Genomic DNA, 144,179 nt, shown 5'->3' with positions numbered 1-144,179 from the left:
GTGTGTCCTCTTCGGCCACAGTTGGTGCAGGAGACCACCCCCTTGCCGGGTTTCTCCACATCAGCACCTCCAAGCTCCATAGGAGTGGAGTCGGAAGTGCTGGGGGATGGACAGGACGGACTCTGATCCGGACGTCTGCGGGTGGCCAACAGGTTATCCAGCCGGATCGATAAATCTACCAGCTGGTCCAGGTTTAGATTCGTGTCCCTGCAGGCCAGCTCCCTACGAACGTCCTCCCGTAGACTGCATCGGTAGTGGTCAATCAGGGCCCTCTCATTCCATCCCGCGCTGGCTGCCAGTGTCCTGAAATCCAGGGCGAAGTCCTGTGCGCTCCTCCTTCCCTGTCTGAGGTGAAACAGACACTCCCCAGCCATTCTCCCCTCCGGCAGATGATTGAATACTGCCCGGAAACGGCGGGTAAAATCCTCGTAACGTACGGACTCAGCGTCTATTCCACCCCACTCCATGTTGGCCCATTCCAGCGCTCTGCCCGACATACAGGAGATGAGGGCGTACATGCTCTCGTATCCCGAGGGAGCCGGGTGGATGGTTGCCAGGTAGAGCTCCACCTGGAGCAGGAAACCCTTACACCCGGCAGCTGTCCCATCATATTCCCTCTGGAGCGAGAGCCAAATTCCACTGGATCCAGGGTTTGATGGTCTTGATGGGGGAGAAATCAGAGGAGGAGGAAGTGTAGGAAACCCACCTCTCTCCCATCGATCCATGGTGTTCACCACTCGATCCATAGCCAAACCTAGAGTCTGCCGCATGGTCGAGTGCTGCTGGATGCGTTCCTCCACCGAGGCGCTGGGATCGGACATGCCTGCTGACTCCATAGGTGGTGCGTGATTCTGTCAACGTCTGGGTGAAGTGGTGAAACGGAATCAGGCACAGGACACAGAACTGAGAAATGAATGGATTTACTAAAACAAAAGTAAACCATAGCAAACCCTCCACGCAGGGAAGAGCAGCAAAACAGCTCACCAAACGACGTAAAACAACGGACAATCACGCACAAACCCAGAAGGGAAAACAGAGGTAATTATAGGAAAACAAATAAGCATAATGGGTAACAGGTGTGAATAATAAAGACAGGACTAGTGTGACACAGAAGCATCGATCGGTGGCAGCTAGCTACTACTGAAATGTAAACGTATAGAAGTATCACTTCCAGTAGGTTCTGTCAATTGTGGCAATGTGGAGCTGTCCATGTCAGACGTACAGTATAACCACTTCAGGGGGAATCACTATACCTTAGCTAGAACTAGATCAAACTCTCTGCATCTACAGTTCTATGTTCTCTCAAGCAAGGCCAACTCCTTTGACATTTTCTTACCCGGGCACTGTAGTTATGTTACAATGTAAGAACATACTCTATTCACGCCCCTGTGTAGCATTTTGTCAAAAGATAAAAGCTATTCTTTATCTCCCTTTGTATCAATACAGATCACAGTATGATGGTGGGCTCTTTTTGTTGTCTGGTTCTGCTGAGGAGATGTTCAGTGTGTCACTGGTAATGAGTAGCCTTGAGGTAATTAGGAACACAGCATAGTGAGGGTGTACATCATGGGGAAACCGATGGAGAAGAAATGAGGATGAATAAATAAAAGGGGGAGGAAAACAAATGGGAGAGATGAGGATGGGAGAGATGGGGACCTACTGGCTGAGAAACTGATGCCTGGGCTATATTGTTGAAATGCTCGCCACTGTTTGGCAGGGGAAGTGGGGAGACAGTGCCAATTCATTAACCAGCTTCTTCATTCGTGCAACAAGACGACTTCACACTGTTTCTAGCAGAGCACTCCAAACACCGTCTGCTTGTCTTGTCACTTTCTGGATGTCTGTGTGATGGAGGGAGGAGGAGAGGAGGGGCGAGGAGGAGGAGGAAGGAGGAGGAAGGTAGATTAGATGTCATCACCACCCATCATATGCCTGAACTGAAGTGAACTTTCGATTTGCAGCATGTTTGTTCTGATGGTTTTGGAACCGCTCCCATTTCTCCCAGGGAGACAATACAGATGCAGCACATACACTCTGTATCATGTTGTCCTCTGACTGCCACCCACAACACAACAGTGGTGGAAAACCATGTTAAGACTTTGTTTATTATTTTGTGTTTTGTTTGTGATAATCCAGTCGTAGGCTGATAAGGGGTTGCTCTACAATACAACTGATGTCCCCAACCTCAGACATGTACCTCAGACATGTTTCTCACTGAGGCACACATACTAGGGCCAGAAGCCTCAAACCAGGGCCTGGAGTTTTTCCTGGTCAGGTCACATGGACATCAGGAAAAATCCAGGGCCCGACTAATGCCATAGAAGACAGACCATATCACCTATTGACCAGTAGAGGGGGTCAGTTCACAAAACCCCTTTGTGATGCTTCGGAGGGCAGTCCCTTATACCGCATAATTATGTCACTACCTCCAAACGCTGTTGGATTCCTTTTAGGATGTACATCTGTACAGGATTTACAGGATGCACGGTTTGGCAGGCCTTTTCCGAGGTATGCAACACAACGGAAACGTTCTAGTTTGTTTAATCTCAATGTTTACCGTTGGACCTGAATGGCGTGAGACGTGTGCGAGGCTGGAGGCTAGAGTTGTCTGTCTGTCTGCATCAGTGTTTGTACTTGTGTGGTAGATGCCACACTATCTGACATGACAGAGTTGCATTGCATGGTTCAATATGACAAGGCTCTCAGATTGCAGGCTGATGTCGATAGCAGATTGCCACTAAGCTGCCTCTTCTGAGGGACGGCCAGGGGAACGTGTCTGGACTTCCTGATTGACTGGCGTTGAATTATGTAGTAGTAGTTATAGGTAGTTAGCTGGGGTAGCTAAGCCATGTTAAGCCCAGTCAGGAACCACTATGAAGTTCTACTCGTCATAAAATGTATCAATTGTGTTTTTTTTCTTTCAATCCTGTTACTGTAGGTCCCTCAAATTTAAATCAGGACCTTAAAGCCAGTTCCACTGCTTTTTTTCATTCTTCCCCTCTAATCAGAGACTGGTTTAGAGCTGGGACACCAGGTGGGTGCAATTACTTATCAGGTAGAACCAGCAGTACTCCGGACCTCCAGGGTAGGATTTGATTACCCCTGCTGTAGGTGGTTAGTATTTTCTATTCTCACTGTCTATGTTATTGTATTTTTGTGGCACGTTTCTTTGGTGGTGGTCCACATTTCCAAAGTCAATGTGTTGAAATAGGTGCGGGTGTGAAATGTTTACAAATGTTCTGTTTTCATTCTCCTACATTCCTTGTGGGAATTTCCTTTTGATCCTCTTGTTTAATCATAAAGGAATTGATCAAATGGGAAGAAAATAACATAGAGAACAGGAGAAAAACACTTTGATCATGTCCTAGATTAATAGGAGATGAAAGCTGGATGAAACAAACGAACCCGTGGCTCACACACACCGTTCCAGCTATAGGAACATGCTATTTTTCATGTTGTTTTCCATGTTCTACTTAATTTGGTTCCAGTCATTTTCTTTACCAGTGACACTGTTTAAACATGGCCAACCAGAATATGGGGGTTAGATTTTTCGCCACTGAGCAGAATAAAGAACACATCTCCAGTAGGTCTGGGCGATATGGCCAAAATATCATATCACAATATATTTTATGGTATGGCAATATTTGAATATATTTTATGTTTCTAAATAATAATAGTTCTAAATATGTTTTATGAGTACTGCATGACCCTAGGATGGCAACAAGTTAATTCTAAATGGTTTTACTGGGCTTTCTCCATTCGGCTTGTTTTATACTCAACCAAACTAGGTCAAAACTGACAGTGAAGTAGTCCAATTTGTTGAACTATATCAAAATACCTTTGTAGGTGGTATTATAAAAATCCATACCGGTATGTGGATCCATATACCTTAAAAGACAATATATCACCCAGCCCTAATCTCCAGTCTGTGTACAGTATTTCCTCACTGGGACATTTGTTATTAGATTATTCCCTTGATCCATGCGAATGTTGTGTTTCCTCTCGCTTTTTTTTATTGTGGAACATTTTTAAAAGGTCAGTCCCACAACAAACCCTTCTGTTCCTTATCTTTCAACCCTGCTACCTACTAGTAATGAGAAAATAGGCTTAGGTATTTCTCTCAGCTATATGTCCCCTGGAGGAGGTGATACTGAGACTGAGGCAAAGACACAGACCGACAGACAGACAGGCAGACAGACAGACTACTGCAGGAGAGGAGAGATGAGGAGAGGAGAGGCGAGGCTAGGAGACAGCAATCAACAGTCCACCACAGCAGTTAAACTGCTCCAAGCCCAGAGAGCAAACAAGCCCCATGCAGGAGCATACCTACTTAGTATTCTTTCTTTGTAACTCAGTTATAAACTATATCTGATGAATGCAAATCTACTTACACTCTATGTGTATACAAAGGAGGAGGGCTGATTAGTTATTTATTAGACCCGCTCAAATAATTAGTTATATTGTTACGGAAAAACAAAAGGGGTCCAAAATGTTCAGTCTTCAATGTTATTTTAAGTCTGTAGCTCCTGTTATATAACTCCAGATAGTAGAGACAAAGTACAGTCTAGACTAGAGAACAGTGCTGTCGATACACTGCTATTTTCAGTTGTCATGGTCAAAGTTAATTTACACGCCTCACCACCATGCTCATTACTGAGCTTACAGTATATGTTTCATAATGTGTCATGTTCTAAGTCTAGCTAATGACAGCTAGTTGTCAGATGTTAAACATTGATAAAAGTATAGTAAATGTATTCTGTATTTTTCTGTTTACTTTCTTTTGACTCTCATGAGGCTGTCTTTATTCTCTCTTGAAATAGACCTCATCTCGTCTGTCATGTTTGCCTAATCCTTCTGACAGCTTACAATGATTTTAGCTTTTGGGCTAATATACATTTCAGCCCTCATCTTACAGGCACCAGTGATTTGGCTGCTTTTCCAATTCTCCCCTCAAAAATCTCCCCAATAATCAACAACTCAAAAATGTATTCATGATACATCATACAGTTCTTCAAAATATTGATATTTTTGATGATTCTCTATACATGTATTTTATTTCCTGTCATCGCCAGTGCAATGTCATTATCGCTATAGCAACATGTATAGCCCTATACAGCCCAGGATTTACTAATCTTGTTCACTAATGTTGTTCACATCATTACAGCACACCTGTTTGTGTAAGGAAAATTCCACTGTAACTGAATGACGGAGAGACTCCAATTTTTCACTTTAAAGTATGCTTTAAAGTTAAACAAATCATACAACTCTATGCACAAGGACTACTTTTATCAATTTCCACATAAAATTTTACAAAACCACAATTACTCGAAGAACAGTGCAGATGTAAAGTTTGGCAACAGATTTGACGGTAAAATCTCTGTCCGTTTTTTTTATATGAACACATTTTGATGGGAGACTCTGTTACAGAGCAGTGTAAATGCTTTTTTAGGCTGGATCATGTTGTTGAATTGTATTGTATTGTATTGTATTGTTGTATGTTTTAATTCAGTAATTGATTGATTGTTGCTGTCTCCTTGGACAGGTCTCCATTGAAAAAGAGACTCTGGGTCTCAATGGGCTTTTCCTGCTTAAATAAAAATAAAATAAAATGCATTGCCTATCAATAAACATCTTACATGTATACATATCATGTAATTTTACTGTATGTTCCTTATTATTTACTTAGTATTATCAAACTTCATCCAGATATTACACTGTTTATGTGTATGGACTACAACATTACTTTTATTTATTTTATTTAACCTTTATTTAACTAGGCAAGTCAGTTAAGAACAAATTCTTATTTACATTGACGGCCTATCAAAAGGCAAAAGGCCTCCTGCGGGGACGGGGGCTGGGATTAAAACAATTAAATTAAATAAAAATATAGGACAAAACACACATCATGACAAGAGAGACACCACAACACTACATAAAGAGAGACCTAAGACAACAACATAGCATGGCAGCAACACATGACAACACAGCATGGTAGCAACACGACATGACAACAACATGATAGCAACACAAAATGGCAGCACAACATGGTAGCAGCACTACATGGTAGCAGCACAAAACATGGTACAATCATTATTGGGCACAGACAACAGCACAAAGGGCAAGAAGACAGAGACAACAATACATCACGCGAAGGAGCCACAACTGTCAGTAAGAGTGTCCATGTCTTTGAATGAAGAGATGGAGATAAAACGTTCCAGTTTGAGTGTTTTTTGCAGCTCGTTCCAGTCGCTAGCTGCAGCGAACCGAAAAGAGGAGCGACCCAGGGATGTGTGTGCTTTGGGGACATAACAAAACATGAACCCATTCTGTGATATATACATGTATATATTTACAATTTCATCCACATCCTCACTTTATGTCAATAGTACAATATTGCTGCTTGCTCAGCCTCTGTCCTTGGTCTGCATCACAGAGCCCAGGTGTCCTCAGTCCTGTAAGACACATAAAACACATAGGTAGGATGCTGAATTCTCATTATGTCTGTCATGGATCCAGTCCATACATTACCATTTTGCTGTTCTCAGTTTAGCCCAGAAAATTGAGAATCAGGCAGGGATTCCTACTCACTGTGTACATCAACACCCGGGTCAAGCCGCCCATGATTGTCTAGCCTTGTTGTAATCCTGATTCTACTCTACTTCATTTAGGTGGTGTAGGGATTTTACCAGGGTTGGACAATCATGGACGGTGACCTGATTAGCTTTTTTGGGGGGAGAGAGAATCCTTTCTTTCTCAGTGTTCTGGGCATGTGTGAGTTATGATGTTCTTTACAGTGACATAGGCCTACCTTCAAAATAAGCTATTCAAATGAATGTGTACACTGCATTTTTCTGGACAAACTTCAGTGAGGCTGAATTGTTGTTGTCTGTTGACTCCTGAAACACATAGACACAGAGGTGGAGTAAGTGAATAGTCACATTGTCTGTCTGTCATGGATCAATGTAGGCCTATAGCCTAAATTCTATGAACTTGACAATGACATACAATGACATACTCAAGCATTCTCAGTGGAGAGGAAGGTGTCTGTGTGGCCAAGCAGAGCAGAGGGTGAGTGGGATGGGTAGCCTACGAGAAAACTACAATATGTGTTTTCACATTTGGTGCCTGTTGGATAAGACAGAATGTCACTCTGCTAAAAACAGAAGTGCAAAATTGAGGGATTAACTAATTTCACTAGCAACATACACCCAATCTCTTAACTTTGAAAGCAAGCTAGTTAATTAAAACATAATTACGTTTTGTCCTTAAAACTTTACCTAAACTGTAGTTTGCACGTTTTGATATTACTTTGCAGCATTTTGTATCACATTGACCAGCAAGCACATTCCCTTTGACAGCTAAGCTAGGCATATTACCATAGCGACACCTTGCAGTTTTGGAGACAGCTTCGCGTTTGGTAACAAAACTAAGACGGTAGTGTTAGTACTGGTAAAGCAGTGATTTACTCACTGAGCTACATATTAACTTCATATGGATTTACTTCACCACACAGTTAGCTATGCTATAGCTACCCAAGCAGGGGAAACAAATATTGAAATATACTTAGATCATACTTCGTTAACATATTTGAGTTATATATAAAACGATCTAAATTGGAACATTTTTAAATAAATGTAATGTCAATTTTATTTGTATTTTATTAGCGTTTAAGTAAATTAAATTAGAAGTATATTAAAATGGAATTTGAATTAGAATTACTGTATTTTCTTTACAAAAAAAAGTATTAATAATGTGTTTCATGCAAATTTGTACAAATGCACTTCTACTTATCAACCAAATTAGCTTTTGTAATTAGCGCTGCCAAGGCACCTTCTCAGCCAATGTTAACAAGCTATTTTCAAAACAGTTGTGGCTGGAGCATCAATTAATAATATAGACGTTTGAGAACTGTGCACCATTGGCATTTCACACTTTAGTTGTTCATATTACAGTAATAAATTAACGTTTCAATAAAATGTGTAATATGTAATGTGTAATTAAAAGTACAACTTATTCCGTTTGAAAATGAATATCAAAACATTTGAATAAGCTAAATATGAGGAACAGTATCATATTATAAATCAAAACTTCAGCTGCAGAAAAGGATGCTGGGTAATATGCAAATATTTGTGCACATGCGTTTTTGAAAGTATACTTTAAATATATTTTGTGGACATTTAAATTAAATATACTTTTTTTGAAAGTTTACTTAACTATATTTTCTTGAGATATTAAGAGAGTGGCGCAGTGGTCTAAGGCACTGCATCGCAGTGCTAGCTGTGCCACTAGAGATCTTGGTTCAAATCCAGGCTCTGTCGTACCCGGCCATGACCGGGAGACCCATGGGGTGGCACACAATTGGTCCAGGGTAGGGGAGGGAATGGTCGGCAGGGATGTAGCTCAGTTGGTAGAGCATGGCGTTTGCAACTCCAGGGTTGTGGGTTCGCTTCCCACAGGGGGCCTGTATGAAAAATACAAAAATAATGTATGCACTCACTAACTATAAGTCGCTCTGGATAAGCGTCTGCTAAATGACTAAAAAATGTTAGCTTTTTTTTTTTTTAAGTATACTTTCAGGAAGCATGTTCCTCAGCTGTGCAGTATTACTTTAGTTCCTTGTTTCGGTATATTTGTATTATTCTTTTCACTCTGTCATTTAAATCATTATTGTGGAGTCACTACAATGTTGTTGATCCATCCTCAGTTTTCTCCCATCACAGCCATTGAACTCTGTAACTGTTTTACAATCACCAATGGCCTCATGGTAACATCCCTGAGCAGTTTTATTCCTGTGCTGCAGCTCAGTTCAGAAGGACGACTGTATTTTGATATATCTGGGTGGTTTAATACATAATCCACAGCATAATTAGTAATTTGACAATGCTTAAAGAGATATTCAATGTCTGATTTGATATTGTTACCGATCTATCAATCACTACACTTTTATGAGGCTTTCGAAAAGGCTCCCTGGTCTTTGTAGTTGAATCTGTGCTTGAAAATCAATACTAGACTGAGGGACCTTTACAGATGTTGTATGTGGGACAGAGGAAAGGTTAGTACCAAAAGTAGCAACACTTTTGCAGTTCTTCATTATTATATATTTCAAAAAAGCCGCAGTAGAAAGAATTATCTACACATACTGAGCAGCTCATATTATAGACAGAAGCATGCTACATGGCAGACCAATCTGAACTCATCTCTCGGCATGTCCAGCCCATCCATTATCTCAGCCAATCATGGCTAGAGGGAAGGTTCCTGTCTTTTTCCGTGGCTAAACCAACTAGGCTCATAATTTAACCATTTTATTCGTATTTACAGATGGCATACAAGTTTGTTATTAAGGCACGTGAAAGTTCACATGTTCCAGAAGGCATTTCTGCTAACAAATGCCTCTCCTGTGAAGTAGTGACGTGCGAAATACGCCTAGTTTCCTGAAACGAGTCACATACAGTATGTGGGGTTTTGGTAACAGAATGACAAGACACTAGGCAATATTTCTTAAACTTACAGAAGGCAAATAATTTCTGCAAAACAGAATATACAGTGCCTTCGGAAAGTATTCAGGCCCCTTGACCTTTTCCACATTTTGTTACGTTACAGCCTTATTCTAAAATTGATTAAATATGTTTTTTGTTGTTGCAATCTACACACAATACCCCATAATGACAAAGCAAAACCAATATTTTTGTGTGCAAATGTATTAAAAATAAAAAAATACCTTATTTACGTAAGTATTCAGACCCTTTGATATGACGAAATTGAGCTCAGGTGCATCCTGTTTCCATTGATCATCCTTGAGATACTACAACTTGATTGGAGTCCACCTGTGGTAAATTCTATTGATTGGACATGGTTTGGAAAGGCACACACCTGTCTATATAAGGTCCCACAGTTGACAGTGCATGTCAGATTAAAAACCAAGCCATGAGGTCGAAATAATTGTTAGTAGAGTTCCGAGACAGGATTGTGTCGAGGCACAGATCTGGGGAAGGGTACCAAACAATTTCTGCAACATTGAAGGTCCCCAAGAACACAGTGGCCTCCATCATTCTTAAATTGAATACGTTTGGAACCACCAAGACTCTTCCTAGAGCTGGCCACCCGGCCAAACTGAGCAATCGGGGGAGAAGGGCCTTGGTCAGGGATGTTACCAAGAACCCGATGGTCACTCTGAGAGAGCTCCAGAGTTCCTCTGTGGAGATGGGAGAACCTTCCAGAAGGACAACCATCTCTGCAGCACTCCACCAATCAGGCCTTTATGGTAGAGTGGCCAGACGGAAGCCATTCCTCAGTAAAAGGCACATGACATCCCACTTGGAGTTTGCCAAAAGGCACCTAAAGACTCTCAGACCATGAGAAACAAGATTCTCTGGTCTGATGAAACCAAGATTAATCTCTTTGGCCTGAATGCCAAGCGTCACGTCTGGAGGAAACCTGTTACCATCCCTACGGTGAAGCATGGTAGTGGCTGCATCATGCGGTGGGGATGTTTTTCAGCGGCAGGGACTGGGAGACTAGTCAGGATCGAGGCAAAGATGAACGGAGCAAAGTACAGAGTGATCCTAGATGAAAACCTGCTCCAGAGTGCTCAGGACCTCAGAGTGGGGCGAAGGTTCACCTTCCAACAGGACAACGACCCTAAGCACACAGCCAAGACAACGCAGGAGTGGCTTCGGGACAAGTCTCTGAATGTCCTTGAGTGGCCCAGCCAGAGCCCGGACTTGTATAGTGATGCAGATCTTTAGATGTTGTACACATGAAATTGTGTCATTATGATCTTTATCCGCAACGTTATATTCCATTCTGTTGCGACTTCCTGTTATATATTTTCTAAGACTCCATTTCCATCTGTTTGACCAGAAATCAAAGCCTTTGTTTTTCCAAATGTTTATGATAGAAAATGGTTGAAGCATTTATATATGTGTTAATAAAAAAATATATAGACTCTTAGCTGTCATTTGACACCATATTTGACCTGCTCCAATGAACTTCAAGTTAGTGCTCATGTTTTTTTTTTTACATGGAAATGCCGTAAGCAAATGCTACTGGGTATGGTCTGTCCAGATCTGTGTTGTTGAGGGGGACACAAATCACAGAGTAAAATGAATCCAACCAAGCTAACCATGTTTATTCTGAAATTACAGTATCCGGTCAATAGAGGAGCGGAGACCTAGATAAATAAATCAATTAGAAAGCTTTATGCAACACCTACCCAGGCCTCTTAACCCTCTTGTCTCCTCTCTTCTCCTCTCTCCCCCTCCCTGTATAAAATATGCTCTCTCTGCTGCTGGACTCTGTAAACAATGTTCAAACTGGATTGATTAAAGCTTCTTTCCCTACTAAAACCCATCTGTTGGGCCAATCAGGGCCCCCTCCACTGCATCAACCAATCTGTGCCCCTGAGCTGTGTTTAATCCCGGGGCTTACATTAAAAGAGCAGGCTTGTAGTGGGGTTTCACTCTCCACGAGCAGGACAGGACTAATTCAGATCCGCTTTGAGAGCAGTGGTTACAGGAATTAGGGGATAGAGCCTCAGTCAACCACATGATCCACAGCACCAGCCACCAGCAGCCCTCACAGCCTCCCCATTCCCAACATATACATTACTTGTCCTCTGGGTCATATTGAAAATGTGCGGCAGCGCTAAGTGGAAAAGAGTGTTAAATGTGGTTAAAGGGGATAGGGACATGTAATACGAGGAAATCCTCTCTCTCTCTCTCTCTCTCTCTCTCTCTCTCTCTCTCTCTCTCTCTCTCTCTCTCTCTCTCTCTCTCTCTCTCTCTCTCTCTCTCTTCAGGACCATGGACAGGTGCAGAGCCAGCTGTGATGCTGCAGCGTAGTAATAGTTAATAGTGGAGTGCTGCTCACTGACCCGTGTCTCCTGTCAGACCAGGTTGAGCATATGGCTGCATTGTAGAGACACTACTATTCACTGCACCCCAGATCCAAATCACATATCACATGAGGAAATGGTGCACACTCTTAGTGGGTTTTGATGCGGCTGGCTCACAAGCTCTGGGTTAATTTACACACAGTAACTAGCTACACCTCTCTTGACATATACAGTGGGGGAAAAAAGTATTTAGTCAGCCACCAATTGTGCAAGTTCTCCCACTTAAAAAGATGAGAGAGGCCTGTAATTTTCATCATAGGTACACGTCAACTATGACAGACAAAATGAGAAAAAATCCAGAAAATCACATTGTAGGATTTTTAATGAATTTATTTGCAAATTATGGTGGAAAATAAGTATTTGGTCAATAACAAAAGTTTCTCAATACTTTGTTATATACCCTTTGTTGGCAATGACACAGGTCAAACGTTTTCTGTAAGTCTTCACAAGGTTTTCACACACTGTTGCTGGTATTTTGGCCCATTCCTCCATGCAGATCTCCTCTAGAGCAGTGATGTTTTGGGGCTGTCGCTGGGCAACACGGACTTTCAACTCCCTCCAAAGATTTTCTATGGGGTTGAGATCTGGAGACTGGCTAGGCCACTCCAGGACCTTGAAATGCTTCTTACGAAGCCACTCCTTCGTTGCCCGGGCGGTGTGTTTGGGATCATTGTCATGCTGAAAGACCCAGCCACATTTCATCTTCAATGCCCTTGCTGATGGAAGGAGGTTTTCACTCAAAATCTCACGATACATGGCCCCATTCATTCTTTCCTTTACACGGATCAGTCGTCCTGGTCCCTTTGCAGAAAAACAGCCCCAAAGCATGATGTTTCCACCCCCATGCTTCACAGTAGGTATGGTGTTCTTTGGATGCAACTCAGCATTCTTTGTCCTCCAAACACGACGAGTTGAGTTTTTACCAAAAAGTTATATTTTGGTTTCATCTGACCATATGACATTCTCCCAATAAGGTGTGGAGACCAGTGGCGATTTTAGCATGTAAATCTTGGTGAGGAAAACTCAACCAATTTTTGGACTCACCGTTGTGCTGTGCTCACTTGAACGTGACGTGGCGGTCCTTCTTGTGGGAAAACCTTGTCATCAAAGTTTGTCTTCAAAGTGTGGCATTCTCTGGATTTATGGTGTTTTCAAGACAACTGGAAACTCAAAAAAACAAGGTCGAATCACGATGTCAGTGATCTTCAGGTCGGAGCTCTAGAAAGAGGCCCGAGATCCCGACTTGGAAGTCCTAGTTGGTTGACCGTACAAAACGTATTTTCCCAGTCCGAGCTCGTTTCTTTCCAAGTTCTGGCCATGGTTTTGCATGTGTATGTTTATCCTTTTCAAATCAAAATGTATTTGTCATATGCGCCGAATACAACAGGTGTAGACCTTACCGTGAAATGCTTACTTACAAGCCCTTAACCAACAATGCAGTTTAAAAGAAAATAGAGTTTACTATGTTTACTAAATAAGCAAAAGTAAAAAATACTAAAAAGTAGCACAATAAAATATAATAAAAGAGTCTATATACAGGGAGTACCGGTACCGAGTCAATGTGCAGGGGTACAGGTTAGTCGAGGTAATTTGTACATGTAGGTAGGGGTAAAGTGACTATGCATAGATAATAAACAGCGAGTAGCAGCAGTGTAAAAACAAAGGGGGGGGGGGGGGGGGGGGGGGGTCAATGCAAATAGTCTGGGTGGCCATTTGATTAATTGTTCAGCAGTCTTATGGTTTGGGGATAGAAGCTGTTAAGGAGCCTTTTGGATCTAGACTTGGCGCTCCGGTACAGCTTGCCGTGCGGTAGCAGAGAGAGCAGTCTATGACTTGGGTGACTGGAGTCTTTGACAATTGTTTGGGCTTTCCTCTGACACTGCCTAGTATATACAGTGGGGAGAACAAGTATTTGATACACTGCCGATTTTGCAGGTTTTCCTACTTACAAAGCATGTAGAGGTCTGTAATTTTTATCATAGGTACACTTCAAGTGTGAGAGATGGAATCTAAAACAAGAATCCAGAAAATCACATTGTATGATTTTTAAATAATTCATTTGCATTTTATTGCATGACATAAGTATTTGATCACCTACCAACCAGTAAGAATTCCGGCTCTCACAGACCTGTTAGTTTTTCTTTAAGAAGCCGTCCTGTTCTCCACTCATTACCTGTATTAACTGCACCTGTTTGAACTCGTTACATGTATAAAAGACACCTGTCCACACACTCAATCAAACAGACTCCAACCTCTCCACAATGGCCAAGACCAGAGAGCTGTGTAAGGACATCAGGGATAAAATTGTAGACCTGCACAAGGCTGGGATGGGCTACAGGACAATAGGCAAGCAGCTTGGTGAGAAGGCAACAACTGTTGGCGCAATTATTAGAAAATGGAAGAAGTTCAAGATGACGGTCAATCACCCTCGGTCTGGGGGTCCATGCAAGATCTCACCTCGTGGGGCATCAATGATCATGAGGAAGGTGAGGGATCAGCCCAGAACTACACGGCAGGACCTGGTCAATGACCTGAAGAGAGCTGGGACCACAGTCTCAAAGAAAACAATTGGTTACACACTATGCCGTCATGGATTAAAATCCTGCAGCGCACGCAAGGTCCCCCTGCTCAAGCCAGCGTATGTCCAGGCCCGTCTGAAGTTTGCCAATGACCATCTGGATGATCCAGAGGAGGAATGGGAGAAGGTCATGTGGTCTAATGAGACAAAAATAGAGCTTTTTGGTCTAAACTCCACTCGCCGTGTTTGGAGGAAGAAGAAGGATCAGTACAACCCCAAGAACACCATCCCAACCGTGAAGCATGGAGGTGGAAACATCATTCTTTGGGGATGCTTTTCTGCAAAGGGGACAGGATGACTGCACCGTATTGAGGGGAGGATGGATGGGGCCATGTATCGCGAGATCTTGGCCAACAACCTCCTTCCCTCAGTAAGAGCATTGAAGATGGGTCGTGGCTGGGTCTTCCAGCATGACAACGACCCGAAACACACAGCCAGGGAAACTAAGGAGTGGCTCCGTAAGAAGCATCTCAAGGTCCTGGAGTGGCCTAGCCAGTCTCCAGACCTGAACCAAAATAAAATCTTTGGAGGGAGCTGAAAGTCCATATTGCCCAGCGACAGCCCCGAAACCTGAAGGATCTGGAGAAGGTCTGTATGGAGGAGTGGGCCAAAATCCCTGCTGCGGTGTGTGCAAACCTGGTCAAGACCTACAGGAAACGTATGATCTCTGTAATTGCAAACAAAGGTTTCTGTACCAAATATTAAGTTCTGCTTTTCTGATGTATCAAATACTTATGTCATGCAATAAAATGCAAATTAATTACTTAAAAATCATACAATGTGATTTTCTGGATTTTTGTTTTAGATTCCGTCTCTCACAGTTGAAGTGTACCTATGATACAAATTACAGACCTCTACATGCTTTGTAAGTAGGAAAACCTGCAAAATCGGCAGTGTTGCCAATTGCAAAAATCTCTGAAGCTGGAGACTCTTATCTCCCTCAATAACTTTAAGCATCAGTTGTCAGAGCACCTTACCGATCACTGCACCTGTACACAGCCCATCTGAAATTAGCCCACCCAACTACCTCATCCCTATATTGTTATTTATTTTGCTCTTTTGCACCCCAGTATCTCTATTTGCACATCATCTCTTGCACATCTAGCATTCCAGTGTTAATACTATTGTAATTATTCTGCACTATAGCCTATTTATTGCCTTACCTCCATAACTTGCTACATTTGCACACACTGTATATATATTTTCTGTTGTATTTCTGACTTTATGTTTTTTTTTACCCCATATGTAACTCTGTGTTGTTTTTATTGCACTACTTTGCTTTATCTTGGCCAGGTCGCAGTTGTAAATGAGAACCTGTTCTCAACTGGCTTACCTGGTTAAATAAAGGTGAAATAAAAAAATAAAAAAAGTATCAAATACTTGTTCTCCCCACTGTAGGTCCTGGATGGCAGGAAGCTTGGCCCCAGTGATGTACCTGGCTGTACGCACTACCCTCTGTAGCGCCTTACGGTCGGATGCCGAGCAGTTGCTATACCAGGTGGTGATGCAACTGGTCAGGATGCTCTCGATGGTGCAGCTGTAGAAGTTTTTGAGGATCTGGGGACCCATGCCAAATCTTTTCAGTCTCCTGAGGGGGAAAAGGCATCGTCGTGCCCTCTTCACGACTTTCGTGGTGTGTTTGGACCATGATAGACCATGCACTTATTGATGAAGCCGGTGACTGAGGTGGTATACTCCTCAATGCAATTGGATGAATCCTGGAACATATTCCAGTCTATGCTAGCAAAACAGTCATGTAGCGTAGCATCCGCTTCATCTGAACACCTCCGTATTGAGCGAGTCACTGGTACTTCCTGCTTTAGTTTTTGCTTGTAAGCAGGAATCAGGAGGATATAATTATGGTCAGACATGCCAAATGGAAGGCCAGGGAGAGCTTTGTATGCGTCTCTGTGTGTGGAGTAAAGGTGGTCTAGAGTTTTCTTTCCTCTGGTTGCACGTGATAAAACTGATTTAAGTTTGCCTGCATTAAAGTCCCCGGCCACTTGGAGCACCGCTTCTGGATGAGCATTTTCTTGTTTGCTTATGGCATTATACAACTCGTTGAGTGCGGTCTTAGTGCCAGCGTCGGTTTGTGGTGGTAAATAGACGGCTACGAAAATGTGAATGGGGGTGTGTTCGGCCCTCATATTCCTGTAGTCCACGATCATCTCCTTTGTCTTGCTCACGTTGAGGGAGAGGTTGTTGTCTCTCTGATTTCCTCCCTGTAGTCTGTCTCATCATTGTCGGTGATCAGGCCTACCACCGTTGTGTCGTCACCAAACTTAATGATGATGTTGGAGTTGTGCTTTGCTTTGTCGTGGGTGAACAGGGAGTAGAGGAGGGGACTATGCATGCCCCGCGTTGAGGATCAGCGTGGCAGATGTGTTGTTGCCTACCCTTACCACCTGGGGGCTGCCGGTCAGGAAGTCCAGGATCCAGTTGCAGAGGGAGGTGTTTAGTTCCAGGGTCCATAGCTTAGTGATGAGCTTTGTGGGCACTATGGTGTTGAACGCTAAGCTGTAGCCAATGAACAGCATTCTCACATAGGTGTTCCTTTCGTCCAGGTGGGAAAGGGCTGTGTGGAGTGCGATTGAGATTGCGTCATCTGTGGATCTGTTGGGGCGGTATGCGAATTGGAGTAGGTCTAGGGTTTCCGGGATGATGGTGTTGATGTGAGCCATGACCAGCCTTTCAAAGCACTTCATGGCTACCGACGTGAGTGCTACGGGGCGGTAGTCATTTAGGCAGGTTACCTTAGTGTTCTTGGGCACAGGGACTGTGGTGGTGTGCTTGAAACATGTAGGTATGACTCGGTCAGGGAGAGGTTGAAAATGTCAGTGAAGACACTTGCCAGTTGGTCCGTGTATGCTCTGAGTACACGTCCTGGTAATCCGTCTGGCCCCGCAGCTTTGTGAATGTTGACCTGCTTAAAGGTTTTGCTCACATCGGCTATGGAGAGCATGGTCACACAGTCGTCCGGAACAGCTGGTGCTCTCATGCATGCTTCAGTGTTGCTTGCCTCGAAGCGAGCATAAAAGGCATTTAGCCCGTCTGGTAGGCTTGCGTCACTAGGCAGCTCTCGGCTGGGTTTCCCTTTCTAGTCTGTAATAGTTTGCAAGCCCTGCCACATCTGATGAGTGTCAGAGCCGGTGTAGTAGGATTCAATCTTAGTCCTGTATTGACGCGTTGCCTGTTTGATGGTTCGTCTGAGGGCATAGCGGGATTTCTTATAAGCGTCCAGATTAGTGTCCTGCTCCTTGAAAGCGGCAGCTCTAGCCTTTAGCTTGGTGCTGATGTTGCCTGTAATCCATAGCTTCTGGTTGGGATGTGTACGTACGGTCAGTGTGGGGACGACGTCATCGAAGCACTTATTGATGAAGCTGGTGACTGAGGTGGTCTTGTTTGCTTATGGCCTTATACAGCTTGTTGAGTGCGGTCTTAGTGCCAGCGTCGGTTTGTGGTGGTAAATAGACGGCTACGAAAAATATAGATGAAAACTCTCTTTGTAGATAGTGCGGTCTACAGCTTATCATGAGGTACTCTACCTCAGGCGAGCAATACCTCGAGACTACCTTAATATTAGACATCTCACACCAGCTGTTATTGACAAATAGACACACACCCCCACCCCTCGTCTTACTTAGCTGTTCTGTCCTGCCGATGCACGGAAAACGCAGCCAACTATATATTATCCGTGTTGTCGTTCAGCCACGACTCGGTGAAACATAAGATATTACCGTTTTTAATGTCCCGTTGGTAGGATAGTCTTGAACGGAGCTCATCCAGTTTATTCTCCAGTGATTGCACGTTGGCCAATAGAACGGATGGTAGAGGCAGGTTACCCACTCACCGACGATTTCTCACAAGGCACCCTGGTCTGCGCCCCCTGTATCTCCTTATTTTCTTCATGCGAATGACGGGGATTTTCGGTCATAAGAAACGGTAGCATCAACATTATGTACAAAATAAGTTCCAAACAATGTGAAAAAACACACAAAATAGCACAATTGGTTAGGAGCCCGTAAAACGGCAGCCCACTGCCCCTCCAACACAGAAAGCACTGAGCTAGGCTGAAAGACCTGCATTTTGGAGCTGCCTCACTCAAGAAAGAGACCATGTTTGTATGCAGCTTTATTAACTGTTTGTATGCAGCTTTATTAAGTTTGCGAACTGATATGTGACGAAAATAGCATGCAAAACAGGCAATTATTATTATTTTTTGATAAATAGTTGGGACTCAAAACATGCTCTGCCCCACCTTCCCTGAATGATGGGTCGCCACTGGTGGAGACTAAACAATTTCTACTTATTTTAGAAGAAATAGGGAATTATTTAAGAAAAGTGCAAGGGTGCCAACTGTAAGTACAGCATCATTAGTTATTTGTCTAAATTCTCCCCCTCATAGTGCCTGGCTGTACTATATGTATCCTCTCTCTCTCGCTCTCTCTCTCTCGCTCTGCCCTCTCTCTGTCTCTGCGCTATCTCTCTCTCTTTTCTTAGCTCATCTTACACGCCAGCACTCGATGCTAATGGCGCCTGTGAAGCTCAAACGAACCCAAATTAAGAAGTGTGATGTGACACACCTGCCCCAGGGTTAAGGGAGAAGCTCTGTGCTACATTTATTAGTCAGTGAATGCCCCTGGAAGTAACAGTCTAAGAATGTCTCGAGTTGGAAGTCTCTAAAACAAATTCCCCCTCCCCATGTTGTGAGCCCTTTCCTCTGACTCATATGATGGTGTTACTCAGTTCACAATGATAGCAGGAAGGTATTTCATTGAAACAATACACTGGTGCTTTGTGGAAAGAAACAATACCAGAATATTATTCAGAGGCCATATTCTATATATGTTTTTATGTTTTATCTTTCTGTGTCAAAGGAAACACCCTGCTTTCATTTTTGATTGAAATTGCAATATTATTGCCCTCTTCAAAATTGTCCAAACAGTGGTTGTTGAAACACAAATAATTGAAGGTCACACAACCTTGTTGGGAATATTAAAATTAATTTGTAGAATGAAGAACAAAAGCTGAGTTAAAGCCTTCAAAGGATGGCTGTGTAATTGATAACACAGCACAAATCAACATTCACCTGAGTCTAGGTAGAATGCTATTATAATATGTGCTGTGCTATCATTTCTCCCTCGCAGCATGGCACCACACACCACCAATTTTATCACTACAACATCAAGGTTGCTCACTTTTCAATTCTTCAGGTTTTGACTACTACTCTTTTGTCAGATCTTCGAAATAATCTTGCATTTTTCATCTGAGGATTTGACTTGTACTGTATTTTCAGCATTAATGTCACGACTTCCTCCGAAGCTGCCTCCTCTCCTTGTTCAGGCAGGCTTCGGCGTTCGTCATCACCGGCCTTCTAGCCACTGCTGCTCCTCATCTCATCATTCCATTTGTTTTGTCTTGTTTATTACACACACCTGGTTCATATCCCCTCATCAGTACCTGTATAAGTATTCCCTCTGCCCCCTTGTCTTTGTGTGTGATGGTTTATTGTGGAGAGGAGAGAAGCTCGGTGGAGCTCCTTGTATTTTGTATCGCCGGGATATTTCCCTGTGTGCCTTGTATTTTCCAGTGCGCCTGTTTTGCGCACTGGAGTGTTTTGACGCGTTACTGCGTAACTCTGTGGTTGCGGAATAAAGCCTGTTATTCTGTGATTTACCCTCCTGCGCCTGACTCCTTCAACATCACCTCATCACAACTAACTGGTTTTGTAGTGGCCTTTAAAGACATTTAAGAGTTTCTACCAAATGTGTCTCTGTGAAGAAGTATTACAATGTGTTCCAGCCGGGAGAGAGAGAAAGCGAGAGTAGGGAGAGAGGGATCAGTGGCTGGTCATTAAAGGGATAGTTCATGCAAATTACAAAATTACACTTTAGCCTGTAAGCAGGTATGACATCAATCCATGCTTTGGTTTAGTTTCCCTGGCACTGTTTCCACATGCTAACGTTTTAGCAATTGTGGAACAAATCCCATTTAAGTCATGGGACTGATTTATTCGAATTTTTCACGCATCATTTTCAGAACATCTATAAGTGATATGTTGAGCTTCACAATCAATTTAAGATACTTTCGGATAATTTGGACATGATGCCAGAAAAATGCTAATATCGGTCCCATGACTTGGAAACAGTGACAGGGAAACTAAACCAAAGCATAGATTGCTGTCATACCTTGTTCATAGACTGCTTACAGTACACGGAAACCAATGTGTCATTTTGTAATCTCTTTAAGTGGTGCTCTGTGACACGGTTCATATTGCAGTAATCCTACCTGACCCTATAGCCAATGGAGACCAGAGATCTTTGGCCTATACATAGGGGGCTCATAAATGCATGTGGATGATGCAATGGATTTATTTGTGTCTGTTAACAGATCATTTGACACTGTAATTAAAAACACCTCGCTCACAGCTTGGAATTAATCAATCCCCTTGAGAGGAGAAAAGAAGGAAGATAAGCTGAGAATAATATATTCAGAGCTCCTGGAGAGCCAGAGGTATATGGATACCACGAGGAGAGAAAGAGAGGGAGGAGGAGGAGGACTATAGAAAGTATGGCTGGAACAGAAAGACAGAGGCATTAGAGAGAGAGAGTGAGAGAGAGGGATGGGAGTGGGAAAGAGAGGACAGAGAACAATTATGTTGTTGAATAGGTATAGGACACACACACACACACACACACACAGTCTTGTACAGCTAACATTGTGGGGACACACAATTCAGTCCCATTCAAAATCCTATTTTCCGTAACCCCTAACCCTAACCCGTACTCTTACCCTTACTCTAACCCTAACCCTAACCATAACCTTAACCCTAACCCGCACTCTTACCCTTACTCTAACCCTAACCTTAACCCTAACCCGTACTCTTACCCTTACTCTAACCCTAACCCTAACCCTAACCTTAACCCTAACCCGTACTCTTACCCTTACTCTAACCCTAACCCTAACCCGTACTCTTACCCTTACTCTAACCCTAACCTTAACCCTAACCCGTACTCTTACCCTTACCCTTACTCTAACCCTAACCCTAACCCTAACCCTAACCTTTACCCAAAAACCTAACCTTAACCCTAACCCTAAACCTAGCTCCTAACCTTAACCCTAAAACTAAACCTAGCTCCTAACCCTAACCCTTAACGTAATTCTAACCTTAACCCTAAATCCCCTAGAAATAGCATTTTTTTCCGTTTACTATTCTTGTGGGGACTTCTGGTCCCCACAAAAATAGTTAAACACGTCCACACACACACGCACACACACAGAGAGAGAGAGTGACCATCTGGGCAGCCCCTGGGCTTTTCCCTGTAGTCCCTGCCATAGGTCTGATAATGCAGGGACATTGGGACATGCTCAGTGAAGCAGTCATTAGTACCGGGGGATTACATCTAAGCCTCAGGTCACCTGCAAGGGACTAACTGGCAATTACGCATGTGTACAGTAGGAGTAGGACTTGCGTAATGGTTTCACATTCTACCCTTTGTTGCTGTTTCCAATGTGCACATTGATGCACATAGCCTACTGTGACATCTATAAAAAAAAATCCCCATCCCCCACTCACGAACAGTGTAGATATGAGAGCAGCAGAAGTGCCAGTCACGCAACAGCAGTACTGACTCCTCATCTTGTCAGTTTTCTTTTGCAGTGCCATCACATAATCCCAGCAGGGCCCATGTTTGGCTGGCTAGCAGACACGTTATGTCATGGTCATAACCATGTCATAATATAGTCATAACACTGTCATGACCCATATATTTACACCTGTTGTGACATATATTGCGTTATTTTATGGCTGGTTATGACACGTATATAAGAGTGTAAAAACCCACATTTATTTAAATAATTGTTTTCCCTGCCAAGAATATTCCTATCGTTTTAAAGTTTGTTTCTTAAATCCTTTGTTGTTGTTGTTGTAATGAATTCTTTACAGTCATGTTTTTTTCATCATATTTTAAATAACACTGTCATGAAGCATTATGATCATCCTGTGCCACTTTACTTGGACTAAGAAATACACTTTATGACCCTGCCAAGAAACATTATGACCATCCTGTGTCACTTTACTTGGACTAAGAAAATACACTTTATGACACTGTCAAGAAGCATTATGACCATCCTAATCAGATAAGCCAGATAGGTCTATCACATACATGCCCTTATATCACTCATCAGTCAAAAAGAAGGTGTCTTGTCCTGCTCCTGAACTCTGCTCCAGCATTCATCCCAGTCATCAGCAACAGAGCATTGGGGTAGTTGCATGTCTGACATCAATGTGTTGTGCAATTACAATGATAATTTAATATGGTCTATATATATATATATTATTTTTAATATATAACATAAACATACTGTTGACATGTAGGTTTTGGTGTAATGAAATGTTTTGCCTTGTGTGGTAGATTTTGTGGGGTTTGACACTCTATGTAGGTATCATAACCAGCCATAAAATAACTACCATGGTAGGTTTTGTTGGTTTTTATACTCTTATGTAGGTGTAATAACCAGCCATAAAATAACACTATATGTCACAACAGGTCTAAATATACCTCATGACAGTGTTATAACCATATTATAACAGGTTTTGATAAGTTATGTCAGCTGTTATGACATATTATGAAATGGTTATGACCGTGTCATAACATGTTATGACAGTGGATGTCAAGTAAAGTGTTACCCAGATTTGTTCTTGATCTGAGCTGTATGTAAGGGACTTGCGTTTGTTTCAACTGATGCATGAAGACTCAATTTGTTATGTACTATTGCCATCTCAGTTTATTGTTGGGACTTGAAACTATGTTGTTTCTTAGAGTAGAAAGGGCAGCATATTTGCACTATGAAAATATATTCTTATTTGACCTCGTAAGGATCGGACCCTTTTTTTAAATTTTCGCCTAAAATGACATACCCAAATCTAACTGCCTGTAGCTCAGGACCTGAAGCAAGGAAACACTTTGAAGTTTGTGGAAATGTGAAATTAATGTAGGAGAATATAATACATTAGATCTGGTAAAAAATAATACAAACAAAAAAACATGCGTTTTTTGTAATGTTTTGTTCCATCATCTTTGAAATGCAAGAGAAAGGCCACAATATAATATAGCAGTTTAGGCGCAATTTAGACTTTGGCCACTAGATGGCATCAGTGTGTGTGCAAAGTTTCAGATTGATCCAGTGAAGCATTGCAATACTGGACTATTTTGAATCTAGTTTGCCCTAATGTGCCGAATTGGTCAATTGATACAAGTACATAACTATAGAGAACATTCAAAAATGATATGGTAAACCAAAATGTAAGTTTACACACTCCCAGGAATGTCATACATGATGGATCATTAGCTTATACACTAACTTTCACACATCTAGATGGCCGGGCGGGGTGCGTGTGGAGCCAGAGACAGCAGGGGTTCAATCTGTAGAACCCAGTTCCTACATTTGAATATAAAAATGGATTTCATCAAACAAAACTATGCTACATTTTATCTCTGGGACCCTTAGGATGACAATTCAGAGCAAGATTACTGAATGTAAGTACATTATTTACCTTCAGAGGTGAATGTATCAAACCAGTTGCCGTGATACGTTTTTTGTTGTCGGGCACTCTCCTCAAACAATAGCATGGTATTTATTCACTGTAATAGCTACTGTAAATTGGACAGTGCAGTTAGATTAACAAGAATTTGTCCTGGAAAGTTTGCTTTTACTTGCAACAGTCATGCTAATCACATTAGCGCATGTTAGCTCAACCGTCCCGTATACGGGACACCGATCCCGTAGAGGCTAATGCACCTGCTGTACATACCACTTTAGTATATGTAACTTATGGATTTTCTCATATGCGCCCAGTAGATTTTCTGTAATTATATTCAGTAGCATTTCCTTGAGGAGTCGAGGGAGAGCCTGCATTCTCGCTTACCCGGCTATAAGTGAAATTAAACAGTCAACTCTATTCCCACTTGCAATTGTGTGCACACTCACCAAAAAAACGTGCCCTCATTAATACTTTATACGAGCTCGCATAAATAGGCTGAAGCGTGCCCCGAAAACACAAACAATGGAAGACTCCCTGCAGGAAATACACAATGGAGCAGCACAGAACAAAATATATTGAAGGGACTTTAAAAGGGAATTAAGCAGGCCTGTCAAATTTTTACTGACTTTGGGTTGAAAAAATATTATTTTAGCTTACTCTCTTCTGCCTCGCTGCTTCTCCTTTTCCCAGAATGCATGAGGCCCTGCCAAGCGTCTGCAGCCAGACGTACAGTGGCTCACTGCAGATCTACTGCGCAAAAAGAAAAAAAACTCAGAGTACAGCATAATTCCCCCAGCGCTTATGAGGAAACACACTCGCTAGCGACTGATGTTCTCTCATATCTAATTAGTGGGTTTCAAGCTCATTGCTCGGGTGTTGTCTTGGTAACAGTTATCTTTATTTCTTATTTAATTTTTTTTAGAAAATCCATGCATGATATTGCAATTCTGCCCATCTTTAGGGATGTGGTTTAGCTGACCTGGACCAGGCCTTGAGAGATTGAAGTCGGGGGTGGTTAAATGCCATGATGTACTGCAGCCAGACCCCATTGGGTGAGAACAAAGACTCGAAGCTGGTAATGAGTCAAATTAAACCTCAAAATTGCGCTGAGATTTAGCTTGTCCAAACATGTCAGGCAACTCAATTAGCAGACACCCAATTATTGTTGAGCTGCTCTCACAGGGGTTAGTGTTGTAAACACTTTCATTAACTACCAGCCAAATTAATATCATCTTAAACTATTAAACCAAACAACAACAGTAGATGGTGAGCAACATGGTTGACTTGTTAATCCTCTCTAATGGTTGACCTGAAAATTAATGATTTGTTCATTCTAATGGAATTTTATTGAAGTGTTAGTTGATATTGAACTACAACCGTTGCGTGAAGAAGTTAAGACCCTCACAGCGTTCTGTTCAGTTAGTGTGACTGTCAATGAAAGCACTACACTGTACATGAGACCACCCCCATGTCTACAACCTGTAGTTGTCTACTCTGCATGCTTTCTTATACCAACCAGCAATTGGATCATATCAGCACAGAGAAAGCACAAGCAAATATGGCCTTGCTTTTGCTCAAATGCACATTTTTATTTCATTTTTGATTGCCTCACCCTTTTTTAGTTTTTTGTCTCCCTGTTTTGTCATCGACCAGCACTTCATGCGTGACTGGCTGGGGCTAACACAAACTTTATTTTACCATGCCCAGATTAGCCTGTTAATCCTCAGTATGTCTGTACTCTCATGCCTGTTCTTGCAGTTGGGGCTCCCAGTTTTTTTTACCATTGCTCTTTGTCTGTTCGCATCACAGGAGGTTGGTGGTACCTTAATTGGGGAGGACAGGCTTGTGGTAATGGCTGGAGTGGAATGAGTGGAATGGTATCAAATACATCACACTCATGGGATTGATGCCATTCTATTCACTCCTTTCCAGCCATTATTATGAGATGGAACGAGAACCCTGCCTGCCTCCACTGTAAATGATTCAGCAGGAATGAACCTCAGTCACTGGAAGGTATAAGTAGACATTTAGGTGCATATTTTTGTGTTAGGGTCTGGGAGTCCTGGCCAGGTGATCTAAGGAGGCACTCACACAGCTGCTGCCAAAGGGTCACTGATGAGGTCCTTTCTGTTGTTTTTGGACTGTGCAGCTCTCATATTTGAGTCTACCCTAATTTGCAGTTAACGCAACACCGAAAAGGTGCTCAGCAGTATTTAAAGGATTATTATTTTGAAAGTATATTTTTTTCTCAGAAGCCTGTTGTGTGTCATAAGCATCATGAGTGTTTATGACCTGTAGGCCCATGGTGACTCATTAAGAGCCATGCCTTAGTGTGTCACCATAGCACAGATCACTAAGAGCCATGCCTTAGTATGTCACCATAGCACAGATCACTAAGAGCCATGCCTTAGTGTGTCACCATAGCACAGATCACTAAGAGCCATGCCTTAGTGTGTCACCATAGCACAGATCACTAAGAGCCATGCATTAGTATGTCACCATAGCACAGATCACTAAGAGCCATGCCTTAGTGTGTCACCATAGCACAGATTTTGTCATCTTAAATGTTCAGAGACCATAATCCGGGACCTAAGAAAAGATTGATGACCGAAATGAAAAGGTGTAAGAATACACTCCATAACTAATTTAGGCAAAGTTGCCTCTGGACAGTACTATGGAGGCACTCTAGTGCCATATTAGCAATGTCCAGACTATGTGTTATGGTGTGCAGCACTGCATGAAGCAGTGAAAATAAGAATTAACTCAATTTCAACAATGCACTTAGCTGAGCTTGCACGTTCTGCTCTACGTGAAAAGGCGGTGCTTGCTTCTACCCCACTGATTTGAATGGCATCTCTGTTTTCTCCTTTGCTCTTATCACGTGGACATAGTTTTACTCTGAAGATGTTATGTGAGTTTGAAAAGTTTGGGCAAAAGCTTGAATGCTTTCAAGTTTAAATTGACCTATTTAAGACTTCAGTGCTTCAGTGTGGTATTCTGTAAAAAGTGCTTGTTAAAGGAAAAGGAGCATCACGATTCTGTCATTCCTCTGAGTGAGATGAAAGGTTATCTCATGCAACATTTAATTTGGAGAAGGCATTGGTGTCAGCAAAACTAACGTCCTCCCATTGCTTTGTAATTGCCAGCTTGGTTTGGCACTGAAACCAGTGGGGTTCCATCACGTTCCACATCAAGTGCCTCAGAGTTAGACTATTATGCCAGTAAATTATTGAGGATCATTGAAGGGGAGATGTAAGAGACAGGTCCATGGTGTAAGAAGCTGGTGCTTGGCATGGCTGGTTCAGCCCCATAGTCAGTCACTTTCTATGTGCTCAATTTCCTGATAATTCAGATCTGGGCACTCAGTTGTATTGGAGTTTAATCATATAGTGTGAGCATCACAGTTTATTGTGTTTATTCTAGAGTGACTTAAATTGCTTTAAAGCAGCAGCATAATTTTCTGCTTCAGCAGACACATTGTTGGATGAAATGTGGAAATAAAGCCTGAAGATCCACTTAGCATGACTTTGATCTTATTGCAATTTAGGCCCAGCTCATGCATTCAATTTACCTCAGATTCTCTTCACAGTTTTGAATATTCATTTAAGGGGAATGGACCCACAGTGCAAAATGTCATTTGATGTATGAGTCTACAGTATATCAGAAGTGACAACTGCTTTGACGAAAAGCCCCCACGCATAAAGAACCAACAAGCAAAGCTTATTAGGGAGTGTATTCCTCAAAAATGCAAATTACTCTGCAATATATCTACAAAATGAGTCAATGTAACTGAGAGTAGGCTAGTTAGAATGCCGTTCTAGGGAATTTATTCTTTCTTCAAAATATTTGAAAAGACTGTTGAAAAGACATAAAATGGCCAGAATATAAAAAATGTTTTGGTAGTGTAGGAAGCATTTATTTACAGCAAATATATAGCCTGCCAATACGATATGTATTGCAATTCTCACGATTCTATATGCATTGCGATTCGATAATATAAATAATATCCCGATATGCAACTGTATCAATTTTTTCCCCCAATCACTAACGTCAATGCAACCAGGTTTTCCCGTTGGGTAGTCCAGCTGTAGCCAGCATTGCGATCTTGGGTGTATACTGTAGCAACACAATAGTTATCTGACCCCTCACCCCTGATCCCTGACCTCACCCCTATGTTAAGCACCCTGAGTGCACTGGCCCAAAACACGCTGGGAGAACAGCGGTTGAGTCAGGAGTGTGTGTGTGTGTGTGTGTGTGTCTGGACCATATAAACCCAGAGAACCCAAAGAGTGTAGCCAAGCGTTGTTCAGAACTTTGTTAAAGACTATCCATGGCAGGCAATGGAGCGGCAATAATATTGAGATGACCTCTGCCATACCATACACTGTTTTCAGACAGGTCAGCCTGCCTAAAGTTAGTTCCGGTAACAGGGCCAACAGGGCTTTGTCAGCCTCTGCCTGTACTGTAACTAATGTTGCAGACTCCGAGACCCCAGTGGGGAGTAAACTCTGAGATTCTGCCACATTTCTCTACCCTGGTTTGCTGAATTCTGTTGGGGCTTTTTTTCCAACTTATAACCCCAATTTGGTTGTCAGCATTAGACAAGATAAAGGTTGCAAGTCGCTCTAAGTGTGTTTGTGGTGGGTTATTGAACCAGAAGCAAGTATGCAAATCAGGTGGTGTTTAGACAGGAGTGCGGGGAGAGAGAGAGAGGAGAGAAAGGGGGGGGGGGGGGGGGGGTGGTAGGAGGAGGGGGGAGGGTGGGGGAGGGAGGGGGAGAGAAAGAGAGGGGGAGAGGGGGAGAGGGAGAGTGTGTCTGTGAAGGGGAGGGCAATTTGTTAAGCAGATCTCTTGGAACCATTGTTAAATAGTGCAAACTAATAGCTCTTAGAATTCTGTTGCTGTTGCCCTGGAAGCACAATGGTGCTAGTTCTAATTGATTGGTTCAGAAACAGAAACATGGGAGCATGGCAGGCAGAGCTGCCTCTAGGCTTTTGGGGGCCCTAAGCGAGATTTGTTTTTTGGGGGATTTTAGTTGCCTCCCTCTTGGCGGTGGAGAGAACATTTAGCAGTTTTAAAGCTATTAAGCAGATCTACACATTTTGCTAAAGGGTGGAGAGAAAATGTTGTCGTTTTTCTTGCAATTCTACACATTTTGCCCGTAGCACTCACTTATGTCATCATGAAGTGCTTTGAGAGACTAGTCAAGGATCATATCACCTCCACCTTACCTGTCACCCTAGACCCACTTCAATTTGCTTACCGCCCCAATAGGTCCACAGACGATTCAATCACCATCACACTGCACACTGCTCTATCCCATCTGGACAAGAGGAATACCTATGTAAGAATGCTGTTCATTGACTATAGCTCAGCATTTAACACCATAGGACCCTCCAAGCTCATCATTAAGCTTGAGGCCCTGGGTCTCAACCCCGCCCTGTGCAATTGGGTCCTGGACTTCCTGACGGGCCACCCCCAGGTGGTGAAGGTAGGAAACAACAACTCCACTTCGCTGATCCTCAACACTGGGGCCCCACAAGGGTGTGTGCTCAGCCCCCACCTGTACTCCCTGTTCACCCATGACTGCGTAGCAATGCACGCCTCCAACTCAATCAACTCAAGTTTGCAGACGACACAACAGTAGTAGGCTTGATTACCAACAACGATGAGCCAGCCTACAGGGAGGAGGTGAGGGCTCTCGGAGTGTGGTGTCAGGAAAATAACCTCTCACTTAACGTCAACAAAACAAAGGAGATGATCGTGGACTTCAGGAAACAGCAGAGGGAGTACCCCCCTATACACATTGATGGGACAGCAGTGGAGAAGGTGGAAAGTTTTAAGTTCCTCTGCGTACATATCATTGTAGTAGATGCGAGCTTCAACTGGAAGCCTGTTGTATACCATACAAATGGTATCAATGATTTCATCTGACTCTGGGTAAGTAGAAAAATGGTTTAATTGCCAGAATCTCACAGTATCCCTTTGAATAGTGTTGCACGTTATAGGGTTCGGTACTAGATTTTTTGAAACATTCTGTACTTCTGTCAAATGTGTCTCACGTGATTGAGAGGATCAAGTCTGTATCAGCGCAGCCCCTTTATAGCGTGAAGAGCAAAGTGCCTGCTCCACTTACTCATTCATTGCTAGAGCTGTCAGGGCTGCATTAGCTCCCCAGAAATGTTAAAACTGTTCATTACTGTTTACAAAACAATGTCCATACAGGCTAGAACACTTTAACAATGCAAGGTGAAACCGGTAGCTTCCAGCTTTAACTGGAGGCTAACTTTCCTTGCTAGCTTACAGCTGAATTCACTACCCTAGTACCCATAACGCAAAATATGCTGATTTAAAAACTGACTGTCACCAAAAACGTTATTAATTCACTTAATCTCCCTCGCCACCAAAAAACGCATTCACTTCTTTGTCTTCCTTTGCCTCCCCTCTGGTTTCCACTAGATTCATTAAATTCTTCAAGAGACAGCGCACACTTTTCAAAAAGAAGAGATTGCTTCTTCACTGCAAATGTTGTTAATCAGTACAATAACATAATATGTTCTCTTAGCAGTTGCCAATAAAATAAGTTCTAAATAGCAGGGATTGTATGTCATTTGTAGCCCCATGAAATCAGCTAAAACAAGCTCTGTGAACTTAATGCTAATGCACCTTCTTTTTTTTAGTGGTATCGTTTTGGTATCGTTTTGGTAACGTTTTGGTATTGAGTATCGCGATGGTATCGGGTATTGTGATACTAAACCTGGTATCAGTATCGAAGTCAAAATTCTGGTATTGTGACAACACAACCTTTAAGTATTCCCAAATAATCTGAAATTGAGTCAGTGTTGAGTAAAATCGAGGGCTGGCACTCCTTCAGTGGTATTGAGAGTGACCATGTGCCACCATTGGAAAGTACAGTACATGCAAATGATGTACTCACATGTATGCTACCTTTGAGCTGAGTCTGGGTTTTCCATAGGGTTCAGTAGGGCACTCCAAGGATATCTACTGGTGATCTACTGATCTTTAGGTCATCATACTTTGAACCTGAACCATGAAACTCAAAACCACCTCAGGCCTGGATTAGCATGCCCTCCTGCTCTCCTCTCTGACTTCCTGCCATGAAAGCGTTCCAGTCATTTCCTCTTTACATCTAATCCCTCTGTGTACTGCACTGTAGCAGATGTCTGGGTCCAAAGATGTGCAAAGCTGGTCCAGGCCCAGACTGTACTGTAGCCTAGCCTAGCGTGTCCAGGCAGAGGGCACGGACACACCTCACCCACCATCAACCCATCACACACCTACCATTACAAGCAGGAAGGAAGTTTGAGGGATGGCTGCTTGGTTCAAGGCTGCTAGTGATGTCATCACAGTGGATTCACCCGACCCTTACTAGCTCTCTCTAAGTTGCATGCTGAGCCACCTCTATAGTTTGGCTACAGTATATCCCTTCATGGAGGAATGAAAGGGAGTTTAGAAGCAGGAACATAAATAAATCTGTCCGACATCTTCCCACATGTAGTGGAGGAATCCAAAGAGACTAATTAGAGAAGAGAAGCAGGCTAAGCAACTCAACTGAAACCATATCATTCTATATAAATCAGGTGCAGAGTGCAACCCTAGCCTACATCGCTGACTCACTCTGTTCTAATACGTTGGGGTGTTTGAGGTGCGTTGCCATTTTGCTCTCAACGCCTTCTCAATGCTCTGAGAATTCTTCTTACCGCGGTTCGAGTAGCGTTTCACTTTGTTTTTAATTTGTTTTGGTAACATGCCTTCAAAACAAACTTGATAAGGTGATTCAATGTTGATATGTAGGTTTGGTCGAGACACTGTACAGTATGTTTTTATCTACAGTATATGGTATGAAAAATATATTGAAATTCCTTGTTGTGGTTAAATTTTTTGTAAATCAGAGCTGCTATGCATAATTTATTGCCTTCGGGAGGCACGACACGTTGGGGGGATTAATTTGTGAATAACGTCTGATTTCTGTGCAATGTGATTCATTTCATAACAGAAAACATTTAATGATCAACCCTAATAAATATAATAAAATAAAACCGGGTTTGGTGTGTGCTTTATTATGCCCAGATTGTTATTTTTCTCTATCTAATCTATTAGAAGGATGCTTTTTTATCTAGTTTCTGTTGGAGAGACATGGCTTGGCTTGGCTCAGGGGCATGACAAGTGGTACAAAGCCAGTTGCATCTCACATAAAAAAACAAGCCTCCACAACAACAAAACTGATTTGTTTTGCCCTCCAACTAGAACACATTGGCCTTGTCCACCCAGTTGCAGGCATCGTTTGTTAGCTAAAACCCCCATCCCTATTGGTCCCATTGACTCACCTCCATCATTAAAAAGGAAATGCAGCATATTTAAGCCTTGGAGATGTACTGTGTCTGTGTATTGTATTACTATGTATGGCATGCAGAAAGACCATCCCTCAGCCTCCCTCAACTAGCCTGTTGATGTAGTGTCCCAGATCTGAATGTGCGTTTCCCAACTCCTCCATAATTGTCACGTCATGCATGTATAGCCATGCATGCCACATGCGAGGAGTTGATGTCACGATCGCTAGACGGGGTAGACCAAGGCGCAGCGTTGAAAGAAAACATACTCTTTATTTGATGAATACACGAACAAACAAAACAACAAACGATGACGTGACGTCCTAGGTTAACAACCAACACGGAACAAGATCCCACAACTATTGTGGGAAAACAGCCTCTATAAATATGGCTCCCAATCAGAGACAACCAGCAACAGCTGACACTCGTTGCCTCTGATTGGGAACCACTCTGGCCAACACAGAAATACAAAACATAGAATATACACACCCTGGCTCAACATATAGAGTCCCCAGAGCCAGGGTGTGACAGTACCCCCCCCTAAAGGCGCGGACTGCGACCGCGCCTAAACATAAACAAACCAGGGGAGGGCTGGGTGGGCATTCCTCCTCGGAGGCGGTTCCGGCTCCGGGCTCGCCCACCACCCTCCAATAATCCCCCCGTAGCACCCCTGATCCGGTCTGGCCCCGCTGGCTGGAGCTGGACTGGACATCGTAGGAGCGGATTGCTTAAGCTCCGGTGTGGAGCAGCTGACCGGTACCTGAACAGGCACCGGTGACCCAGGCACAGGTTGTGCCGGACTGACGACGCGCACCCCTGGCTTGGTGCGTGGAGCAGGAACGGGCCGGACCGGGCTGACGACTCGCACCCCTGGCTTGGTGCGTGGAGCAGGAACGGGCCGGACCGGGCTGACGACTCGCACCCCTGGCTTGGTGCGTGGAGCAGGAACGGGCCGGACCGGGCTGACGATGCGCACCCCTGGCTTGGTGCGTGGAGCAGGAACGGGCCGGACCGGGCTGACGACTCGCACCCCTGGCTTGGTGCGTGGAGCAGGAACGGGCCGGACCGGGCTGACGATGTGCACCACTGGCTTGGTGCGTGGAGCAGGAACGGGCCGGACCGGGCTGACGACTCGCACCCCTGGCTTGGTGCGTGGAGCAGGAATGGGCCGGACCGGGCTGACGATGCGCACCCCTGGCTTGGTGCGTGGAGCAGGAACGGGCCGGACCGGGCTGACGACTCGCACCCCTGGCTTGGTGCGTGGAGCAGGAACGGGCCGGACCGGGCTGGCGACGCACACCGTAGGCTTGGTGCGAGTGGCAGGAACAGGCTGGGCCGGGCTGGCGACGCACACCGTAGGCTTGGTGCGAGTGGCAGGAACAGGCCGGGCCGGGCTGGCGACGCACACCGTAGGCTTGGTGCGAAGGGCAGGAACAGGCCGGGCCGGGCTGGCGACGCGCACCGTAGGCTTGGTGCGAGGAGCAGGAACAGGCCGGGCCGGGCTGGCGACGCACACCGTAGGCTTGGTGCGAGTGGCAGGAACAGGCCGGGCCGGGATGGCGATGCGCACAGTAGGCTTGGTGCGAGTGGCAGGAACGGGCCTTACCGGGCTGGCGACGCACACCGTAGGCTTGGTGCGAAGGGCAGGAACAGGCCGGGCTGGCGACGCGCACCGTAGGCTTGGTGTGGGGAGCAGGAACAGGCCGGGCCGGGCTGGCGACGCGCACCGTAGGCTTGGTGCGAGTGGCAGGAACAGGCCGGGCCGGGCTGGCGATGCGCACCGTAGGCTTGGTGCGAGTGGCAGGAACGGGCCTTACCGGGCTGACGACTCGCACCGTAGGCTTGGTGCGAGGAGCAGGAACAGGCCGGGCCGGGCTGGCGACGCGCACCGTAGGCTTGGTGCGAGGAGCAGGAACAGGCCGGGCCGGGCTGGCGACGCGCACCGTAGGCTTGGTGCGAGTGGCAGGAACAGGCCGGACCGGGCTGGCGACGCACACCGTAGGCTTGGTGCGAAGGGCAGGAACAGGCCGGGCTGGCGACGCGCACCGTAGGCTTGGTGTGGGGAGCAGGAACAGGCCGGGCCGGGCTGGCGACGCGCACCGTAGGCTTGGTGCGAGTGGCAGGAACAGGCCGGGCCGGGCTGGCGATGCGCACTGTAGGCTTGGTGCGAGTGGCAGGAACGGGCCTTACCGGGCTGACGACTCGCACCGTAGGCTTGGTGCGAGGAGCAGGAACAGGCCGGGCCGGGCTGGCGACGCGCACCGTAGGCTTGGTGCGAGGAGCAGGAACAGGCCGGGCCGGGCTGGCGACGCGCACCGTAGGCTTGGTGCGAGTGGCAGGAACAGGCCGGACCGGGCTGGCGACGCACACCGTAGGCTTGGTGCGAAGGGCAGGAACAGGCCGGGCTGGCGACGCGCACCGTAGGCTTGGTGTGGGGAGCAGGAACAGGCCGGGCCGGGCTGGCGACGCGCACCGTAGGCTTGGTGCGAGTGGCAGGAACAGGCCGGGCCGGGCTGGCGATGCGCACTGTAGGCTTGGTGCGAGTGGCAGGAACGGGCCTTACCGGGCTGACGACTCGCACCGTAGGCTTGGTGCGAGGAGCAGGAACAGGCCGGGCCGGGCTGGCGACGCGCACCGTAGGCTTGGTGCGAGGAGCAGGAACAGCCCGGGCCGGGCTGGCGACGCGCACCGTAGGCTTGGTGCAAGTGGCAGGAACAGGCCGGACCGGGCTGGCGACGCACACCGTAGGCTTGGTGCGAAGGGCAGGAACAGGCCGGGCTGGGCTGGCGACGCGCACCGTAGGCTTGGTGCGGGGAGCAGGAACAGGCCGGGCCGGGCTGGCGACGCGCACCGTAGGCTTGGTGCGAGGAGCAGGAACAGGCCGGGCTGGCGACGCACACCGTAGGCTTGGTGCGGGGAGCAGGAACAGGCCGGGCTGGGCTGGCGACGCGCACCGTAGGCTTGGTGCGAGGGGCAGGAACAGGCCGGGCCGGGCTGGCGACGCACACCGTAGGCTTGGTGCGGGGAGCAGGAACAGGCCGGGCTGGGCTGGCGACGCGCACCATAGGCTTGGTGCGAGGGGCAGGAACAGGCCGGGCCGGGCTGGCGACGCACACCGTTGGCTTGGTGCGAGGAGCAGGAACAGGCCGGGCCGGGCTGGCGACGCGCACCATCCACTTAGTGCGGGGAGCAGGAACGGGCCGGACCGGACTGGTGACGCACACCACTTGCTTGGTGTGAGGTGCGGGACTGGGTTTCGTCATAACCCTCCGCTCCCTCAGCTGCCTACCGAGTTCCTCTTGCCGTGCCTCAATTCTCACCTTCTCCCTTATCGCCTCCAATAGCTCCACCCTCGGCACCACTAACTCCTGCTCCCTCTGCGCCAATAGCCCCTTTAACCTGGTGGCCTCCTCACCTAACCTCCTACTACACCCTGTAGCTGCCTCCTGCTGCCCCGTCGCCCATGCCGTATGCCCCCCAAATTTTTTTTTGGGGTTGCCTCTCGTCCGTCCGACGACGACACTGTTGACGCCGTTGCTCCTCTCTCCGTCGCGCCTCTACCGTCTCACTCCATGGACGGTGGTCCATCCCGGCCTGGATTTCCTCCCAGGTCCAGGACCCCTGCCCGTCCAATATTTGCTCCCACGTCCAGGCTGCCTGCTCCTGGACACGCTGCTTGGTCCTGGTATGGTGGGATCTTCTGTCACGATCGCTAGACGGAGTAGACCAAGGCGCAGCGTTGAAAGCAAACATACTCTTTATTTGATGAATACACGAACAAACAAAACAACAAACGATGACGTGACGTCCTAGGTTAACAACCAACACGGAACAAGATCCCACAACTATTGTGGGAAAACAGCCTCTATAAATATGGCTCCCAATCAGAGACAACCAGCAACAGCTGACACTCGTTGCCTCTGATTGGGAACCACTCTGGCCAACACAGAAATACAAAACATAGAATATACACACCCTGGCTCAACATATAGAGTCCCCAGAGCCAGGGTGTGACAGTTGAGCCAACTCCTCTGACAATCATTGTCGTACCATACATGAATGTTATAAAAACAATAGTCAGAGTTGGCAAAAGCACATACAGATCTGGGACCACCAGTCACCAGGCTATAGGTCCACCTGTTCAGCAGGTTTTCCATTCCTCTCCAAGACATTCTGATACGCCACCTGGTGTTCATCTCTATCAGGGGTGATAATTGGCCTGTTTACCAAGTCCTTTCAGCCACCTTAACACAGTGGTCTGTTTAGGTAGATTGTACCCAGACCTGGGTGCAAATAGTATTTGTTTTATCTTAAATGATTGCTGTGCTTGATTGAGCTTGCCTGGTGCAATGGAACCAATGGAATGGTCTCAAAAGTGCAAACCCTGTCCATATGGCACTCCAGGCAGGCTTAATAAAACAATCAAAGAAAGAAAACAAAGACTATACGAATCCAGGTCTGGTTGTACTTGCCACTATCCATCAAACCAGCATCCTCTACATACAGTAGAAAGAGCTATCCTTTAGATGCCACCCAGCTCTATTGTAGTAGATGTCTCCCTCTCTACTCCCTTCACGAGCCACTGCCAAATAAGGAAGAGTTAAGCTCTTTGCATGAAACCAATCTTTTCACTAATTTGAGTGGATACACTGGCAAGGAGTTGAAAGGATGCCTGTGATTTGCGACTGTTTTCCCTGTGAGAGGAGTGGGCACTGTTGGCAATAAGATGAGCCGCTGATTGCATTGCTTGTTCTTCTCTCAAAGGGCATCTTACACAGCCACAATGTATTACTGGACAACAGACCCTGAACACTACATGAAGATTACTGAGCTGAGAAACGCTAGCCAAGACAGACCGCCCAAACACTATTACTCAGTCACCTCCCTCCCAGGTAGGGAGAGCAGAGAGAGAGGAAACGGGGAATAAGGAAATGACAGACATTTATCAAGAGGGAAAGAGGAAACGTGGGAATAAGGGAAAGACAGATATCATTTATAAAGAGGGAAAGAGGAAACGAGGGAATAAGGGAAAGACAGATATAATTTATAAAGAGGGAAAGAGGAAACGAGGGAATAAGGGAAAGTCAGACGTAATTTGTTCTATTTATAGATCTTCTTGGACTATGGGTTTGGGGTTGCTGCAGTGTTACTGTAGCTATGTGTTTAAGGGAATACAACAACACATCATTTCAGGGAAAATGATGGCACCCATCTACTGTATGTTTACACGTGAATACAAAAAGGTATTTAGCTAAATCAGTTCCCACAGAATCAACAAGGGTATGTTTATTTGTCTCTGTGAAGAAAGCTATGGGAAACACGCATCCTCACAGTCAATCAAACACCAACTGGCTTCATGGTGTGGGAAGGAAAGCACTGCAGCGTTCAATGCATATGTTACCACAAGCTCATGTATAATTCTGTTTTTTGGGAAGGAAGCCACACTCTACTGTATCTGCAGGATGGGACACCCTGCTGTGTTTGATACCCAACAGCATAAGTGGGCCACCGCCCAAAGCCAGTTCCTTTCACCAGATTGTGATTTTGTGAGTTGCACCGTCCAGTTGCACCGTCCATCTTTTGTCTCTGTGCAGGGCAAAGCTAGCCTCGCGAGCCACACTGATCTCGCGAGCTTACATAAATATGCACTGACTCCGTATGGACCCAAGGAATAATAAAATACTAAAATACTAAATGTAAGCTTGTGAGATCAGAGTGGCTCACGAGGCTAGGGCAAAGCTGGCATGGAACCTATTTATATAGTTGTTCTGTATGTCGTTTGTTGAGTCTTTTCACTAAGTCATGCCTGTATGACACTCCAAAAATGCCCTAATGACTGATGTAAGTGACTGATCAAGTTTTCCCCACCCTGTCTTTTCAGAATGCGGGAGAGAGACCTCCGGAGCGTGTGCAGAAGGGTGCTGCTGCTGGCCGTCTGTGTGGTGTCTCTCTGGGGACAGCTGACCCTCGCATCGTCACACAGAAGTCACATAGGTACGTCCAGACAATTAAATAGGGTGGATATGCATCTCTATGGTCGCACACATCCTCATCATAATGATGGTGTGTAATTACTGTCAGCAAAATGTGTAATAACATAATCAATTTATGTAATAATGTAAACCATTAAACTATTAAAATGTAAATGCAAAGCACTTATTATGTAACAACATGTTATTACAGAATACATATTACTTAATGTAAAGTATTTCCTAATCAGTATAATAGTTTGATTGACATTGCTTTACACAGCTCTTCCACCAGGTGCTCAAAGCACTTGACATTGTATGGGGAAGAAACTACTACGAGTAGCACCCACCTGTGTGATGCCAGGCAGCCATTTTGGGCCAGAAAGCACACCACAGCACAATGCTATAATATATCAGTGATGCGCTAACACAGTGGAGAGGTGAGGATGTTCATAATGGTCAGTAGCTAGGATAGTATAGCTACTGTTAAAGCAGGCATAGTGACTGGTTCCAGTTCATCGCTCCAACAGACCTCACTGTAAATACTGTTGTAATTAGCAGACACTCATTGGTTGTGTGACACCCAGTGGAGGGTACTTTGGTGTCATTTGTTGATCTGGAGTGTCTTTAGGGTTCGACACTTTGAACAAAAAGACAAAATAACAACACATCAACAGCCATGATTTTAGTAATGGAGACAGAGTGAGGAATCTCAAGGCAAAAAGGTAGACCCTTATGGAAAAACCACATGATTTCACGTGACATTTCCACGTTATGCAAATGTGAAATCATGTGTTTTTGGAACATGTGGATTTTCTATGGAGTGATTTTAGTGCCAACAGAAATGTTATTCAACTTTGAATTAGTATTAGGATATTTGTTAATTTGTAATGCACAAATTGAATCATTGAATACATAAATTGAACTTGTATTTCATAATTGAATATTCAAGTTCAATATTTATATATTCAGTTTCAATATGGTAGATATTGCATTAATTGTATCAAGTTTACAAACAATAATTTCAAGTTTATCAAAGTTTTCTATATTTAACTTGTCACGACTTCCGCCGAGGCTGCCTCCTCTCCTTGTTCGGGCAGGCTTCGGGGTTCGTCGTCACCGGCAATCTAGCCACTGCCGCTCCATATATCATCATTCCATTTGTCTTGTCTTGTCAATTACACACACCTGGTTCTTATCCATCTCATTAGTCAGTGTATAAGTGTTCCCTCTGCCCCCTTGTCCTTGTGGGTGATTGTTTATTGTGAGAGTAGTGTAGCTTGGTGGAGGTACTCGTACCTTGTATTGCCGGGGTAGATTTTTCCCCTGTGCCTGTATATTGTTGGAGCTACCCGTACCTTGTATTGCACTCACTGTGGTAAACAGAAACTTCTGGCGGTTTCTGAAGCCAATGTGGCATGTTGAATTTCTTTTCTTCCAATAAATTTGGCTCTAGCGTTTGAACCGCTTTGGCTATAAGCCATTGTCCCCATTCCTGAAAGGTAAGACTATCTGGAGCATGGATGTGCCTTCTGTTCCCCTCTAGGATGATCACAGGCTGCGTTAGAAGGCAGTGTCACAAAAACAAAATTTGGCCCCCATAAGAATATAGTGAGAAATGCCCTGTCATAGCCCTTCTAAGGATAGCCTTTCCACTCCCTATTTAATCTTGCTCTTGTAACTGACTAGGTTCGAACCAGGTCGCCTGCATGTCACAAGACTGTGTTAGCCCACTTAGCTAAAGCCTATAGGGATAAGTTCAGGAAGTTCATGTAAAGGACGACATTATGCGTGCTTAACAAGTACCGCTTCAGCTCATACCGAGACTCAAACTCAGGACCTCTGCCTCGCAAGCCCTCCTGAAGCGTTCCAACCCACCACGCTATTAAAAAAGGCCTTCTTCAATTGCGCAAGGAGCAACACTTCAGGCTGATGAGTGAGTATCACAGATCCCCATCTGCTACATTCCATCCCTTAACTCACTCCACAGTGACCCCAGTGGTTGAACCAGCGCAACTGTAGATCCGAGTCCTGTGGCACCATTGTAAAGAATGTCACGCTGCCTGCTTAGCGAGTACCGCTTCCCCCGATTCAGCTCATATGGAGACTCAAACTCAGGACTTTTGCCTCGAAAACACACAAGACCGCCCTCCTGAAGCATTACAACATATTTTGCTATTAAAAAAGGCCTTCTTCAATTACGCAAGGGGTGACACTAATAGTCTTCAAGATCCAGCAAGGTCACTCGCGTGGTTTGGTGATCCATGCTTCTGTGATGAGAACCTTGCCTGAAACCTGAAGACGTGTTAGTTTGACATGTGTTTGTTTATGTTATACATTTTGGGAAAATTCCAGATGGGCTGGTTCATTTTTAGCCCAGTGAGCCTGTCTAACTTGTTTTTTTTGCACAAATTATAATTATCTGGCTAATAATGTGGGGCCTCAAGGAAAATAATTGGCCAGTGTGGTGGCCTGGAGGAAAAGAATGTGCCGGTGTGGGGGTCTCACGGAAATAATGGGCTGGTGTGTTAGAAATGCCAGGGCCGATTTTTGGCCCCTGTCCGCCCCTGGTTTCAAGTCTCCTGCAAGGGTAGTTGAGTTGTTTTGAATGCTTTGTACAAAATAATAAAATGCAGTACAACAGGATCTTTATAAAACATAGCTCTTTATTAGCTAGAACTGGCATGTTCAAGTGTCTCCGGCCATGATCAACTGCAATGACCTCATGACCTGGGTGGTCTTAATCAAAGCGCAGTATGATATGACAGGAGAATGCAACCAATTACAATTCAGTATGTTGACACATATGAATATTACATCCTTCTTCAATAAAAAAAAAAGAAAAATGTTCTACATATTTAAGCGTTTCATTTCACAGCTCTAGGCTTGACCTCTCTTCTTGACCTTGTGTGGTATGAAGCTGAGCATGCTTCTGTGTCAGTCAACAGTTATTGTGGTGTTGCAGGTAAGTACGGTGTATGTTGTGTTGTGTGTTTAGTCTATCACGTTCTCTTTCATGGAAACAGTTCATCTCATCAGTGTGTTGTTCTTTTGTGTTCAGTAGGTGATGACGATTGCGGCGGTACACTACTACTTCTGCGGTGCAGACATGATATGAACGTTCAGTTTCAGCTAGCTGGATGATGACTGCTGGCTTCCAGTAGCCATTCTCCTGGATTCTAACTGACTCTCCGTCTTTCAGCGGTGGCAGTGGTCTAGCTGACCTGTTGTAGTATCGCTTTTGGTGTTGTTGTCTCTGCACATTTTACATGCATTTCCTTGTAGCTGACGACCTCAGGTTGCAGCTGCTGGTCGGTGCTGGGAAGGCTTGAGCGAAGTCTGAGGCTCTTCAACAGCTGGGCTGGTGATTTGAAGTTGTCAATTGCAGTGTTGTGGTACACAAGGAGACTGAGGTAGGGGTCTCTCTTGTCTGTTTTTGCTTTGTCCATGAGTGATTTAGCAATCTGCACAGATTTTTCAGCAAAGCCATTACTTTGAGGGTAATGTGGGTTTGTGGTGATGTGTGTGAACTCCCATGCTTTTGTGAAGGATTCAAACTCCTTTGATTTATAACAGGGGCCATTGTCAGATATTCAAATCTTTACAATACCATGCCTGGCAAAGGCTGCTTTCAGCTTGTGGATCACAGCTGCAGATGTGGTGCTGGGAAGCTTGTCGAGTTCGAAGTATCCCAGACAGACCTGCCAGGGTCTGTCTGGGATACGGTGAAGTAACATTGGCTCTTTGGTGTTCAAGGGGCGTCGTTGAAGACAGGTGGGGCATTTACCAACCATGTCCTCAATTTGTTTGCACATTCCGGGCCAAAACAAAATGTCCCATGCTCTCTTTTTTGTACTTTTCCATGCCCATGTGTCCAGCCTGGATCTTTGTCAAAATCTCCTCTCTGAGGAATTATAATTTTCTCTCATTTTAAAATGATTCCATTGATCTGTGATAGTTCATCACGATGGTTCCAGCACTCTGAGTCGCTCTGAGGGAATGTTCTCCTCTCCTAAGCCATCCATCCTGTATGACTTTCTTCAGCTGTGTGAGTTGTCTGTCCTTTTCTGTTTCTGCTCGGATCTCCTTCAGTTTTGTGTCACTAACTGGTAAGTTGCTGTACACAGTGTGCACCTGCATGTTCATGCCTTCACTGAGGCTGCTGTCCTTGTAGATAAGAAACTTCCTGGAGAGTGTGTCTGCGACAGCGATGTATTTGCCTGGACGGTGAATGATTGTGAAGTCGTATTTTTGAAGAATCATTCTCTGTAGCCTTGGCAGAGCTGCGGCTAGTGGTTTCCTGATGATTGACTGGGGCTCGTGGTCGGTTTCCACAATGACTTGTCGTCCATAGACGTACTGATGGAAACGCTTGCATCCGAACAGAATGGCATACAGCTCCTTTTCGATTTGAGCGTAGTTGATTTCACAGTCTAAGAGATTTGGAAGCGTAGACGATGGGCTTTCTTTCTTGCAGTACCACTGCACCTAGTCCATACTTCGACGCGTCCACCTGGAGTCTGAGCTCTTTGTTGGGGTCGTAGTAGGCAAGGATTGGTCCTGGTTCTCTCGTGATCAAGTCTTTCACTTTCTGGAAAGCAATGTCATGTTGCTTGTCCCAGTGGAACTCACTGGACTGCTTTAGCAGCTGACGCAGGGGTGAGTTGGCGTTGGAGAGGCTGTGTGCAAACTTGGCTAAGTAGTTGACCATGGCAAGCACTGTTTCCAGCTCTGCACGGTTCTTTGGTGGCTCCATGTCCTTTATGGCTGAGATTTTCTGTGGATCTGGCTTGATTCCATTCACTGTGAGACGATGTCCGAAGTAGTTGACCTCTGTAGTGCCGACTGTGCTCTTCTCAGGGTTTAGCCGGACTCCTCTCTCATGGGACCTTTGCAGCATCGCGCTGATGTTTCTGTTGTGTTCCTCTTTGGTTCGACCATAGACAAGGATGTTGTCCACAATTGCCACAACTCCGTCAAGGCCTTCGTACATCTCGTTGATCTTTCGCTGAAACTCGTCTTGGGCTGAGATAATCCCAAAAGGCAGGCGGCGAAACCTGTAGCGTCTAAACTGTGTGTTGAACGTTGTGAGCTTAGATGACTCTTCTGTGAGCTTGATAGCCATGTAGCCTGATCTGGCGTCCATGACACTGAAGTAGTGTGCTCCCGCTAGCTTGTGTGCGATGTCATCTAGCTTCGGTAAGGGATAATGTGGGTCGAGACATACTCTGAGCTTGCCTGTGCATGGTTTCTCCACCACCACTAACGCGTTGACCCAATCCGTCGGTTCTGTAACCTTGGTGACGATGTCAGATTGCTCCATGCTCTCCAGCTCTTTCTTCAGACAGGCGTGGAGAGCAAGGGAAATCTTTCTCAGTGGGTAGACCACAGGGGTGGTGTCTGGGTCAAGGTGAATGATACATTCTCCTGGGAATAGTCATATTCCTGTAAAAACATCAGCAAACTCCTCCATGACATTCTCTGTCTCCACTGGTGCTGTCACTGATAACACTAGCTTGATTAGGTCAATGTCTAAACATGTTTTAAGACCTAGCACTGCAGATTGTCAACAATGTAAAAGTCCAACATCTTGTCACTTTCCTTGTATTTGCATTTGAAAGTGCATGTGCCTTTTACTGTGAGCTCTTCACCACCATAACCAGTCAGTATGCGCGTGGTGGGCTGTTGCTCACACTCACATGTTTAGGATTTTATTTATTGCAAAAGCAGCAGCTACTCTTCCTGGGATCCACACAAAACATGAAACATGACATAATACAGAATTAATAGACAAGAACAGCTCAAGGACAGAACTACAACAAAATGTTTTTAATCGCACACGTAGCCTACATATCAATACATACACACAAACTATCTAGGTCAAATAGGGGAGAGGCGTTGTGCCGTGAGGTGTTGCTTTATCTGTTTTTTGAAACCAGGTTTGCTGTTTATTTGAGCAATATGAGATGGAACGGAGTTCCATGCAATAATGGCTCTATATAATACTGTATGCTTTCTTGAATTTGTTCTGGATTTGGGGACTATGAAAATACCCATTGTGGCATGTCTGTTGGGTTAAGTGTGTGTGTCAGAGCTGTGTGTAATTTGACTATGCAAACAATTTGGGATTTCCAACACATTAATGTTTCTTATAAAAATAAGAAGTGATGTCAAGCTGCGGTACTCATTCAGAGAAATAATGTTTACTTGTGCACCAGTGTCTAGTTTGAACTTTAGCTCTGTGCCTTGTGTTCCTATCTCAATGTCAGCAAAGGCTTGCGCTATCTCTGATATCTGACTTTTCTGTGTCACTGAATCAATAAACAGTTAATCAGTATTAGACTCTTTGATTGACATTTCATCTTCACTCACGGTGTGTACATGTTTTCCCACGGTAAGCTCTGCACACTTTTGCAAAGTGATTCCATTTTCCACATTTAGTACACTGTTTGCCTTTAGCAGGGCAATTTTCCAGTTTGCCATGCACTTTGTATCCACAATATCCAAATGTTTTTTTTGAGTCTATGTCGCTGTTTTGGAGTTCTGTCTCTCTCCGTTCTGAAGCGCGCTCTCTGGTCACCGGAGGTGTGCTTTGATGTCTGCCTGACTGTGTGCACTGCTTGTTCATGTGATGTGCTCGTGTTGCCGCCCAAAATGGTTTTAATTTGAGCCTGTGCTAGCTCGTGCGATCTGGCTATGTCGATAGCTTTGTCCAACGTTAGCTCAGACCCAACATTCAAAAGTTTCTCTCTCACTCGTGGTGAGTGTATTCCAAATACAATACAGTCCCCGACCATCTCATCCTTGTTTGCATAATCACAGTCCTTCAAAAGGTGACACAGCTCAGTCACAAACTGTTCAAACAATTCGCTAGCTCCCTGTACTTTCTCATGGAATTTTTACCTAGTGAAAATCGTATTGGTCTTTGGCACAACATATGCTTAAAAACGATCGTAGTAGGTCTTCAGTACTTTTGATTCAGCCTCCGTAAGTGTCCATGTGTTGTAAATGTCTGTCCCTTTTTCACTGATCCACAGGAGCAGGTAGATGCACTCCTCTTTCCTTCAGAGGACCCGTGAACATTAGCTCCACACGCTGTTTGAATTTACACCATGCATCGGGTGCGTTTGTAGACCTAATCCATCCGAGGTGAAGGAACTCCAGTAAAATCCGTCTTTTAGTCCTTTTATTCTGACACCATGTCTTGTTTTGCACGCTTTGTACAAAATAATAAAATGCAGTACGACAGGATCGTAATGAAACATAGCTCTTTATTATCTAGCTATAACTGGCATGTTCATGTGTGTCCGGCCATGATCAACTGCAATGACCTCACGACCTGGGTGGTCTTAACCAATCATAGCTCAGTATGATATGACGGTAGAATTCAACCAATTACAATTCAGTATGTTGACACATATGAATATTACAGTAGTCATTATAAGGTTAACATGTGTCTGACTGGGTTAAGACTGTGTTAGCCTGTTGGGCTAAAGCCTATGCATTGGTCCAGTGACTTGGATGGGTCTCTTCAAGGAGGAGGTGAAAGGGTGGTGAAGTGTAACAGGTGGTTCGGTGATCACACTCATATGATGAGTAACTTGTCTGAGACCTGAAAAGTTGCATTGTCTGCTTCACTGGAAACCTGGGTTAGAACCCCATCAGTCAAACTAACGTGTCTTCATGTCTCAGCCAAGGTTGCTCATCACAAGCGTACATGAATGGTTCGCTACACACGGTAATAAGTCTGGTAATTACGAGGCTACTCATCACATGGATGGATCACCAAACCACCTCTGTTGCGCTCTCATTACATGGGGTGCACAGATCCTTCTGCTTCTGTTTGCCACAGAAAGTGTTGTTGTTGTTGTGCAGGAGGCCTGATTTCGAACCCAGTCAGTTATATTGGTGCTGTGATCTCTGAGTATGAGGTCAAATGGGGGTGAAATGTAACCGAGGCGGTTCGATGAACCTTTCTGGAGAATTGAAGACTTGTTAGCTTCCTGAACTAATCCCTATGGGCTTTATCTGTATAAGTGGGCTAAGACAGTCTTGTGACATTCAGGAGACCTGGTTCAAACCCAGTCAGTCACAAGAGCAAGATTAAATAGGGAGTGGAAAGGCTATCCTTAGAAGGGCTATGACAGGGCTATTCAACTATATTCTTATGGGGGACAAATTGCGGTTTCTGTGACACTCCCTTCTAATGCAGCCAGTGTTCATCATCAGTTCACATGGCGGCGGAGAAGATGGCTGCCATTTTACAGCCCTCTAACCAATTGTACTATTATGTGTGTTTTTCGGCGTTATTTGTAATTTATTTTGTACATAATGTTTCTGCCATCGTCTCTTATAACCAAAAAGAGCTTCTGGATATCAGGACAGCGATTACTCACCTCGTATTGGACAAAGATTTTTTCTTCAACGAGGCAGCCGCGAAGGATATCCTACAGACACCCGACAAGGCCTAAATCCCCGTCATTCGCATGAGGAAGAGACAGAGATATCGTGGACGTAGGTCGGGGTGCCTTGTAAGGATCCAACGGCGAGCGAGTAAACTGCCTCTCCCATCAATCCTATTAGCCAATCTTCAATCATTTGAGAATAAATGGGATGACCTAAGATCACGGTTATCCTACCAACGGAACATAAAAAACTGTAATATCTTATGTTTCACCGAGTCGTGGCTGAACGACGACATGGACAACATAATGCTAGCGGGCTATACGATACATCGGCAGGATAGAATGGCTGACTCCGGTAAGACAAGGGGTGACGGTCTGTGTATCTTTGTAAACAACAGCTGGTGCACAATATCAAATACTAAGGAAGTCTTGAGGTTTTGCTCGCCTGAGGTAGAGTATCTTATGATAAGCTGTAGACCACACTATTTACCAAGAGAGCTTTCATCTATATTTTTCATAGCTGTCTATTTACCACCACAAACCAATGCTGGCATTAAGATTGCACTGAATGAGCTGTATAAGGCCACAGGAAAACGCTCATCCAGAGGCAGCGCTCCTAGTGGCCGGGGACTCCTAGTGGCCGGTGACTCCTAGTGGCCGGGGACTCCTAGTGGCCGGGGACTCCTAGTGGCCGGGGACTCCTAGTGGCCGGGGACTCCTAGTGGCCGGGGACTCCTAGTGGCCGGGGACTCCTAGTGGCCGGGGACTCCTAGTGGCCGGGGACTCCTAGTGGCAGGGAAACTTAAATCCGTTCTACCTAATTTCTACCAGCATGTTAAATGTGCAAACAGAGGAAAAAAAACTCTAGACCACCTTTACTCCACACACAGAGACGCATACAAAGCTCTCCCTAGCCCTCCATTTGGCAAATCTGACCATAACTCTATCCTCCTGATTCCTGCTTATAAGCAACAACTAAAGCAGGAAGCACCAGTGACTCGGTTAATAAAAAAGTGGTCAGATGACGCAGATGCTAAGCTACAGGACTGTTTTGCTAGCACAGACTGGAACATGTTCCGGGATTCTTCAGATAGCATTGAGGAGTACACCACATCAGTCACTGGCTTCATCAATAAGTGCATCGATGATGTCGTCCCCACAGTGACCGTACGTACATACCCCAACCAGAAGCCATGGATTACAGGAAACATCCGCACTGAGGTAAAGGGTAGAGATGCCACTTTCAAGGAGCGGGACTCTAACCCGGACGCTTATAAGAAATCCCGCTATGCCCGCCGACGAACCATCAAACAGGCAAAGCGTCAATACAGGACTAAGATTGAATCGTACTACACCGGCTCTGACGCTCGTCAGATGTGGCAGGGCTTGAAAACTATTACAGACTACAAAGGGAAGCACAGCCGCGAGCTGCCCAGTGACACAAGACTTCCAGACGAGCTAAACCACTTCTATGCTCGCTTCGAGGCAAGCAACACTGAAGCATGTATGAGAGCACCAGCTGTTCCGGATGACTATGTGATCACGCTCTCTGTAGCCGATGTGAGTAAGACTTTTAAGCAGGTCAACATTCACAAGGCCGCAGGGCCAGACGGATTACCAGGACGTGTACTCCGAGCATGTGCTGACCAACTGGCAAGTGTCTTCACTGACATTTTCAACATGTCCCTGACTGAGTCTGTAATACCAACATGTTTCAAGCAGACCACCATAGTCCCCGTGCCCAAGGACACTAAGATAACCTGCCTAAATGACTACCGACCCGTAGCACTGACGTCTGTAGCCATGAAGTGCTTTGAAAGGCTGGTCATGGCTCACATCAACACCATTATCCCAGAAACCCTAGAATCACCCCAACAGATCCACAGATGATGCAATCTCTATTGCACTCCCCACTGCCCCACCTGGACAAGAGGAACACCTACGTGAGAATGCTATTCATTGACTACAGCTCAGCATTCAACACCATAGTGCCCTCAAAGCTCATCACTAAGCTAAGGATCCTGGGACTAAACACCTCCCTCTGCAACTGGATCCTGGACTTCCTGGTAAGGGTAGGTAACAACACATCTACCACACTGATCCTCAACACAGGGGCCCCTCAGTGGTGCGTGCTCAGTCCCCTCCTGTACTCCCTGTTCACCCATGACTGCATGGCCAGGCATGACTCCAACACCATCATTAAGTTTGCTGACGACACAACAGTGGTAGGCCTGATCACTGATAACGATGAGACAGCCTATAGGGAGGAGGTCAGAGACCTGGCCGTGTGGTGCCAGGATAACAACCTCTCGCTCAACGTGACCAAGACAAAGGAGATGATTGTGGACTACAGGAAAAAAAAGAGGACTGAGCACGCCCCCATTCTCATCGACGGGGCGGTAGTGGAACAGGTTGAGAGCTTCAAGTACCTTGATGTCCACATACCCAATGAACTATCATGGTCCAAACACACCAAGACAGTTGTGAAGAGGGCACGACAAAGCCTATTCCCCCTCAGGAGACTGAAAAGATTTGGCATGGGTCCTCAGATCCTCAAAAAATTCTACAGCTGCACCATCGAGAGCATCCTGACTGGTTGCATCACCGCCTGGTATGGCAACTGCTTGGCCTCAGACCGCAAGGCACTACAGAGGGTAGTGCGTACGGCCCAGTACATCATTGGGGCCAAGCTTCCTGCCATCCAGGACCTCAATACCAGGCGGTGTCAGAGGAAGGCCCTCAAAATTGTCAAAGACTCCAGCCCCCCTAGTCATAGACTGTTCTCTCTGCCACAGCACGGCAAGCGGTACCGGAGTGCCAAGTCTAGGTCCAAAATATTTCTCAACAGCTTCTACCCCCAAGCCATAAGACTCCTGAACAGCTAATCATGGCTACCCGGACTATTTGCACTGCCCCCACTCCATCTTTTTACGCTGCTGCTACTCTGTTAATTATTTATGCATAGTCACTTTAACTCTACCCACATGTACATATTACTTCAACTACCTTAACTAGCCGGTGCCCCCGCACATTGACTCTGCACCGGTACCCCCCTGTATATATAGCCTCCCTACTGTTATTTTATTTTACTTCTGCTCTTTTTTTCTCAACACTTTTTTGTTGTTGTTTTATTTTACTTTTTTTATAAAAAATAAATGCACTGTTGGTTAAGGGCTGTAAGTAAGCATTTCACTGTAATGTCTGCACCTGTTGTTTTCGGCGCATGTGGCCAATAACATTTGATTTGATTTAATTTGATATAGGGGAACAGAAAGCACATCCCTGCTCCAGAGAGTCGTAGCTTTCAGATAAGGGGTCGTAATGGCTTATAGCCAAAGCAGTTCAAACGCTAGAGCCAAATTCATAGGTGAAATTAAACATTCCACATTGGCATTAGAGACCGCCAGAAGCTTCTGTTTACCACACAGAGCGTTTGATTCTATGTGTTCTCCTCTACCTTTCTTGGCTGGCAAAGTACCAGGATGTTGTCTCTGGTTTTGAATCTGAAATCTTAATTTAGAGAACTGAATTAGAAAACTGAATCTGAATGCATCTGGCAAGTTGAATATATGAACGTTTGATTAACTTGAAATGATGGCTTGCAAACTTGATACACAGACAATGAATGCAGTATCTACCATATTGACACTGCATATATACAGTCCATTCGGAAAGTATTCAGACCCCTTGACTTTTTCCACATTTTGTTACGGTACAGCCTTATTATAAAATTGATTAAATAATTTCCCCCCCTCAACAATACCCCATAATGACAAAGAGAAAATACACTGCTCAAAAAAATAAAGCGAACACTAAAATAACACATCCTTGATCTGAATGAATGAAATAATCTTATTAAATACCTTTTTCTTTACATAGTTGAATGTGCTGACAACAAAATCACACAAAAATTATCAATGGAAATCAAATTTATCAACCCATGGAGGTCTGAATTTGGAGTCACCCTCAAAATTAAAGTGGAAAACCACACTACAGGCTGATCCAACTTTGATGTAATGTCCTTAAAACAAGTCAAAATGAGGCTCAGTAGTGTGTGTGGCCTCCACGTGCCTGTATGACCTCCCTACAACGCCTGGGCATGCTCCTGATGAGGTGGCGGATGGTCTCCTGAGGGATCTCCTCCCAGACCTGGACTAAAGCATCCGCCAACTCCTGGACAGTCTGTGGTGCAACGTGGCGTTGGTGGATGGAGCGAGACATGATGTCCCAGATGTGCTCAATTGGATTCAAGTCTGGTGAACGGGCGGGCCAGTCCATAGCATCAATGCCTTCCTCTTGCAGGAACTGCTGACACACTCCAGCCACATGAGGTCTAGCATTGTCTTGCATTAGGAAGAACCCAGGGCCAACCGCACCAGCATATGGTCTCACAAGGGGTCTGAGGATCTCATCTCGGTACCTAATGGCAGTCAGGCTACCTCTGGCGAGCACATGGAGGGCTGTGCGGCCCCCCAAAGAAATGCCACCCCGCACCATGACTGACCCACCGCCAAACCGGTCATGCTGGAGGATGTTGCAGGCAGCAGAACGTTCTCCACGGCATCTCCAGACTCTGTCACGTATGTCACATGTGCTCAGTGTGAACCTGCTTTCATCTGTGAAGAGCACAGGGCGCCAGTGGCGAATTTGTCAATCTTGGTGTTCTCTGGCAAATGCCAAACGTCCTGCACGTGTTGGGCTGTAAGCACAACCCCGACCTGTGGACGTCGGGCCCTCATACCACCCTCATGGAGTCTGTTTCTGACAGTTTGAGCAGACACATGCACTTTTGTGGCCTGCTGGAGGTCATTTTGCAGGGCTCTGGCAGTGCTCCTCCTGCTCCTCCTTGCACAAAGGCGGAGGTAGCAGTCCTGCTGCTGGGTTGTTGCCCTCCTACGGCCTACTCCACGTCTCCTGATGTACTGGCCTTTCTCCTGGTAGCGCCTCCATGCTCTGGACACTACGCTGACAGACACAGCAAACCTTCTTGCCACAGCTCGCATTGATGTGCCATCCTGGATGAGCTGCACTACCTGAGCCACTTGTGTGGGTTGTAGACTCCGTCTCATGCTACCATTAGAGTTAAAGCACCGCCAGCTTTCAAAAGTGACCAAAACATCAGCCAGGAAGCATAGGAACTGAGAAGTGGTCTGTGGTCACCACCTGCAAAACCCGTTCTTTATTGGGGGTGTCTTGCTAATTGCCTATAATTTCCACCTGTTGTCTATTCCATTTGCACAACAGCATGTGAAATGTATTGTCAATCAGTGTTGCTTCCTAAATGGACAGTTTGATTTCACAGAAGTGTGATTGACTTGGAGTTACATTGTGTTGTTTAAGTGTTCCCTTTATTTTTTTGAGCAGTGTAGTTTTTTTTTATTGCAAAAAATTAAATAGACAAAAAAGGTAATACCTTATTTACATAAGTATTCAGACCCTTTACTCAGTACTTTGTTGAAGCACCTTTGGCAGCGATTACAGCCTCAAGTCTTCTTGGGTATGACACTACAAGCTCGGCACACCTGTATTTGAGGAGTTTCTCCCATTCTTCTCTGCAGATCCTCTCAAGCTCTGTCAGGTTGGATGGGGAGCGTCGCTGCAGAGCTATTTTCAGGTCTCTCCAGATATGTTTGATCGGGTTCAAGTCCGGGCTCTGGCTGGGCCACTCAAAGACATTTGAGTTTTCATCAAGGATCTCTTCATCTTTCCCTCGATCCTGACTAGTCTCTCAGCCCCTGCCACTGAAAAACATCCCCACAGCATGATGCTGCCACCACCATGCTTCACCGTAGGGATGGTGCCAGGTTTCCTCCAGACGTGATGCTTGGCATTCAGACTAAAGAGTTCAATCTTGGTTTCATCAGACCAGAGAAACTTGTTTCTCATGGTCTGAGAGTCCTTAAGGTGACTTTTGGCAAAGTACAAGCGGGCTGTCATGTGCCTTTTACTGAGGAGTGGCTTCCGTCTGGCCACACTACCATAAAGGCCTGATTGGTGGAGTGATGCAGACATGGTTGTCCTTCTGCAAGTTTCTCCCACCTCCAGGAAATCTGGAGCTCTGTCAGAGTGACCATGCAATTCTTGGTCACCTCCCTGACCAAGGCACTTCTCCCCCAATTGCTCAGTTTGGCCGAGCGGCCAGCTCTAGGGTGTGTCTTGGTGGTTCCAAACTTCTTCCATTTAAGAATTGTCGTGACGTGACTTTCATTAATAGGGTGACTGTTATTTATCTAATCAACTAACTATGTTTAATTGTCACTCGATTAAATTAATCATGTAACAATTAACTCATTAGGAATTTGGTGCACCACAGAATAAGGTGTTTAATGTGTTACCATCTCCCGAATTAAACTCTTAGAAGATATATGTTATATCGATAACAGTCACTTATAAAATAATTATCTCTTATCAGTCTCATTCTGAACGTCGCATAATCCTTGAACCTGCAAGAACCCTAACCTTATTGATGAATGTTGGCTGGTCTGTAGAGTGTCAACAATTTTAAGCTGTGTTACTTCAGCTTCAAGCTTCCTGGTCTGGTAGAAAATCAACCATTTACAACATCCGTCTTATACCGTAATCTTCTTTGTCTTCCTTTGGTAATGGAGATGTAGTTTTAAACCATTTTGTAACGTTTAGCTCACGCTTCACGTCTGCTGGTCTGAGGTGAATTTTGTCATGAGGGGTTTTATACTTGAGTAGAAAAGGGGGCGTTTCATCATGTTTGTGCTCATCTGGGCGTGGCCACTGACTGAGAACAAATCAATGTGGAAACAATAATCTCATCTAGAATGCTAAAATCACATTATCTTCACAAAAGTATTATTATACTTAATAATTTGTTTAATAAACAATTAGATGCAAACCTCATAACTGGGAAGTGTACACCCCCAGAGATACAGTTATGTTGTTCCACCGTCTTAAATGACATCACAACACAGTAACGAATTTGACATGATTGTTCTTTAAGTCGCCACCGACCATTTCCCACATTATTTTAAGTAGGAATATTGTTTCATTATCCACTTTTGCATGTTGGAGTCTTGGCGGGAAGACTTCCTTTGTCTCACAGGGAAATTCCCTCTCCCAATACTGCATTGCACGGAAAAGAAAGTTTCTGCAAGGAATTTACAACCGGTCATAAAACTGGACCCCAGGAGAGGGGATGTTCAAACATTTGCCTAGCCGTCATCTTTTATCCTCCGCCCATGAGGGCAAGTTATGACAGAATGATGGAGGCCACTGTGTTCTTGGGGAACTTCAATGCTGCAGAAATTTTTTGGTACCCTTCCCCAGACCTGTGCCTTGACACACTCCTGTTTCGGAGCTCTACGGACAATTCCTTCGACCTCATAGCTTGGTTTTTGCTCTGACGTGCACTGTCAACTGTGGGACTTTATACAGACAGGTGTATGCCTTTCCAAATCATGTCCAATCGATTGAATTTACCACAGGTGGACTCCAATCAAGTTGTGGAAACATCTCAAGGATAATCAATGAAAACAGGATGCACCTGAGCTCAATTTCAAGTCTCATAGCAAAGGGTCTGAATACTTATGTAAATAAGGTATTTCTGTTTATATTTGTAATACATTTCTCAAAAAAATTCTAAACCAGTTTTCACTTTGTCATTATGGGGTATTGTATGGAGATTGATGAGGATTTGTATTGATTTAATCCATTTTAGAATAAGGCTGTAACGTAACAAAAATGTGGAAAAAGGGAAGGGGTCTGAATACCTTCCGAATGCACTGTAAATATTGAATTTAATTAAATGGAAATTGTATTTTAAAACTGAAAGCAATATTCAATCAAATCAGTTTCAAAACATGAAATACAAGTTCAATTGATGAATTCAATTATTGTGATTTGTGCATTAAACATTCAAAAATATTAGTACAAATTCAAATTTCAGTTGGCACTTTTCTTGGAACGCTTGGATTTTCACATGTGATCACATAAACTTTCACAATTTTCACAAGTCATGCCCTGCAAACAAAAATTAGTCATTATGATACACAGACAGTGCTTTTAACATAGTGTTTTCAACGTACATTTCTGACACACATGACTACATAGTGTATGTTTATTTATACAGTAATTATAACAGCAATTACCCCCTTACCTGGGATTTGAACTCACAACCTCTTGGTTCATGGCGTTTCGATTTTCCTGATATGCCACCATGTCTGTGTTAGTAACTGATTTCACCTGTATTCCTACACTTTCAAAGTAAATCTTAGCTTTGTTAAAAATACACAAGAAAAACAATTATATTTATCATAGTAATTCTGGAGTAATATTAAAACATAATAATATGCCCAACCAGCATTTGACAACTATACAGAAAACCCTCAAATTGCTGAAATACAGTAAGTAAATTAAATCAATGATGAGAGAATAGTCAGAATTACTGATGAATAAAATAGCAATGCAGATGGCACTCTTTTGCTAAGTGCAGAAATGTATTATAGGTAATGAATGTGAAGGGAAATGCTACAGACTGTGGCACAGGAGAAATATTAGTATTAATCCCCCTTGGCATTTTTCCTATTTTGTTGCATTACAACCTGTAATTTAAATGGATTTTTATTTGGATTTCATGTACTGGACAAACACAAAATAGTCCAAAATGGTGAAGTGAAATGAAAATAATAACTTTTTTCAAAAAATTCTAAAAAATAAATAATGGAAAAGTGGTGTGTGCATATGTATTCAGCCCCTTTGCTATGAAGCCCCTAAATAAGATCTGGTGCAACCAATTACCTTCAGAAGTCACGTAATTAGTTAAATGAAGACCTCCTGTGTGCAATCTAAGTGTCACATGATCTGTCACATGATCTCAGTATTTATACACCTGTTCTGAAAGGCCCCCAGAGTCTGCAACAACACTAAGCAAGGGGCACCACAAAGCAAGTGACATCATGAAGACCAAGGAGCTCTCCAAACAGGTCAGGGACAAAGTTGTGGAGAAGTACAGATCAGGGTTGGGTTATAAAAAAATATCAGAAACTTTGAATATGGCACCACAACAAACCTGCCAAGAGAGGGCCGCCCACCAAAACTCATGGACCAGGCAAGGAGGGCATTAATCAGAGAGGCAACAAAGAGTCCAAATATAACCCTGAAGGAGCTGCAAAGCTCCACAGCAGAGATTGGAGTATCTGTCCATAGGACCACTTTAAGCCGTACACTCCACAGAGCTGGGCTTTATGGAAGAGTGGCCAGAAAAAAGCCATTGCTTAAAGAACATAAGAAAAATAAGCAAACACGTTTGGTGTTCGCCAAAAGGCATGTGGGAGACTCCCCAAACATATGGAAGAAGGTACTCTGGTCTGATGAGACTAAAATTGAGCTTGGGACTGGGAAACTGGTCAAAATTGAAGGAATGAAGGATGGCGCTAAATACAGGGAAATTCTTCCAGAGATTTGAGACTGGGACGGAGGTTCACCTTCCAGCAGGACAATGACCCTAAGCATACTGCTAAAGCAACACTCGAGTGGTTTAAGGAGAAACATTTAAATGTCTTGAAATAGCCTAGTCAAAGCCCAGACCTCAATCCAATTGAGAATCTGTGGTATGACTTAATGATTGCTGTACACCAGCGGAACCCATCCAACTTGAAGGAGCTGGAGCAGTTTTGACTTGAAGAATGGGCAAAAATCCCAGTGGCTAGATGTGCCAAGCTTATAGAGACATACCCCAAGAGACTTGCAGCTGTAATTGCTGCAAAAGGTGGCTCTACAAAGTATTGACTTTGGTAGGGTGAATAGTTATGCACGCTCAAGTTTTCAGTTTTTTTGTCTTATTTCTTGTTATTTTCTCAATAAAAAATATTTTGCATCTTCAAAGTGGTAGGCATGTTGGGTAAATAAATAAATACAAACCCCCCAAAAATCCATTTTAATGCCATATTTTAAGGCAACAAAATAGGAAAAATGCCAAGGGGGCTGAATACTTTCGCAAGGCACTGTATCTCAAATCAAGAGGTCGTGAGTTTACTTTAAAAGCCCCATATCATTTTATTACTTTACTTATAAAGGTTTGGGATGGTTTGATCTTATGTGATGTTAATGTGATGACATTACTGTATTAATGTTTTGCTCTATATTTACTGTCAATGGCAATGCACTTAGATACTTTTTGACCCGTTCTGCAAATTAATTTGGCATGCATCACTTGTGATTGCATTTAAACATATAGGATACTTTAGATGCGCTTATGGCACACATTTTCTGTAATTTTATAGTCAGTTACCGGCTACTGAGTTGTAGTGAAAATAGTGGAAACAACTTTTATGTATTCCTACAGCTGAACTGTATTTTTTCTGTACAACCACAAACAGGAAGTATACAGACATTCTAATCCAATACTGGAAAATTAGGAATCGGGTTATTTTCTGAATTGATTGGAATTTAAATGGAATTGACCTCAACACTGGTTAGCACGCTTGGGACGCAACCACATCTGGGAATGCAGAGTTTGGTTTTCGCCAGGCATTACTGGAACCATGTCGTCCAAAAAGTTATACTTTTGAATCATCTGTCCATAGAACGTTCTTCCAAGAGTCTTGATGATCATCCAGGTGCTTTTTGGCAAACTTGAGTCAACATTTTGGAAGCGATGGGTCCCATTGTGCCTGGCGAAAACCAAACACTGCATTCCACAGTAAGAACATCATACCAAAGGTCAAGCATGGTGGTGGTGGTGTGATGGTTTGGGGATGCTTTGCTGCCTCAGGACCTGGACGACTTGCCTTAATAGAAGGAACCATGAATTCTGCTCTGTATCAGAGAATTCTACAGGAGAATGTCAGACCATCCGTCTATGAGCTGAACCTGAAGCGCAGCTGGGTCATGCAGCAAGACAATGATCCAAAACACACAATCAAGTCTACATGAAAATTGCTAAAAAGCAACACATTGGAAGTTTTGGAATGGCCTAGTCAAAGTCCAGACCTAATCCCAATTGAGATGTTGTGGCAGGACTTGAAACGAGCAGTTCAGGCTTGAAAACCCACACGTCACTGATTTAAAGCAGTTCTGCATGGAAGAGTGGGCCAAAATTCCTCCACAGCGACGTGAGAGACTGATCAACAACTACAAGAATCATTTGGTTGGAGTCATTGCAGCTAAAAGTGGCACAACCAGTTATTGAGTGTAAGGGGGCAATTACTTTTTCACACAGGGGAATTGGGTGTTGCATAACTTTGTTTCTGAAATAAATATGTAATTGTTGTGTTATTTGTTCACTTATGTGCCCTTTATCTAATATTACATTTTGGTTGAAGATCTGATAACATTCAGTATCACAAATATGCAAAAGTAGAGAATATTTGAAAGGGGGTAAATACTTTTTCATAGCACTGTATCACATTCCAGTGCAGCCAATGGCAATGTCTGCTTTAGGTATAATGCCGGGAGCCGCTTGTGGATTTGACAGCTCTAATACAGTACCACCTCTGACACCACCAAAACAACCGCTATGCGGGTGTCCGCTAGCTCGGATCTGTAGAATCTTGCTCTAAGTGTGCATAAATGAATTGGCAACCTTTTGGTCAGGAGTGCATTAATGTCTCAGCAGTGCCACCAGATGGTTATTTGTTAGCAAGAACATATATCCACACACTCTCAAATATAAGAGTATGGTTACAGTTCAGTGTTGTTCCCTGGTGTACAAAAAGGTCAAAGGTACACATAAGGTACCTTCAGAGGTACACATAGAAACTCACATGGTACTGGTCAGTACCTTTTAGAGTACATGTGCGGCGGATAATCTAGTATAATGGTATATTTTTCTACCCAATATATTCAATATAAAGCTGCATTCATAACGATGTGGGAGGTGGGAATTTACCAGTTGTGAAGTCGTAAATACCAGTTGGATGCATTCACTTGCTTTGAACTCGCTGAGAAACGCCAATTGGAGTTTAAAAACCATTTTAATAGATTGCTTTTTATGAATAATGTTTTGTTGTTACTGCCGGAATTGCTGTTATGGAGGTAATTTCCTTATTAGGTGACGTCAGAGGTCAGCATGTGGGAGAAGTCGGAGCTCAGGGATGATAGACGCGTTTCCCATTAGAAATTACCAGTTGGAGGGCCGTTCAAGTGGATTTTTCCCAGTCGTATGTGGTAAATTCCTACCTGGTTATGAACTCAGCTTTAGGTACAATCGTTACTGCACTTTTGGTGAGTTCATAACCAAGTGGGAGGTGAGAATTTACCAGTTGTGGAGTCATAAATTCCAGTTGGATGCATTCACATGCTTTGAACTCATTGAGAAACTTATTGGATAATGGCCAAGAAGCTGTGTAAACCACGGGTATTCAACCGGGGGTCCGTAGCCCCGTACTGGAGTAAAAACACCCGCGAATAACAGTCGTGGCAAGTGACGCTGGCTGCTGGCATGCTTTCTTGACTTGTACATTAATTTTTGCCGACACATTACTAACCTTTGTTTACCAGCTAAACAGCTGCTATTAGCGAACATGTGTTTGGAGTAGGGCTGGCACAATTATCGTATAATAATCATCAAAATAAATTGTAGGAGAAGGGGGGAATCAACTTAATATTGAAGTAGATATAGTTTACCCAATAGCAGTTTTAGATTTTTACATGAAGTGGGTAAAGTTAGTAATCATTTTATGAGCAGAACGGCACAGTTGGGTCGAGAAGCTTCATTTCTAAAAGATCTATGTGGTCAAAACCATTAGTTTTGAGACAGGGCGGTCACCAAAACTGTGTTGTATTCATTAGGTATGTCTTCCAAAGATGCATTATGATGAATTACAAGCTAAAAAAAAGAAAAAGAAAAGAAGAAGACAATTCTGACAATAACTGTGGCTATTTTCATGACAATTAATTGTTAATAGGGCTGTGGCGGTCATAAAATGTTGTCACCAGGTAATTGTCAAGCAAATAACTGCCGGTCTCACAGTAATTGACCGTTAACTAACATAAACACATTTAGCATCTCCTGGCTTCCACACATAGACTACAAGCCACTGATGCAGACCTTTGGAACTTCTACATTTTACAAAGTCTAATAAATCCATCTAATATAGCCTACACCATCACAATAAATCCATTATTTTATTTTATACAAGTCTAAAGAAACATGATATGAAGAAAATGAAGTCTATTTCAGAAGAACAGAATAGCATACTCTGAGTTGTCTTCAGTGGCGAATTTAGCATGTAAATCTTGGTAGGGCAAACTCCCCCCAATTTTTTTAGATGCATGCCACTACACAACACAACACTAAACAATACATTAATTGGACTATAACGGTGACAAATGGTGCCCACAAACTGTTAGGGCCTACATAAAGCTGTCCCAACAGCAGAGTCCCAACAGCAGTCCCAACGCCTTACCACTGTTACACCTGGCCGTCAGCGGAGCCTTGTCTGGCAGCGAAACAGTTCATTTAGCCTCATTTAGTGCCTTTAAAAAAAGACACAGCTTGCTTAAACAAATGTGGTTTCTACTGACAAATGAGATGCACAAACTATGGCATAAGGGGACGACGAGCAGATAAGAGGCAATCCGTAATTTCGATTAAGACATTAATGAGCGAGCTAGGACGGACAAAGTCAATATAACTATTTGTTCAGCACTTTTGAAATGTACAGCGACAGAATTCAGAATATGGGCCGTTCTTACAATATTCTCCCTGTACACCAAGTCAGAACCGTAGGATAAATAAAGGGGGCATATAAGCAGACAATGAAAGCTCTTACAATATTTGATGATGACATTTCTCTAAAACAGGCTATAGGTTACATGTGCAACACCAAGTCAGAACAGTAGGCTAAATTATGAGGGGAAAAGGGACCAAATTATTAGGGTGAGGCACATGGGCTACTAACAGCTTACATACACTTAGTATTACTTTCTTAGCCACAGTATACATATCTCCTTAGCATATTACATCATTTATGCAGCAGCATACAATACATTTTTGGACTCACCTTGTTGTGCTGTGCTCACTTGAACAGGAAGGTGGTGCAGTGGTCCTTCGTAGGCAAATTCTGTCATCAAACTTTGTCATCAAAGTCTGTCATTCTCTGGATTTATAGTGCTTTCAAGAGAACTGGAAACTCGGAAAAAATCAAGGTTGAATCATGACGTTAGTGATCTTCAGGTCGGAGCTCTAGAAAGCTCCAAGTTCCCGACTTGGAATTCTAAGTTGGATGACTGTTCAAAATGTATTTTCCCAGTCGGAGCTCCTTTTTTTCAGAGTTCCCAGTTGTCTTGAACTCACTGAAGTCTGAGATTTTCCAGTTCCAAGATTGTTTAGAAAGCGGCAGAAGTCATGCTGGATTGACAGCATGGCCAATGTTGAATGTTTATCCTTTTAAGCTTGGAAAAGAGACCCTTAAACCCAGACTTGGACCACACATCCACTCCACTGAATAGCAGGCTAGTGATTGCTTTGCAATGCTTGCAGTTAGCCACTGATTCCTTCCAAACCACTAATTGTTGAATTTGCAATTTCCAACTTGTTGTGTAATATTTATGTCCAATGGCCGATGAGCACAGTTACGTTTTATCTATAATTTTTCTTCATAATTTCTCTTCATATGCTAGCTAAGGTTTTGAAAGTATGACGTTGACATGATCAGTCCAATCAAAGCTGCTGTAGATATAAAGTGATTTGACTTCATTTTATCTGTGGCCAATGACCTTGAGCCTTCTTGGAAGGGCACTTCTAATGTAACTCTATGGCAGCACCCAAGGGGCTTGAATTTTCAAGCTCTCGCTGTAGATTTTGCGGTGACGTAGTGTCCCCATGAGTGACAGAACACTGAGCCAATCACAGCGTAACTAGAGAACATTACCAACCCCTACGCTCCGTAATATCCGCTGGCTGCCCAACCACCACAGAATGCACTGAGCTAGGCTGAAACACCTGCATTTTGGAACTGCCTTACTCAAGAAAGCTTTATTAACTCAAATTATTATAATATTTGTATTGTTTGCAAACTGATATGTGACACGTATTAATGCCAAAATAACATGCAAAACAGGTGTAGCTCAAAACAATGACGGGTCGCCACTGGTTGTTCTTATGTTAGGCCCTGATCTGGCTATGCCATATGGCTATGGGTACACTAGCTCATTTAGCAGACAAGATTTGCTTAGAATTATTTGACATATATATATACAGTGGGGAAAAAATGTATTTAGTCAGCCACCAATTGTGCAAGTTCTCCCACTTAAAAAGATGAGAGAGGCCTGTAATTTTCATCATATGTACACGTCAACTATGACAGACAAAATTTGAAAAAAAAATCAGAAAATCACATTGTAGGATTTTTAATGAATTTATTTGCAAATTATGGTGCAAAATAAGTATTTAGTCAATAACAAAAGTGATGGTAGGCTTTGTTACTTTCGTCCCAGCTCTCTGCAGGTCATTCACTAGGTCCCCCCGTGTGGTTCTGGGATTTTGCTCACCGTTCTTGTGATCATTTTGACCCCACGGGGTGAGATCTTGCGTGGAGCCCCAGATCGAGGGAGATTATCAGTGGTCTTGTATGTCTTCCATTTCCTAATAATTGCTCCCACAGTTGATTTATTCAAACCAAGCTGCTTACCTATTGCAGATTCAGTCTTCCCAGCCTGGTGCAGGTCTACAATTTTGTTTCTGGTATCCTTTGACAGCTCTTTGGTCTTGGCCACAGTGGAGTTTGGAGTGTGACTGTTTGAGGTTGTGGACAGGTGTCTTTTATACTGATAACAAGTTCAAACAGGTGCCATTAATACAGGTAACGAGTGGAGGACAGAGGAGCCTCTTAAAGAAGAAGTTACAGGTCTGTGAGAGCCAGAAATCTTGCTTGTTTGTAGGTGACCAAATACTTATTTTCCACCATAATTTGCAAATAAATTCATAAAAAATCCTACAATGTGATTTTCTGGATTTTCTTTTCTCAATTTGTCTGTCATAGTTGACATGTACCTATGATGAAAATTACAGGCCTCTCTCATCTTTTTAAGTGGGAGAACTTGCACAATTGGTGGCTGACTAAATACATTTTTTCCCCACTGTATATATATATATATATATATATATATATATATATATATATATATATATATATACACACTACTGTTCAAAAGTTTGGGGTCACTTAGAAATGTCCTTGTTTTCGAAAGAAAAGCAATTTTTTTGTCCATTAAAATAACATCAAATTGATCAGAAATACAGTGTAGACACTGTTAATGTTGTAAATGGCTATTGTAGCTGGAAACTGCTGATTTTTTATGGAATATCTACATAGGCATACAGAGGCCCATTATCAGCAACCATCAGTCCTGTGTTCCAATGGCAGGTTGTGTTTGCTAATCCAAGTTTATCATTTTAAAAGGCTAATTAATCATTAGAAAACCTTTTTGCAATTATGTTAGCACAGCTGAAAACTGTTGTGTTGATTAAAGAAGCAATAAACCTGGCCTTCTTGAGACTAGTTGAGTATCTGGAGCATCAGGCCAGAAACAAATAACTTTCTTCTGAAACTCGTCAGTCTATTCTTGTTTTGAGAAATGAAGGCTTTTCCATGCGAGAAATTGCCAAGAAACTGAAGATCTCGTACAACGCTGTGTACTACTCCCTTCACAGAACAGCGCAAACTGGCTCTAACCAGAATAGAAAGAGGAGTGGGAGGCAAGAGGACAAATACATTAGAGTGTCTAGTTTGAGAAACAGACGCCTCACAGGTCCTCAACTGGCAGCTTTATGAGTTGCGAAATAGCAGGGATAGACTGCACTAGTTTGACTGCATGGAACATTTGCATGGGTATATTTTGAGTACCATGTATGAGCCTTAACAAATAGACATTATTTTATCACCATAGAGATTACTAATTTGAGATCAAAAGTTCCATAGCAGTTTCTCTGGATGATCAATCTGTTGTATTGATATGGAGTCCATCAGAATAATGAAAATAGCTTCCCTTAGAAGGAGGAAGTGATTGTATTAAAGCATTCCAAGAACACCACGGAAAACTACAGGTCCAAAAAGATTTAAAGAGCCCGATATTCTGATGCCTTAAAAAAAACATCCGGTGAGATGCTACTGATCGAGGATATCTTGTCAAGGATGGTGATCGGATATCTTGCAATCGCTTGTCTATTTATTTAGTTTCTTTTGACATGCTGAAGGGCTGATGAGAAAACTCAGTGGAAAACCATAGAAGCATCAGAAGGTGCATCACTTCTAACAGAGCTGAGTGCATGTAGTGTATGCCAGTGCTACCGATTAGGTCAAAACTTTTAAAGTTGGCTACGCCAACAGGGACCCTTCACACCTTTCACAGTGGTTTTTGTCTCATATGCCATTTTAGCGTCATCAGCAAACGTTTGATGCGTGCGAGGTGGCCCTTTTGGATCAATTTCTTGGAATGGAAATGCATGAACATGTCCCCTTTGCCCTGTCTTCACAGTCTTTCCAGGCTGCTCACATTTCTGACATCCAAAGTTCCCATTGAACTGCACTGTATTTAGTACTATTGCTTTGGCAGGCAAGTCACATGTGCCAGCACTTTGCACAAAAACGTTTCAGAGCCCTCTGCAGGTTGCACATGAATTCCATCCTCTTGAAGTTTACTCAGTGTGTTACTTAGTGGTCTAAGAAATGTAACCATAGATGGTTTTGAGTCCCAATACCAAAGTCAGGCAAAAAAATAATAATCTATTTTTGTGTGTTCAATAAAGCTCAATTCATTAATTATACAATAAAAAGGCCACACTGAAAATGTAGACGATTTAAAAATAGATACCCCATCAGTGTTCCATGTAAGGAGATGTTTCTAGGATCACTAAGAGGACCACCCCATCTGCATGCTGTCTGGAAACTTCTGCATCATATATATATATATATTCTATGTTGTTAGGATCTTTCTTCTTCCTACAAAATCTAAAGTTAAGCTTTTCCTGAAAACCAGGCTTGAGAAACAATGATCTTATTTGAGCATCAATTTGAACCTCCTTGAAGGATGATGCTGATCCTTCTTCTGACATGCTGGTCCCACAGGTCAGACATTGCAATTGTTCAATCTCTACTGACGCAAAACATTTGCTGCAATACTTATGCATCACAATAGGGGAAGATGCAGAGTGGGAAAAAAAGTGTCTGAACTTCTGTACACTGCTCAAGCAGTCTGTGTTGAGAATATCTGGACAAAGCAATGTTGTTAATTTAAGCAAATCACTAAGGGCCTTACCAGTTACTTTATGACAGTTTGCATAAGCCATGATTACAACTTATAAAGATTCAAGATGCAAAACTAATATGCATTACCAAATACAATTGTTAGGAATTGTGTCCCTTATAAACAGTACACACATATGCTGAAATACTAGGGGTGTTGTTGAGCATAAATACATGCATATCAAAAACAAAATAATACGGCTACCAGCTAGGCTAACGTTATATATTGGAATGAAATATGCATGGGCGTCTCGACTGAAGTATATTATGTGATAAACTTGCATTACTAATACAAACAGATAAAGCTATTTTACTTACTTAGTTAGCTCTTGCAAACACTGACACGACTTTTCCCCGTGAGTTTGTAAGAAGAGCTCCCTGGCAAAACCATATAAAGTATATTTGCTCCCTGGCAACTAGCTAGTCAACCCGGGCATTTACTGTTTCGCGTTTATTTCAAATAACATATAATTCATTGGACGACCTTACTTGAAATGTGATTATTGGATGCCAGTCAAAGACCTGCTGGAAAGACAGTTGGAGATTGGATTGAGGTCATTGCTTTGCTAACGCTGATGATGAGTGATCCACGCGGACCCTCGCCGCAGTTTGAATTTGCTAAGTAAAGAAGGTAAGAATCATAATCAACTGAATACACCATGAACAATTAAATTATCGTACCCCCAGGTGAAATAATAATATATGTAATATATCATTTTCAGGACTATATGGGTGTGCTTGATGCATGTCGCGTCGGAGCTTCTCAAAGTCAGGGGGCGTGGTCGACAGCGTGCACCTCATCTCTTCTGTCACATCCAACCTGACGAGAGCACCGATGGTGCTTTCAAGAAAACTGGGAACTCTGAATAATAAGAGGTCAAATCATAACGTCAGTGATCTTCAGGTCGGAAAGTCGGAGCTCTAGAAAGAGGCCCGTGTTCCCGAGGTGGAATTCCGAGTTGAATGACCATTCAAAAAACGTTTTCACAGTTCCCAGTTTCGATTTCCCAGTTGCTTTGAATGCGGCATTAATGCTCAGAGGGAGATAGCAGGGTACTCCCTTTGAGTCAGGAACCAAAACAACAGTTCCTCTCTCAATGTGAAAAATCTTTCCAACACTCCCACTCGATAACCACTAAGCCTCGGTGTGAAATAAAACATGGTCATGCTCTGATCCCATAGCTCCACATTTTTTTGCAAACAGGCGTGTGCGCAGTGGATATGGTTTGATGTAGTTTATAATCGAAGTTACCTGCTGCAGTATATCTCAGAGTTGTTTTGAACGCGACATTAATGCTCAGAGGTAGATGGCAGGGTATTCCCTTTGAGTCATAACTCCTACGTAGTGACCAGTGAATGCATTCAGTCACATGACAGCTCGATCAGCTGTTCGATTTCACTTACCGGCATGTCAACTGAGCCAGGATCACAGTCAAACAAGAGTGCAGAGGCCTTGCCACCATCCTGGCATAGAAGGAGCCCCATTTGTGCAAAAACCCGCCATTCGATCCCATGAAATCTTTTTTTCGTCAATATAGCCACGCAGCACACTGAACATCCCCTGTGCTGTTTCATGCACGGGAATCATGAGACAGAACAATATGTCTTCGTGAATACCATCCTCCGACATGTATAGCAAACAAAAGTCAATGCATGGGCATCTAGGCCCTCACAGCTAACGTCCATTTGGAGAGCATAAGCTGGGAGTTTTTGAGTTGTCAGAGTTTTCTCTTGATTGCTAGCAATAGCATAAATTCTTCATTTAACAGTGTTATCTGACAAAGGTATTGATGTGAGTTCCGTGCCTCTACCTCCCACACATTTCTTTCACCGTATCAGTTGCGGCCGGTAATATCAAAGTCTCTGCAATAGTGTGTGGTTTCATAGCGTAGCAGGCCTAGCCATTCACCGTGGGAATGGTCAAGTGTGGCCTTTTCCCATGAACTAAGGGCACTCTGGTTGAATTTTATCTTTGAATAATTTTCATGGTTAACCACATTAATGATTTTGAGATACAAAGATGATATTAGGATATATTTTTTTTTTTGTTGGTATACTGTATATACAGTATATATTTTTTCAGTATTTTGGAAATTCTCCCACAACATCATTTTCATATCAGGTGACCCCACATGGGGTCACAACCAGTAGTTTGGGAACCACTTCCGTAAGGGGAAGCTGTCACTTCACATTAGAATAATGAGCTCATTTCACTGGGGGTAAACAGCAGATACAACTAATGACAGCCGACTGGAGACTCATATCTGCATTACATTTTAGTCATTTAGCAGACGCTCTTATCCAGAGCAACTTACAGTTAGTGAGTGCATACATTTTTCATACTGGACCCCCGTGGGAATCGAACCCACAACCCTGGCGTTGCAAGCGCCATGCTCTACCAACTGAGCTACACGGGACCCATTAGACAAAACAACAACACTGGAGCACAAACACTGTGATCTGAGATTAAATGAAACCCCAGGCTACTAGAGACAGGGAATAGAGAGGATTGCCTCCATAATGTTCTCATAATAAACAGACTTGAGCACATTATTAGTCTTCTAAGAATGTAAAAAGAATTAAGTCTACTAGTATCCAAGCACATGTAGTATGGCCACAGCCATGTACTTCTCCATAGAAGTTGGTGCACCACTATGGTGTGATTGATTTGGAATGAGACGGCCAGGCCACACAGCCACTCGACAGCCCTGGGAAGTGGACTAGTTGCCAGCCACTGGTCTCTTCGGGCAGGGCCAACACTGAGGTAATCACATGGCAGGTCCCGCAGCTCCAGAGGTCAAACCAAGGTGTGCCAAATAAACAAACCTCTTTAGCCTCACTGTTTACTGAGGTGGGTGCCTCGCCGGCGGGGGGGTGGAGAGATTGAGAGAGAAAGCAGTTACGTTTATGCTGGTGTGATCTATACAATTTAGATTCATGAAATCGCTACGTCACAAGTGTGCCTGAATCACTCAGAACACATTAATCATGTGGATGTCTTTCAATAGCTGTGTTTCATTTAAAAAATAGTATTTTATAACCATGCGCATTTTAATTGTTTTTTTCTCATTTTGAAAACAGCAATCAGGCTCTCTCTGATTTGTTAGTCAGTCAGTAGCCCGAGGGCCAGATGCTGAAATGCATTGGAATGGAAAACGGGTGTGAGAAACACATTGTTCGAGCTGATTGTGTGATGCGGTGTGACGGCTCTGCTTTTCTGGAGACAAAGTGCTCTAAACAGAGCCTTTTACAGGTCATACACTCTCTTACATCTCACAGTGAAAGGGATTAAACACAACTCACACTGCTCATAGATACTCTATAACTCTGAATACTCAAAATGAATTAGAATTGTAAATTTTTGGTGGGTTTATTTTGGGTTTCATGCTAAGGTTTTACTAACGTCACATGGGACTATCAAGATATGCTTATGAGTTGAAATTGTACAGTCAGTCCTCTTAATTTCCATTCCAGTGCCATATTTGCATATTTGCTTATGGTGAATGCTTTCTAAAAAACAGTCTAATGCATTCTAATGGTCATTCTCACACTGATTCTTATGCTCCAAGGGATACAAATATGCATTAGGATTTTAGTCAAATTCAGTAACTTTTTTGTCATATCACAAAGAGACAGTTTCTTTACAAATCAGAATGGTCATTTAGTGATCTTGATGTCCAATGAGTTACGTAAATCTAACATCCATATAACAATCACCATGAATGTTTCACTGAGAAAGGTCACATCGACAGAAACATCGACCAAACACAGAGATTTTGAGTTAATTGTGTGTGCTGGACTATTCTTACATGACGAGCATTATGTGAACCAGCCATGTTTCAGCTCTTTACCTGTCCTCTGACCTCTATCCAAGCTCTCGTCTGTTTAGAATAGAAACCAAATATTTAAGTCAGCCAAGCCTATGCCGATATTTACTATTTAATTATGTGTTGGAACGACCAATGACCTTTTCCTGCCTACAGCTTTTCCATTTTAATCCCCAAATCAAACAGTCGCTGTAATGCAGTCCTGCTTCCATATCCCCTTTGAACGATATAATATAGAGGAGAGAGTGATCACTATGGATATGTGTGAACCACTGGGCCCCCGCATGGAGTCTGCTTGCACAATGAGAGATCATTTGAGATCATTTAGAGACACTCACCACAAACTAAACTTGACCTGATAACTACAGTAGTAACCAGTCTTGTGTGATAGAGTTGTTGTTGTGCATTCAAAACCAAACAATGCTTTTTAGATATTGTTCATTTTCAAGCAAATCTACTTATATAGCTCTCTGTTATGACTCAACCTTTTGCATGATAAATAATTAACATAATGTGGCAACGCTTCTAAACACAAAGAAGAACAACAACATACTGCAGTGTGCACATGAAAGATTTAATTCTCTAAGCTGTCCACTTCTTCTTACACAAATGGTATTTCTACATCAAATGTCCTTCTACAGCACCTCAGTCCTTCCTGGATAAACACAGCATCATATCCCTCAACCTCTCAGCTCATATACCCAGCTGCCATTCGGAGAGGTCTATAGCATGGGACGTCTGAGGCTGTTCTAATCTCAATGGTCTGCCACTAGAAAATAAAGCCACCTGACCCCCTGTCTTTAACCCAACAGTGCATTTCAAATAGGCCCCACATCTCCATCTCTTCCATCTCCTCTCCCCATTGTGTCATCCACCTGCTCTCTAAAATGTCACCCAGATCCATTGCCATGGGCCACACACACACACACACACACACACACACACACACACACACACACAGCTCTGACTTCTCCACTACGTCCAGCACTGTCCCTGGGGGGGGACGTGACCTGCTCTGCCACTAGCGCCACTGCCCGCCCACTGCCCATCAGAATGTCAGCACCAGTCCCAGAGCTATTCTGTTCTCTCTGCCTTGCTTTGGCTGTAGGCCACTTGAAGTTAGCCATTACAAATCTACAAGGCTCCCCAAAGGCCCACATTGCATCCGAGTACACTCTAAAAAATGCTGGGTTAAAAACAACCCAGCGCTGGGTTATTTTGACCCAGCCAGTTGGACCACTTAGTTGGCTTGTTTCCTTTGAAGACTGGAGGTAGCTTTCAGATAGCTCTTTTTGGTCACCCGTGAGAGTAAATGTAATTCCGTAACTGTTCTGTTGTATATTCATCACATGTCAAGTTTGAGCACTGAGAATTTTATAGCTTTAATGAGGCTTACACAAGAGTATGAGTTCCTCAAGTGCCTATGCATATCTCAATGTTGGGATGGATACAACTGTGTTGTAATATTTGAATAATGTTATTACATCTATATTCTTCTTCTTCTATGAGGTTTAACAGCGGTTGGCATCCAATAAATGCTGCATTATCGCCACCTACCAGACTGGAGTATAACTCCCTTATACTTTGCTTTAGAAAAAATGTAATTAAAAAAAGAGTAATGTAAAAAATTATAATAATACTAATACCCTACCATCTAACACTACACTCACAAAACATTTAAAAAAATGTTTTACCATACTCCGCTATTTAAATCTACAGTTGAAGTCGGAAGTTTACATACACTTAGGTTGGAGTCATTAAAACTTGTTTTTCAACCACTCCACAAATTTCTTGTTAACAAACTATAGTTTTGGCAAATCGGTTAGGACATCTACTTTGTGCATGACACAAGTCATATTTCCAACAATTGTTTACAGACAAATTATTTCACTTATAATTCACTGTATAACAATTCCAGTGAGTCAGAAGTTTACATACACTAAGTTGACTGTGCCTTTAAACAGCTTGGAAAATTCCAGAAAATGATGTCATGGCTTTAGAAGCTTCTTATAGGCTAATTGACATCATTTGAGTCAATTGGAGGTGTACCTGTGGATGTATTTCAAGGCCTACCTTCAAACTTAGTGCCTCTTTGCTTGACATCATGGGAAAATCAAAAGAAATCAGCCAAGTCCTCAGAAAAAAATTGTAGACCTCCACAAGTCTTGTTCAACCTTGGGAGCAATTTCCAAACACCTGAAGGTACCATGTTCATCTGTACAAACAATAGTATGCAAGTATAAACACCATGGGACCACGCAGCCGTCATACCGCTCAGGAAGGAGACACGTTCTGTCTCCTAGAGATGAACGTACTTTGGTACGAAAAGTGCAAATCAATCCCAGAACAACAGCAAAGGACCTTGTGAAGATGCTGGAGGAAACAAGTACAAAAGTATCTATAGCCACAGTAAAACGAGTCCTATATCGACATAACCTGAAAGGCCGCTCAGCAAGGAAGAAGACACTGCTCCAAAACCACCATAAAAAAGCCAGACTACGGTTTGCCACTGCACATTGGGACAAAGATCGAACTTTTTGGAGAAATGTCCTCTTGTCTGATTAAACAAAAATAGAACTGTTTGGCCATAATGATCATCGTTATGTTTGGAGGAAAAAGGGTGGTGGCTTGCAAGCCGAAGAACACCATCCCAACCGTGAAGCACGGGGGTGGAAGCATCATGCTGTGGGGGTGCTTTGCTGCAGGAGGGACTGGTGCACTTCACAAAATAGATGGCATCACGAGGAAGGAAAATAATGTGGATATATTGAAGCAACATCTCAAGACATCAGTCAGGAAGTTAAGGCTTGGTCGCAAATGGGTTTTCCAAATGGACAATGACCCTAACCATACTTCCAAAGTTCTGGCAAAATGGCTTAAGGACAACAAAGTCAAGGTATTGGAGTGGCCATCACAAAGCCCTGACCTCAATCCTAAAGAAAATGTGTGGGCAGAACTGAAAAAGCGTGTGCGAGCAAGGAGGCCTACAAACCTGACTCAGTTATGCCAGCTCTGTCAGGAGGAATGGGCCAAAATTCACCCAACTTATTGTGGGAAGCTTGTGGAAGGCTACCCGAAAAGTTTGACCCAAGTTAAACAATTTAAAGGCAATGCTACCAAATACTAATTGAGTGTATGTAAACTTCTGACCCACTGGGAATGTGATGAAAGAAATAAAAGCTTAAATAAATAATTCTCTCTACTATTATTGTCACGCCCTGACTCAGGGGATGCTTAAATGTTGAGTCAGGGTGTGTATATTCTTTGTTGTGTGTTTTCTATGTTTCAATCTATTATGTGTAGATCTATGTTGGCCGGTGTGGTTCCCAATCAGAGGCAGCTGTAGCTCGTTGTCTCTGATTGGGGATCATACTTAGGCAGCCTATTGGCACTAGTGGGTTGTGGGATCTTGTTCCGTGTAAGGTATGTTGTGTGTTCTACCTTGGACTTCACGTTTCGTGTTATGCGGAGCTACGTACTGTGTCGCCAGTGCGCCAGCACAGTCCTGTACGTCCTGTGCTTGCACCACGCACGTGCCGTGCGAAGATGGGCATCCAGCCAGGACAGGGTGTACCGGCTCAACGCTCCTGGTCTCCAGTACGCCTCCTCGGTCCCGCATATCCTGCGACAGTTCTGTATCGCCAGTGTGCATGCACAGCCCAGTGTGTCCTGTGCTGATGCCTCACACATACTGTGCGGAAGTAGGCATTCAGCCAGGATGGGTTGTGCCAGCTCTCAGCTCCAGACCTCCAGTCCGCCTCCACAGTCCGGCCCGGCCTGTTCCTGCTCCTCAAACCAAGCCAGTGGTGCGCGTCGCCAGCCCGGCCCGGCCTGTCCCTGCTCCTCACACCAAGCCAGTGGTGCGCGTCGCCAGCCCGGCATGTTCTGCTCCTCGCACCAAGCCATTGGTGCGCGTCGCTAGCCCGGGCCGGCCTGTTCCTGCTCCTCGCACCAAGCCAGTGGTGCGGGTCGCCAGTCCGGCCCGGCCCGTTCCTGCCCCTCGCATCAAGCCAGTGGTGCGTGTTCCTAGTCTGGTCCGGCCCGTGCCTGCTCTTCGCACCAGACCAGTGGTGCGTTTGTCCAGTCCGGCATGCCCCGTGCTCGTGCTTCGATCTATTATGTGTAGATCTATGTTGGCCGGTGTGGTTCCCAATCAGAGGCAGCTGTAGCTCGTTGTCTCTGATTGGGGATCATACTTAGGCAGCCTATTGGCACTAGTGGGTTGTGGGATCTTGTTCCGTGTAAGGTATGTTGTGTATTCTACCTTGGACTTCACGTTTCGTTTCCTTTGTTGTTTTGTCGTTTTGTCGTGTGTTTAAAGTTAATAAACATGTACGTATATCACGCTGTGCCTTGGTCTGACCCGTCATTCAACGAACGTGACAATTATTCTGACATTTCACATTCTTAAAATAAAGTGGTGATCCTAACTGACTTAAGACAGGGAATTTTTACTAGGATTAAATGTCAGGAATTGTGAAAAACTGTGTTTAAATGTATTTGGCAAAGATGTGTGTAAACTTCCGACTTCAACTGTATTTAGTCCTACTTCAGGCCAACAGCCTGAAAGGATGGGACACCACCACTTAACACACCCTGTAACTCTTCTGATGTCAAGTCTTGCACATCCAAATACCTCTCTGCATCTGCCACAACAACTTCTATTTTCTGCGACTTATGTTCCATCCCTGTAGTACAGTTGATAACCGTTGCAATAAATGCCAAAATTCCAATCTTACTGAAACATACATCACTTGTTGGCTTATCCCTCTGTACTGGTACATATCTTCAACTCACACCACTCCTCTCAGGATCCCTCCCCCTTGACCCATCTTCCTCTACTTTCTTCACTGCCTCAGCATATGACAACTTCTGCACTACTCTAACCCTGGAAACCTCAACCTGCCTCTCTTGCATGGGACATTTCTGATCCCCAGCCACATGGGCACCCCTACAATTAACACATACCACTACTTTCCCCAATGCTACACATTCCTTTGCCTCATGCCCTTCTGCACACTTCTTACACCTAGGAACCTCCCTCCTACACACTGCTGACACATGCCCATAAGCTTGACACCTGTAACAATGTAATGTATTCGGCACAAAAGCTAATACAGGATAACTTATATATCCTAACATCACTTTGTCGGGCAAAGACTCAACATCAAAACAACAGACAATGACTATTCTGTTTCTCCAATCACGCCACCTTGTCTGCATCGCACCAAATGACGAGCATCAAAAACACCGGGAATTTTCCCCTTCGGTTGGTCAGCTTTCACATTTACCACTATAATGAACAGGAATGAAAGTTATTTTTGGCCACCCATGAGAGTAAATATCTGAAAGTCATGCCCCCAATAGGCCTCCTGAAATAAACCTATGGTTAAAGAAGACCCATATGCTGGTTCAACCCAGCATGAAAGTGAATAAAAGCCTAATTGATAGTTAAATTAACCAATATTTGGGTAATGGGGTTATTTTCAGGAGGCATGGCCTATTCGGGGCGTGGCTTTCGGCTAGTTATCTTTGGCCACCCGTGAGAGTAAATTATATTCCTGTTCATGTAAAGTTTGTACACTGCAAAGTAAAAATACATTTCAATATTTTTGCATGATATTTTCATATAAATGTAATACAATTAATATTTAAAGGTCATATACATTCAAAATAAAGTTTTCAGGAAATTTGATGATATTTGTAGGAAACCAGATCAAAGCATGATGTCCAAAGTATGAAAAATGACTGTTGCTTCTACATTGATGAAGTTTGTTCATAAAGTTACTGGTCCCCTCCTCCATGTCAAACGCTTGGATTAATTATTAAGGGGAGAAGGTGACATCACCTTAACTCTCATTTTAATACACCAATGGTAACATGATATTCTCTTACCTAATTTAAATAAGTACTGCCTTGTAACCAACATCGGAGAAGGCGTGTTTGCAGAGGGGCGTGGTTTATATAGCTAGAAATCTACTCTACTGGTGCCAAGGTTTGACTGTAGGGTGTCAGTAAATATACTTAAAAGTTTACCCTATTCATCTATGGCAAAGATACTTATATGTTTCCCCTTTCATTTACTGTGCCTTGCAAAAGTATTCATCCCCCTTGGCGTTTTTCCTATTTTGTTGCATTAAAACGTGTAACTTTATTTGGATTTCATGTAATGGACATACACAAAATAGTCCAAATTGGTGAAGTGAAGTGAAATGAAAAAAAAAAACTTGTTTAAGAAAATTCTAAAAAATAAATAACGGAAAAGTGGTGCGTGCATACTGTATGTATTCTCACCCTTTGCTATGAAGCCCCTAAATAAGATCTGGTGCAACCAATTACCTTCAGAAGTCACATAATTAGTTAAATAAAGTCCACCTGTGTGCAATCTAAGTGTCACATGATCTGTCACATGATCTCAGTATATATATACACATGTTCTGAAAGGCCCCAAAGTCTGCAACACCACTAAAGCAAGCGGCACCACCAAGCAAGTGGCACCATGAAGACCAAGGAGCTCTCTAAACAGGTCAGGGACAAAGTTGTGGAGAAGTAAAGATCAGGGTTGGGTTATAAAAAAAGATCAGAAACTTTGAACATCCCACGGAGCACCATTAAATCCATTATTAAAAAATGGAAAGAATATGGCACCACAACAAACCTGCCAAGAGAGGGCCGCCCAACAAAACTCATGGACCAGGCAAGGAGGGCATTACTCAGAGAGGCAACAAAGAGCCAAAGATAACCCTGAAGGAGCTGCAAAGCTCCACAGCAGAGATTGGAGTATTTGTCCATAGGACCACTTTAAGCCGTACACTCCACAGAGCTGGGCTTTACGGAAGAGTGGCCAGAAAAAAGCCATTGCTTAAAGAAATAAATAAGCAAACACGTTTGGTGTTCGCCAAAAGGCATGTGGGAGACTCCCCAAACATATGGAAGAAGGTACTCTGGTCACATGGTCACAAGCTTTTTGGCCATCAAGGAAAATGCTATGTCTGGCGCAAACCAAACACCTCTCATCACCCCGAGAACACCATCCCCACAGTGAAGTATGGTGGTGGCAGCATCATGCTGTGGGGATGTTTTTCATTGGCAGGGACTGGGAAACTGGTCAGAATTGAAGGAATGAAAGATGGCGCTAAATACAAGGAAATTCTTGAGGGAAACCTGTTTCAGTCTTCCAGAGATTTGAGACTGGGACGGAGGTTCACCTTCCAGCAGGACAATGACTCTAAGCATACTGCTAAAGCAACACTCTAGTGGTTTAAGGGGAAACATTTAAATGTCTTGGAATGGCCTAGTCAAAGCCTAGACCTCAATCCAATTGAGAATCTGTGGTATGACTTAAAGATTGCTGTGCACCAGCGGAACCCATCCAACTTGAAGGAGCTGGAGCAGTTTTGCCTTGAAGAATGGGCAAAAATCCCAGTGGCTAGATGTGCCAAGTTTATAGAGACATACCCCAAGAGACTTGCAGCTGTAATTGCTGCAAAAGGTGGCTCTACAAAGTATTGACTTTGGGGGGGGTGTCACGCCCTGGCTCTGGGGACTCTTGTATGTTGAGCCAGGGTGTTAGTTTCGTTGTGTAGTGTCTATGTTTCATTTTCTATGTTCATATTCTAGGTTATGTCTTTCTATGTTGGCCGGGGTGGTTCTCAATCAGAGGCAACGAGAATCAGCTGTTGCTTGTTGTCTCTGATTGGGAACCATACTTAGGCAGCCTTTTGTGCACTTATGTTTTGTGGGATCTTGTTCCGTGTAGTTTTGTGTATGACCGAGGACTTCACGTTTCGTTTTGTTGTTTTTGTTCGTGTGGTAAATTTAATAAAAGTATGTACGCATATCACGCTGCGCCTTGGTCCACTTATTACGACGATCGTGACAGGGGGTGAATAGTTATGCACGCTCAAGTTTTCTGTTTATTTGTATTATTTCTTGTTTGTTTCACCCCAAAATATTTTGCATCTTCAAAGTGGTAGGCATGTTGTGTAAATCAAATTATACAAACCCCCCAAAAAATCCATTTTAATTCCAGGTAGTAAGGCAACAAAAGACGAAAAATGCCAAGGGGGGTGAATACTTTCGCAAGCCACTGTATATCAAAAAGGATATAATTGATGCAATTTCAATGTTGTTTGCGTTGCTTTGTGTATCACCAAATTTGATTGAGATGATTTTACTGTAACACTGCTCACTGCATCCAAGTTGCTTGACGTAGGCGTTTCAAAGAGCTGTCAGTCAAGACGAGCTCATGAATATAACATGAACATTTTTATTTATCATGTCTCAGGTAGCCCGCGAAAGCTAGCATTGATAGAATGCAAGAATTGACTAATATTTGCCATATTCTAATAATTCTCATGTGCCAACGATGGTGAAACTTGCACTCCTGTAGATCTGAAATTATTGGAAGGTGAAACTTGCATCCAGCCAACCAGAAAATCAAGGTATAGTAATTCAGGCATTCTTAAAAGTCTACTCTTGTGTAAGCCTCATAAAAGCTGCAAAAGTGTCAGTGCTCAACCTTAAAGAAACATCATTTTTATAATTGAAAACACATTTTGCAAGAAGTAGGCATTTACAATTAAATGTGGATTCATAGTTAAGTGATGACATCACGTGCCCAGCATACCTTCAAAATTATTTGACAATCATAATTTATTAAAAAACACAGTTTCCATCATCATTTGTCACTGGACATCTGCCTACTGTTACACAGGACGGAGAGGCAGGCAGCAAGGTTTAGACAAACCCCAACTGGTGCAACCCAAATCCTAGCCTAATAGCATGCTGAAATAATGTCTAGACACTTTTGTCCAGGGGAGATGAAGTTTATATATGCCTGGCTGGGCTGTGGGACAGTGGATGCACATTGATAATTCAAATGGAACTGTTAACACACATTACCCGAGGATTGTGGTGAATAACTTCCTGCTATCAACCAATCAGCATCCAGGATCCAAACAACCTGTTTTATAATTACCTCTAGCTACCCTGCAACTCAAAAGAAACATGGTTTAGACCCACCAGGTTTCCAATTTGCAATGATGATGAATGCAATTAGCGGAGAAGTGCTAACAGCGTAGCAGTAATTCGGTCTACACTGAGAGCCTTGTCCTTACCCGGCAATTATAAGCCAATTTAAGTTTAGTCAATTGTCTTGTTGTTAACTGGGAATGCTTGGTTAAGGCTGAGCACCGAGGGTATCACCTTCCAAATTGGCCACTGTCCCATTCTCTTGCACTCCTCAAGGGATTTTAACATTTTGGTGGAATTTCTAATGCCTTGAATAATTTAGAGCATTAAATATGCCAGTGATGGCCATTATATACTATAAAGATTATGTGGTCGTATTGTGCCAAAGTGAGGATTATGGTTCAGAACACGTTCCTCTTGGTTATGTGTTATTAGCCCAGGATGGGAGTGAACTGAAATATTCAGCCCAGGGAGACTATGTACAGTGGGGAAAAAAAGTATTTAGTCAGCCACCAATTGTGCAAGTTCTCCCACTTAAAAAGATGAGAGAGGCCTGTAATTTTCATCATAGGTACACGTCAACTATGACAGACAAATTGAGAATTTTTTTCTCCAGAAAATCACATTGTAGGATTTGTAATGAATTTATTTGCAAATTATGGTGGAAAATAAGTATTTGGTCACCTACAAACAAGCAAGATTTCTGGCTCTCACAGACCTGTAACTTCTTCTTTAAGAGGCTCCTCTGTCCTCCACTCGTTACCTGTATTAATGGCACCTGTTTGAATTTGTTATCAGTATAAAAGACACCTGTCCACAACCTCAAACAGTCACACTCCAAACTCCACTATGGCCAAGACCAAAGAGCTGTAAAAGGACACCAGAAACAAAATTGTAGACCTGCACCAGGCTGGGAAGACTGAATCTGCAATAGGTAAGCAGCTTGGTTTGAAGAAATCAACTGTGGGAGCAATTATTAGGAAATGGAAAACATACAAGACCACTGATAATCTCCCTCGATCTGGGGCTCCACGCAAGATCTCACCCCGTGGGGTCAAAATGATCACAAGAACAGTGAGCAAAAATCCCAGAACCACACGGGGGGACCTAGTGAATGACCTGCAGAGAGCTGGGACCAAAGTAACAAAGCCTACCATCAGTAACACACTACGCCGCCAGGGACTCAAATCCTGCAGTGCAGACTTGTCCCCCTGCTTAAGCCAGTACATGTCCAGGCCCGTCTGAAGTTTGCTAGAGTGCATTTGGATGATCCAGAAGAGGATTGGGAGAATGTCATATGGTCAGATGAAACCAAAACAGAACTTTTTGGTAAAAACTAAACTCGTCGTGTTTGGAGGACAAAGAATGCTGAGTTGCATCTAAAGAACACCATACCTACTGTGAAGCATGGGGGTGGAAACATCATGCTTTGGGGCTGTTTTTCTGCAAAGGGACCAGGACGACTGATCCGTGTAAAGGAAAGAATGAATGGGGCCATGATTTTGAGTGAAACCCTCCTTCCATCAGCAAGGGCATTGAAGATGAAACGTGGCTGGGTCTTTCAGCATGACAATGATCCCAAACACACCGCCCGGGCAACGAAGGAGTGGCTTCGTAAGAAGCAATTCAAGGTCCTGGAGTGGCCTAGCCAGTCTCCAGATCTCAACCCCATAGAAAATCTTTGGAGGGAGTTGAAAGTCCGTGTTGCCCAGCGACAGCCCCAAAACATCACTGCTCTAGAGGAGATCTGCATGGAGGAATGGGCCAAAATACCAGCAACAGTGTGTGAAAACCTTGTGAAGACTTACAGAAAACGTTTGACCTGTGTCATTGCCAACAAAGGGTATATAACAAAGTATTGAGAAACTTTTGTTATTGACCAAATTCCCATGCTATTGTTACTGTTGAGGATTGACGGCCGCCGATGTTAAATTAAATACATTTGTTTTAATAACTATCCTTTCAAACCTCTTTCCCATGAAATAGTAGTTAGATTATTTAAATCCTTTCAGACATTTATGAGTGCTCATTCCCAGCCAAGCAACATTGAACAGGGGTTTCAACAGCCCTAGTCTCTTCTTCCACTCCTTTCTTTACAGCGATGCGTCGATATGCCCCAGTAGCTGAGTCGTGGCTGAATAAAGTGAAATATAAGCTTCAGAAATGCAGTCCATCAATCGCGTCTCCATCTCTCAGCCATGCTCCATGACTCTTTTACCTCCTGGCTTGCATCTCTCTGAAGGAATGAAGTGCGGTACAGCCCAGCACAGCGTCCACACTGAAACCATAAATAAACACAAACAAGGCTGAGCAGCAAGTTTATGTGAATGAAGCATAACATTTAATGGGTGGGACTGCTGGATAGTTTCCTGAAATGGCTTTTTTAAAAGGTCTGTCGAAATGTTTCTGCAGGATGACCTATTAGGGAAAGGCACATTTATTGTGAGTTGAGAGAAAATTGTCAGATCATATTCACCTTGACCTGGTGGTAACTATAGCAACTCACCCTACAGGTTGGTTGGTGAACACCCAAATCCATTGTTCTCCAAGGCAATCCACTATTTAGTATGATAATGGAAATTACTGCACATAATATACTGTAGGTCATTTTCCACCTTTGGTCATAAGTGAATTTCTAAACTGATATATGTGAGGCGGCCTACGATAACCATTCGGATGTCGGCGCCGTTCATTGTTGGGAAAAAGCCAAAATTCAACTAAAATTCTAAAATAAAAATCACCATGTGAATGTTTTTCTCAGACCGCCACACATGCAACCTGTTGAACTCATTATATCTACTGTAGCTATACTCAGAGATATGAAGACATGCTGTATCTCTCAGTATTTAAATCATGATTCCCTCATTGTTGCCAACTGGAGGTAGAACTGTAACTGTGTGCCACTTTCATGCAGCAAACAAGGACTATATCCCCCTTTGTTGCTCCTCAGCTCTGGGTGTCTCGTCTGTTTAGGATGAACAAACACGGCTTACACTTGCGAGAGGAGACAACAACCATTTAGAGGTGACATGACGGCCCTCTGACATAACAAGTATGTGTGGCGTGTGAGATGAGAGAATATAGAAATGAACAGGATTCACATGCTGCTGCACTATAGCCTATGATCTCTCTACTTCTTTTGTCTGCTCTGGCCTGTTGGAGGGTTGTCACCACTGTGCGGATGATAAGGATGAGAAGGAGCGTGGACGCCATTGCTGTCTGGGATAGTTTCAGAGATAGCATCTCTGTTTTACATGGTAGTTGGAATGTTCCAAAAGGAGGATTTAAAAATGGTTTAACATGTTATAATACAGGTAATAAGCTTTGATAAATGGAACTATAATGCCAACGAGAGTAGCTACTAGCAAGTGTCTGTGCAATGCTGCAATGCAGACTCTAAACCAACACAGGTAGAAAGTGCATGTACTGCAGAATAGCTCTTGACGTTAAAACAGTAACGCACAGTAGTTATTGAATCTACCAAGGAAAAGGAGATTCGCAATCAGAAATGCCTCTAATCACCATCACAGTGTATTGCAAGGCGTACGATGCTCTCAGAACCAAAGTTTAATAATGTTGTGCTCCTCCACTCCTGCGTTTACAATGACTGTCAAGAGAATGGAAAGCCATTCTGAGACACCATTTATTTTGAGTTGGCTTCGGATACTGTGTGTGCCCCTGGATTTAATAACTTTGGAAGCCATTCACTTCTATGGGTGCATGATTCCTCGAGGGAGCTGGATTGATCAATCAGTGGTTGGGCCCTAACATTGTGGCAGAGAGATGAATGGTGCAAGGACAAGGACTTCATCTACACTGCTTGGCCATACATTCACCAAGTGTCAGCGCCCAGTCATCCGTTTCTCTGCTCTCACAAATGGAGAGAATGCAAGTATTTTTCTTTGTCTTTGAGAGTCTGACTTGTGACTGAAGGTATCATGATACAAGTTAATGTTGTAGTAATTGTCAAGTAAGGCATACTCATCTGTCTATAGTTTAAAGCTTTTGTATTGTAGGCTATGTGTCCTCTATATTGCTCCTTTTTGCTTGAAGCACATCTTATGGAGCAGGGCTATTCAACTCTTACCCTACGCGGTCCGGAGCCTGCTGCTTTTCTGTTCTAGCTGCTAATTAATTGTACCCACCTGGTGTCCCAGGTCTATATCAGTCCCTGATTAGAGGGGAACAATTACAAAATGTAGTGGAACTGGCTTCGAGGTCAAGAGTTGAGTTTGAGTGTTAAAGAGCATCTTATGCCACTGTTCAGTAATTTAGTACTATACCTGTGCAACAAAACAAAACCATGGAAAAACTATAGAAGACTGTATAAAGTCAACCAAACCTGGCCATCTTGGTCGGGTTTGGTTGACTTTATACAGTCTTCTATTGTTTTGTTTTGTTGCACAGGTAAAGCTATTGAACAGTGGCAGTAGGCCTACTGTGCAAGTATACTCAGACAGACTTGTCTTTGGAGTCTGTGGAGTTTTCTCTAACCTGTCTCTGTGATGTGGGCTTATTTCCTGGATACAACCGAGTGTGATTTTCGAGCTCAGCAGGTTTACAGCTGGAGAGATATGACTCAATGTCTTCAGAATACCATAAACCAATTAAGCACAGGTCTTCTGAGACTTACTCCCATTGCTCAGGAAGCTTGAGGGATAAATATCTCAGAGATCCAATATTTCTATGCCTGCTTTATATGCTATAACATGATAGAGGTGGAAAAAACGATCTCTACTATCTCTTTTTCATATACCTCTTTCACCTAGTCCAAACATCTCTCCCCTCTCTCTGTCCTCCCTTTGTTTTTCCATTTGGAGATATTTACCTCGCGTTATGAGGACTTTAGGCTCGATCCCAGGTATTACATCACTGCTTTGACTATTGACAATACAATATGCAGCAAATAAAATATAATAAAATACAATTGGATTGGTCTCATACACATATTTAGCAGATGCGGGTGTAGCGGAATGCATTTGTTCCTAGCTCCAACAGTGCAGTAATATCTAACAATAAACAACAATACAAATCTAAAAAGTTAAAGAATGGAATTAAGAAATATATAAATATTAGGAGGAGCAATGTCGGAGTCCGGAGTATAATATCTATCTATGTGTTGGGATGACATTATGGACAGAATATGGATAGAATATGTAGTATATCTGATGAATATGTAGGATAGAATAGTATATGTACAGCAATAGTTAAATAGGATAGGCCTTGACTAGAATACAGTATGTACATATGAAGTGAGTAAAACAGTATGGAAACATTATTAAAGGGACCAGTGTTCCATTATTAAAGTGACCAGTGTGTTCCGTGTCTATTTACATAGGCAGCAGCCTCTAAGGTGCAGGGTTGAGTAACTGGGTGGTAGCCGGCTAGTGACAGTGACTAAAGTTCAGGGCCGGGTACTGGGCAGATGCCGACTAGTGGTGACCTTCCTGTGACTCCGGGTGCTGTAGATGTCCTGGAGGGCAGGCAGTGTGCACCCGGTGATGCGTTGGGCAGACCGCACCACCCTCTGGAAAGCCCTGCGGTTGCGGACGGTGCAGTTGCCGTACTAGGCGGTGATACAGCCCGACAGGATGCTCTCAATGGTGCATCTGTAAAAGTTTGTAAGGATTGTAGGGGCCAAGACAAATTTCTTCAGCCTCCGGAGTTTGAAGAGGTGCTGTTGCGCCTTCTTCACCACACTGTCTGTGTGTGTGGACCATTGCAGATTGTCAGTGATGTGTACGCCGAGGAACTTAAAGCTTTTCACCATCTCCACTGCAGCCCCATCTTACATCGGTATTCCTTTTGGGATAGGGCAGTGTGCAATGCGATGGCTATTGGGCCGGCAGTTAACCCCCTAATATGCCTTACTCATGTCGGGGGAGCAGCGGTGGCCCGCGTCGGTGGCACTGTGTTTTCCTCAAAGTGGGTGAAAAAGGTGTTTAGCTTGTCCGGTCGCAAGACATCGGTGTCCGCGACGTGGCTGGTTTTCCCTTTATAATCCGTGATTGTCTGGAGTCCCTGCCACATGTGGTGATTAAATGCGCTTTCAGTTTAGCGCGAATGCTGCCATCTATCCACAGTTTTTGGTTTGGATAGGTTTTAATCGTCACGGTGGGAACAACATCCCCTATACACTTCCTGATGAACTCAGTCACCGTGTCAGTGTATACTGTACATCAATGTTATTCTCAGAGGCAACCCAGAACATATCCCAGTCCGCGTGATAAAAACAATTTTGAAGCATGTTTTCCAATTGGTCAGACCAGCATTGGAGAGCAGACAGGTAGTCATATACTCAGCATTTAGTGGCTGTACTATACTGTACCAGCTCTCCTTAGTCTTAAATGGTTTGTGAGCAGCTTGAGCATGCAATTTAGTTATCATTTATTAATGTTGTGCTTCTATTGTCTGCATGTTTTGATGGTTGCTGTGGTCTGGGCCCATACCCGGTGACTCCATTCACAGTGTTGTGATTTAGCCTCCCTATTCCGTGGGTTGAAAAGAGAGATCAGCTCAAACAGGAAATAAGGTTGAGCACATTTAGTTTTCTTCCTTTTCTGGTTCAAATAAGAAGTCAGTGAAGCTAAACCAGAGGATTCGTGCCTCAGTGGACAGATAAGTTAGTTTCCTGTCTGTCAGAGAAATACAGACACAGACTATTCCTGTCAACAAGACGGTCAGGAAATAACATTACATTTGTGATGTTAATTCAACTTGAACATTTAAGATAGGCATACAGGGTTCTTCGGTTTGTCCCCATAAGGGAACTATTTTTGGTGCTGAGTAGAACCCTTTGCAGAGGGTTCTATCTAGAACCCTCTATGAAGGGTTCTGCCTAGAACCCTCTATGAAGGGTTCTACCAAGAACCATTTTATCTTTGGAGGGTTCTTCCTATAAACCCTCTATGAATGGTTCCACCAGCCTTATTAGCCTTTAAAATTAAATGATTTATGACAATATGTTTCATATATCACAAGGCCTTTATTTGAGGGCCTAGTTATACCCCAGCACAGTGGTGTTAGGAATCTCCTGGTTTACAGGCCACATCAGGCCTGCAAGTCACATTATTCTGACTTGCAAAGTGATGTGTAGTTCCTATTAGAATCCAGCCAGAGTAAGGATATCCAACAAGTGGAATTGTTAATTCAGAATGACTGCCAGGGTAGGGAAGATTGAATACTGAGACTACCTCAATCATCTAAACTGGAACAACCATCTCAGTAACGGGTGCAATAAATCCAATTACTAACAGATTGGATTAGTTTAGAAAACTATGTTATTTATCTTTGTGTAACATAAAATTAATCAACCAACCAATGTACAGTTTGATTCACTCTTTTTCTAAGAGTGTAGCAAACTGTACAAAACATAGTTGTCCTATCTGAATGGGTCTTGTTTGAGGTCATACTGTATCTTAAATAGTGCTCTAAACGTCTTTAACCTTGTTTCAGTTAAGCCTTTGTACCCATCTATTGATATAAATATCTATACATTTCTAAAAAGTAAGTTAATTTCACAGCTGACCAAATTATGCAAGATTGACCAACTAAGTGCAGCATGTTTCCTCAGATGGTTTCATTAAATGTAACCTGAGATGCATTGGATTTTCCATGATGGCGATTATTTTATGATGCGTGTGTGGCAATTGTCTGCGCTATTATCACTAAGTATGACTGACAAGTTAATAAAATAGTTTATTTTATCTACGATGCTGTATGAACTGAAATTCCAAATTTCTCAGTGATGCAATTTTCATGGTTGTTAGGTTCAATGCTGAATTTCCTTTATTTCTGTTGTGGCTTGACTTTCTCAACCTCAACCTCTTTGTCAGTGTTTTATATACTGCGGAAAATAAATGCAGAGACACAATTTGGAGAACACAGGGTCTATAATTTCTGTGCTGAAAGACAAGTGACTGCCACACTGCAATGCACATTTCCCAATGAACAAATATCATGAATAAGCTCACAGGAAATGTGGCTATTTTTTCCATTCATTTTTTTGTTTGTTATTTGACTATTGTTAGCAAACTATTGATGAAAAATATGACAGCAACTCAGAGAATATCTTTGAGCAGGGAAATTGAAAGGAGAGCGTAATTTTGATTTGGTTCATTCAAAAAGAATGTATGCATTCACAAACTGTAAGTCGCTCTGGATAAGAGTGTCTGCTAAATGACTAAAATGTAAATGTAAAATGTAATTCGATAACACAAGCGTACAGCAATACAGTATGCACTTATTTATAACATGAAATGTGTATGACAGTAAATAGCATTTTCAAACTACAGGTCCACTGTGTAGATTATTTTAAATGTTAAATCATTTAGTGTGTCCGCTATACTTGTCAGTTTAGTTCAATTATAAAATACCCTCAATTTATTGCAACGGACTGAATTTATTCAAGCTGTGCTATTAAAAGCATTTCTCCCCATACCATAATACTAAGACAATCTTGAAGAAAAAAACCCACTCATTAGATGCTACTTGCCTCCCCTAGATTTATCAGAGTTTCTCTCCTCTGTGACTCATAGCTCTACATAACTGCTGGATGCACTTATCAATCAGGGATCAATGAATATGATTGCAGAGAGGAGCACTGTGCTAAAAGTGCTATTGATTGCCTGGAGGTCCGGACCTCACTCCAGTCCTCATTAGTGTTGCCTGCAACCCTGCTCCTCTCTCCTTCCTGCTGATGTGGGTGCTGGGTGATTCTAACTGATGACAATCCTAAGTGCTTTAAGTTAAACATATTGATCACAGGTGTGGGGAGCCATTTGTCCAGTTGTCTGGACAAGCACAGCAGGACAACACTGCAGGAGAAGGAGAGGCAGCTTCTATCTAGCTGGTACATTGAGCATTATCCTATAATATTAGTACTGTTGCACTATGCATCCTCTCCATTCATCTCAAAGAGATCCTAAAGAGCCGGATGGTATATAATGGGCATCCAGCTCATCATATTTCCCATATTTCGCATCCTATACTTTCACCTTCTCCCAAGGTCCATTGGCTGAGGGTATAAGATCAGTATCAGCAGTCAGCCTGCTTATGGCCTGTGCTTTGTTGTGCATAGTTACCAGCCAAGGCTCGCCTCACCCCTCACCTCACCCTCCTTGCTGCCCACATGGCCTGGTGTGGGGTTTGACTCCTGAGAGTGACATTGGCCAGAGAGGGCTGGAGAGGCCGGATGACTCGGCAAGGCTAGCCATGTAGGGCTAGCGGACATGGCTGCTCAGTTTGGAGGTTTGAGGGGTTGAAGCGGAGTCGTTTCTCTGAGGTAAATTGCTGACTGTGCTTTCTAGTGAACAATTTGATCAAATTAATATGTAGAGACAGGCAGCTATTATTATGTTATTTCACAGTTTGAGTCTCTTGGGTATTCTCAAATTCTCCTCTTGGTCACATACCATATAATTTCCTTCAACTCTGACATTCAGTTATTCTGTTTATCTTCCAATAGTGAGTGTCACAGAGCTATACTAGCCCGTTATTGATAGCCTATCAGTCACACACAGCTATCTCTCCCTCTTCAAGAAACTTTGAATATTCAATTTGAGCAATTGAAACTTTGGAAATTAACTTTGACCCAGGGGTGTGCCTATGGCTTAAACATAGTCACATCACAGGCGAAGATCCTCACCTGTGTTTGCATCAGTAAGTTTGTGTTGGCTGAAAAGCACTCAATCGCCAATTGTTGATTGGTCTTTTGTTGGAATGTGAATGACCCCTTATTGATTGAAAGCAAAATGTTTTTAATGTTGTAGATTAGATTTTTGGATTGCTCACTAATGTCAAGATGGAGGCCCGTTTTCAATCTATTTTCAACTCAGGTCCTAAATTGAAAATCTTTACGGACGTAATTAAGACTGATCTGAAAAGAACAATGAAACTTTTCATCATTTTCTCCCCTTCTAGCCCTGACAATGATGTTTAAATAACTAAAGACTCACATAGGCCTACTAAAAATAAAGGTAATGAATATAAAATAGACAAATAGATTTTGTATTTAATCTAAAAAGACACATTTGTACATAAATTATATATTCACCTGTGGTAAATGTGTACATAAAGGATATATTCACCAGTGGTAAATGATTATTCTAAATATTTTTTAAAGGCTAATTCGTAGCATAATACATGTCATACACACGTCTTTAAATGTGGAGTCAAACTTAATTTTGTAGTCTTTCTTATGGCCTGTGCCATTAGGAAGTCTTTTTTAAAATTCTCACTGGAGAATAAACTGGAGAATAAACTGGATGAGGTCCGTTCGAGACTATCCTATCAACGGGACATTAAAAACGGTATTATAAACCGGGTAGTTTGGATACTGGATGCTGATTGGCTAAAACAGCATTTAGCCTTGTGTATGTGAGAATGTATACCATGACTTTGACTTTGACGTTTAGCCTTTTCACCTTGATATCATTGCACCTTTTTACCTTGATAAAATGCCTACATCCACAATAGTTTGTCATGCCGATGTAGGAAAGAAGCATTTAGATGAACTTGAGAGAATCCAAAATGAAAAGAACATTGTGAAACAAACAAAGTGGGCACTTACCTGCTTCACTGACTGGTGTGCAGAAAAATACAACAAAAACGGAGCTGAACGTCATTCTATGGGACTTTTATGGTTCAGTGAAAAACATGAATGGCAAAGAATATGGGATTTAGCAGCTACGCTGGACTCCGAGCTGGTTGGAACTTACATATCAACGACCACCCTCTCAGTTTGGCATGGAGTATACAGAAGGACACCGAATTCACAACGAGCAACAATGTGTTTGTTGGCGTAATTACAAAGTTGAGGAAAGAGGGGGGCAACAAAGCTGCCCACCAGTGAACGGATACATATAGTATGTAACTGTTAGCTAGCTAGCTAAATCATTTTAATGTACCCTGACAATATAACCAGTAGCTATGTAGGCCTAACTATTAGCTAACGTTATTTTGTCTTATATGCTTCAGGTACACAAATAAGCAGATGGGAGGGAACACCCTCGTAAACAATTTTGCCAAAGATCTGCAAAATAGCTGGCATGTCGCAAATTTACACAAACCCCTGCCTACGAACCACCATGATCCAGAAACTCTTGGATGCTGGACCAGAGGCACGATAAATAATGTCTGTCAGTGGAAACAGATTAGAAAGCTCTCTTTAAAGTTACTGGAGGCCAAATCTGGAAGCGGTGGAGCACTATTCTCTCTGACAACACAGCAGAAGCTCCACCAGCTAAAAGAACAGCATCCATTTCCAGCAGCGTGGAGCCAACAAACGACAACATGGGCAAGCCAACAACAAACAATGACATGGGACAATAAATGGCAACATTCAGAGCAACATTAATAAATAATTGGCAAGTGTTAGTCACTCTAGAAGTGGCGCTAATGCTCGGTTTTTGCATACATTGAATGTGTTGCTTGCTAGCTAGCCTGTGTTATGTTGCATAGCAACCAGTCTAGCAACGAGTCTTTTGTCCGGACTACTTTTTCTGGCGGAATGTATTTATTATGAATGTATTTATTAAAGCAACATTTTCAATTTAGATGTGTAGTTCCTTGCCTTACTGTGTTGGCAACCGGTTTATAAAAGCAAAAAGGCGCCATATGCTGTAGACCACAATATTTACCAAGAGATCTTTCATCTATATTCTTCATAGCTGTCTATTTACCACCACAAACCAATGCTGGCACTAAGACCACACTCAACGAGCTGTATAAGGCCATAAGCAAACAAGAAAATGCTCATCCAGAGGCGGCTCTCCTATTGGCTGGGGACTTCAATGCAGGAAAACTAAAATCAATTTTACCTAATTTCTACCAGCATGTCACATGTGCAACCTCAGGGAAAAAACGATAGAACACCTTTACTCCACACACAGAGATGCGTACAAAGCTCTCCCTTGCCCTCCATTTGGCAAATCTGACCATAACTCTATCCTCCTGATTCCTGCTTACAAGCAAAAACTCAAACAGGAAGTACAAGTGACACACTCAATACGGAAGTGGTCCGATGAAGCGAATGCTAAGCTACAAGACTGTTTCGCTAGCACAGACTGGAATATGTTCCGGGATTCATCTGATGCCATTGAGGAGCATACCACAACAGTCACCGGCTTCATAAATAAGTGCATTGACGACGTCGTCCCCACAGTGACCATACGTACATATCCCAAACAGAAGCCATGGATTACAGGCAACATCCTCACTGAGCTAAAGGCTAGAGCTGTCACTTTCAAGGAGTGGGACACTAATCCGGACACTTATAAGAAATCCCGTTACGCCCTCTGACAAACAGGCAAAGCGTCAATATAGGATTAAGATTGAATCCTACTACACTGGCTCTGACTCTCGACGGATGTGGCAGGGCTTGCAAACTATCACGGATTAGAAAGGGAAACCGCGAGCTGCCCAGTGACGTGAGCCTACCAGACAAGCTAAATGCCTTCTATACTCGCTTCGAAGCAACACTGAACCATGCATGAGAGCACCAGCTGTTCCGGACGACTGTGTGATCACGCTCTCCATAGCCGATGTGAATAAGACCTTTAAACAGGTTAACATTCACCGCAGGGCCAGACGGAATACCAGGACATGTACTCTTTCCCACCTGGACAAAATGAACACCTACGTGACAATGCTGTTAATTGACTGCAGCCCAGCATTCAACACCACAGTGCCCTCCAAGCTCATCACTAAGCTAAGGACCCTGGGACTGAACACCTCCCTCTGCAAGAGGATTCTGGACTTCCTGATGGGCCGCCCACAGGGGATCCTCAATACGGGGGCCCCTCAGGGGTGCGTACTTAGTCCCCTCCTGTACTCCCTGTTCACCCACGACTCCAACATCATCATTAAGTTTGCCGATGACACGACGGTGGTAGGCCTGATCACCGACGACGATGAGAAAGCCTATAGGGAGGAGGTCAGAGGCCTGGCAGTGTGGTGCCAGGACAACAACATCTACCACAACATGAGCAAGACAAAGGAACTGATTGTGGACTACAGGAAAAGGAGGGCAGAGCACGCCCCCATTCATATCGACAGGGCTGTAGTGGAGCGGGTCGAGAGCTTCAATTTCCTTGGTGTCCACATCGCTAAGTACCTATCATGGTCCAAACAAACCAACACAGTCGTGAAGAGGGCACGACTACGCCTATTCCCCCTCAGAAGGCTGAAAATATTTGACATTTGACCTCAGATCCTCAAAAAGTTTTACAGCTGCACCATCGAGAGCATTCTGACTGGTTGCATGACCGCTTGGTATGGCAACTGCTCGGCATCGTTTATTTTTTATTTATTTTTTTGCACTGACTCTCTTGCACAGGCTTGATGTACACTCACTGGACTCTAACCACACACACTACACTGACACTCCAACACACACAAACACACTACTTCACACATGCTGCTGTTACTCAGTTTTTTTAAATCTATGCCCAGTCACTTTACCTTGTTACGTTCCCCAGCAAGAAAACAAAAGTGTCGCTCAAACAGAAGGGGGAACTAACAACAACCAAAATGAAACCGGTAGGGTTATAGGAGGGGTCCTGAAAAGACACTCATGGGGGTGTCCACTGAAAGTTGACTAGCAACAACAACTGGAACCTAAAAAACACCCACCATGAGCACCCACTAAATTTGCCCAAGAATAGGCAAACAAAAGAAAAACCCACACCAAACTTAAAGACAGGATGCAAACCAAAAAGATGGAGCAAAACAAAATCAGATAAAAGATTGTTGGTCTAGAAATCAAAATCGGTAGCATCAACTAAAGGTGTGAACCCTCCGCATCTATCAAGCCAACTGGAGCACTTGGCCAGCCACTCTTAAATAGCACCTGGGCCAGCACAGGTGACACAGCCTCCCACTAGCGAGATGGCAACCAGCACGTGTAGCACATACTGACTAATGAGGAGACACCAATCGGTGCGCCCTACGTACTAACGAGCTATCCTCAAAACATACATGGAAAAACCAAAGCCTGTAACAACCCCTACCTACATGTAGATATTACCTCAATTACCTCGACTAACCCGTACCCCTGTACATTGATTCGGTACCGGTCCTCCTTTTATATAGCCTCGTTATTTTAATTTTATTGTGTTACTATTTTTTCTTTCATTTATTTAGCAAATGTTTCGTACTTTTATAAAACTCTGCATTATTGGTTAAGGACTCGTAAGTAAGCATGTCACGGTAAGATCTACCCTTGTTGTATTTGGCGTATGTAACAAATAAAATGTGACTTGATTTTCAATCCATGATTCCTTATATCAAAGGAGACATTTGAAAACACACCACCGACAACCTATTTCTGCTAACATTGCTGTGTCATTGATGCATTCCTAGTTCAATCATCTCCAATGTCTCCATTTTGTACTTGGAATTAATAATTCATCACCAATCTATATGGGGTATTTTAAATATGAGGTTATCTCTTACTTCATGAAGCAATTACTATATTGTCCTTGTTCTCACCATGGGAGATCTGGCCCTCTCAGCTTTTAAAGAAGGATTTCCCTATGCATAATACATCAGGTGCAGGAAAGAAAAGCCCCCCTACATGGAGAACAATTTAAGCATGAATGTACATCAGAGATGTATCTGTGCAGTGAGCTGCAGGTCAGCTATATAGCGGTGCCTGCCTGGTAGGTTCTAATACACTTCCTCCTCCCCACTCTTCCCAAAGGCCTTTTAAGGTCAGGAGGAGTATTACCAATCAAGCTACCGATTGCTACATTTGGATTAGACTCTGTAGGGTACATTGCTAAGGACCTATCGTGGTCCAAACAAACCAACACAGTCGTGAAGAGGGCACGACTACGCCTATTCCCCCTCAGGAGGCTGAAAATATTTGAATTGGGACCTCAGATCCTCAAAAGGTTTCAGGGGTTGTTACAGGCTCTGGGTCTTCCTGTCCTGTGGCGATCCTCATGAGAGCCAGTTTAATCATAGCGCTTGATGGTTTTTGCGACTGCACTTGAAGAAACTTTAAAAGTTCTTGAAATGTTCCGGATTGACTGACCTTCATGTCTTAAAGTAATGATGGACTGTCGTTTTGCTTTGCTTATTTGAGCTGTTCTTGCCATGATATGGACTTGGTCTTTTACCGAATAGGGCTATCTTCTGTATACCCACCCCTACCTTGTCACAACACAATTGATTGGCTCAAACACATTAAGAAGGAAATAAATTCCACAAATTAACAAGGCACACCTGTTCATTGAAATGCATTCCAGGTGACTACCTCATGAAGCTGGTTGAGAGCTGGTTTGAAGAATCTCAAATAAAAAATATATTTTGATTTGTTTAACACTTTTTTGGTTACTACATGATTCCATATGTGTTGTTTCATAGTTTTGATGTCTTCACTATTATTTTACAATGTCAATACTTTGTAGAAGCACCGTTGGCAGTGATTACAGCTATGAGTCTTTCTGAGTAGGTCTCTAAGAGCTGTCCACACCTGGATTGTGCAACATTTGCCAATTATTATTTTCAAAATTAATTAAGCTCTGTCAAATTAGTTGTTGATCATTGCTAGACAACCATTTTCAGATCTTGCCATATATTTTCAAGTAGATTTAAGTCAAAAGTGTAACTTGGCCACTCAGGAACAGTCACTGTCTTCTTGGTAAGAAACTCCATTGTAGATTTGGCCTTGTGTTTTAGGTTATTGTCCTGCTGAAAGGTGAATTAATCTCCCAGTGTCTGGTGGAAAGCAGGCTGAACCAGGTTTTCCTCTAGGATTTTGCATGTGCTCAGCTCCATTTCATTTATTTTTTATCCTGAAAATCTCCCCAGTCCTTAACCATTACATGCATACCCATAACATGATGCAGCCACCACTATGCTTGAAATATGGAGAGTGGTACTCAGTAATGTGTTGTATTGGATTTGCCCCAAACATAACACTTTGTATTCAGGACAAAAAGTGAATTGCTTTGCCACATTTTTTGCAGCATTACTTTAGTGCCTTGTTGCAAACAGGATGCATGTTTTGGAATATTTTTTATTATGTACAGGCTTCCTTCTTTTCACTCTGTCAATTAGGTTAATATTGTGGAGTAACTACAATGATGTTGATCCATCCTCAGTTTTCTCCTATTACAGCCATTCAACTATTTTAAAGTCCCTGTTGGCCTCATAGAGAAATCCCTGAGCGGGTTCCTTTCCTTTCCTTCCTTTCCGGCAACTGAGTTAGGAAGGACGCCTGTATCTTTGTTGATACACCATCCAAAGTGTAACTAATAACTTCAAAGAGATATTCAATGTCTGCTTTTTATTTTTACCCATCTACCAATTGGTGTCCTTCTTTGCGAGGCATTGGAAAACTTTCCTGGTCTATGTCGTTGAATCTGTGTTTGAAATCCACTATTCGACTGAAGGACCTTACATATAATTGTATGTGTGGGGGTACAAAGATGTGGTAGTCATTCAAAAATCATGTCAAACACTATTATTGCACACAGAGTTAGTCCATGCAACTTATTATTTTACATTTTAGTCATTTAGCAGACGCTTTTATCCAGAGCGACTTACAGTTAGTGAGTGCATGCATTATTTTATTACTGGAATCAAACCCACAGCCCTGGCATTGCAAACACATTGCTCTACCAACTGAGCTACATCCCTGCCGGCCATTCCCTCCCCTACCCTGGACGACGCTGGGCCAATTGTGCGCCGCCTCATGGGTCTCCCGGTCGCGGCCGGCTACGACAGAGCCTGGATTCGAACCAGGATCTCTAGTGGCACAGCTAGCACTGCGATGCAGTGCCTAAGACCGCTGCGCCACTCAGGAGATTATCTTTATTATCTGACTATCTGACTTGTTAAGCACATTTTTACTCCTGAACCTATTAAGGCTTGCCATAACAAAGGGATTGAATACTTATTGACTCAAGACATTTCAGCTTTTCATTTTTTATGAATTTCTAAAAAATAAAAATAAACATACTTCCACTTTGACATAATGGGGTACTGTGTGTAGGGTTAACATATGGACCTCAAAGCCAGTTCCACTGCTTTTTTGTCTATTCTTCCCCTCTAATCAGGGACTGATTTAGACCTGGACACCAGGTGGGTGCAATTCATTATCAAGTAGAACAGAAAACCAGCAGCTTCAGGACCTCGTAAGATTTGAATACCCCTGCTTTATATAGTGCTCTAATCTGAACAGAGCCCTATGTGGCAGCCCTATGTGACTCTGGTCAAACATGGGTCAAACATGTATAGTGCATTAAGGAGAATAGGGTAATTTGAGATATGTCCTTACAGACACAGCTTTAGTCTATGTAGTCTGCTGTCTGCAGGAGCTGGGGTGATGAACATGGAACATGAACATGGAGCCATCTCTGTTTGTGTTTGCAGTGCATGTCAAAGCAGGGACCTGTGAAGTGATTGCTGCCCACCGCTGCTGCAACAAGAACAAGATTGAGGAGAGATCCCAGACGGTCAAATGTTCCTGCTTCCCCGGACAGGTTGCCGGGACAACAAGAGCGGCTCCATCTTGTGTGGACGGTACGGTCATAGTTATTTTTCTATTTTTCTCGTATTTTTTTCATTTTTATTGACAGGACAGTATTAACAACACAGTAACAGGCAGTACACTGTTCCAAAATCGGTCTTGTATCACTCATGTATCACTCAGAGATAGTGTGGTTTCAAGATTTGAGATAGGGTAAGCTATTTTCTTCTACTATTACGTTTTGTCATTTTCCCCCCCTGCATCTACCGATCAATCTAAACATAATGCTGAGTTAAAAACAACCCAATTTGGGTAAATATTGGACAGAACACACGTTGGGTTATTTTGACCCAGCCAGTTGGGTCACAAACAACCCATTTTTGTCTTTTAGTTGTGTTGTTGATGCTGGGTAAGAGCAGAAGACTGGGGACGTGGCTTAGTAGGGTGTGGCTTTCAGATATTTATTTTTGTCCACCCGTGAGATTAAATGTAATTCCGGTTAATCTGTTCTGTTGTATTGAGCACTGACACCATTGTAGCTTTAATAAGGCGTACACAAGAGATATGCCTATGCATATCCCAATGTTGGGATAGTCACCACTTTGTTATAATATACAAATATTATTGTTATACATTTTTACATTAAAATGTGTGTTGTGCAAAAATATTGAAGGAAATTTAGATTGTGCAGTGTACAAATGGAATATGAATATGAATGACATTTACTCTCACGGGTGGCCAAAATTAACTCTGAAAGCCGTGTTACCAGTAGGCCATGCCTTTGGATTACCCGAACTTGGGATAATTTAAACATCAGTTGGGTTTTTATTCACTTTCATGCTGGTCTTTTTTAATGTAATCCATGTCTTATTTCCAGGAGGTGTGGCCTATTGGGGGTGTGGCTTTCAGATAGGCGTTTTTGGCAACCCGTGAGATTAAATGTCATTCCTGTTCATCATGTTACATTTGTACGCTGCAAATGCACATTTCCAGCTGTTTGTCTACCACTGGACTATGAAACAATAAAGCCTGGCGTGCTGCTGCACTGGCTCACTGAGAGTAGAGAATGGGCCAGGTCATTTAATATCATGTCAACAATGGCCCCTGTCACAAGTGAATTGATCCCTATCCTCTGTTCTGTACTGAAATGGCTCTGACAGGGGATTCCTCCCATCTTGACACCATTCGCTGAAGCTTTAGAAATGTCAAGGGAAGCCTTACCCCCTACTGGCCTCCTCAGAGGCAGCTGTAGACCTTGGAGGCCTGTTCTGCTCCCACTGTGCCACTCTGTTTATTCCCCTCCTGCCACTTTGTTCATCCGCTTGACATTGACCCACACCCTGTAATTCACTCCTGGAAACACACAGCTCAGGCAGCCAGGCAGGCAGCTCACAGTCATGGAGGATCTCTCTTTACTCTACTGTCAGTCATGGATCAAAAGGCTTCACTCTCACTGACATGTTTGTAGAAACAGACGTCTTGTTGTGGGTTCAGTTGTTACAGTAGTCTAGTAGAGGAAGTGTCTTTTCACTGCCTTTTAAAGGGCACATATTAACTGCTTGCATTCCTCTCTCTTTGGCTCTTGCAGCATCTATAGTTGCACAGAAGTGGTGGTGCCAGATGCATCCATGTATGGATGGGGAGGAGTGTAAAGTGTTGCCTGACCTGAAAGGCTGGAGCTGCAGTACAGGAAACAAAGTAAAGACGACGAAGGTGGGTGCATAATGTAAGAAAATGCATCACATGCACAGTTATACACGTACAGTGCATTCAGAAAGTATTCAGAACCCTTGACTTTTTCCACATTTTGTTACATTACCACCTTATTCTAAAATTGATGAAATTGTTTTTTTCCCCTCATCAATCTACACACAATACCCCATAATGACAAAGCAAAAACAGTTGTTAATTATTTTTTTTGCAAATGTATATAAAAAATATTAAAACATACATTTCACATTCACAAGTATTCAGACCCTTTACTGTCATGTGCCTTTTACTGAGGAGTGGCTTCTGTCTGGCCACTCTACCATAAAGGCCTGATTGGTGGAGTGCTGCAGAGATGGTTGTCCTTCTAGAACTCTGGAGCTCTGTCAGTGACCATCGGGTTCTTGGTCACCTCCCTGACCAAGGCCCTTCTTCCCCGATTGCTCAGTTTGGCCGGGCGGCCAGCTCTAGGAAGAGTCTTGGTGGTTCCCAACCTCTTCCATTTAAGAATGATGGAGGCCACTGTGTTCTTGGGGAACTTCAATGCTGCAGACATTTTTGGTACCCTTCCCCAGATCTGTGTCTCGACACAATCCTGTCTTAGAGCTCTATGGACAATTCCTTCGACCTCATGGCTTGGTTTTTGCTCTAACATGCACTGTCAACTGTGGGACCTTATATGGACAGGTGTGTGCCTTTCCAAATCATGTCCAATCAATTGAGTTTACCACAGGTGGACTCCAATCAAGTTGTAGAAACAGCTCAAGCATGATCAATGGAAACAGGATGCACCTGAGCTCAATTTCGAGTCTCATAGCAAAGGGTCTGAATACTTATGTAAATAAGGTATTTTTATTTTATTTATTTTTTCTATATTTGCAAAAATGTTTAAAAAAACAGTTTTCGCTTTGTCATTATGGGGTATAGTGCACGCACGCACGCACGCACGCACGCACACAAGGGCACATGCACGCACGCACACACACACACACACACACACACGCACACATAAACACACCAGGGATGTGACAAATATATATTTTTTTGTTGATGTTTAAACTGCCCAGAAGAAATCTGTTTTCAGTTAAAATGATAAGAAAAATTCATAACATTCCATGTGATTTCACAATGCAGAATATGGTCCTATTGTGAATGACCGCTAGGGGGCAAGGAAGTTCTATCTATTGCAGTCATATACTGAACAAAAATATAAACGCAACATGCAACAATTTCAAAGATTTTACTGAGTTACAGTTCATATAAGGAAATCATTGAATTGAAATAAATTAATTACGTCCTAATCTATGGATTTCACATGACTGGGCAGGGGTGCAGCCATGGGTGGGCCTTCGAGGGCATAGGCCCACCCACTTGGCAGCCAGGCCCACCCACTGGGGAGCCAGGCCCAGCCAATCAGAATGAGTTTTTCCCCACAAAAGGGCTTTATTACAGACAGAAATAGTCCTCATCCCCATTTTTATCAAAATGTGTTTTGGGGCAGAAATGCCTTCTGGAACATGTGAACTTTCAAGTGCCTCAATAACAAACTTGTATGTCATCTGTAAATATGAATACAATTGTTAAATTACAAGCCTAGTTGGTTTAGCCACGGAAAAAGACAGGAACCTTACCGCTAGCCATGATTGGCTGAGAAAATGGATGAGCTGGACATGCCAAGAGATGATTTCGGATTGGTCTGCCATGTAGCAAACTTCTGTCTATAACATGAGCAGCTCAGTATGTGTAGGTAATCTTTTCCAACGCAGCTTTTTTGAAAGATATCAAGAAGAACTGCAAAAGTGTTGCTAATGCTCTCCACTTTCTGAAGGACCTAGTTTTGAAATCAGTGGAATGGCCGAGGGAAGCAGTATGATAGCTAAGGAAATTGAGAAGATTCTGGCGTTTGATTGCAAATATGTGAAGGGAGTCGAAAAGAGAACACATAGAAGGCTGTTGTGTAAAACACTAGTCTCCGGATTACATCTTCAAACTAAGGGCAACCATGGCATCCATGACAGATAGGGAGAAGCGTTCATCCATGTATACGGGTAAGACAGTCTAGCTAGCTACATTTAGTCAAAAAGTCATTTTCATTGCAAGTTAAAGCGTACTGTTAGCTAGCTAGCTAATAATAGCTGGCTGGCTTGCTAGCTAATGTTACGTGTATGATCTGTGTAGTAATATTATTAGTATCTCAGAGCCATTTGCATTGCTAGTTATAGCCTAATGTTAGCTAGCTAGCTAACATGGAACCTAGTTGGTTAACTTTGGCTACCAGCAAATTCATCCAGGGTAGTAACATTATGAGTTGGGATTATGGTACATTGTTTAGCTTGCTAGCTAGCTAGCTACATGTCTAAACAATAGACTCCACTATGCAAGTAACCATTTTGACTGTACCGTACACCTTCTGTATCCTGTGCATGTTACAAATAAACTTTGATTTTATTTGATTTAGTGTGTGTTTATCAGAGATTGTAATTTGAAGAACAACATGATATGCACCAAAGTCAAATTAGGATATAACGTTAGGCCAACGAGACAGTGTCCAAATTCTACAATTCTCCAGTAGAATGCCCTGCTTTTATTTTGTCACACTCACAACCGTAAGCAATTCTTTGCAATTAGCTCGCCATTAACTTGTAAATATTGATCTTGTTGTGAGTTTATTTTCTGTAATAGTGATTACAAATTAGCTAAAGTTAAGAGGTCAGCTATATGATATGGTCATTATTTGAACTGGCTAGCCAGCTAACTTAACGATAGCTAGCTAGCTAACAAGCTAGAAACAAACCAAAACATTGTTTAGAAAGTTGCTTTTAGTTGTCTGGTTTGCTAGATTGACATATACACAATTCTTTTTGAAACGGATGGGTTTATTGGTGTTAAAATACACCAGTTATGCTATTTTGGACCACCAAGCTGCTGATGTCATGCAGGATGTCGTTTTTTGTTTATTGTTTTTGTTGTCGACAACTGCGACAACAATTTTTATATTCAAATGTAGGAACTGGATTCTACAGTTGACCAATTCGGCACATTTGGGCAAAATAGTATGGCAATGCTTCACTGGATCAATCTGAAACTTTGCACACACACTGCTGCCATCTATTGGCCAAAATCTAAATTGTGCCCAAACTGCAATATTATATTGTGGCCTTTCTCTTGTATTTCAAAGATGATGAAAAAATTGAAAATGCATGTTTTTTTGTTTGAATTATCTTTTACCAGATCTAATGTGTTATTCTCCTACATTAATTTCACATTTCCACAAACTTCAAAGTGTTTCCTTTCAAATGGTATCAAAAATATGCATATCCTTGCTTCAGGTCCTGAGCTATAATAATATAAATAATATAATAATATGCCATTTAGCAGACGCTTTTATCCAAAGCGACTTACAGTCATGTGTGCATACATTTTTACGTATGGGTGGTCCCGGGGATCGAACCCACTACCCTGGCGTTACAAGCGCCATGCTCTACCAATTGAGCTACAGAGGACCACCCAAGCTACAGATTTGGGTATGTCATTTTAGGTGAAAATTGAAAAAAAGGGTCCGATCCTTAAGAGGTTAAGAGAGTGTGAACGATGCTGAATGGGTGTAGACAAAGAAGAGTTCTCCAGTAGTTATACCAAAATATTCAAGAGCCGTTTTCTCAAAAGCGGGGTTACAAGTTTATCAACTTTCAAAGCTGAATTACTTCCCCATGTTCCTCAACTGAAATGTACAATTTTATAGCTCTAAGTCTCTACTTTTATCCAATGTAAAAAAACACAATTCAATTTTGCTACATGATACCGAATCGAGCCGGTCGGTCACATTTTAAAGTGGCCTTTTATTGTCCCCAGCACAAGGTGACCTGTGTAATGATCATGCTGTTTAATCAGCTTCTTGATATGCCACACCTGTCAGGTGGATGGATTATCTTGGCAAAGGATAAATTCTCATAACAGGGATGTAAACAAATTTGTGCACAAAATTTGAGAGAAATACACTTTCGTACATGTTGCGTTTATATTTTTGTTCAGTGTAGATAAGCCATTGGGGCATTACAGCTGACATCCTCAACCATTGACAATGGCGTCATATCAACTGCAATCATTTCTGTAATCAATGCTGTGATTATTATTATTTTTTTTCACTCCGTCTGTTATCGCACTTCTTGAATGTGAAGCTGTCTAACGCGCTGCTGCCAGCAACGGTTTGGGTCTCACGGTGCCTCCCTTTTTTAGATGGTTATGTATTGCACCTGTACTACCGTTACTGTACCTCAATTCCACCTTGCAAAGTTTGCATTTCACCACCTCAACTGTACATACACATACATATAAATAAATATACATATATATATATCCTTTAAAACAAAATATTTCCCTTTATTACTTTCCAACCCCACCACGCCTTCCCTAATTGGAGTAAACTAGTGAACAACAATGCTTAGGCCTCTACTTCCAGCTTATACATACTATATACATTTTATGGACACAGTCAATTTTACAAGAATTCTATTTTGTTTGTTTTTACTCCTGAACTTCCTCTACCCTCAACCTCTCCGATCATTTTCATGATGTCCATCCAGTTTGCTTCTATATGCCATATCTTTCTAACTGTGCTCTTTCACAAAAGCTCTCAAACTATAACCTATATACTTATTATGGACACAGTATGCTTTACATTAGTTATCTTGTTGTTGTTAGTTGTTATTAGTCCCATCCTTCAACTCCATTCAACACCTCCCATCTATCTCTTAACACCATCCATACTGGATTTCTGTTTGCCATATATTTTTCAACTGTACTGTGATGTTTTACAAAAGTTCTGAACCCTTCTATTCTCATTGTTGCTACAGATTTTAAATTGAAAATATACATTTTTGCTAAAAGTATTATTATATTATTGATCGATTGACTATGACTTTTAAGATCACCCAGTAGTGCTATCTGTAGGGTTAGCTCCAGCTAAACATTACAATCCTTTAGCCACTCCTGGACCTGTGTCCAAATGTTTCTTCCAACTGTTAACGACGATGACGTGCGCAGCGCTTTATATCCATGGCAAATAATTTGACAGATGCATACAGTATCTCCTATTAACGTTATAGCATTGTTGCATTAGGTATTTGTTTAATTAAACATTTTCCCTTTATGATTATGATCGGGACCTGTTAGTACACTCAAAAAAATGCAGAGTTAAAAACAACCCAATTTGGGTAAATATTGGACAGAACACACGTTGGGCAATTTTGACCGAGCCAGTTGGGTCACAAACAACCCATTGTTTTATTGAAGTTGGGTTGTTGATGCTGGGTTATTGAGCTATGATAACCGGGTAAGATCAGAAGACTGGAGGCGTGGCTTAGTAGAGGCGTTGGCTTTCAGATCTATATTTTTGGCCACCCGTGAGAGTAAATGTCATTCTGGTTAATATTTTCTGTTGTATTGCCAACATTTTATGGTTGAGCACTGACACCTTTGTAGCTGTAACAAGGCTTGTACAGGAGAATGAGTTCCTTAAGTGTATATGCATATCCCAAAGTTGGGGTAGTTAGCACTTTGTTATAATATTTTAATGATTTTAAATCGGAGGATCTGTTGTCTGGACCTATGGCAGTCTCTATGGGGGTGCCACAGGGTTCAATTCTTGGGCTGACTCTTTTCTCTGTGTATATCAATGATGTCGCTCTTGCTGCTGGTGACTCTCAGATCCACCTCTACGCAGACGACACCATTTTGTATACATCTGGCCCTTCATTGGACACTGTGTTAACAAACCTCCAAACGAGCTTCAATGCCATACAACACTCCTTCCGTAGCCTCCAACTGCTCTTAAACACTAGTAAAACTAAATGCCTGCTCTTCAATCGAACGCTGCTGGCACCCGCTCACCCGTCTAGAATCACTACTCTCGGCTGGTCTGACCTAGAGTATGTGGACAACTACAAATACCTAGGTGTCTGGTTAGACTGTAAAGTCTCCTTCCAGACTCACATTAAGCATCTCCAATCCAAAGTTAAATCGGCTTCCTATTTCGCAACAAAGCCTCCTTCACTCATGCTGCCAAACATGCCCTCGTAAAACTGACTATCCTACCGATCCTTGACTTCGGCGATGTCATTTACAAAAAAGCCTCCAACACTCTACTCAGCAAATTGGATGTAGTCTATCACAGTGCCATCCGTTTTGTCACCAAAGCCCCATATACTACCCACCACTGTGTCCTGTACGCTCTTGTTGGCTGGTCCTCACTACATATTCGTCGCCAAACCCACTGGCTCCAGGCCATCTATAAATCACTGCTAGGCAAGTCCCCGCCTTATCTTAGCTCATTGGTCACCATAGCAACACCCACCCGTAGTATGCGCTCTAGCAGGTACAGTGGGGAGATCAAGTATTTGATACACTGCCGATTTTGCAGGTTTTCCTACTTACAAAGCATGTAGAGGTCTGTAATTTTTATCATAGGTACACAAAAATCCAGAAAATCACATTGTATGATTTATAAGTAATTATTTTGCATTTTATTGCATGACATAAGTATTTGATCACCTACCAACCAGTAAGAATTCCGGCTCTCACAGACCTGTTAGTTTTTCTTTAAGAAGCCCTCCTGTTCTCCACTCATTACCTGTATTAACTGCACCTGTTTGAACTCGTTACCTGTATAAAAGACACCTGTCCACACACTCAATCAAACAGACTCCAACCTCTCCACAATGGCCAAGACCAGAGAGCTGTGTAAGGACATCAGGGATACAATTGTAGACCTGCACAAGGCTGGGATGGGCTACAGGACAATAGGCAAGCAGCTTGGTGAGAAGCCAACAACTGTTGGCGCAATTATTAGAAAATGGAAGAAGTTCAAGATGACGGTCAATCACCTTCGGTCTGGGGCTCCATGCAAGATCTCACCTCGTGGGGCATCAATGATCATGAGGAAGGTGAGGGATCAGCCCAGAACTACACGGCAGGACCTGGTCAATGACCTGAAGAGAGCTGGGACCACAGTCTCAAAGAAAACCATTAGTGACACACTACACTGTCATGGATTAAAATCCTGCAGCGCACGCAAGGTCCCCCTGCTCAAGCCAGCGCATGTCCAGGCCTGTCTGAAGTTTGCCAATGACCATCTGGATGATCCAGAGGAGGAATGGGAGAAGGTCATGTGGTCTGATGAGACAAAAATAGAGCTTTTTGGTCTAAACTCCACTCGCCGTGTTTGGAGGAAGAAGAAGGATGAGTACAACCCCAAGAACACCATCCCAACCGTGAAGCATGGAGGTGGAAACATCATTCTTTGGGGATGCTTTTCTGCAAAGGGGACAGGACGACTGCACCGTATTGAGGGGAGGATGGATGGGGCCATGTATCGCGAGATCTTGGCCAACAACCTCCTTCCCTCAGTAAAAGCATTGAAGATGGGTCGTGGCTGGGTCTTCCAGCATGACAACGACCCGAAACACACAGCCAGGGCAACTAAGGAGTGGCTCCGTAAGAAGCATCTCATGGTCCTGGAGTGGCCTAGCCAGTCTCCAGACCTGAACCCAATAGAAAATCTTTGGAGGGAGCTGAAAGTCCGTATTGCCCAGCGACAGCCCCGAAACCTGAAGGATATGGAGAAGGTCTGAATGGAGGAGTGTGCCAAAATCCCTGCTGCAGTGTGTGCAAACCTGGTCAAGACCTACAGGAAACGTATGATCTCTGTAATTGCAAACAAAGGTTTCTGTACCAAATATTAAGTTCTGCTTTTCTGATGTATCAAATACTTATGTCATGCAATAAAATGCAAATTAATTACTTAAAAATCATACAATGTGATTTTCTGGATTTTTGTTTTAGATTCCGTCTCTCACAATTGAAGTGTAACTATGATAAAAATTACAGACCTCTACATGCTTTGTAAGTAGGAAAACCTGCAAAATCGGCAGTGTATCAAATACTTGTTCTCCCCACTGTAGATCTCACTGGTCATCCCCAAAGCCAACACCTCCTTTGGCCGCCATTCCTTCCAGTTCTCTGCTGCCAATGACTGGAACGAACTGCAAAAATCTCTGAAGCTGGAGACTCTTATCTCCCTCACTAACATGAATCATCAGTTGTCAGAGCACCTTACAGATCACTGCACCTGTACACAGCCCATCTGAAATTAGCCCACCCAACTACTTCATCCTCATATTGTTATTTATTTTGCTCATTTGCACCCCAGTATCTCTATTTGCACATCATCTCTTGCACATCTATCATTCCAGTGTTAATACTAATTGTAATTATTTTGCACTATGGCCTACTTATTGCCTTACCTCCATAACTTGCTACATTTGCACACACTGTATATATATTTTCTGTTGTATTTTTGACTTTATGTTTTGTTTTACCCCATATGTAACTCTGTGTTGTTGTTTTTATCGCACTGCTTTGCTTTATCTTAGCCAGGTCGCAGTTGTAAATGAGAACTTGTTCTCAACTGGCTTACCTGGTTAAATAAAGGTTAAATAAAAAAATTAAAATAATTGTGTTATAAAATGTTATATTAAAATATGTAATGAATAAAAATATTAGAGGAAAAAATTGACATTTGCATTGTACAAACTTAACATGATAAACATGAAAGAAATGTACTCTCACGGGTGGCCAAAAATACCTATCTGAAAGCGACACCCCAAATAGGACACGGCTTTGGATTACCCAAACATGGGTTATTTTAATCATCAGTTGGGTTTTTATTCACTTTCATGCTGGGTTGACACAGCAGATGGGTATCTTTTTATATAATCCATAGGTTATTTTCAGGAGGCTTGGCTTATTTGAGTCGTGTCTTTCAGATAGGTATTTTTGGCCACCCGTGAAAGTAAATGTAATTTCTGTTGATCATGTTATGTTTGTACACTGCAAAATAAAATGTATCTTCAACATTTTTTCACATTACATATTTGAATATACAATTAGTAACATAATTATTTAAGTGTCATAACAAAGTGCTAACTAGCCCAACATTGGGATACACATAGGCACTTGAGAAATTCACCTAGTGTAAACTTCATTAAGCTAAAGTGTCAGTGCTCAACCAAAATATGTGTTGACAATAAAACAGAACAGATAAACCGGAAATACATTTACTCACACGGGTGGTCAAAGCAAACTATCTGAAAGCCATGCCCCTACTAAGCAATGCCTCCAGTCTTTTGATCTGACCGGGTGGATCATAGCTCAATAACCCAACTAAGTGACCCAACTGGCTGGGTCAAAAATAACCCAACTTGTGTTCTGTCCACTATTTACCCAGCGCTGGGTTGTTTTTAACCCAGCATTTTTTAGAGTGTGATAGTTTTGTGATAACTGCACTATGATTTGAATTGAGTGATTTTTTTTCTTAATGTTAATGATCCCAATTTAGTTTAAACATTAGTTCACACCCCTATTACACACACATACAAGTTTTGCTTCCTAAAAAGCCCACCATGATGTAGAATCTTCAGTAACTAAAATTGTTGATTCATCCTCTACATAGCCAACTGTAAAGCGTAAATCGAAGTCCACAGACGTTGAGATGCGTGACTCTGAGGCACGCACAGCCCAAATGCGCACCTCTCCACAATTCCTAACCAAAGTGGATCTGGTACGCGTTCTCTCTTCGTTTGAATGTGTTCACAGTTGTAGAAATTGCTTGAGCTGCGCTGAGAATTCGAAAAGTATGAAAGCCAACGGTTCAATATTCTATAACACTGCTGTGCTTATGCATACATGTTTTGGATTTGATAGACGTTTAAGCCCTTCTTATCACCTATAGGTTGTGTGGCTAAAATTGTTTGTATCTGTAAAGTGTATACAATCAAAAAGGCTAAATTCTACTGAGGGACTGTAAAATATGTGTATGTTGAAAGAACAGAATCTTGAGATTGCAGTGAGAGACCCACGCACACACACTTATGCACTTATTCATCCAATTCAATTTCTGTAGAAAAGTGGCATTCTGAAGTACACTACATGAGCAAAAGTATGTCGACACCTGTTTGTCGAACATCTCATTCCAAAATCATAGGCATTAATATGGAGTTGGTCCCCCCTTTGCTGCTTTAACAGCCTCCACTCTTCTGGGATGTTGGAACATTGCAGCGGGGACTTGCTTCCATTCAACCACAAGAGCATTAGTGAGGTCGGGCACTGATGCTGGGCAATTAGGCCTGGCTCGCAGTCGGTGTTCCAATTCATCCCAAAGGTGTTCGTTCGATGGGGTTGAGGTCAGGGCTCTGTGCAGGCCAGCCAAGCTGTTGCCACAAAGTTGGAAGCACAGAATCGTCTAGAATGTCATTGTATGCTGTACCGTTAAGATTTTCCTTCACTGGAACTAAGGGGCCTAGCCCGAACCATGAAAAACAGCCCCAGACTATTATTCCTCCTCCACCAAACTTTACAGTCGGCATTATGCATTGGGGCAGGTAGCGTTCTCTTGGCATCCGCCAAACCCAGATTTGTCTGTCGGACTGCCAGATGGTGAAGCATGATTCATCACTCCAGAGAACATGTTTCCACTGCTCCAGTCCAATGGCAGCGAGATTTACACCACTCCAGCCGACGCTTGGCATTGCGCATGGTGATCTTAGGCCTGTGTGCGGCTGCTCGGCCATGGAAACCCATTTCATTAAGCTCCTGATGAACCGTTCTTGTGCTGACGTTGCTTCCAGAGGCAGTTTGGAACTCGGTAGTGAGTGTTGCAACCAAGGACAAACGTTTTTATGCGCTACGCGCTTCAGCACTCGCCGGTCCAGTTCTGTGAACTTGTGTGGCCTACCACTTCGCCACTGAGCCGTTGTTGCTCCTAGACGTTTCCACTTCACAATAACAGCACTTACAGTAGACCGGGGAAGCTCTAGCAGGGCAGAAATTTGACGAACTGACTTGTTGGAAAGGTGGCATCCTATGACGGTGCCACGTTGAAAGTCACTGAGCTCTTCAGTAAGGCCATTCTACTGCCAATGTTTGTCTGTGGAGATTGCATGGCTGTGTGCTTGAATTTATACACCTGTCAGCAAAGGGTGTGGCTGAAATAGCCTAACCTACTTATTTAAAGGGGTGTCCACATACTTTTGTATATACAGTGTGTGTGTATATATATATATATAGTGTGTGTATATATATGTGTGTGTATATATATATAGTGTGTATATATATATAGTGTGTATATATATATGTGTGTGTATATATATATAGTGTATATATTATATATATATATATATAGTGTGTATATATATATATATAGTGTGTATATATATATATAGTGTGTGTATATATATATGTGTGTGTATATATATATAGTGTGTGTATATATATATAGTGTGTGTATATATATATGTCTGTGTATATATATATATATATATATATATATATATATATATATATGTCTGTGTATATATATATATATATATATATATATATATATAGTGTGTATATATATATATATATATATATATATATATATATATATATATATAGTGTGTGTGTGACAGCTTGACAGCAGGCTCTGGTGATGAAGATTAACAATAATAGAAAATGCACATCTAAGACTAAGACTACTGTATTTCCCAGCTCCTACAGGGGCTGAAAACATGCCCACCTAGGAGATACAACACTATCCTTACACATCCCTTCCTGCCTGCCAATCGGTGTACAGTGAACTCTCGTGCTTCCATCTGACCAACCTGCATTTGGCACTAGGATAAGAGAACAGGCTTGGGTCGGGGCCTGCCTTTGAAATAATTTGAGTAGTCTTGGATGTAACTTCAAAAGAGTCAGTGAGGAAACAAAACATGGGCAAAAAAGAGAAGAAAAAAAACCTCAACAACAAACAAACAGCCCATGAAGAAGCTGAGCCATGCAGGTGGATGTTCAGAGCGGGATATGGTGACTTCCAGAGATGAATAGAGATGATATGTGTCTGTGCTTTGGGGTGAGGGTGGGGTGGGTTAGGAGGGGGTTGTTTGTGACACAGTGGGCCCAGAGCCATCCATCACGGCCCGGTGTTTGACTCACCAAATGCCTGTACTTCAGCTGCCTTCTCCATTATTTATTTTAGCCAGGTTAATAATGTATACCCCCTCTCTCTCAAAGAGGCAGGCAGAGAGGCAGGCAGGCGTTGAGGCAGGCGACCTGGGGTGCAGGGTTTGGCGGTATCCAGAGTTTCATATCGTCCAGATTTTATATCATCATACCGTCCTTCTCTCATCCCCAGATTTAAGATTTGCCGTTTTAGTACACAATGAGGCGCTTAAAAAGTAGTCTATTACTATGTAGAATGCTAACAAAATTAGCACAAGTACTACTGCATTTACGTAGAGGCTGCTAGCTAAATATGCTAACGTGCACAAAAGAATATAAACTAATTGCAAAGACAGGCAATCCAGCTCATACATTTATACAAGTGTAGGTAGTAGCTACTGAATGTCATTTTTGGTGAGTTTGGACATTTACAAGCAGGTTTATGAGAATTTAGGCAGCAGATTAAGATAATTAAAGTAGCAGGTTAGGAGAATTATGATAAGGTAAGGAAAAATGTTAGGGTTTGCTAAAAACTTTTGACGTCAATTTGACAAAAGCTGTATCCCATCTAGACATCAAATTTGATTACCGTTAGGGCCAAGAACGGAGAGGAGAAAAAACTCAAGGAAATTAAGATAGCAGTGGCAGCTGTACAGATAACTCATCCAAGCTCTTTGACTTCTCAAACATGGCAGAAAGCTAAAACTATATAATGCCCTATCTCCTGATTACTTAGCTAACTAGCAAATTAAATCAAATACACAGCTGGACTCATCAGCTCCCACTTTCTCCCGTTGTGCTATTTACAAAAAAACGCGTGACTGGCTCCACTGTTAAGGAGAACCAAGGGAAGCTTCATAATGTCAAACAAATGTGACAGGTGAAATGAAGAAAACGCAATCTGCTTTATCTCCTAACGTATTGCACAAGTTGACTGCAGGTATTTACTTAAAAAGTAGTAACAAATATTCACATTTATTGGAAAAACTTCCAAGAATAGTTTTGAGGGTATTGACGGTATTGAAAAAATATCCTGTGGCTATTTCCAAATCCCACGGTATACGGTATAAATGGTATACCGCCCAAGCCTACACTACAGTAGGGCTCGACAGAACCTCATTCTGTTTGATTTGGGGACCCTGTGGGCTTCCCTCCATGTACCCCATCACCACCGCCCACAGAGAGACAGTAGGAGTGGGGCACCATACACCAATACACTAGACTACAGGGCTCAGTGACATGTTTTCACCAAGGACTTAGCTACATGGTACTGTAAACCGCTAGGGAGTGTCAATCGACTTTAAGGGGTTAAGGTAACCCAGTACAGGGCTGTACAAATTGCAAAAAGTGCATAGGGGGTCAAATGTGCCAAGAATAATGTGAGCAAATTGGTGTGTAATTTTTTTTTGTATTACACTACCATTCAAAACTTTCAGAACACCTACACATTCAAGGGTTTTTCTTTATTTTTACTATTTTCTACATTGTAGAATAATAGTGAAGACATCAAAACTATGAAATAACACATATGGAATCATGTAGTAACCAAAAACGTATTAAACAAATCAAAATATATTTTATATTTGAGATTCTTCTAATAGCCACCCTTTGCCTTGATAACCTCCCGAGTGGCGCAGTGGTCTAAGGCACTGCATCGCAGTGCTAACTGTGCCACTAGAGATCCTGGTTCGAATCCAGGCTCTGTCGTAGCCGGCCGCGACCGGGAGACATGGGGCGGCGCACAATTGGCCCAGCGTCGTCCAAGGTAGGGGATGGTTTGGCCGGCAGGGATGGCGTTTGCAATGCCAGGGTTGTGGTTTCGATTCCCATGGGGGCCAGTATGAAAAAAATAATGTATGCCCTCACTAACTGTAAGTCGCTCTGGATAAGAGCGTCTGCTAAATGACTAAAATGTAAATGTAATGACAGCTTTGCACACTCTTGGTATTCTCTCAACCAGCTTCATGAGATAGTCACCTGGAATGCATTTCAATTAAAAGGTGTGCCTTCTTAATGCGTTTGAGCCAATCAGTTGTGTTGTGACAAGGTGGGGGGGTATACAGAAGATAGCCCTATTTGGTAAAATACCAAGTCCATATTATGGCAAGAACAGCTAAAATAAGCAAAGAGAAACGACAGTCCATCATTACTTGAAGACATGAAGGTCAGTCAATCTGGAAAACTTTGAAAGTTTCTTCAAGTGCAGTAGCAAAAACCATCAAGTGCTATGATGAAACTGGCTCTCATGAGGACCGCCACAGGAATGGAAGACCCAGACTTACCTCTGCTGCAGAGGATAAGTACATTAGAGTTACCAGCGTCAGCAATTGCAGCCCAAGTAAAAGTAACAGACACATCTCAACATCAACTGTTCAGAGGAGACTGTGAATAAGGCCTTCATGGTCGAATTGCTGCAAAGAAACCACTACTAAAGGACACCAATAATAAGAAGAGACTTGCTTGGGCCAAGAAACACGAGCAATGGACATTAGACCGGTGGAAATGTGTCCTTTGGTCTGGAGTCCAAATTTGAGATTTTTGTTCCAACCGTCGTGACTTTGAGAGATGCGGTGTGGGTGAACGGATGATCTCCGCATGTGTATTTCCCACCGTAAAGCATGGAGGAGGAGGTGTTATGGTGTGGGGGTGCTTTGCTGGTGACACTGTCTGTGATTTATTTAGAATTCATTGCACACTTAACCAGCATGGCTACCACAGCATTCTGCAGCGAGACACCATCCCATCTGGTTTGGGCTTAGTGGGACTATCATTTGTTTTTCAACAGGACAATGACCCAACACACCTCCAGGCTGTGTAAGGGTTATTTTACCAAGAAGGAGAGTGATGGAGTGCTCCATCAGATGACCTGGCCTCCACAGTCCCCCGACCTCAACCAAATTGAGATGGTTTGTGATGAATCGGACCACAGAGTGAAGGAACAGCAGCCAACAAGTGCTATGCATATGTGGGAACTCCTTTAAGACTGTTGGAAAAGCATTCCAGGTGAAGTTGGTTGAGAGAATGCCAATAGTGTGCAAAGCTGTCATCAAGGCAAAGGGTGGCTATTTGAAGAATCTCAAGTATAAAATATATTTTGATTTGTTTAACACTTTTTTGGCTACTACTAATACTATATTCAATCCTCCCTACTCTGGCAGTCATTCTGAATTCAGGTTGTGGGTGATTTATCTTGTTGAATATCATAATTCTAGCTGGATTCCAATAGGAATGATACATCCCTTTGCAAGTCAGTATAATGGGACTCGCAGGCCTGATGTGGCCTGTAAACCAAGTTATTTTTTTAACACCACTGTGTTAGGGTATAACCAGTGCTTAATTTGTAAATTGGGAGGTGCCGGAACTAAAAGTGAGAGCGAGAGTGGGGTGACCTGGTGAGCTCTGAGGTACCGGAACGTATTATTTAAAAAATCACCTTTATAATAAAGCATTGCATGCATAGTGTCACATTTGCGTAGTGGCATAGAGAAGTATAGGCGCTTATAGAAATTGCAGACATGGGAAACCTTTTTTGTGGCCGAGGGTCTGGGACATTTTTTTCCTTTTATAAACGCATTTAGTTTAATTCTGTGTCATTTTGCATGACTGGAGACTTTGGCATAATCTTTTTTAATGCCGCGTTCAACTGGGAACTCGGAGCTGGGAAATCTCTGTCTTCTGACTTCAGTGCGTTCAAGACAACTGGAAAATTGGGAAGAAAACTAGCTCCGACTGGGAAAATTATTATTTAACAATCATCCAACTCGGAATTTCAAGTGGGGAACTCTGGCCTCTTTCTAGAGCTCAGACTTTCCGACCAGAATTTGTATTTGTATTTGTATTTATTAGGGATCCCCATTAGCTGCTGCCAAACATATTAAAACACTTATATTACATATAAAACAAAATATAAAACAGTGCATCATATAACATTATTACACCACTACCTATCTACAATACAACATGTTTAATACCACCATAAAACAATATCACAATGTGTGCGTATGCATGTGCCTATACCTTTGTGTGTGTCTCTTCACAGTCCCCGTTGTTCCATAAGGTGTATTTTTACCTGTTTTTTAAAATCTGATTCTACTGCTTGCATCAGTTACCTGATGTGGAATAGAGTTCCATGGAGTCATGGCTCTATGTAGTACTGTGCGCCTCCCATAGTCTGTTCTGAACTTGGGGACTGTGAAGAGACCTCTTGTGGCATGTCTTGTGGGGTATGCATGGGTGTCATGAAGTCAATCTCTCCTCCACTTTGAGCCAGGAGAGATTGACATGCATATCATTAATGTTAGATCTCTGTGTACATACAAGGGCCAGCTGCGCTGCCCTGTTCTGAGGCAATTGCAATTTTTCATTTTTTGTGGCACCTGACCACACAACTGAACAGTAGTCCAGGTGCGACAAAACTATGGCCTGTAGGACCTGCCTTATTGATAGTGCTGTTAAGAAGGTAGAGCAGCGCTTTATTATGGACATACTTCTCCCCATCTTAGCCACTGTTGTATCAATACGTTTTGACCATGACAGTTTACAATCCAGGGTTACTCCAAGCAGTTTAGTCACCCCAACTTGCTCAAACAAGATTTAGGTGAGGTTTAGGGTTTAGTGAATGATTTTTCCCAAATACAATGCTTTTAGTTATAGAAATATTTAGGACTAAATTATTCCTTGCCACCCACTCTTTGTTAAGTGTTGCAGTCATTTCAGTCGCTGTAGTAGCTGACATGGATAGTGTTGAGTCAACCGCATAGCTTAAATTGAAAATATGGCAAATAGGAGTGGCAATATCGTCCGCTATTATCCTCAGTAATTTTCCATCCAAGTTGTCAGACCCCAGTGGCTTGTCATTGTTAATAGACAACAATCATTTCTTCACCTCTTCCACACTCACTTTACGGAATTCAAAATTACAATGCTTGTCTTTCATAATTTGGTCATAATTTCCCAGTTGACTTGAAAGCACCATAATACCGCACAAATGATTGAAATGACAGGCTACTTTGACACTGACAAACTGAGAATCTGAGATCAATTTAAACGACCTTGTCTTGAATCCATCATTAGCCTAGGCCTAGGTGTGTGAAGAGGAAATGATAGTCCTAAAAATGTTTTCCAGTTTCACTGACTCTCCCAATGATGTGCAGCTCACTCGCTGATGATGGCCTATGCTTTCGTGCCAAAAGCCTCTCTCTTGTTTTACTTTGTAAAACAATATTTGGAAGTTGATCAAATATTTTGATCAAATATCTTCTCTTTTCAGCAGGAGCCATTTGCTTTCCAACCTGTGTTTTCCCGCGATTATAGGCTATTTAAAATATTGCGAATGGCCAGTTTTGTCTGCATGCTGGTTGTTCACTGACGGATTTTCTACGTGTTCCTTACTGTAGGCTATGCCTTGTTATTGGACTACACTCTACACCTAGGCTATTTTAAAAATAAGCTATTTATCCCCTGTTGCAAATGATTTCCCTTTCTTATTTATTTGTATTTTTTATTTCATTTCTTTCATTTCTTTCTGAACAGACAGCGGTACTCTAACTCATGCATGCTGCAGCTCCTCCAGAACCCTTCACGGGGCTATGATTCTACATGGAAATAAATGATGAAGTGCAATGCTGGATAGATGAAAGTTGCAGGCTCATGTCTATCAGAGCAGAGGGGGAGAGATCATAGAAAGTGAATGTTATTCTAGTTATGTGAGAGATGTGGGGGGGGGGGGGGGGGGGGGGGGGGGCAGGATAATTAACGAAGAGGCAAATCGAAGGAACTTTGATCACGTTTATTCAAATGTTTACACTGCAAAAAGTGACAATTATTTTTCATGCATGCCACGAGAGGTACCGGATCCTGCCAAATAGGTTCAAGAACGAAACAGTCCAAAACGGAGAGGTGCCGGATCCTGTTCTGGCAGGATCTGGCTCAAATTAAGCACTGGGTATAACTAGGCTCTCAACGAAAGGCCTTATGATATATACACTGCTCAAAAAAAGTAAGGGAACGCTTAAACAACACAATGTAACTCCAAGTCAATCACACTTCTGTGAAATCAAACTGTCCACTTAGGAAGCAACACTGATTGACAATACATTTCACATGCTGTTGTGCAAATGGAATAGACAACAGGTGGAAATTATAGGCAATTAGCAAGACACCCCCAATAAAGGAGTGGTTCTGCAGGTGGTGACCACAGACCACTTCTCAGTTCCTATGCTTAATGGCTGATGTTTTGGTCACTTTTGAATGCTGGCGGTGCTTTCACTCTAGTGGTAGCATGAGACGGAGTCTACAACCCACACAAGTGGCTCAGGTAGTGCAGCTAATCCAGGATGGCACATCAATGCGAGCTGTGGCAAGAAGGTTTGCTGTGTCTTTCAGCGTAGTGTCCAGAGCATGGAGGCGCTACCAGGAGACAGGCCAGTACATCAGGAGACGTGGAGGAGGCCGTAGGAGGGCACAACCCAGCAGCAGGACCGCTACCTCCGCCTTTGTGCAAGGAGGAGCAGGAGGAGCACTGCCAGAGCCCTGCAAAATGACCTCCAGCAGGCCACAAATGTGCATGTGTCTGCTCAAACGGTCAGAAACAGACTCCATGAGGGTGGTATGAGGGCCCGACGTCCACAGGTGGGGGTTGTGCTTACAGCCCAACACCGTGCAGGACGTTTGGCATTTGCCAGAGAACGCCAAGATTGGCAAATTCCCACTGGCGCCCTGTGCTCTTCACAGATGAAAGCAGGTTCACACTGAGCACATGTGACAGACGTGACAGAGTCTGGAGACGCCGTGGAGAACGTTCTGCTGCCTGCAACATCCTCCAGCATGACCGGTTTGGCGGTGGGTCAGTCATGGTGTGGGGTGGCATTTCTTTGGGGGGCTGCACAGCCCTCCATGTGCTCGCCAGAGGTAGCCTGACTGCCATTAGGTACCGAGATGAGATCCTCAGACCCCTTGTGAGACCATATGCTGGTGCGGTTGACCCTGGGTTCCTCCTAATGCAAGACAATGCTAGACCTCATGTGGCTGGAGTGTGTCAGCAGTTCCTGCAAGAGGAAGGCATTGATGCCCTGGACTGGCCTGCCCGTTCCCCAGACCTGAATCCAATTGAGCACATCTGGGACATCATGTCTCGGTCCATCCACCAACGCCACGTTGCACCACAGACTGTCCACGAGTTGGCGGATGCTTTAGTCCAGGTCTGGGAGGAGATCCCTCAGGAGACCATCCGCCACCTCATCAGGAGCATGCCCAGGCGTTGTAGGGAGGTCATACAGGCACGTGGAGGCCACACACACTACTGAGCCTCATTTTGACTTGTTTTAAGGACATTACATCAAAGTTGGATCAGCCTGTAGTGTGGTTTTCCACTTTAATTTTGAGGGTGACTCCAAATCCAGACCTCCATGGGTTGATACATTTGATTTCCATTGATAATTTTTGTGTGATTTTGTTTCAGCACATTCAACTATGTAATGAAAAAAGTATTTAATAAGATTATTTCATTCATTCAGATCTAGGATGTGTTATTTTAGTGTTCCCTTTATTTTTTTGAGCAGTGTATATATAATGTATTGTCATAAATAATTTAATTGTAAAGGCTAATAAGGCTGGTGGAACCATTCATAGAGGGTTCTAGGAATAACCTTTAGATTATAAAATGGTTCTTGTTAGAACCCTTCATAGAGGGTTCTAGTTAGAACCATATACAGGGGGTTCTATGAAGAACCCTAAATGAAGGGTTTTAGGTAGAACGCTCTGCAAAGGGTTCTACCTAGCACCAAAAAGGGTTCCCCAATGAGGACAAACCGAAGAACCCTGTATGGTTCTACATAGCACCTTTTTTTCTAAGAGTGTAGGGGTTAGAAGCCTGTCAGTAATGTCACCAGTCATACCCTCACCCCCGCTTTCACATCATATCAATCAACACACATGACACATAACAAGCGGCACAGAGCCAATTCACAGGAAGATATTAATGATGTTACTTTTAGAGATAATTACTTGGATGTCGGTGATGAGAAGATTTAAGGTTGTATAAGACCTATACAAAGGACTTACTGTGTTTGGACTAAGAGCTGAGTGGAATAGCTTGAATGAAGCCTGGAGCTTAGGACCCATGGTCGTTGTTTGTATACAGTAGGTCCACTGTAATGTAAGAGCTGACTTTTTACTCATTGTAAGCCTTGCCACACATGATGTTACATGGTTGAGAACTCAATGCTAGTGCAGATACTACTGTGTCAATCCCACTGTGTCATTCAAATCCTATTGTAGTTTGATATGAATATGTTTGACAGGTTTGAGAGGGTTAAAGGAAAACTCCACCCAAAAATGATATTTTAGTATTTATTTCATTAGTCCATTGTTGATATAGTCCCAACATGTTTTGCATGTCAGAAATCAAGTTTTCAAGATATTTAACTTTCAAAATACAGAAATACAGCTGGTGTGATGCATTTCACATCATATGATGCAAAACGCATCGTACCGGCTGTGTTTCTGTATTTTGAAAGGTATATATGTTGAAAACTTGATTGCTGACATGCAAAACATTTTGGGACTATATCAACAATGGACTAATGAAACAAATACCGAAAAATATTTTTTTGGGGCGGAGTTTTCCTTTAAGCGCTGGGGGTTCAAGTGTAAATTTCGCTAACTGTTTACCACATGTATCCCATTCCATGATACCATTGCAATGGATGAGGCCTATATGCAAATGTGGGCCCAAAGAAATGTGTATGATGCAATATGCAAAGCCGTGTGAAATCACATCCTCCTTTCAAAACGATTTCAGACCAAACATTTACACAAAGTAGCTTTTCCATGTTATTTTTACCACAGACAATGTGCCTCTAACAGCAATTGAATTAAGCTGTCCGTGTTAGTGAAACTTTTTTTGTTTGTTTACACATTGTCAACACATAACAATACACTGTTGTATTGGCTGCTGTAAATGGACCCCCATACACCATATAGAAACACTGGTAGCCTATAAACTCTATACAATATACAGCAGGGGTACTACTATTTGAGAAGGTCCGGTCACACAAATTGGCAAAGGTCTGGATGGATATTGTAATTTATCGGCGTAGTAACAAACCCCCACCTCACGACCCATGGGACCCCAAACTTTTCAAATTGTTCACACCCCTCTTGTTGGCCTAGAGAACATTTAGCAGTTTTAAAGATTATTTATTGCAATTCTACACATTTTACCATGGGGCAGAGCGAAAATTCTGCAGTTTTAAAGCTAATTTCCTGCAATTCTACATATTTTGCCATGTCTTATGTGTTCATATGATACCTGAGTGACTCAACAAAATCAATGGGAGCTCCCTGGGGGTTGAGGCCCCTGGCACGTGATCTGGCCATGATAACTACAAGATGTAGATAGCTGGTTAGCTTAACTTACCTGCCTAGCTAACATGGGCTAGCTAATCAACTGGACATTTCTGACAGGTTATAAATAGCTCTCTAATGTCTGTCAGTGAATGACATACCAAGAGGATAACCGCCCATGCACTACTACATTTGGAAAGCCTGACTGAGTCCCTCCCAAAAAACAATTAGCGGTCCGCCAATTGAGTATGGCTAATATACAGCCTTTTAATAGTTAGGGAGATAAAAGATACCATTTGGTATTTCCATCAATACCGAGGGAGTCGATATATGGCCTGAAAGATGCCCTAAATCGCTGTATCGATCATTGATCTGTTTCTTAAGGCCCATTAGGCTGTGTCTGAATGCTGAGATTGACTCTTTTAGGGCACCAGTAAAGAATGTGGAATGAGATCCTCCACCTTTTGATGACTCCTTTACAGCTTTCACAGATAGACAAGACACACACATGTGAAGCAAGCTAGTTTATGGATGTTCAAATCAATGTCTGAACACAACTTCTGTAGGCAAGCCAATAATTGACTATATTTCACTGTATAGAATCCCTAAAATATAATGAAATCTGTACAGTCGATAAATAGAGAACAAAATATAAATCAAAATAACAAAGATTGTTCTTTTTTATTTTATTTTTTATTTCACCTTTATTTAACCAGGTAAACCAGTTGAGAACAAGTTCTCATTTACAACTGCGACCTGGCCAAGATAAAGCAAAGCAGTGCGATAAAAACAACAACACAGAGTTACATATGGGGTAAAACAAAACAAAGTCAAAAATACAACAGAAATACATATATATACAGTGTGTGCAAATGTAGCAAGTTATGGAGGTAAGGCAATAAATAGGCTATAGTGCAAAATAATTACAATTAGTATTAACACTGGAATGATAGATGTGCAAGAGATGATGTGCAAATAGAGATACTGGGGTACAAATGAGCAAAATAAATAACAATATAGGGATGAGGTAGTTGGGCGGGCTAATTTCAGATGGGCTGTGTACAGGTGCAGTGATCGGTAAGGTGCTCTGACAACTGATGCTTAAAGTTAGTGAGGGAGATAAGTGTCTCCAGCTTCAGAGATTTTTGCAATTTGTTCCAGTCATTGGCAGCAGAGAACTGGAAGGAATTGCGGCCAAAGGAGGTGTTGGCTTTGGGGATGACCAGTGAGATATACCTGCTGGAGCGCAGACAACGGGTGGGTGTTGCTATGGTGACCAATGAGCTAAGATAATGCGGGGATTTGTCTAGCAGTGATTTATAGATGGCCTGGAGCCAGTGGGTTTGGCGACGAATATGTAGTGAGGACCAGCCAACAAGAGCGTGCAGGTCAGAGTGGTGGGTATTATATGGGGCTTTGGAGACAAAACGGATGGCACTGTGATAGACTACATCCAATTTGCTGAGTAGAGTGTTGGAGGCTATTTTGTAAATGACATCGCCAAAGTCAAGGATCGGTAGGATAGTCAGTTTTACGAGGGCATGTTTGGCAGCATGAGTGAAGGAGGCTTTGTTGCGAAATAGGAAACCGATTCTAGATTTAACTTTGGATTGGAGATTCTTAATGTGAGTCTGGAAGGAGAGTTTACAGTCTAACCAGACACCTAGATATTTGTAGTTGTCCACATACTCTAGGTCAGACCCGTCGAGAGTAGTGATTCTAGTCGGGTGGGCGGGTGCAAGCAGCGTTCGGTTGAAGAGCATGCATTTAGTTTTACTAGTGTTTAAGAGCAGTTGGAGGCTACTGAAGGAGTGCTGTATGGCATTGAAGCTCGTTTGGAGGTTTGTTAACACAGTGTCCAATGAAGGGCCAGATGTATACAAAATGGTGTCGTCTGCGTAGAGGTGGATCTGAGAGTCACCAGCAGCAATAGCGACGTCATTGATATACACAGAGAAAAGAGTCGGCCCAAGAATTGAACCCTGTGGCACCCCCATAGAGACTGCCATAGGTCCAGACAACAGGCCCTCCGATTTGACACATTGAACTCTATCTGAGAAGTAGTTGGTGAACCAGGCGAGGCAGTCATTTGAGAAACCAAGGCTATTTAGTCTGCCAATAAGAATGCGGTGGTTGACAGAGTCGAAAGCCTTGGCGAGGTCAATGAAAACGGCTGCACAGTACTGTCTATTATCGATCGCGGTTATAATATCGTTTAGGACCTTGAGCGTGGCTGAAGTGCACCCATTACCAGCTCGGAAACCGGATTGCATAGCGGAGAAGGTACGGTGGGATTCGAAATGGTCGGTGATCTGTTTGTTGACTTGGCTTTCAAAAACGTTTGAAAGGCAGGGCAGGATGGATATGGGTCTGTAACAGTTTGGATCTAGAGTGTCACCCCCTTTGAAGAGGGGGATGACCGCGGCAGCTTTCCAATCTCTGGGGATCTCAGACGTTACGAAAGAGAGGTTGAACAGGCTAGTAATAGGGGTTGCGACAATTTCGGCGGCTAGTTTTAGAAAGAAAGGGTCCAGATTGTCTAGCCCAGATGATTTGTAGGGGTCCAGATTTTGCAGCTCTTTCAGAACATCAGCTGTCTGGATTTGTGTGAAGGAGAAGCGGGGGGGGGGCATGGGCAAGTTGCAGCGGAGGGTGCAGAGCTGGTGGCCACGGTAGTGGTAGCCAGGTGGAAAGCATGGCCAGCCGTAGCAAAATGCTTGTTGAAATTCTCGATTATTGTAGATTTATCGGTGGTGATAGTGTTTCCTAGCCTCAGTGCAGTGGGCAGCTGGGAGGAAGTGCTCTTATTTTCCATGGACTTTACAGTGTCCCAAAATTTTTTGGAGATAGTGCTACAGGATGCAAATTTCTGTTTGAAAAAGTTAGCCTTTGCTTTCCTAACTGCTTGTGTATATTGGTTCCTAACTTCCCTGAAAAGTTGCATATCGGGGTGGTCGTTTGACCGTGGACCCATTACGGACGCAGGCAATAAGGCAGTGATCGCTGAGATCCTGGTTGAAGACAGCGGAGGTGTATTTAGAGGCTAAGTTAGTCAGGATGATATCTATGAGGGTACCCATGTTTACGGATTTAGGGTTGTACCTGGTAGGTTCGTTGATAATTTGTGTGAGATTGAGGGCATCTAGTTTAGATTGTAGGATGGCCGGGGTGTTAAGCATATCCCAATTAAGGTCACCAAGCAGTACGAACTCTGAGGATAGATGGGGGGCAATCAATTCACATATGGTGTCCAGGGCACAGCTGGGGGCTGAGGGGGGTCTGTAGCAAGCGGCAACAGTGAGAGATTTATTTCTGGAAAGGTGGATTTTTAGAAGTAGAAGCTCAAACTGTTTGGGCACAGACCTGGATAGTATGATAGAGCTGATAGATCTCTACAGTAGATTGCAACTCCACCCCCTTTGGCAGTTCTATCTAGATGGAAAATGTTATAGTTGGGGTTTTGGTATTTTTGGTGGCCTTCCTAAGCCAGGTGTCACGATCGTCTACCAAAGAGGAGGACCAAGGCGCAGCGTTGCAGGCAAACATACTCTTTAATTAGAGACACGATCAAAACAACAAACGATACGTGACAGTTCACGGTCTAACATAAACAGACTTGAAACAAGATCCCACAAACACAAATGGGAAACAGACAGTTTAAATATGGCTCCCAATCAGAGACAACCAACGACAGCTGACACTCGTTGCCTCTGATTGGGAGCCACTCAGGCCAACATAGAAATACACATACTAAATAAACAAACGAAATGCACACCCTGGCTCAACATACAAGTGTCCCCAGAGCCAGGGCGTGACACCAGGATTCAGACACTGCTAGAACATCAGGGTTGGCGGAGTGTGCTAACGCAGTGAATAACTCAAACTTAGGAAGTAGGCTTCTGATATTTATGTGCAGAAAACCAAGACTTTTACGGTTACAGAAGTCAACAAATGATAGCTCCTGGGGAGTAGGAGTGATACTGGGGGCTGCAGGGCCTGGGTTAGCCTCTACATCACCAGAGGAACAGAGGAGGACTAGAATAAGGATACGACTAAAGGCTTTAAGAACTGGTCTTCTAGTGCGTGGGGTACATAGAATAAAGGGGGCAGTTCTCCGGGCGTTGTAGGAAAGATTCAGGGCATTATGTACAGAAAAGGATATGGAAGGATATGAGTACAGTTCAGGTAACCCTAAGCGTTGGGTAACAATGAAAGAGATAGCGTCACTGGAGGCACCGATTGAGCCGATTGAGCCGGTCTCGGCGTGTATGGGGGGTGGAACAAAGGAACTATTTGAGGCAGTTTGAGAGGGACTAGGGGTTCTACAGTGAAATTGTATAATAAGAACTAACCCAATCAGCAATAGGCAAGGCATAATTGACATGGGAGAGAGGCATAAAGCAGTAACAGGTGTTATTAGAGAGAGCTAAGACAATAACTGGAAATAGCGATAACGTTTGGGCTAAGGCTAAACAGAATAAACAGGACAGGGTACCGTGTAAAGGAACAGTCCAGCAGGCATCAGCTGTGCAGCTGAGTGATCATAAGGTCCAGTGAACAGCAATATGTGAGTCCGAAAGCAGTTCAAATCGGTGCTTCAGCACAGCTAGCAGGGAGCACAGTTGTAGTTTGCGTGTGCTAGCGGGCCGGGGCTGGCAGATGGATCTTCGTGGTCGTCGCAACGGGAAGCCTGTTGAAACCACATCAGGATATTTCGTCGGCAGACCAGTCGTGTTGGATCGGCGGGGCTCAGTGTCAACACTAGGAGGTCCCATCCGGTTGACAGAGAGGTAGATAGCCGGGAGATGGACCTGAGGCTAGCTCAAGGCTAACTGGTGCTTGCTATAGGGCAATGGTAATCAGCCAACAACAGGTTGCAGCTAGCTAGCTGGTTGCGATGATCCGGCGCTAGGGTCCAGTGATTCCGGCAGAAAGTCCAATAAGTGGTGAATCAGTGGTGAATTTATCATATTTTTTTAATCAGTGGTAAGCATTTGTTTGTTTGTCCGTGAAGCTTTGAATCGGGTTAGTTTGAGCCTGCCTAGTCAAGTGTGGTCTTTTATCCCTTTATAGGCCTACACAGCTTAAGCATCAAAACCTCCTTTTGTTTTTCTTTCCATTTGTGTGTTCGCCCACTGATAACCCAGGTCTCCTCCACAAAACCCTCACATCAGCACCCAAAACTGCTCTCACATAACTAGCATGCAAATTGTTTTTCATTTCATTATATGATTCTCAAGGTGTTCATATCTGATCACATATTGCATGGATATAACTAGAATTCCAATATGTAGCAGTATAGAAATATAACAATTGACGTAGAATATGTAACACCTTTTGTTGTCTTATGGGTCTGGTTACTCGTTATGGGTTGTAAGTCAGGACTTATCCACTTTGTTGGCATTTAATGCTTCTAGTAGCTTTATACTGTAGGAGACATGCTTTGCCAATCTTTGGTGTAGCTAATGGTGAGACTGGATAACCTGCTGGCTTGTATGCATTGAGCCTCTTCTGTTTGAAGACTTCCTGGAATGGAACCAAACCACACAGTCACTCCTCTCCACACGCACATACACACAACCAGCATCCTGACGAGTGTCACTGCCATGTGAAGATTAAACTGTGCCTCCTGAAACAGTGAGGGGCGAATCTTCTGTTCCCTGTTTCAGTGCCCGGGAACAGAAAATGACAGGCCAATGTATTTTTAGATGTTAGATGTTTGTCTGTGAAGTCTGTTAGAGAGTGAGACCCTCCATGGGCCGACTGGGATGAGGCATACCTTGGAACAGTGTGCTGTGTGGCACTGACACCTCATGTCACCTGACTCTGTGCCGCTTTCCAGGACAAGACCATGGAGCCCCTGCCACTAGCTAATTGAATGACACTAATAGGTGCCCAGACACAAATAGGTACACCTATGCATGCTTGTGCCACTCTCTGATAACAAGCCCCACTTATAATTATTTATACTAGGAGCTCTAGTTTCGGCTGCTGTTAAGGCTGCGCTAGTGTCAAACACACGTTAGTTTGCAATTTCGTCATGTAAAAACTGGCACACTGGCATTTTCCAGCTCTAACGCCAGGGTTGGTAATTTACCTGTCTTATATCAGCTCGCTTGTGCTGAGGTGGGAGGGTGGAAATATTTAAAGTGTGTCCTTAAAAACATGCACCAATGTGCCAATTTCAAACAGCACTACTGGTGATATTTAAGACTTACCAAAAGCTGGTTTTAGCGGTAACGCAATTGGTTATCGCATCAATTTTGCCAGCGGAGGCTCACAGTATCCTAATCAGTAGCCGATAACCAATGCTTTATTAAAATATCAGGAGCAGCAAAACAGTTAACAGACATTCTCGTTTTTTCTTTATATTGGATATAATTTTTGTCCATGCAGCTTCTGTGGACCCATAACGCCTATGTGCAATGCCCATTGAATGAAAGGTGTCAGTGACTGTAGGAAGTATGTTTAGGAACATCAAGTTATTACAATAGACGGCTTATTGTTTTTCCTTTATCATTTGGTAAAAAAATTGCATCTTCCACTTTTACCTGTTGGACCTAACCGTCAAATCGTGGGAATTCCGATCGCTGTCCTTGGTGCTGAATCCGCTTGTAGACTAGGCTATTTCCCTGTTCATTTGTTTACCTTTCACGTGGCAAAGTCACTAACATGCCATATCAACGGCGATGGTAAACTAATCTTATTATAACGTTTGGTGAATGTCCAATTGTCCATGGCTCAAACATACAGTGCATTTTTCGAAATGTGAATGCAATCTGTGCAGACGATGATTTCCATGTTGAAGCCCAAAAAATTAAAAAAATCTGTTTTATTCAACCTTTAGTTAACTAGGCAAGTCAGTTAAGAACAAATTCTTATTTACAATGACGGCCTACCCCCCTGGCCAAACCCACCCCTGATGAAGATTGGCTACATGTTTGTTATAACTAGGCCTATTGTAGGGTTACTGTATGCTATTTACTCAATTATCTTCAATGGATAGGACAAACATCCAAGCCTCCTGCTGAAGAGCCCTTAGGCCTACGTGTGCACACATTTCCCTATGCTCATGGAATGAGAGATGCGATTTATAATATCATGCTTCTGACCCGATCCTATTTAGAAATATTGTTGTTGTTTTAAAAAACTGATTTTGTTTATATAAAATATATATTTTTTTAACCAAACTTATTAGGAATATTCACCGTCCATTGGTTTATATTGGAAATATATATGGCTCGAATGCAATGCAATTTCATCTGCTATTTCCGGAGAAGTGCAAATATGATCTGTAAAATGGTTCCATGATGTTTATAAAACAATACATTTGGAAGCAGTATAACTGTGATCTTTGTCCAGCTCCTGTGAAAATGTGGGAGGTGCGTAAAACCCTCCATAGTCTAAGTGGCCTTGTCTGTATTATACGCCAATGGTGAGCAATTATGGTGCCTGTTACTGTATTTAGACATCGGCTATTTAAAACAAGTTGTTTCATTTTATTATAATTTGATTAGAATTATACACTGTCTTTTTTGGCCTTATCAATAGCCTAGTGAATTTAATCTAGTTTATTGACTATGTTTGGCATGTCCATGTCCCAACTACAATTTTGTCAGACTGGTGTAGGTGGATGATAGGAATCAGGCGCAGGAAACCAGGAGGACGTCAACAGAACTTTACTAAGTCCAAACACAAGTATAAGTCGCCAACCCAACCGGGTGGCGCGAACAATTACGCACGAAATACACAGTGCGAGAAAACAAGGAAAAGCGCACACAGTGCGAGCTCTCGTAATTACAACACAACGAGAGAACAAACTCGAAGAGGCAGGCTGACAAAACCAATCACGCATAACACCTGACCCAAACAAACAAACTAAATAAGGGGAACAATCAAGACACAAATAAGGGACAGGTGTTATGAACAGACAAAACCAAAAGAACAAGAAACATCGAACGGTGGCAGCTAGTACTCCGGAGACGACGACCGCCGAAGTCCGCCCGAACAAGGAAGAGGAGCAGCCTCGGCCGAAACCGTGACAAATTTACAGTAGTCCTAGACCCTATATCAGTGTGAATGCTATAGCATATGTTTAACAATGTATTTCCAGATTGAAGCAATGCAATTAAAACAACGTGGACTACAAACATGTTCAACAAACAATTTAGCAAATATGAGGCAGGGTATTTAACAAACTAGGCTATAACGGACTAACATTCGAATTGGAGTTGATGACAACGCAATACATAAAAGACCGTAAATACACAACTTGAAGCAACCACATATTTAGCCATGGAGCACGTTCTGATTGGCCAGTGAGGGGTCGAACCTCGACATACCCACAACTTGTTAATTCATCAAAACCCAGCCCTTTCACGCCACTGCCAGCTACTGCGCCTATATTCTGATTGTGAAAATAGCTAAAATATTTATGACCCCCAAACATTTAAACAATTTTTTTATTAAAATAGGGCCCTACATGTGTTAGCATGTTCTACTTACAGGGCAAAACACCAAAGAGAGGACAACTAACAACATTCCTATTATGACCATGATAACAGCAAAGATGGCACATGTCATAGTTGCTGTACTTTGTGAGGGCCCTTTGGATTAATATTCAGTGAAATACTTATGCTAGCAGGGTGTCAAAATGAATCATGTGCATCATGTTTTGAAATCAATCTACACCATTACTGTATGTACAGTACATCTCATTATATAAGACCTACCAGACCTAATGTACCACTTCCGACATACACAAACACCCTAGGACAGGTGAGTGATAGTCGTGACTGCTGGGGATTCAAACACAGCCTGGTGTATGCAGCACGTTTGACAGATTGATCTACACAATAAGACAGACCTACATTTACACAGCAATAGGCAGTGTGGTGTGGTGCTTAGTGCTTAGAGATGGATATTTTGGAATAAACAACGCTCCATCCATGTTGTGTAATTAATCACTCAATCTTCTTATCATGGGTTTGTAGTCCAGCAGCGGGGTCAGATTTGACTGAGGTTTTTACGCACTGCCATGTGTCATAAATAGCCCCAAATCCTAGTTTAATCTGTAGCGTTGTCCATTAGTATTAACTAACACCCTGCTATCTCCCCTGTTTACAGGTCACACGATAGTGCTGTCTGTCCTGGATCTGAAGACTTGGCATCAGTCATCTCTTCCTTGACAGAAACCACAGGGACTTCTTGGATGTGAAGACTATGTATTGAAGGATTGGGGATGGAACCAGGGACCAGTAAGGGAAAAAAAGGAAACACTGAAATTCCACTGAATGGATGCAGAGCAGAGACTTGACTCGGAGATCCCATAGAACCACCTATCCAGACTACTGGACTACTGATTAGATCCCATAGAACCACCTATCCAGACTACTGGACTACTGATTAGATCCGATTCCTAGACATTATTGTTTATGTTTTTTCCTCCAATGAACTGCTACAGTAGGAAATCCAAACCTGCAAGGTATTTATTCAGTAAAAACAAAAACTGTGGATTATGCAAGAAAGATAAACCTTAATGCGAAACATGAGACATGACATTTTCAAATATTTTTCCTCTTTTTGCCACAGAGAGCTTAATGACTCCAAAACAACGTGTTTGTGTTCGAGATTTAGATCATAAGCATATCCATTTATTTTTAACCTTATGAAGCAGACATCTCTTCTTTTTAAGGTTTTGGATTTTTTTAAAGTATTAAGTGTTCGATTTTAGTGATTCTGTTGGACTGTCAGGTCTGCTTTTGAAGACTTGAGACATCAAAGGAGATGCCACAGTGTAAAACAGTACTAACTACTATGTTGCAGTGCTTGAATTAAAGGCACCATGGTTTCCACAAACCAATTAAAATGACATAAGCTGAACTCCAACTGTTTTAATATGTTTTTAAAAGCCTGGTGACCAACATTGAGTAAAAGTGTCAGTATTATCTCAATAAACCTATGTCAAAAGAATGTCACTGAATCGAGAAAGGGTTTGGTTTTGTATCAGAGTTTCAAATGTCTCTACAACTCAATTCATTTTACAAAATCGCCAATGTCACCTTTACAAGACAACCAAATAATGTACAGACAAAATAACAATCAAAGAAATTCAACACCAAATTGTGCATACAACCGCCACATTACAAGCACTTGTTTGAGCTATATCAGCACAATACTGTATGCCAAACTTACTGTGAGGCCTGATAACAACAACACTAAAAGTGGTAATTCTTACATTGCCCTGTCATGAGGGTTGATGATGCATTTTGAAAACAGAGGTCAGAATGGAAAACCATGAACTGCGTGGAAAGGAAAGACGTGTGTGAAACTCAATCCTACTGCACTGACGTCATAGCACCTCTCCCACTGCTAAAGCTCAAATCCTTTCATTCTTTGGGAAACCATGAACTGTCACAGAGGTCAGCATTATGCATTAGTTCCCTTAGATTAAATGATTTATATTCAGATGGTGAATCCAAAAAAATCCTGTTTACATCGGTGTCACAGTCCCAGACAGCCTCTGTGGGACATATCTTGTGTAAGGCAAGGGTAATGCTATTAGCATAATATAATTTTCCAAGGATCCACACTGGAACTAATCTACAATTAGCCAGTCCTGCAAATAGTGGAATAATTGAAGGGGAAAAGCACTCAGAATTAATGTAGAGTTGTGTTCATCAAAGAGCTCCGGTCTCAACAATGCAAAATCCAGAGATGGACCCAAATTATAATTTTCTGTTGATATACCATCAACCCAGTATTTTTATTTCTATACCCATCAAATAATTAGTGGACACGATTAGACTATAAATGGTACTCTGCACACTTTTTTTAAATGATGAAATGTGCATGGCAATTACATTTTTTTATTTCTTTAAGGATAGTTTGCTGTAAAATAGTAAACTAGAAATCTGGTCCTGCTGCTTGAGCCACCCACAGTGCAGTGGTATTAGTACACCTTTATTGTCAAAAAAAGGGCAACCAACTAAAATGGTCAGTTTCTTAAAACAATTGCTGGCATTTCTTGAGTCCCCAATACCCTGCCTTCTTCCAAAGTTGATAAACAAAAGCCCTTTTGCACAAATATACTTTTACCTTCTGAGCAATTTCCTGTTAGGAAGCCGCCTGTGAGAAATCCCAAAAGCGTTGTTAGTGCACGTCATTAAAAGCTTAAAGAAAATAAACCAGCTATGGAATTCAGGACTCATACTCTCGAGCAGGGGGTGGAACCAGATGGGGCAGAGAGAGAGAGAGAGAGAGAGAGAGAGAGAGCCCAGCCGCAATATAGCAGGATTAGTCCTCCTTAGCCTCAGTCCTGCCTGCTGTACCGTCTGACTGTTTGTGGTACAGCCATAATCTGTAGGGGGTAAGGGTGAATGGCACATCCTTCCATTTCCACACCGATATATACTGCCATTATCATTTCTGATATCCTTATCAACATGCAGCTCCATTCCCCTGCCTGTGGAAACCAAACACAGGTTAGAGGCAAGCAGGCAGCTGACAGGAAGCACAGATATACGGAGGACACAGGTGGCGCTGTGCTGATTTATGCTCCTATGGCTTACCTAACACCAGCAGACCCTGTAATGTTATTATATGTAACCTTATAATGTGGGGTTCTGCTTCTGCTGTAATGATAAGGATAATTGAGACATGTATATCATATATCTGTTATTCACAGATGGTTCCTGGGCATGCATTGGTGAACATATTTATGGAAATTAATGTATGTCTGTGTTTATCAAATTCATTAGAGATGCCATACCATCTGATACATCAGGGACATATTTGATGAAGTGTAAATTGACTTGTGTAACAGCTGTAGGTGTGGAAGTGGTGGGTTGGTGCATTTAGAGATTATAGCTCAGTAAAGGTTCAGTGGCGAGGAATAACACCCCTAGAGAGAATAACCTTTTTAAATAACTACACTTTAGAGTGAAAGCTAAATATATTTTTATACTCTACCATCGTCACGGCCAGACAATTGTCTGTTTGCAGGCTGACACTCATTAAATCTTAATAATCCTAATTATTCACCTACACAAAAATAGCACTGGAAGTTAAATAGGTTATTTGTGCCATTTTGCTATTTACTTTTTCAGTGATTGTTTTTAATGAAGATTAATGAATTGTGTGAGCATCTGTTGCTGAAAATAGCTCAAGAAAAGAAATGTAGTCAGTGTAAAGAGAAACTCAATGTATTTTACCTTACTTCATTTGGCCTTTTATAGTACACCTACTGGTATTTAAGTAAACCAAAAAGCCCTTTATCATAATGCAACACAAGAAAAGGGGTTTCCAGAGACTCTCATCAGGCCGGTCCTTTAATTAGGGTATTTAATATTTTGTGTGACGAGTACTGAGGATACGAAGAGGCAGGACGCAGACGCAGGAATCAACAATGTAAAGGTTTACTTAACACTGAGCCCAATAACAACAAAGAGTGAGTACACGACAAGACACTAACATTCACACACAACACAACACTGAACAGTCCAGGGCTAAATGGGTGGTGATGAGATGATGAGGTGCAGGTGCGCTGGAGGTGATTAGGGTGCGTTGGGTTTCCATTCCGGTGGTGCCGAGGTGGTGCACTCAGACCGGTGGCTCAGTATCGCAGGACGTCGCCGGCCAGGAGGACGACCCCGAGGACGAGGAGCGGGCCGGTCAGGGCGGCGATGGTGGAAGTCCCGAATTAGGTTGGGGTCCAGAACGTCCCCAGCCGGAACCCAGCTCCTCTCCTCAGGACCATACCCCTCCCAGTCCACCAGGTAACGGAGCCGTCCCCCACGGTCCAGCAGGTCCCTCACCGTATACGCCGGACTCCCGTCAATGTCCAGGGGCGGAGGGGGCGTACCCTGGGGGACGGCATCCACCAGAGGACCAGAAACCACCGGCCTGAGGAGAGACACATGAAAAGTGGGTGAGACGGTAGTGAGGGGGAAGGAGCAGCCTGTACGATACCTCATTTATCCGCCGGAGGACCTTAAACGGCCCCACAAACCGGGAGCTCAGTTTCTTGTAGGGCAGGTGGAGAGGGAGGTTTTTAGTGGACAGCCAGACACAATCACCAGGCTGGAATACGGGGGCCTCATTTCGGTGGCGGTCAGCTTGGTCCTTCTGCCGACGAATGGCCCTCTGGAGATGGACATGGGTGGCGTCCCAGACCTCGGGATGGACATGGGTGGCAGAACCACTCGTCGACAGCGGGCGCATCGATCTGGCTGGGTGTCCAAGGGGCCAGGGCCGGCTGGTACCCCAGGACGCACTGGAAGGGAGTGAGCCCCATGGAGGAGTGAACAAGGGAGTTCTGGGCATATTCTGCCCAGGGAAGAAACCTCTCCCACTCACCCTGCCGGTCCTGGGAGTGGCAACGAAGAAACCTCCCCAGCTCCTGGTTCATGCGCTCCACCTGCCCATTCGACTGAGGCCGATACCCGGAAGTGAGTCTGGCCATGGCCCCGATCTTCTCCAGGAAAGCCTTCCACACTCGGGAGGTGAATTGGGGGCCACGGTCCAAGACGATGTCCTCCGGAAGTCCATAATGCTGGAAGACCTGTTGGAACAGGACCTCAGCGACCTGGAGAGCAGAAGGAAGACCAGTTAGTGGCAAAAACTGGCATGATTTGGAGAACCGATCTACGCCACCAGGACTGTGGTGAAGCCGTCAGAACGTGGGAGGTCGGTGACACAGTCTATGGACAGGTGTGACCAAGGTCGCTGAGGCACTGGGAGAGGAACTAGTTTCTAGCGGGAGACATCAGTAGCCAAGGTGGGCCACCAGTATTTTTGTGAGAGAGAATGAAGTGTGCGCGTCATACCGGAGTGTCCTGCCATAAGGGTGGTGTGCGCCCAGATCAGCAGGCGGTCACGGACCCTGGTGGGTACATACACACACCCCGGAGGGGCGTTGGCAGGCTCTGGGTCCTCCTGAGCCACCAGGCGGATGTCTTCGACCACATCCCAAATGACAGGTGCCACGATGAGAGACGGAGGCAGGAAAGGACCCCCCAGATCCTTCCTTTCTCCGGTATGGTGCATCCTGGAGAGTGCGTAGGCTTTCACATTCTGGGATCCTGGGCAGTAGGACAGAATAAACTGAAACGAGTAACAAATTGGGCCCACCTGGCTTGACGAGAGTTCATCTGTTTCGCTGCCCGTATGTGCTCCAAATTCCGGTGGTCAGTAAGAATCCGGAATGGATGGACTGAGCCCTCCAGCCAGTGTCTCCATTCCTCCAGAGCGAAGACCACCGCCAACAGCTCCCTGTCTCCAACTCCATAGGTCCTCTCTACGGGGGTAAGCTTTTTCGAGAAAAAGGGATACATTTTCTCTGGCATACCTTGCTGCTGGGAGAGTACCCCACGCATGCCCTCCTCAGATGCGTCCACCTCCGGGATGAAAGGACGAGCTGGATCTGGGTGTTTTAGGAGGGGCACTGTGGTGAACCTCTCCTTCAGCCTCTTGAAGGCAGTGTCAGCCTCAGGGTTCCAGGCCAGCTTCTGAGGCCCCCCCTTAAGGAGAGAGGTGAGCGGGGCGGCAATGGAGCTGAAGGACCTGATGGAACACCGGTAGAGATTTGCGAAGCCCAGGAAGCTCTGTAGGCCCTTGATGGTGGTGGGGACTGGCCATGACCTGACGGCAATCGTCTTCGTTCTTTCCATGAACACCCCCTGAGGACTGATCCTGTATCCCAGGAAGGAGATGGCCTGTTGGTGGAATTCGCATTTCTCCCCCTTCAGCAACAGGCTGTGTTCCCGTAGGTGGAGTAGAACCACTTTGACATCCCTGACGTGCTCCTCGAACGTAGCCGAGTAGTTCTGGATATCGTCGATATACATCACCACCTGTCTACTCAGCATGTCTCGGAACACATCATTGACGAAGGACTGGAACACGTAAGGTGCATTGGCGAGGCCGTAGGGCATGACGCAGTATTCATAGTGGCCTGAGGTAGTGCTGAATGCCGTCTTCCACTCGTCTCCTTCCCGGATTCGGATCAGGTTGTAGGCACTCCTTAGGTCCAACTTGGTAAAGTACCGGGCCCCTCGCAGCTGCTCAATGGCCGACGGAACCAGAGGGAGGGGGTACCGGTACTTGGTGGTGACTACGTTCAGCCCCCGGTAGTCAATGCACGGCCTCAGTCCTCCGTCTGTTTTGGCCACGAAGAAGAAGCTGGCGGAGTCAGGAGAGGTAGAGCGTCTGATGAACCCCTGTTTCAGGGTCTCCATAACATACTTCTCCATGGCCTCAGTCTCCGTTATGGAGAGGGAGTAAATATGACACTTCGGGGTGTGTTGTCCCTCCAGCCAGGTCAATGGCGCAGTCCCGGGGCCTGTGAGGAGGGAGACACTTAGCCTTGGAGGCAGAGAAGACATCGGAGAGATCTGCGTACTCATGTGGAATGATGGGCTGGAGGGCGGACTCCGGACTCTCCACTGACGTGGAACATCAAACCACCGTCAGGCAGGTCCTTTGGCATGAGGGGGACCAGGCTGTGATCCTCATGGTGATCCAATTGATGGGGGGGTTGTGTAGTCTGAGCCAGGGCAATCCCAAGACGATCCGGTGAAGGGGGGACGTGACGATGTGGAAGGACAGCTCCTCGTGGTGCTCCGGTAGTGTGGGAATGGTGATGGTGATGGGGAGAGTGACGTGCGTAATGGTGCCTGATCCAAGTGGTTTATTGTCCAGCGAGGTGACGTGTAGTGGAGAAGGCAGTGGCACAGTGGGCAACCCCCATTCAGAGACCAGCTCCCTATCTATAAGGTTCCCCGCTGATCCGGAATATATCATTGCCGTGGAAAGCGAAGAGAAGGAAGAACCATTCACTGTTAAGGGAACTAAAAACAATGGCTTGGTGACAGGTGATGACGGAACACTCACGGAGCAGCGACGGGAGTCATACCGCCTAGATAGGGAGCCGCCAGGAGATCTGTGGTCCGTGGTGGTGTAGGGGGTGCTGCCCACCTCCATGGGTGAGGACTCGGAGGCATGGCAGCTTCCATAGCTCAGATGGGGTGAGCGTCGAGGCTCCGAGAGGTGTTGGGAATGCCGTCGGTCTCTCAACATGTCGTGAAGACGAATGAACGTGGCGATGAGGGTGTCAAGGTCCATCTCGTCGTCCCGACATGTGAGTTCCGTCATGATGTCCTCCCGTAAGCCTCTCCTGAAGGCCGTGCACAGAGCATGCTCATTCCAGCTGGAAGACGCCGCCACCGTGCGAAAGCTCAGGGCGTACTCGAACACGGCCCCCTCTCCCTGTTGTAGCTGGAGGAGACGCTCATCCCCGTCCTTTCCCTCTGTGGGATGATCGAACACTGCCCTGAACCGAGCGAGGAAGGTGGAGTAGGGAAGCGCCGCGGCCTCACCTCCTTCCCAGACTGCCGTGGCCCAATCCAGCGCCTTTCCTTTCAGTAGCGAAATCACCAGCGCTATCCTGGCTTGGTCCGATGGAGATGCCCCACGCTGATGCGTCAGATACAGTGAAACCTGTAGCAGGAAGCCTCTACATTTCGTCGTTTTCCCGTCATAGCGCTCCGACAGGGCGAGGTGTTCCTCAGACGTTGGTGATAGCACGGGAGGAGGTGGACTGGGTGCACTCGCCGCTCCCTGAGGTGGAACCGGAGCGATGGTCAGATTATGCAGCGTTTGGAGCACTTCCTGCATGGCGGCGTTCAGCTGGGCAATCTGCTGCTGGTGCTGGTCGAGGCGCTGGGAAACTCCAGGAGGATTACCTGCTGCATCCATCTTCGTGATTGGTGTGTGATTCTGTGATGAGTACTGAGGAGACGAAGAGGCAGGACACAGACGCAGGAATCAATAATGTAAAGGTTTACTTAACACTGAGCACGAGAACAACAAAGAGCGAGTACACGACAAGACACTAACAATCACACACAACACAACACTGAACAGCCCAGGGCTATATAGGGGTGGTGATGAGATGATGAGGTGCAAGTGCACATGAGGTGATTAGGGTGCGTTGGGTTTCCATTCCGGTGTTGACGAGGTGGTGTGCTCAGACCGGTAGCTCAGTAGACCGGCGAATCAGAGCGCCGGAGGGGAACAACGGGAGGAGACGTGACATTTTGTCTGTCAATTCTCTGCTGTAATTGAAATAGTATATTCAACTCAGGATGCTCCTGATAATGAATGCAATTAATTAAGTATACATTTTAGGAGAGACATGCTCCCAAAGACCAGACTGCAGGGAATAGAGCGATACGGGGTGATGCGGTTAGCGATCCAGGTTGCCTCTTGTTTGGTTAGAAATCATTAAATTACAGTAATGACTAATTTCTCATTCCAGCATGCAATACGCCAGAGACCACCAAGGGTTTAATAAAGAGCTTGCAATGAATAACAAACACTGAACGCCTCAGAGAAGGGCTACGAAATTATACAGAGGAAAAAAGTGCATTAATAAAACAATACAAAAACATTCCTAAATCATTTGAGATAAAGGCGATTTGCATAATTCATTAAGATTAATCAGACGGCAATCCACTGTGGCGCTCGATAGAAGAGAAGAGAACACATGAAACCGGTCCCAGAGAAAGGCCCTTTCAATCTGCAAACAATGATGTGAATCTACCCATGGATAGGAGAATTAACCTTTGTGCACTATGATGCCCCGGACGTATTAAAACAAAATCCTTCAGTGATTCACCTTTACGTGCTTTATTATTCTATTAACAAATGAAAGGCTTCTTCAGACATTAATCCTCCGGGTTTTGCATATCTGGGCAGAAAAGGCTTTCAACAAAAGTTTACGAACAATAAATAATTTCAGGGTGTTTTGAAACCACAGCATGAATCGAAGAACGTTCTTGACATTTCGAAGAGATGCTCCAAGTTCTCAAGTAGCAAGCCTTATGACAGAAATGTGTGCCACAGAAGAAAAATTACCAAGCATTTGGTGATAGTCTCGGATCACAATGAAGCAAAAACCTCTGATTAGGGGAGTGGAGTCTTTGTTCATGCCATATTCTCTATTGCGGCAGTATTGAGTGAGCTTTTGCCATGAATGGATTTCCTTTGTGGGTATTTTTTAAGGATGTCCAAATGGTAAAATGTGTAAAATGCAGGTGTTGTGGTGTGGTGCTTAGTGCTTAGGGGGTTGGAACCAGGAACGAAAGTGATCTCTAGTGTTCAAGAACAGAACCATTATTTTCAAATCTTGAGAGCCGGTTAATAATGTTCCAAAAATATTCCTAATGTCTAGTACATAATTCTGCAATTCAGTGAAGTTATTACGCTAGTAATAGCCTAAATACATTCCAATTCACGTTATGTCATGATGTTCAGCGCTTTCCCTATTTTGCTTTCTCCCCACCTGTGAAATGTCAGTCGCATCATCTCTGACCAATAAAACAACTAGTTTACCCATTCCATAGCAAGCTGCTCTATCCGTGCTAATTGATGGGGTAAAATAATGAGCTAAATTTCTTAACTATGTTGATTTCAAGGGTAAAAAAATGACCGAAAAGGAACTATATGAACCGCAACTTTTTAGGGGTTTGAACTGGTTCAGAACTTTATTATGCTGGTTGGAACACAGGGACAGAACGAAAGAAATTGCGGTTCTGTTCGGAACGATTGGAAATCCATTTCAAACCCCTGGTAATATTGAGATTTTCAGTCATTTAGCAGACGCTCTTATCCAGAGCAACTAGGGTTAAGTGCCTTGTTCAAAGGCACATTGACAGATATCACCTAGTCGGCTCGGGGATTCAAACCAGCAACCTTTCGGTTACTGGCCCAACACTCTTAACCGCTAGGCTACCTGCCACCCACCTAATATGTTGAAGAGATCCTAGATCTAGGGATAAAATGCTTAGTAGATTGTTAACAGCATAATCTATTGTTAGGGCACAGCTGGATAGTTGAGGCTAAGCTTAGGCTTACTGTGCACTTTCTTAGGCCCTGTCTATCACTATTACAGCAGTATCACTGTTATAGCAGTATTCTTCATGTACATTCATCAGCCTAATACGCATGGAAAGTAAATACGCATGGAAGGTGCGTCACAATTTCTCAAATTAAACACAACACGACCGGTCTTATACTTGGCAGTGCAACGCTAGCTAGCAAAAGTGTGTAGATGCAGTTGCTAAATAATTGTCAACAATTACAGTGGAGAAAAAAAGTTTTAGTCAGCCACCAATTGTGCAAGTTCTCCCACTTAAAAGATGAGAGAGGCCTGTAATTTTCATCATAGGTACACGTCAACTATGACAGACAAAATGAGAAAAAAAAATCCAGAAAATCACATTGTAGGATTTTTTATGAATTTATTTGCAAATTATGGTGGAAAATAAGTATTTGGTCAATAACAAAACTTTCTCAATACTTTGTTATATACCCTTTGTTGGCAATGACACAGGTCAAACGTTTTCTGTAAGTCTTCACAAGGTTTTCACACACTGTTGCTGGTATTTTGGAGCAGTGATGTTTTGAGGCTGTCGCTGGGCAACACAGACTTTCAACTCCCTCCAAAGATTTTCTATGGGGTTGAGATCTGGAGACTGGCTAGGCCACTCCAGGACCTTGAAATGCTTCTTACGAAGCCACTCCTTCGTTGCCCGGGCGGTGTGTTTGGGATCATTGTCATGCTGAAAGACCCAGCCACGTTTCATCTTCAATGCCCTTGCTGATGGAAGGAGGTTTTCACTCAAAATGTCACGATACATGGCCCCATTCATTCTTTCCTTTACACGGATCAGTCGTCCTGGTCCCTTTGCAGAAAAACAGCCCCAAAGCATGATGTTTCCACCCCCATGCTTCACAGTAGGTGTGGTGTTCTTTGGATGCAACTCAGCATTCTTTGTCCTCCAAACACGACAAGTTGAGTTTTTACCAAAAAGTTCTATTTTGGTTTCATCTGACCATATGACATTCTCCCAATCCTCTTCTGGATCATCCAAATGCACTCTAGCAAACTTCAGACGGGCCTGGACATGTACTGGCTTAAGCAGGGGGACACGTCTGGCACTGCAGGATTTGAGTCCCTGGCGGCGTAGTGTGTTACTGATGGTAGGCTTTGTTACTTTGGTCCCAGCTCTCTGCAGGTCATTCACTAGGTCCCCCCGTGTGGTTCTGGGATTTTTGCTCACCGTTCTTGTGATCATTTTGACCCCACAGGGTGAGATCTTGCGTGGAGCCCCAGATCGAGGGAGATTATCAGTGGTCTTGTATGTCTTCCATTTCCTAATAATTGCTCCCACAGTTGATTTCTTCAAACCAAGCTGCTTACTTATTGCAGATTCAGTCTTCCCAGCCTGGTGCAGGTCTACAATTTTGTTTCTGGTGTCCTTTGACAGCTCTTTGGTCTTGGCCATAGTGGAGTTTGGAGTGTGACTGTTTGAGGTTGTGGACAGGTGTCTTTTATACTGATAACAAGTTCAAACAGGTGCCATTAATACAGGTAACGAGTGGAGGACAGAGGAGCCTCTTAAAGAAGAAGTTACAGGTCTGTGAGAGCCAGAAATCTTGCTTGTTTGTAGGTGACCAAATACTTATTTTCCACCATAATTTGCAAATAAATTCATTAAAAATCCTACAATGTGATTTTCTGGAAAAAAAATTCCTCATTTTGTCTGTCATAGTTGACGTGTACCTATGATGAAAATTACAGGCCTCTCTCATCTTTTTAAGTGGGAGAACTTGCACAATTGGTGACTGACTAAATACTTTTTTTCCCCACTGTATATTGGCTAACTGTGGGGGAAAGCAATTTTTTTACCGTTAATTAGCCACCGCAAATCTCCTAAAGGGGCAATATTAATGATATTTTCCCATTGATTCTTGAAGAATATAACTTAGAAATGCCCCATGAGCTTAGTTCAACTGTCCTACCCCATCAGAACCCAAAATATAAGCTTGTTATACTCCAATGTTTGTAAACATTGTAAATGTAAACACTGTATAGCTTCATAGCGTGCTTAAAGCTATAATTTTGGGATGGTCAGGCCTTGCATACATAGCTCGGTCTGAATTTGAGAGTGGTTACATTTCTCTAGGCCCATCCCTCAGCTTTTCACCAAAACAGAGGCGGGGTGTCCGCTTTGTTATTGTTTCAACTAAGGATTGCCCGTTTAACTAGCAAACACAACACTGTCTCCAAAACTGCAAGGTGTCTTCAGTAATGTTTACATTTTAAACTCTCCACTTTCCAAGCGTATTGGAATTACATACGCATGCAGTTGAATTTTAGAACAGGGACAGAGGAAGCTCTCTTGACTAAAATAGGCCTATGGATGAGAAAACCTAATGTAAAGACAGCGAAACTAGTAGCTAGGTAACTAGTGGCTAAGTACAACAATTGCACTTTAAGAGACACATGAACAAGAAACAAAAGCTCCAGCTCACATACACACCATCTGGTGAGTTTGTTGAGGCTGCACCTTGACAGGATGAATTCGTCTGAAAAACTGTCAGATACATAGAACAAATGTGATTTCCCCACCTCGTATTGAATGCAGACAGTGTAATGAAAAACCATTGGATCTTGAAAACACTTGAGATCAACTGTAAAGGAAAAAAGTTCCTACTTCATGTTGATCTAATTGTTTGGTCTCTCAATATCTCATGATATCTTCCCTATAATCTAAATTGGACGTTCGTCCTAATTCACTTTAGGTGGGAGTTTGATGTTATTCTGACGGCCATAAGCAGTTTAGTTTGAAGTGAGGCAGCTCCTCTTCTCTCTCTGCTGTGACCTGCAGCACAATGGGATTATCGTGCTTGGGGCTAAGCCATAGTGGCTGGAATTTTAATATCAGGGTATTCCTGTATGCCTATACCTGATACCACCTCCTCTTCATGTTCCTCACGCTTGACTGGACTGAGGCTCTTCATCATGTGTATCACACAACACGGCCCTCAAGCTGCTACATCCAGTCAGTCAGTCACTCACTCAAACTGTACACTAACCACAGTATATGTTCCCCCTTCCAAAAGATTCTCTCTACCTGCCCTGGACAGCTCCTCTCCGTGCATACACTATTGATGGATTCAGGAGAAAGTACAGTGCCTTGCAAAAGTATTCATCCCCCTTGGTGTTTTTCCTATTTTGTTGCATTACAACCTGTAATTTAAATTTATTTTTATTTGGATTTCATGTAATGAACATACACAAAATAGTCCAAATTGGTTAAGTGGAATGAAAAATATAACTTGTTTAAAAAAATGCAAAAATAAATTAATATGGAAAAGTGGTGCGTGCATATGCATTCACCCCCTTTGCTATGAAGCCCCTAAATAAGATCTGGTGCAACCAATTACCTTCAGAAGTCACATAATTAGTTAAATAAAGTCCACCTGTGTGGAATCTAAGTGTCACATGATCTGTCACATGATCTCAGTATATATACACCTGTTCTGAAAGATCCCAGAGTCTGCAACACCACTAAGCAAGGGGCACCACCATGCAAGCGGCACCATGAAGACCAAGGAGCTCTCCAAACAGGTCAGGGACAAAGTTGGGGAGAAGTACAGATCAGGGTTGGGTTATAAAAAAATATCCAAAACTTTGAACATACCACGGAGCACCATTAAATCCAATATAAAAAAATGGAAAGAATATGGCACCACAACAAACCTGCCAAGAGAAGGCCGCCCACCAAAACTCATGGACCAGGCAAGGAGGGCATTAATCAGAGAGGCAACAAAGAGAACAAAGATAACCCTGAATGAGCTGCAAAGCTCCACATTGGAGTATCTGTCCATAGGACCACTTTAAGCCTCACACTCCACAGAGCTGGGCTTTACGGAAGAGTGGCCAGAAAAAAGCCATTGCTTAAAGAAAAAAATAAGCAAACACGTTTGGTGTTCACCAAAAGGCATGTGGGAGACTCCCCAAACATATGGAAGAAGGTCCTCTAAAATTGAGCTTTTTGGCCATCAAGGAAAACGCTATGTCTGGCGCAAACCCAACACCTCTCAACCCCCCCGAGAACACCATCTTCACAGTGAAGCATGGTGGTGGCAGCATAATGCTGTGGGGATGTTTTTCATCGGCAGGGACTTGGAAACTGGTCAGAATTGAAGGAATGATGGATGGCGCTAAATACAGGGAAATTCTTGAGGGAAACCTGTTTCAGTCTTCCAGAGATTTGAGACTGGGACAGAGGTTCACTTTCCAGCAGGACAATGACCCTAAGCATACTGATAAAGCAACACTTGAGTGGTTTAAGGGGAACATTTAAATGTCTTGGAATGGCCTAGTCAAAGCCCAGACCTCAATCCAAATGAGAATCTGTGGTACGACTTAAAGATTGCTGTACACCAGCGGAACCCATCCAACTTGAAGGAGCTGGAGCAGTTTTGCATTGAAAAATGCCATTGGCTAGATGTGCCAAGCTTATAGAGACATACCCCAAGAGACTTGCAGCTGTAATTGCTGCAAAAGGTGTCTCTACAAAGTATTGACTTTGGGTGGTGGGTGGGGGATTGGGGGGTGAATAGTTATGCAAACTGAAGTCTTATTTCTTGTTTTGTTTCACAATAAAACAGATTTTGCATCTTCAAAGTGGTAGGCATGTTGAGTAAATCAAATGATACAAACCCCCAAAAAATCAATTTTAATTCCAGGTTGTAAGGCAACAAAATGGGAAAAATACCAAGGGGGTGAATACTTTCGCAAGCAACTGTAAGTGACAGGTTATTATGCAGGACCTCACTTCATGATTTTTCCCTCTCCATGACACATAATGAAGTTGTGGATCTGTCCAACTAGCTTAGATGGAGCCCTTCCCTCACAGTGTGTTATTATAGAGCAGAGGTCTTCAACAAAATGTTTTTATCACAGAAAACTTGGGGGGCCAAATACGATCCCCGCCAAAGTTTTTTAAGAATTTATTTATTTTTATTTCGAATTTTCGTTGAAGACCCCAGCTCTACAGTAAAATCACCAGGAAATCAGCTCAAATTTATTTTAATTTAGGAAATCTGTTCGAAGTATTCCCAGGCATAAATACAGAGATCGTATCCCAATGTAATCAAGGTTCGAAATGATTGTTTTTGCCAAATACTATATCTGTTTGGGCTTATTTATGGTCAATTTGCAGTGTACAAATGATTTATGATTATGTTCCGGCTCCCCAACCATCCGCTCAAGAAAAAATCATCCCGTGGCTGAATGTAGTTAGGGACCCCTGCTGTAGAGGTTACTCTCCTTGAGTACAAATATACTGTTGTCTGTCAGTCTGGCATTAGTGCCGGCCAGAGCGTCTGTTCTGTTTGGAACCCTCATCAGAGGCATTCTCCACTCCCACACTGCATTATCACAATGCTCTGGGGTCAGCTGAAAGGGCCTGCTGTAATTTGAAAAATAAATTATATTTTGTGATACTTACTGAGAGAGATGGAAAGTGGGAGAGAAGGAAAGAGAGAAGAGGAGGACAGATAAATAAAAAAGAAAGTAACTTCCTCTCCTCGCAACCTGTGAACAGGTTAATGGGAGTGAGACTTGCAATGAGCTGATGATGACTATCAGGATGGGGTGAGAGAGAGAGACACTGAAAATGTCATTCTGATGGAACTTCTAACAGCCTTTTTTTCCTCCTTGGCCCCATTTCTTGATGTGTGTGCGTGGATTTTTTTATGGCCTGTAAATAGCTCCTTGAGGAGAGTAGCACAAGGTGGGTCGGGTCTGATAAAGCAGTTGATGAGTTACAAGACGAGTTGATGATTCTGGTGAAATTAAAGATTCATTTCCAAAGTTCTCCTTTGGTGAGGTCAATGGCCTGTCATTTAGAAGATGGTGGAAGACTTGTGACGGATGGAACCAACTGAAATGTATCTTATCAAATGTTCTCTCACCTATTTTATTCATAGATGGGTAGTTTATGTTTCCTGACATCACTGACATGGTCAGCGATGCTGATGTGTACTAAATGGAGACTGAAATCACATGGAAGTAATGAAACTTGAAGCTATAGCTCCCTGCTGGTTTCACCTGACTGAACACTGCAGTATGCACAGCATCTTCCCTCCAATGCTGACAGCCAGGCTCTCGTTACATAAGCATGGCAGGGATCTGAGAAGATATCTGTTCTTGCTTTTGATGTAATTTGCAGAGATAGCATGTGTCCACATTTCAAACAACTCTCTCCACAGTTCATTTTCAAAAGGCTGTATTATTAGAGGGTGAGACGAGAGATACAACTTTAAATGGAAGATAAGGTCTGGAGGAAAGTTGGGGCTTGTAGAATGTTAAATTTTTTCTATCTTATTTTATTATTTGTCAGATCCCCCTTCCGCCCCACACACTTAATGAAATTGAACTTCTTGACCTACTTGTAAAACACTTCAGGCAGCTTGCCACTATCATAACCATATGCCATTACTGTACACATTTCTACAAATAATGGGCCCAATGCGTGAAATTGGGATGAACATTTCTAAATTGTTTAGAATATGTGCAAATTGGCCCATAACTCCACCTATACAACACCATAGGTCTACGACTCTACATCCTTTAAGCATGGTTCATGCATACATTGGCAAGTCAAATTCAAAGACTTTCAGGGACCTTTTCAAGCACTTAATTGTAATTTTTATATAATTGTACATATAAAAAAGTAGGGCTTTACCTCTTTTATAATAATTAATTTCTTAGGCCTTGCCAATGCATAGATGTTCAACTTATTACATGCTAAAATATGTGACAATAATGTGGACTTGCCTGACTAAATAAATTGGATGTATGCATGGTGATTTTTCTGTAGCGGTAGCATAAATCTCACCATTTGAATCTCACCATCGCAGTTTTTGTAATGAGAAAGCGACCAAAAACCAGGTTCCCTTTTGTAATGGAAGGATTTGTATCGAAAGCCAAGTTGAAGCCAG

General features: G+C 43.2%; 1 protein-coding gene across 1 annotated transcript; it reads left to right on the top strand.

Moving 5' to 3' along the window:
- Positions 1 to 38,248: 38,248 nt before the first annotated feature.
- On the top strand, positions 38,249 to 128,284 carry LOC311134289 (chemokine-like protein TAFA-2; the record flags this gene model as incomplete). Its single annotated transcript, XM_084167922.1, has 4 exons — positions 38,249 to 38,360; positions 95,138 to 95,287; positions 96,823 to 96,947; positions 127,446 to 128,284. 4 exons carry the CDS (start codon positions 38,249 to 38,251, stop codon positions 127,455 to 127,457), a joined length of 399 nt encoding a protein of 132 aa, XP_084024048.1. The 3' UTR covers positions 127,458 to 128,284.
- Positions 128,285 to 144,179: the final 15,895 nt, after the last annotated feature.

Source organism: Coregonus lavaretus, assembly GCF_964263955.1.
Source record: "Coregonus lavaretus genome assembly, chromosome: 8".
Classification (NCBI taxonomy): domain Eukaryota; kingdom Metazoa; phylum Chordata; class Actinopteri; order Salmoniformes; family Salmonidae; genus Coregonus; species Coregonus lavaretus.
The sequence above is the reverse complement of the archived record's forward strand: the minus strand, read 5'-3'. Positions and strand labels throughout refer to the sequence as shown.